The sequence below is a fragment of the Heteronotia binoei genome, chromosome 7, assembly GCF_032191835.1.
Source record: "Heteronotia binoei isolate CCM8104 ecotype False Entrance Well chromosome 7, APGP_CSIRO_Hbin_v1, whole genome shotgun sequence".
Classification (NCBI taxonomy): domain Eukaryota; kingdom Metazoa; phylum Chordata; class Lepidosauria; order Squamata; family Gekkonidae; genus Heteronotia; species Heteronotia binoei.
In genome coordinates, this window is record NC_083229.1 from 117245838 (window position 1) to 117367733 (window position 121896).

Here is a 121896-nt window from a genome sequence, read left to right on the forward strand (position 1 = left end):
CTCAGCTTGAGACCCTGGAGAGCCGCTGCCAGTCTGAGAAGACAATACTGACTTTGATGGACCAAGGATCTGATTCAGTATAAGGCAGCTTCATATGTTCATATGTTCAAATCTACGGTCTTCTTCTGTGGGGGGATATAAATCCAAAATCTTCTTCTTCAATGTGCATCACAAATTAAACTAATTTGCCACATTGCCTATTCACCTAGTCTTCAGAATTCTTCTTGGAGTTTTTGATATTCCACTTTTGGTTTTAACCATCCTGAATAAAGATAGGCAGATATTCCTAAGAGAGGCAGGTCAGTTGCCTGGGCTATGGGACTGTAAAAACATTGGATCTCCTCAGGGTGGTTTGGGTTATTACAGGTTCATATTACAGAATTCATCTTTCTAGGCTCTATTTTGGAATGCATGACTTTTCTTTCTTTATAGAAAATCTCTAACTAATGTCCGTGAGAGTTGTGCTTATTCACTCCCAGAAACATACCGGTTCAGAAGACATACACAAAATGGCACATGTATTTAGGGCTGCCAATCCCCAGGTGAGGGCAGGAGATCCCCCGGGTCATGGAGGCCCTCCCCCCATTTCAGGGTCATCAGAAAGCAAGGGAGGGGGAGGAAATGTCTGTTGGGCACCCAATTATTCCCTATGGAGAACAATTCCCACAGGGTATAATGGAGAATTGATCCATGGGTACCCGGGGCTCTGTGGGAGTTGTTTTTTAAGGTAGAGGTCCCAAATTTGCAGCATAGCATCTGGAGACTCTCCTCAACATAATCACCAAGTTTCAAAAAGATTGGACTGAGGGGTCCAATTCTATGAGCCCCCAAAGAAGGTGCCCCTATCCTTCATCATTCCAAATGGAGGGAAGGCATTTCAAAGGAGTGTGATCCCTTTCAATGTGATGGCCAGAACTCCCTTTGAAGTTCAATTGTGCTTTCCACACCCCTGCTCCTGGCTTCACCCCCAAAGTCTCCTGGCTCCACCCCCCAAAGTCCCCAGATATTTCTTGAGTCGGACTTGGCAACCCCTACATGTATTTAATAAATTAGCCTACAAACAGATATTTGAATTCTAAAAATACCTCTGACCAGGGCCGGCGTGTGGGAGTAGGTGGAGTTGTTGGCTGCCTAGAGTGCCACCCCACCTTAGGGGCGCTTCTAGGTGCCCCCTTACTCCCCCCTGCCTCTGCAGAGCGCTCCTCTGAGCCTCCCTTAAAGGCAGGCTTGGAGGAGTGCTACAGAGCACACTACACTCTTGATAGATAGATGAATTTATTGTCATTGTTCTCAACAAAAAGAGAGCAACGAAATGAGGTGCTCTTCCACAAACATACCAACACATCAAACACACATATTCATAAACCATTTAAATACATCTGAAACCATTAAACCATTTAAACCATTAAAACCATTTAAATACATCTAAAACGGATAAACATTCATAAAACCATTAAAACCATTTAAACCATTAAATAAACATTCATAAAACCATTAAACATTCATAAAACCATTAAAACCATTAAATACATCTAAAACAGATAATCCTTCATAACCCTGCATTTAACCTAACCACAGCACTTGGATAGAAACTGTCCTTAAATCTGTTTGTCCTAGCCTTCAACACTCTATATCGTCTACCTGACGGTAAGATCTCAAAAAGCAAATGGCCCAGATGTGTATGGTCCCTTAGGATCATTTGTATCTTCCTTTTACATGCCATATTATACAGATCCACCAATGAGGGGAGAGAACATCCACAAATCTTTTGTGCTCTTCTCGTCACTCTTTGGAGCACCCTTCTCTCTGCTTCCGTGCAGCTCCCAAACCATGCGCAGAGGCAATAAGATAAAATGCTCTCAATGGAACTACGATAAAAGGCAACCAGCAGACTCCCTGACAGTTGTAGTGATCTTAAGAGTCTTAAGTAGTATAGTCGTTGCTGGGCCTTTTTCTCTAGAGCTAAAGTATTTGCCCCCCATGTTAGATCCTGTTTCATGGTAATTCCCAGAAACTTCCATTCTGTCACCTGTTCTACCATAACACCATCAATAAACAACGGCTGGGTGTCCAAACTACTCTTCCTGTAATCCACTATAATTTCCTTCGTCTTATTTATATTTAAAATAAGATTATTTACTTTACACCAAAGGGATAGCTGTTGAACTTCCCTCCTGTACGCAGACTCATCATCCTCAGAGATGAGCCCTACCAACGTTGTATCATCTGCATACTTAATGATTTTGTTACTCAGACTGCTGGAAACACAATCAGACGTGTAAATAGTGAAAAGAAGTGGACTCAAGACACATCCCTGAGGGGTGCCAGTATTTAAGATCTTCACGGAGGAAATATATCCATCCATTTTAACCCTTTGTGAACGACCTGACAAAAAATTCAAAATCCACTCACATATAGAGTCCGACAGCTTCAAATCTTTAAGCTTAGACAACAATCTATGGGGTGATATTGTATTAAAAGCAGAACTAAAATCTGCAAACAACATTCTAACATACGTCCCCTTTTTATCCAAATGCGATAAAGCAGTATAAAGAACAGTATTAACAGCATCCTCAGTAGATCTATTTTTCCTGTAAGCAAACTGATATTCATCAAAAATAACAGGAAGGCAGGAAATAATATATTTTCGAACTAATTGTTCAAAACACTTCATTATCACAGAAGTCAAGGCCACTGGCCTATAGTCATTTAAAACCTTTGCTGGCGTCCTCTTTGGTATTGGGACAATAAGGGAAGCCTTCAAACAAGTGGGAACAATGGATTGTGACAAAGAACGATTGAAAATCTCAGTCCACACCCCGGCTTCAGAGGCCTCCGAAGAGCGCACTGTTTTAAAAGTGCCTGGTTGCTTTCATGTTGAAAGCGGCCAGTCACCGCTAAAACAGTCCGCTTTGGGAATGCTTCCAAGGAAGCCTCCGAAGAGCGTATGATAGGAGAAGCGGCGCAGCAGCACTCTTGTGCAATGCCCGTCACTCCCTCTCCCTGCCTGGCGTGATGACGTCACTTTCAGTGATGTCATCGTGCCCTGTGCACACAAGAGAGGAGTTTTTAATACAGGGACCATGTGGGGGGAAGGGCGTGGAGCAGGGGGTCTGCCTGGAATAGCAGAACCCCTAGCGCCGGCCCTGCCTCTGCCACACGCAGTAATGAAGCCAAATAATTTGATTCATTCACATTTTTCAATTACTTTGTGCAAGACAGCTGCCCCACACCGGGGGTTTTGGGAGGACAGCAGAGGGACAAGAATATGCAATGGGCTGATGCCTCCTATTACTCTGCATCTTGTGGGTTATTCGTTGACCCTGGAATCCCGCTCATCCCAGAAAACTCCCGACCAGGGCTGGCCCTAGGCTGTCTGGCACCCTAGGCAAGGCTAACTTCTGGCACCCTCCCCCTGCACTGGTAACATCCCTGAGTCACATGGGGAGCTCCCAATTCAGTGCCCCTAGAAGGCTGGCGCCCTAGGCAGTCACCTAGTTTGCCTAGTGGCAGGGCCAGCTCTGCTCCCAATGCTCACGTAGGATAACTTGACATAATCTCTTTTTTTTAAAAAAAAATTGACATCACGGTGCCCAGTACAGCATATAATGCAACTGTCGGCTCTAATGCTCTGTTGTTGCTTCAGCAATGAAAATAGTTGGGTTTTTTGCTCTGATCCAGAAAGGAAGATCTGTGTTTACAATGCAGCAATTAGTGTTGTTGAACTGGCTGCTTGAGTATTTTGATGTCAGGAGTCCAATCCATAGTGTGAGGCAATTGCGGAAGTGGTGCATTGGGCGGGGCCGGGGGGGCGACCTCCTTCTCTCCCTGCCTTCCCCAACTGGTCCCCAAACTCATAGGATTCCTCCATCTCATGGGAATTTCAGCAACATTTTGGTCAAAAAGTAATTGAGTAATAATTAGTGCTGTCTGTCTGTCTGTCTGTCTGTCTATCTATCTATCTATCTATCTATCTATCTATCTATCTATCTATCTATCTATCTATCTATCTATCTATCCTCTATCATCCATCCTCTATCCTCTATCATCCATCCATCCATCTATCCTCTATCATCCATCCATCCATCTATCATCTATCTACCCTCCCTCCCTTCATTATCTATCTGTCTGTCTGTCTGTCCATCCATCCATCCATCCATCCATCCATCCATCTATCCATCTATCCCTCTATCCCTCTATCCATCTATCTGAACCTGGATCTCTCCATTCATGGCCTTATGCTCTAATCACCACACCACACCAATTTAACTTGCATTCCTAGGAAATTTTATACACATTTTAAATGGATTAACTGTTTTATCCATTTTTTAAAAAATGTGTCACTTTTACTTAACTTTCAGAAAATGTACAGCAACAAAATGTCCCTGTATTCCCCCTGTATTGTCTGTATGCTTTCATATCTCACCTTTCCCACAGACTAATCCTCTAATATATACTTCACACATGGAAATAATGTACCACACAGTGATATCAAAACAAGCTTTTGAAAAGAAAAACAAAGTGACTGTGAAAAATGTTTGAGAAGTTACATTAAAGGGAATACCTGACAAGAGCCTCCCCCCAGTTTTACAAGCCATGGGAAATTTAATTATATGACTTTTTCATGAAATCTTATCATATGTAAGTAGAACTAGCTGATGCTGCTAATATTTTCTAGAGGGTCTAGTGAGAGATAATTCACAGGAAGGCTTGCCAGCGGTTACAGGTCCTGATGTTTGTTTTGGTTTATCATTAAGGACAAACACAATTTCCTTAACAAAATATGGCGAAGGTTCCTTCATATCAATAGCTGACATTTTATATGAGCCTTCTCAGCTGCAGGGAGCCATCTCAAATTAGCCTCGCAAAAATACAAATGAGATTTTGGCCACTGTAGCCATGCTGTAGTTAAAACTCGAAGGCATGTGGAACAGAAACGGAACTAAGCAGGATTAGCTCCAGTCAGAGTCTGAATGGAAGAACTGACAGGGCTTTCTTTGCAGCAGGAGCTCCTTTGCATATTAGGCCACACACCCCTGATGTAGCCAATCCTCCTGGAGCTTACAGTAGGCCCTGCACTAAGAGCCCTGTAAGCTCTTGGAGGATTGGCTACATCAGGGGTATGTGGCCTAATATGCAAAGGAGCTCCTGCTACCAAAAAAGCCCTGCCTATACAAGAGTGTTGAATTCTGTAGTAGAAGAAAATGTTCATTGGACATGAAAATAACAAATAACAAAACCTGATCCATACAACCTGTTGGTGAGAGATTTTCCCCAATGAAATCAGACCTCAGTGAGCATTGCGGAAGAAAGGTTTCCTGTCTAATGGGTGTGGTAGCTGAAATCCATCTTGTGGATGTCAACCTCTACGTTCATAATACTCTTTGATCAAATGCTTTCAGTTGTAGAATATGGGTATGTTATCTGCGCTGAGGTTAAACAAAGCCTGCACGATAGTTATAGAAAGGCTTGAAGATCTGGGTTGGCAAATGTTTGTAGCTGCTGTCAAGTGAGTCTGCTCACCTGTTTATCTGGGTTTCTTGCCTTCCTTTTCCTTCTCTTACAATAAGTATCCTATCTCATGGTCCCTGTTTAATCATAGACTGCACTCCTTAGTCTGCTTTAACATGCTTCCTTTAGCAGAGCTAGCTGGTAGATTTAGGGGAATCTCTCATGAGCAGAAGTGAAGTTTGGGCTGTTACATGTGTTTTCGGTTTTCCTGTAACATGAATGTTGATTAAAGAACTCAGGGGTCATTTTGTAGAAAAATTGGTGGTGGGACTCATTAGCATAATTCATTGGCATATGCTGCCCCCCCCCAGCCAAAAGCAACCCGACACAAGAAAAGAGAACCCTAGGTGAGCAAGGCCTGTTTGGGCTGGCTAGAGACCCACTCAACTGGGGCTCTCCTGGGCTACTCACCCCCTCCGTCAAAAGGCCAGTAAGCCACCTGCCGCCCAAAATCGCATAAGAAGTGGAGAAAGGGTGGTGCGGGCTTCTCCAGGGGTTCACGAGGGCTGCTGAGGGTGTGGCAAAGCCCCTGGTGGCTGGCTGGCTGCCCGCTTTCCTAATCCAGGGATTGTTATGCAGCTGCACCTCCTATTCAATGGACAAGGTAGGTGGGGAGGTGGAGGGGGAACCCTTAGAAAGGTTCAGGAGCTGTGCTCCTGTGAGCTCCTGCTGAATTCAAGGCCTGAAAGAACGACTAGCTATTTTCAGTTTTCCTGTAACATGAATGTTGATTAAAGAACTAATATGTTAGCTATAATTCCAGCCTGCTTTGTGGCGTGTTTATGTAAAGCACTGTCAAGTTGCAACCTCACTTCTATTATTAGCTGATCCACTTATTTATGTACTTATTTATGTTACTTATTTATAATCTGCCTTTCCTACTTGGAGGAAAGTGAATGATTCCAGAAAGGCTCCTACAGATGACACCCCATCATGGACACTGGTAGCAAGTTTCTCCAGCTAGTGAGGTTTGAGTAGGAAAGGGTATTTTCTCTTTAAAGGCTAAGTGGTGACAGCAGAAAACAATGAAATAGATAAGAATATGTGGCAATACAATCCCCTCTTAGCGGCAGTGCAATTGAGAGGAGTGGATCTAATAAATAATAAACCCTATGAGCCAGCATGTGTGGTGGGTGGCCTCTAATCTGGAGAACCGGGTTTGCTTTTCCATTCCTCCACATGAAGCCTGCTAGGTGACTTTGGGCCAGTCACAGTTGTCTTGGAGCTCTCTCAGCTCCCACTAGGGTTCCCAGCCTCCCACTGGGGGCAGAGGTTCCACTGGTTTTGGGGCCCCCAACCCTCTGGCATGGAGTTGGCTAGTAGGGCATCCCTGCCCCCAAAGAGCTCCATCAGTGCCTGACATGCCCAGTGTGATTACATCACCCAGAAGTGACATCATCACGCCAGGCATGTTGTGCAGGGGACACTCTAGCAAAACTTTATGGCACCATAGAAGTTTTTACCCAAATGCTAGAGCGTCCCCCAAGTGATGTACGTGGTACAACGATATCACTTCCAGGTGACATCATTACACCAGGCATGCAAAGTGCGCGTAAGGATCATCCCCTGCCAGGAACCAGGTAAGTCCTTACAATACCGGCCCCCACCTACCTCACAAGGTGCCTGTTGTTAGGACAGGAAGTGAGAGCAAATCTGGTGTAGTGGTTAGGAGTGGCAGACTCTAATCTGAGAACCCGGGCTTGATTCCCCCACTCCTCCTCCACATGAAGCCTGCTGTGTAACCTTGGGCTAATCAGGGGTGGAATTCTAGCAGGAGCCCCTTTGCATATTAGGCCACACACCCCTGATGTAGCCAATCCTCTTACAAAAAATAGCCTTGTAAGCTCTGGGAGGATTGGCTACATTAGGGGTGTAGCTCCTGAAGGGTTGTTGTTGTTCTAATTGTTATTATTAGTTTATTTATATTCCGCCCATCCCCCTGTTTGGGGGCTCAAAGTAGAGTACCTCATAAATAATAACAAAATCACAGTAAAACTACAACAACACCATCAGAAAAACCAATTACAACATTTCGTAAAGTGCAACAGGATGGTCCAGCAAGATGACATAACAGAATAGTATGGAAGAAGAAGATATTGGATTTATTTATATCCCGCCCTCCACTCCGAAGAGTCTCAGAGCGGCTCACAATCTCCTTTCCCTTCCTCCCCCACAACAGACACCCTGTGAGGTGGGTGGGGCTGGAGAGGGCTCTCACAGCAGCTGCCCTTTCAAGGACAACCTCTGCCAGAGCTATGGCTGACCCAAGGCCATTTCAGCAGGTGCAAGTGGAGGAGTGGGGAATCAAACCCGGTTCTCCCAGATAAGAGTCCGCACACTTAACCACTACACCAAACTGGCTCTCCTGTGCAGGATAGCACAGAAAGATAGCACCGCAGTACAGTAGGGGGGAGGCCAACCGATCTAATCATTAGATGCCCGCCGCCTCATCCAAAAACCTGGCAGAACAGTTCCATTTTACAGGCTCTATGAAAGGCTAACGAGCCAGGTAAGGCCTGGATCAGGGCACTTCTTCTCCGGGTTGTCGGCAACTCTTTGGGAATGGTGGCTCACACACCACTCATGGGTCTTTTAAAATCCCTCCGCACGTCTCCAGGTTCTGTGTGTCTCTGCTTCCTGAAGCGCTGCTTCTCAGAGAGCTCCCGGTCCCTGCCACCTCCTGGTTTCTTCGACTATATTTCAAGCAAGCGGACCCCGGTCAGGATCGGAGCAGCAGCAGCTGCAGCTTCCCCTCCTGGCCTGACCTCCCCCTGACTCTGAAGGAACAGACAGATTTTGTGTTCTCGCAGTCCTAGGCCTTCCTGTGACCCGAGCGAAAACCCTCCAGCCTCTTTCCCACTAAAGCCATGCTGCAATTCTCCATTTATTTTTTCAGGTGAGTAAACGCTGTATCAAATACTGGTGCCTCAGTTGCTTTTAATTAGGCTCCTGGAATCCAGTCTTTCATCTCGGGTGAAATCTGCGTCACTTCGCTTCGGCTATTTTCAGCTCCAAAGCCGTGGGTTTGCTTTTATGCAGCTAATTGAAGGCACACAGGAAAGGAGAGGGAAAACGGGGCTAATCCCAACAATTTCAGATATATTATGGTTAGATTTTTTTGAAACACACACACACACACATTTTAGCTACAAAGAGCCACTTTCTGCGTCTTAGCTTCTGAACCATTCTCCCAACAGGGAAAGCGGCTATACAAGAAAATTTGCTTACGCAGACACATTTTGTGGGGTGGTTCTTTATTCTACACAGGGGGAAGCAAAGCAGGTGATACTCGTTTCATAAAAATATCAGTTGGGCGCAGCTCTCCGTTTCAATAAAAAAGAACCTACCTGCACATGTGGGTTAGGAGGATAAAAACACTGATGGGAATGCGAAACAGCTTGTAAAGTCCATTTTCACATTATCAGGGAGGTGTGTGAGTTTCACCAAATCTTTTGATTCCCGTTACTGTCTCCGAGGCTTAAAAGGTGCCTCCAGAGGAGAACAAAAAGGGACTTAAAATTGCTAAGTTAGCGTGATTTAGTTAAAATATTTGTGTGCTGCCTCTGCACAAGCTTGTGCCTGCGCTGGTTGACAATATGCAGTCGGTTTAATAAAACTAGCAGCCCCGTGGTGCAGAGTGGGAAAGCTGCAGTACTGCAGTCTGAACTCTCTGCTCATGACCTGAGTTCGATCCCCGGCGGAAGCTGGGTTTTCAGATAGCCGGCTCGAGGTTGATTCAGCCTTCCATCCTTCCGAGGTGGGTCAAATGAGCACCCAGCTTGCTGGGGGGGAAGTGTAGATGACTGGGGAAGGCAATGGCAAACCACCCCGTAAAAAAGTCTGCTGTGAAAACGTCGTGATGTGACGTCACCCCAGAGTCAGAAACGACTGGTGCTTGCACAGGGGACCTTTCCTTTTCCTTTCAATAAAACTAACCCATGAACAATCATGAACAATAACATCCAAACCAAAAATACATACCTAATCAAATAAATTAAAATAGTAAAAGATGCGGGGTGAGGCTGCACCCCTTACCTGCCAAGTTCTCGTGGGAGGGAAGGAAAGCAGGGAAGGGAAGAGCAGGGAAGTGAATCCTCGGAGAGCCCGTTTGGTGCAGTGGTGAAGTGCGCAGACTCTTATCTGGGAAAACCGGGTTTGATTCCCCACTCCTCCACTTGCAGCTGCTGGAATGGCCTTGGGTCAACCATAGCTCTGGCAGAGGTTGTCCTTGAAAGGGCAGCTGCTGTGAGAGCCCTCTCCAGCCCAACCCACCTCACAGGGTGTCTGTTGTGGGGGAAGAAAATAAAGGCGATTGTGAGCCGCTCTGAGACTCTGATTCAGAGAGAAGGGTGGGGTATAAATCTGTGCTCTTCTTCTCCTTCCCTCCCTCCTGGTGTGGGTGGGGCAGAGGCAGTGGCAGGCAGAGGGAAGGAGGCTGGCTTGGTGCTCATTCCTTGCACCACTCCACATGGGTCGCCAACCTCCAGTGGGTTACAAGGCGGGCCCTGGCAGTAAGTTGGGGTGGAGGGCTTGGTGGTAAGTTGGGGGTCTAGTCTCCTATGGGTCCCTCTGTAACTACGGGCCTGAAGGGGGAGTGGGAGCAGTGGCTCCACTCCCTGGCTTTGTGTGATCACCTAGTCATCTACAGGGGCAACAGTGCAGAAGTGCCTGTGTGAACTCTCCCTCCCTGTGATCAGCCCCATTTGGAAAGGAGAATTGCTGTTGTCTGTATGGAGCTCCGGGAATTCTGGGAGCCGGGGGAGAAGGGATGCTCAGTTATAGGAAGTACATGCCTTTCTACCCTTCTGATCCTTCTCATTGTCATAAGGAGGTACTGGCCATGAGTGTTGCATGACAGCAGGCTTGGAGAGGTCGGCTGGTTTCACACTGTGAAATCAACATATTATCCCATAGGGAAAAAACCTGCTTGAGTTTGGTCCATTTTCGGGTTACCAGACAGCAGTCGCTGAAGGGTCAGGATCCCAGCAGCGGTCCGTGGTTGCCCATTCACACTGCTAGCGCAGTTCAACCAGGAACCTTCTGCAGAAAGGGTTGTTCTTTTTTTAAAAGTCCCATGCGTGTGTTCAAGCAGAGAAGTGCACTGGTGCTCCTCTGAGAGGGGTTAGGGGAACCTCCCCCCCCCCCCAACCATGCTGGAAACGGCTTGGCGTGATCACACAGCTCTTCCAGCTTCCTTAGGTCTTTATGCTTTTTGTGGCAAAATGCCCAATTATCTATCAGACCTAACCACTCCAAGTCATCGCAGGGCATTTATGTTGGCTAGACTAAACGCGTTTCCCTCCAAAGTTTTACAAGGGAGATATCAGCGAGTCCCTTTAGCCGACAGACTTTGCTCCTGTGGAGCGAATACCCCTGACTCAATCCAGCATATATTGCTTGATTGTTCTTTTTACCATAACCTCCATAAAGATTTATTTGGCGAGCTTTCTTTTTCTCCAGATTTGTCTATTCTGCCACCCTGTTATTATTTATTGAGTGATACTGAGGGGGTGGTTAGTGAGGCTGTGGCAAAATTTCTGGCTGACATCCTTAAATTTAATTCTGACCATGTTTGAATGCATCTGTAAGCTCGGTTTTATTTTGATTTTATCTCCAATGTTTAAATTTTTATATTCTGTGTATTTTTATCTGAATCTATTATGCCATTAAAGGTTTGGTATGGTATGGCTATGAGCCACCCTGGGGCATTCAGACAGCAGCCGATTAGGCGACCTACATCCAATTCAGGGGGATGCTGCCGGGAAAATCCAGGTAGCTTTTGAATGTGGATAGGAGGCGGGGTGAGTATGGGTGCAGCTCGGAGGGCAGATGTGCTTGTGTGATCGTGCGCTTTTATTCCAAATCAGAGGCAGGGCTAAGTCGAGCCAAATCTCCTGTGTGAAACCACCCATAGAGTCCCAAGCAGTATTCCCTCTAAGCTGAGTCAGCTAGCTCACAGTTTTTTAGCCTTCAGCACGCACATTGTTGTCTTAGCTCAGGAAAAACAGCCCCAGAGCCAAACCAATTTATGCAGAAGCTCACAAGTTTAATGTCAGTATATCACAAGACTCTGCAGCTTAGAGGGAGTCCCAAGCCAGCCAGTTAGCCAGAGGCTTGCTGCTTGTTCCATTCACCAGCCAGCCAACTAGGGTTAGTATTTTTGTCCTACTTTCAACAGAGAACACAGAGGAAACACTGTGAGGGACATGCTGGAGGGATCTGTAGACAGATAATGCAGAAAGGTCACAAACAGCACCACAAGCCGAGTGAGACAATATTGCTGCAGTCAGTTCACATCCATAAAGAACATAAGAACACAAGAAGAGCCCTGCTGGAAGAGATCAGGGGTCCATCTAGTCCAGAATCCTGTCCAACACAGTGGCCAACCAGTTCCTCTGGATGACCAACAACAGGGCATAGAGACTGAGGCCTTCATAGGAACATCAGAACAGCCCTACTGGATCAGACCAATGGTCCGTCTAGTCCAGCATTCTGTCTCACACAGTGGCCAACTAGTTCCTCTGGATGGCCAACAACAGGGCATAGAGACTGAGGCCTTCATAAGAACATCAGAAGAGCCCTACTGGATCAGATCATTGTCCATCTAGTCCAGCATCCTGTCTCACGCAGTGGCCAGCCAGTTCCTCTGGATGGCCAATAGGGCATTGAGACTGAGGCCTTCATAAGAACATCAGAAGAGCCCTGCTGGATCAGACCAATGGTCCATCTAGTCCAGAATCCTGTCCAACACAGTGGCCAACCAGTTCCTCTGGATGACCAACAACAGGGCATAGAGACTGAGGCCTTCATAGGAACATCAGAAGAGCCCTACTGGATCAGACCAATGGTCCATCTAGTCCAGCATTCTGTCTCACACAGTGGCCAACTAGTTCCTCTGGATGGCCAACAACAAGGCATAGAGACTGAGGCCTTCATAGGAACATCAGAAGAGCCCTACTGGATCAGATCGTTGTCCATCTAGTCCAGCATCCTGTCTCAAGCAGTGGCCAGCCAGTTCCTCTGGATGGCCAACAGGGCATAGAGACTGAGGCCTTCATAAGAACATCAGAAGAGCCCTACTGGATCAGATCATTGTCCATCTAGTCCAGCATCCTGTCTCACGCAGTGGCCAACCAGTTCCTCTGAATGGCCAATAGGGCATAGAGACTGAGGCCTTCATAAGAACATCAGAAGAGCCCAACTGGATCAGACCATTGTCCATCTAGTCCAGAATCCTGTTCAACACAGTGGCCAACCAGTTCCTCTGAAGGACCAACAACAGGGCATAGAGGCCGAGACCTTCCCCAGATGTTGCCTCCTGGCTCTTGGAGTCAGAGGATTAGCACCTCTGAATGTGGCAGTGGCCATGGCTAGTAACCACTGATAGACCCATCCTCCATGAATCTGTCTATGCCTGAGGCCATCACTACATCCTCTGCCGAGGGCCGGCTAGCCCACTAGGCAAACTAGATGGTTGCCCAGGGTGATGGGAAGGGGGGGGTGCTGAATTGGGCTCCCCCCCCTCCTGATGCCCAAGACAACTGCCTAAATTTGCCTCTCTACCCCCCTGCCACCGCGAGCCCCCTCCCTTCCCTTCCGCCGCTGCAAAGGGAAGGTGGGAGGCAGTGACGGCAGTGGGGGGGAAGCAGCAGGGTGGTGGGCAGGGAGTTTGCCTGGGGCACCATGTGCCCTAGGGCCAGCACTGCCTCTGGCAGCAAATTATACATTTTAATCACTCTCTGTGTGAGAGTATTTCCTTTTGTCCAGTCTGAAGCTACTGCCCGTCATTTTCACTTGAATGAAGACTGTGTTGCATGTGCCTTGGAAAGGGACCGTTAAAAAACTGTTGCAAATCAGCACTTGAAAAGAACAAGGCGAGCAGAAGGAGAACATAAAACGTTGGAATGTGGTAGCCAGGGAAGGCTCTGTTTTGGATTCTCACAAAATAAAGTGAGTGGCTGCTGGTGTCAATATTTGTTCAGAGCCTTGATTCTATTTCTTGCCACGGCTGTCACCTACCGGTTTCCGCATCCTTCGTAAGCATCTGAACCACATTAGGAGGGACTGTCTTACACAGTGGAAAGAAAGTTAGGTGTGTGGATGTGAGAGAATGAAGTCCAAATCTTTTATTTTCCCTGAAACTCTCTCTGCGGTCTTAAGCCTCCCAATATAACCTTTTTGTGTGTGTGTGCAAAGTTGCAAGGAGATCTGCAAAAATACTTTATATACTAAGACTGTGTGAGGTTTGGTTTCACAGAAGTGGCCGGTTGTATTTCAAGAGGCAACCATACCACTTTAGGGGCCAAACCGAGACCGGCATCATCGTACCCCAAGGTAGGGCAGCTGCCAGCGCTCAGAGTTTCTGGCAACACCCACTTTCACAGATTCCCCCAGGTGTTCACCTCTCCTGCCTCATGGCTATGTGGTTTTCTCTGCTCACTTTCTTCCAAGCCCTCCAGAACTCATGCTCCCAGCTTCCCAGCACTGATGGGAAGGTGTATGCAGTTAACGCGCAGAGGCAACACTCCCGAGAGCCACAGCAGATGCATGTACCCAGGGTTTATTTTGTAGCAGGAGCTCCTCTGCATATTAGGCCTAGGGTTGCCAATCCCCAGGTAGGGGCAGGGGATCCCCCGGTTTGGAGACCCTCCCCCCGCTTCAGGGTCATCAGAAAGCGGGGGGGAGGGGAGGGAAATGTCTGCTGGGAACTCTGTTATTTCCTATGGAGATTTATTCCCATAGAAAATCATGGAGAATTGATCTGCGGGTATCTGGAGCTCTGCGGGGGCTGTTTTTTAGAGTAGAGGCACCAAATTTTCAGTATAGCATCTAGTGCCTCTCCCCAAAATACCCCCCAAGTTTCAAAAAGATTGGACCAGGGGGTTCAATTCTATGAGCCCCAAAAGAAGGTGCCCCTATCCTTCATTATTTCCTATGGAAGGAATTGAAAAGGTGTGCTGTCCCTTTAAATGTGATGGCCAGAACTCCCTTTGGAGTTCAATTATGCTTGTCACAGCCTTGATCTTGGCTCCACCCCTAATGTCTCCTGCCTCCACCCCCAAAGTCTCCTGGCTCCACCCCCAAAGTCCCCAGATATTTCTTGAATTGGACTTGACAACCCTAATTAGGCCACGCACCCCTGATGTAGCCAATCCTCCTGGAGCTTACAGTAGGCCCTGTACTAAGAGCCTTGTAAGCTCTTGGAGGACTGGCTACATAAGAAGGGTGTGGCCTAATATGCAAAGGAGATCTTGCTACAAAAAAAAGCCCTGGGCATATTTATTCAAAAGCTTTCCTGTTGCATTCACAAAAAGAAGAGACCCATGGGAGTAAATGGGCACCAAGCTTACAGTTTCTTAAACAGAATGCATCTCCAACACTGGATCTTTAATAAGTTTTTGAAAGATTGTTGTAAGGATGTTCCTTATTTAGAGTATCTTTCTAATTGTTGGTTTCCACCACTGTGATTTTTTTGTTATGGAATTCATGGCATCTGTAGTAATTATAATATTCTCAACAAACAGAATATTCTGGGAGGCAACTGAAATCCCAGACTGGTTTCCCACTAGTCTTTCGCCGCTCTCACCCTCCTCTTCTCCTCGGGGCGTCTGTTGGATTTCACACTAGCTACCCCGGAGCTGCAACCGGCTTTGCCTTTTTTGCGTGGCAAACAGAAACTGGTTTTTAGAGGATCTTGTTTGCTGCGTGAAAGAGGCAGAGCAAGTTGCAGCCCCGGGGCAGACAGTGTGAAATCCCATGGAAGCCCTGTAGAGAAGAGGAGCGTGAGAGCAGCATAAGGCTAGTGGGGAATCGGTCCCAGTCTTTGTCTTACACAATTAGCTGTGGTCCTTCTTCCTGTTCTCTCTGAAGTGAAGCTGGTAGTCTCTTCATCTCTGGATATGGCTTCCTGTTCACGAGTGCTTGAGAAGAAAGGATGCTGAACGTGAGGCAGAGTCTTGGAAGAGCCTTTTACCAAATTAAAAATTGTAAGTTAAAAAAAGGAAGCCATATCTCTTCTTCTTTTCCATCAGGTGTGCCATTTCAGTAAAAAGGGCAAGAAGAAATATTTGCGGAGAGAGTGAAAGACTTGCTCTTGGACGTAATCAGTATTCAGTTTCAACAAAGCAGCAAGGTATTTAAAAGTTTGGTGGGATGACTTTTTCTAAAAAAAAATGCTTGACTATAGCAATGTTATTAATACTAATTAATTAATATTAAACACATCTTTAAATGAAGTGATTTTTACCTTTACCATAAGCTGGAACTCATTTGCATATTAGGACACACACCCCTTATACCACCATTGTTTTGCACAGGGCTTGTAGAAAAAGCCCTGTGGCATATTAGGCCACACCCCCTGACACCAAGCTAGTCGGAACTGAGTTCCTGTGTGTTCCTGCTCAAAAAAAGCCCTGACTATAAGCAATGTTCCCTCTAAGCTGTGGAGTCTTGTGAGCAAAAATTCTGCTTTGTGAGCTACTGGCATTAAAGCTGTGAACTACTGCATAAATGAGTGTGCTCAGGGGTCATCCTTCCTGAGCGAAGATAAAAATGTGTGAGCCGGAGGCTAAAAATCTGTGAGCTAGCTCACATTAACTCAGCTTAGAGGGAACGCCGACCATAAGTACCTAGTACCTATTTATTTAGCTGACTCATCACGTACGACTGGAGAAATGTGAAGGGGGAGCAGAACTTCCTAAAAAGTCCTCCCCTTGTATGCGCTGGAAGCTTGATGTCTCTTAATGAAATTATGGGGAACAAAGTGGTCTTCGTACATTCATGAATATATTGGATTAGAAACAGGCAGCTGCTAGAAAACCATTGCCAGTGAAACACGAGTAGTTTTCCAGAGGGCATGGCTGATCCAGAGGACAATAAGCTCCCTACCCACCCCTAGCCCCATTCTTATGGTACACCGTGGTATGTTAGTCCTAAGGGAGCTTCACTGTTTAGGTAAGAATGGAATTGAAACGTGGGTGGATATTATACAGCCCTCAGATGTTTCTGTAACTGAATGACTTCCTTAGGAAGTGGTTCGGAGAGGAAACCTTCCTGTGCTGTGTTTCTTTCCCGCGTTATTCACCTAGTTGTGTTTCCACAGCAGCCTGAATAAAGCCAAAAAGCCACCAAATGTCACAAACAAACGTTTAACCATCTGTTAAGGAATTCAACCTTTTGGAATCCCCTGTCCCTGTCCAAACCATGGTGTGGAGTAGTCTCTTAGGGTTGCTAGGTGAGGCCGACCAAGCCAGCAGGGGATCTACCAGGAGGTTCCAGGAGAGGGGAGGGAAAATGCACAATTGAATTCTGAAGCAAGTTCCTGGTGAGCTGGCAGCTGCATTTAAAGATGTTTGCTCCTTGGGAAGACAGGTATGGCAAACCTGGGCAGTATAATAAAAAGTAGAGACATCACCCTGACAACAAAAGTCCATATAGTCAAGGCGACGGTATTCCCAGTAGTATTGTATGGCTATGAGAGTTGGACCATAAGGAAGGCTGAGCACAGAAGAATAGATGCTTTCAAGCTGTGGTGCTGGAGAAGAATCTTGAGAGTCCCTTGGACTACAAGAAGATCAAATCAGTCAGTCCTAAGGGAAATCAACCTTGACTGTTCCCTGGAAGGTCAGATGCTGAAGCTGAAGCTCAAATACTTTGGCCACCAAATGAGAACGGAGCACTCACTGGAGAAGATCCTGATGCTGGGAAAGACAGGAGGCAAAAGAAGAAGGGGATGGCAAAAGGTGAGATGGCTGAACAGCGTTACTGATATAACCAACATGAATTTGAGCAGACTTCGGAGGATGGTGGAAGACAGGAGGACCTGGCGTGACTTGGTCCATGGGGTCGCAAAGAGTCGGACTCAACTGTGCAACTGAACAACAATAATAAATGTTCCTTTGGAAATGCTTTCCCTCCATTGGAAATAATGAAGGATGGGGCACCTTCTTTTGGGGCTCATAGCATTGGACCCCCAGGTCCTATCTTTTTGAAATTTGGTGGGGGGTTGTAGGAGAAGCACCAGCAGTTATCTGAAAATGTGGTGCCTCTACCTTTTAAAAAACCAGTCTTCCCAGAGCCCCAGATACCCATGGATCAATTCTCCGTTATACCGTATGGTGACCCCACTCTTCATAGGGTAAAATGGTGTGCCCAACGACCATTCCTCTGCTTTCTGATAGCGCTGAAGTGGGGGGGAGGGGCTCCAAACCAGGAGATCTCCTGCCCCCAACTGGGGATTGGCAACCCTGCAGTTTTCCTTATTAGGACTGAGGAGAAGTTGAGTGAAGTTGCTTTTCTAAAGGCGGAGACAGATGTAACATTTACAGATATTATCTTTTCAGAGTGACGGAGCCAGTTGGTATAAAGAGAAATTGATACTGTAACTTGCAATCATTTGGAAGGGGGCTTGTAGTTCAATCCTAGCTCAGCGCAGTTAATTCAATGCTAGGGGAACCCCCCAAAAGATGGCAATCTAGCATCTGCATGGATATGTGTCCTGTGAAGGTGAATTCCGCCCTCTCTGGTAATTGGTTCCATTCTCAAGTTGCTCTCGCAGCTAGGAAGTTTCTCCTAACATTTAATTGAATCCCCTCCCCCATAACTGAAGTACATTAGATCTAGTCTGGCCCTTCAGAGCAGCACAGAATAAATCTTTACCGTTCTCCTTTCCGGTATCTGAAACAGGCAAGGTTATTTTCCTTCAGAAAAGCCAGTTTGGTATAGCGGTTAAGTGTGCAGACTCTTATCTGGGAGAACCACGTTCGATCCCCCACTCCTCCACTTGCACCTGCTGAAAACTGTGTCGTAATAGGTGATTTTAACTACCTGCAGATTGATTGGGTCAATATGTGTTCTGGTCGAGAGAAAGCGATTGAGTTTCTTGATGCTCTCAATGACTGTGCTATGGAGCAGATGGTCTCAGAACCTGTCAGGGGTGGGGCGATCCTGGATTTGGTCCTAAGTAATGCCCAAGACCTGGTGAGAGATGTAAAAGCGATCGCACCACTTGGGAGCAGTGACTATAACGTTATTGATTTCACCATTTGTATAAATGGAGAGTTGCCCCAAAAGACCGGCAGTTCAATCCTAGCTCAGCGCAGTTAATTCAATGCTAGGGTTAACCCTCCAAAAGATGGCGATCTAGCATCTGCATGGATATGTGATTCCTCTTAACTCATTCCATTTTTTTTTACATCTTCTTGACAAGGTAGTGCTTAAAACTAGGTGTAATAGCACTGCTGAGGTCTAATGGGGGCTACTAGCCTCCAGGTGGTGGCAAGGCTCTAGGCAAGGCTAACTTCTGGAGCCCCCCTCTGCACTGATAACGCCACCAAGTCACAGGGGAGGGCGCCCAATTTGGTACCCTCAGAAGACCAGCACCCTAGGCAATAGCCTAGTTTGCCTAATGGCAAGGCTGGTCCTGCAAATGATCTCCAGGCAACAGAGATCAGTTCCCCTGGAGAAAATGGCTGCTTTAGGAGGTGAACTCTATGGCATTATATACCGGTGAGGTCCCTCCCCTCTCCAAACCCCAACCTCCTCAGAGTCCACCCCAAAAATTTCCAGTATTTCCCAACCTGGAGCTCACAACCCTACATCTGATTGCTGTGGAATGGAGTGGAACCACGGAACTCTCATTTCAGCAAAAGAGGTACCCTTCATGAGCAGTATTTCAAAGGCTTTGATTCCCCACTCCTCCACTTGCACCTGCTGGAATGGCCTTGGGTCAGCCATAGCTCTGGCGGAGGTTGTCCTTGAAAGGGCAGCTGCTGTGAGAGCCCTCTCCAGCCCCACCCACCTCACAGGGTGTCTGTTGTGGGGTGAGGAAGGTAAAGGAGATTGTGAGCCGCTCTGGGACTCTTCGGAGTGGAGGGCAGGATATAAATCCAATATCTTCATCTACCTCACAGGGTGTCTGTTCTGGGGGGGAGGAAGGTAAAGGAGGTTGTGAGCCGCTCTGAGACTCTTCGGAGTGGAGGGCGGGATATAAATTCAATATCTTCTTCTTCTTAAAATAAGGTGATAAGGTGGGTCACTTGTTTCCTGAGTCATTTTTTATTGTAAAGTGAGTTCAGTCAGCTGTTAAGTAAGCAGCAACAGTTTATTCAAGAAGAAACAGTCACAAACTGCACAGGCAACTCAACTCAATATATACACTGTGGCAGAGTTAAACACACCCCCTTTAGTCGGTGGCAATCCCTCCTATTGGTCTCTTCAGGATCCTTCATTTGCATTTCCTGGAAGAAATGCCTTGCATCCTGATTGGCCGGCCAATCGGAATGCAGGCATCAGGATCCTGGAGAGTAATGGAAGCATGCTTCACGCTCAGGCCTACACACATTAACAGACCTAATACGTAACACTTTTTCTCTTCCCAATTCATCTGCCTCCCACATCTTGGGAAACTGAAAGCAGATGAGAACGGTCAGATCAGAAAATTTCCAAAAATATCTCAATGTCAAAAATAATGCTTATCCAATACAGCTCATTCATGATGTGGCATCATTCAGATTGGAAGTGTATTAGTGAAGTTCCAGCTGCACACTCCTACCTCATAGTTTATAAAAACTTGCCTTTAGTGAACCCTCAACGATTGAAGCAAATTTCCCTGAAAGGAATGTTGTAAGGAGCTTTTTGATCTCTTTCACGTACACACTTCTCAAATAGATTTTCCAGGAAATTCTCAGGCGGTGTAGATTTCAGCTGTCAGTTTTGCTCCCATTATACAAATAAACAAGACGGATAGAGAAGTAAGTCATTCCAGTGTACATTTAGTGCTGACCCCGGTACCAACATGCAAGCAAACCCAAGGGAGCTCTTCTCAAGAGAAACTGCAACTCAAAACTTCCATGTGGACGGACAAACTTGGTAGAGGAAGAAGTGGGAGAAAGGAATACCAAAGCATGCCAAATGTCAAATGCATTCAGAAGTGTACTGTACTTGACTCTTCTTCAGTATCACTTTCTGTATTAACCCACATATTTGCTTAGGGTTCTCAAGCTCCAGGTTGTGCCTGGAAATCTTCTGCTGTTACTGTTGATCTCCAGACGACAAAGATAAATTCTCCTGAATAAAATGACTTGAGGATGCGCTCAATAACATTGTACTTTGCTGAGGTACGAGGGTTGCCAATCCCCAGGTGGGGGCAGGGAATCCCCTGGTTTGGAGCCCTCCCACTGCTTCAGGGTCATCATAAAGAGGGGGGGGGGGAGGGAAATGTCTGCTTAATAAAATGTCTTATTATTCCTTATAGAAAATAATGAAGAATTGATCCACAGGTATCTGGGGCTCTGGGGGGGCCTGTTTTTTTTTTTGAGGTAGAGGCACCAAATTTGCAGTGTAGCATCCATTGACTCTCCCCAAAATATCTCCAAAGTTTCAAAAGGATTGGACCAGGGGGTCCAATTCTATGAGCCCCCAAAGAAGGTGTCCCTATCCTTCATTATTTCCAGTGGAGGGAAGGCACTTAAAAGGTGTGCGGACCCTTTAAATGTGATGGCCAAAACACCCTTTGAAGTTCAATTATGCTTGTTCCACCCTTGCTCCTGGCTCCACCCCCAATGTCTCCTGGCTCCCCCCCCAAAAAAAATCCCCAGATATTTCTTGAATTGGACTTGGTAACCCTATGAGGTCCCTCCTCTCTCCAAACACTCCCTTCCTCAGGATCTGCCCCCAAAATCTCCAGGTGTATCCCCAACTTAAGCTGGTAACTCTAGCTTAGATCCCCCCATCAGCTGTTGTTCATTATGATGCCATCGTTTTTATATCATCCTAGCTGAATCTTAGAAATTCTATGTGGCAACTTCTGCACTACAGAACCATTGTAGTATTTCAGGCAGGCATTTCCAGGTTGAAGCCATTTTACAGTTTTGCTAGTTACATTCTTTTGGCTACTTAAATGGACTGGAATTTGGATTTAATTGCTGTTTTCTGATTTCTTGAAGACTATGATTTTTTTTTTTTGATAGTAAGTTTTATAATGCAAGCTGATTTAAACAAAGTGAGGAGATAGGTATAAAACTTCAACTAAATTAACAAACATGAAACCCGCTGGAAAGATCCAGTGATGCTGAGTTGTATATCATCTTGTATTTTCTATTTCTGCTTTCAGACGTCACCTTAAACCCTGCTTAAACATTGATAGGTATGAACCTTGATCGTTTTCATGCTCAGTAGCAATGCTTGCTCCTCCCTTTTCCTGTTTCTTTTTAATCCATGATGAATGAAACCTGCTTAAAGTAACTTCACTTACCTGCAATCTATGAATGCAAGTGCTTAGCTAACCCAGAGTTAGGCCCAGATGCATGGAATGGCAGGCCAATGCTTACAGAGCTTCTTTCAAAACAATCAAAAGACGGTAGTTAAAATAAATGTTGACTCATTGATTAATCAAATCAATACTGACATATGGGGGAAATGTTTGTTCGGGAGGTTACCGCTGATGTGTATTATACTCAGATTTGATTTAATCTTTCCAAACTATTAGTTGTTGAAGCTAAAACCTGCAAAATGGTAAATAGTAATTTATTGTATTAACTTATGTTGATAAGTGTTTTAATAGTTTAAAAGAAGTTAATGCTGTTGTTGATTGCTCAACTTCTTGATACTAATGTTTTCTGCAATCCGGTTTTTTTTCCATTTCTGATGCCATCCTGTACTGATCACACTGCTTTTATTGCATTATTTCCTGACCTTTGTAATCCAATCTAATTACGATGTGTCTTACGTATTTTAAACTGTTCCGATCGCATTGCTAAATTTTGGGATCCAACTTGAATCCAAGCAAGAAAGGCAGCCTGTAGATAAGGCAAGTAGATAAAAATAGTGCTGAAATACATTGCGTATGTCTGTATGTTGTTGTTAACCATTCAGTCGTGTCCAGCTCATGGCGATTCTATGGGCCAGCCATGTACACCTGTGTGCATGCCAGTCCCAAACCCGGATAAATGGGGAAGGTTGGAGAAAGACCTGGCAACCTACTCTGAAAAAATCCGCCCAGGGAAATTTTATGGAAAGATATTATGCATATGTCTATTAACAATGACGAACAAATGACGAACATCTGAATATTCGCAAGACCAAATCAATTCACCCTGAGCTTGGGAGAGTCCCTTGCCCTTATGCTCTTGGAAATGCTGGTGCGGTGCCTGGCTGGAGTTAGACATTAGATTCTGGAAGTGTAATATAGCGGGTTCAATGCAAGGAGGAGCCACGGTTGCAGTGGTCATAGCTCTCTTTATTAGTTACAGCATGGTAACGGCTGAACTAGAAGACTGCTTTACTGGGCCAACGGGGCCAACTATATACAGTTCAAGCTTCCCGCACTGGGACACCATTGGATCATTCAAACCAGCAGGGGGGCCGTGATTGGAACAGGGCAGCAGGGATTTGGATCCTACTGCCCGTTGTTCCTTAGTCCCCAAGCTCCGACCGAAAAGCTCCAACGAGCCATGCAGGAGCCTGGTTAATAGCAACATTCGTCCACGTACACAACAGGAAGTAGCTGCCATGGAGTGATAGAGCCATGTTTGCCTGTGATGTGCACACAATCCAAGAGTGGCCTTTGCCAACCAGGTTTCTATAGTTCTACCATGGCTATTTCACCAGGGATACAAAGGAATGAAGGATACATCTGTCAGATTTTAGTGAACCGGTATGATTGTTATCCTGTGAAAACACAATCAGAAATGTCATCCCAGATGGCTGAGAGAACAATGATAGTGCTAATGCATGCAGATGTAAGATGTCTTCCTGTCCTATATGGTAGTATATAGTAGATTCCTGTAACACTAAGATATACTTGTTGCTGCTGGTTATGGTCCTGAATTCTGGGGCAAATGAGACTGGTCAGTATGCCTGCCAATGGGCATACCTGCTGCCAAACACACTTGCATCTCTTTCTGTGTTCCATAGAGAAAAAAACAAACCTGAAATGACAAATAGAACCAAAGAATGGGGGCTTCCCAGTGCCTAAAAACTTTGAACCATCAAGTAAACTACCTTTATAGGAAAGGAAAGGTCCCCTGTGCAAGCACCAGTCGTTTCCAACTCGGGTGATGTTGCTTTCACAACGTTTTCACAGCAGACTTTTTACGGGGTGGTTTGCCATTGTCTTCCCCAGTCATCTACACTTTCCCCCCAGCAAGCTGGGTACTCGTTTTACCGACCTCGGAAGGATGGAAGGCTGAGTCAACCTCGAGCTGGCTACCTGAAAACCCAGCTTCCGCCGGGGATCAAACTCAGGTCGTGAGCAGAGTTTAGGACTACAGTACTGCAGCTTTACCACCCTGCGCCACTTATACTGACTTAGATAAGGTTTGCTAGGTCTCCCTTGGCCACTGCCAGGAATGAGGGGGTACAGCTGCCCGCTCCAGGTTGGGGAACACCTGGAGATTTGGGGATGGAGCCTGGGGAGGACAGGGACCCCAGTGCCATACAACACCATAAAGTCCACCCTCCAAAGCAGCCATTTTCTCCAGAGGAACTGATCTCTCTTGTCCAGAGATGAGTTATAATTCCAGGGAATCCCCAGGTCCTACCTGGTGGCTGGCGTCCCTAGCTCAGATTTTGAACCATCCTATAAGATCGACTCCTGCAGTTATGGAAACTGGGACCAGTTTCCCACTCACCTTACGCCGCTCTCACGTTTGTCTTCTCAGCGTGGCTTTCTTCCGATTTCCCGCTATCTGCCCTGGGGCTGTAGCAAGGATCGTCGTTTTCACACAGCAAACAGAAACCGCTAAAGACGAGTTTCTGTTTGCTGCACAAAAATGCTGATCCTTGCTACAGCCCCGGGGCAGATAGCGGGAAATCGGAAGAAAGCCACGCTGAGAAGAAGAACTTGAGAGCGGCGTAAGATGAGTGCAAAGTCGGTCTGGGTCTTTGAATGACCTGTGCTACATGGTGCAATAGCAAGAATTGTCTTGCCAGTTCTTTTCCCCCCTCTTCCTTCTCCCATGGACCACTGAGCTCAATCCATCTCCAAGGGCTGACACATTAACTTGAGTCCAAATCTCCATGACTAGTGCTCTGTCTTTTCCTTTTTCAGCTCTTTGTTTCCTTGCGGGTTTGAAATCTGCCGGCAGATCATTAATACCTCTCACCGGTATAATCCTTTCCATTGGAGGCGGCGCAAGCAGTCAACCTTCACCTACGTACTTACAGCAAGGAATGCAGCCTGCCCAACTACCTCCTTCCCACATCGTCATGCTTCTTCTTCTTTTTTCATCTGTCACTTTTAATCCCACAATGTTTTTTCGGTCTCTGCTATCAACATGCTTTATTCTTCCCTGAGACAGTTGGTATGCTAGTTTAAAAGATATGGGGGAAGAAAATACCAGAGTCAGACACCTAGGTCATTGGCTTTGCTCACTAGCTAGCTACCATATCATGCAAGAAGCCTGTTCTCAAGTGAAGAAAGGGTAAAAAGGTCAAGGTAGTCCCCTGTGTGAGCACCAGTCGTTTCTGACTCTGGGGTGACGTCGCATCACGACGTTTTCACGGAAGACTTTTTCACGGGGTGGTTTGCCATTGCCTTCCCCAGTCGTCTACACTTTCCCCCGCCCCCCCCCAGCAAGCTGGGGTCTCGTTTTACCAACCTTGGAAGGATGGAAGGCTGAGTCAACCTGGAGCCAGCTACCTGAACCCAGCTTTTGCCGGGATCGAACTCAGGTCGTGAGCAGAGAGTTCGGACTACAGTACTGCAGCTTTACCACTCTGTGCCATGGGGCTCTTAGAAGAATGGGTATCGGGACTCATATTTTTTGGGAATCAGTAAGGACTTGCCTTCTGTACAGAGACCAGTTCTGCTGCACTGCAAGATGACCATGGAGCTGAAAGGCATATGCCCCTCCCCTGAAAATGTGAGTGATATGCAAGGGTGGAATTCTAGCAGGAGCTCCTTTGCATATTAGGCCGCACCCCCCTGATGTAGCCAATCCTCCAAGAGCTTACAAGGCTCTTTTTTGTAAGCTCTTGGAGGATTGGCTACATCAGGGGATATGGCCTAATATGCAAAGGAGCTCCTGCTAGAATTCCACCCCTGGTCATCAGTATCTGGTATAGAGGGGCAAGTTTCCCCTACAATCTAGGATGCTGCTTCTTCTACCCATTTTTCATAGCTGTAGACCTCTTTGTAGTGGAGCAGAAGCTCTCTGTCCTTCCCTGGGCTGGAAGTATGTCTATTGAGTGGCACATCTCTGGAGGGTATGATATATCTTTGGGTACAGAACACACAGAATCACATAATCATACGTTTGGAAGGGACCTTTAGGGTCATCTAGTCAATCCCTCTGCCCGATGCAGTAAATTCACAACTGCCTCCCCCCACACTCCCAATGACCCCTGTCCCATGCCCAGAAGATGGAAAAAAAACCTCCAGGGTCCCTAATCAAACTGGCCTGGAGGAAAATTGCTTCCTGACCCCGAAGCGGTGATCAGCATTTCCCTGGGCCTGTAAGAAGGGGCCACGAGAACGAAGCACCGATGCAACCCTTCCTGCCCTCCCTCTCCTGATCTGCCTAAGTTCACAGGATCCAAAATAGCAGGGCCACAGAAATAAGTGTACAGCCAAATAAGTAAATCTGCTGTACAGGCTTTAAGCAATAAAGTAATTCTTGTCAAAATGACTACTGTGACCTGTTTTGTCTCCAGACCCCTCACCATCTTCGTTGCGCTCCTCTGGACATGTTCCAGCTTGTCTATATCCTTCTTAAATGGTGGTGCCCGAAACGGAATCCTTTAGGTGAGGTCTAACCAGAGCAAAGTGATACCATCGCTTTGCATGACCTGGACACTAGACTTCTGTTGATACAGCCCAAAATTGCATTTGCCGTTTTAGCCACCGCATCACACGGCTGACTCATATTCAGCGTATGGTCCACTAAGACCTCCGTTCTTCACTGGCTGAGACTAAGGCAAAATCCACAGAGGACTATTTTTAAAAGACGGATTTTACTCATCCTGGGCAAAAGGGGTTCTTCAGAATTTCTAATCTCTTGGACTGGCGGAAGACAGTATCCTCTGACTAGACAGCTCCCATGCCAAAGCACTGATTCAACAAAGGATACTCGATATTGAGAGGCAGGAAGATAACATTAAAGTACCTCATAGAACAGCCTATACATTGGCAAGATGGCAGGCTCTTCCTTCTGCCGTCCTTGATGGAAAATTCAAAAAGATTCCCTTGGAACAAAGACTCTGTATCTGTGGATCTAATGAGACTGAATCGGTTGAGCAGATCCTATTACACTGTAATATGTACGTGGATATCCGTGTGAAGTTCATTGTCCCTTTGCTTCAATCTTACCCTGGATGTTCAGATAAAGAAATCACAGAGAGTCTTCTGAAAGGGACAAACTCTCAAACAACTATTAACTGTGCAAAATTCTTCGCAGCTGCTTATAGAATATGCCAGAGATCTACAGCAACAAGTAGTTTTTTTTTATTTTATGGCGAAATAGAATTTTTATCTAGTTTTATATTCTCTCTTGATTGATACCTCTTTGTTTTATTCTGATCTATGATCGTAATAAATATATTGATTGATTGATTGACAACCCAAAATTGCATTTGCCTTTTTAGCTACCACATCGTACTGCTGACTCATGTTCAGTGTATGGTCTACTAAAACCCCTAGATCCTTTTCGCACATACTACTGCCAAGACAAGTCTCCCCATCCTATAACTATGCATTGGATTTTTCCTACCTAAATGTAGAACTTTACATTTATTTCTGTTGAAATTAGTTTTATTTATTTTAGCTCAGTTTTCCAGCCTGTGAAGATCATCCTGCATCCTGAGTCTTCTACTGTATCGGCTACCCCTCCCAAGTCAGTATCATCTGCAAATCTATTAAGCATTCCCTCTATCCCTCCATCCAAATTATTTATAAAGATATTAAACAAAACAGGTCCCAAGACAGATCCTTGAGGCACTTCACTTGTTACTCCTCTTCAAGAGGATGAGGAACCATTCAGAAGCACTCTTTGGGTGCAATCTGTCAACCAGTTACAGATCCACCTAATAGTAATAGGATCCAAACCACATTTTTACCAAATTGTCAACAATAATATTATGTGTCACCTTATCAAAAGCCTTACTGAAATAAAGATAAAGTATGTTTACAGCATTCCCTTGATCCAGCAAGTAAGTAACTTTCTGAAAAAAAGAAGAGGTTAGTCTGACATGACTTGTTCTTGAGAAACCCATGCTGGCTCATAGTGATCACAACCTTCCTTTCTAAATCCTCAAGGATTGACTGATTATTTGTCCTAAAACTTTTCCAAGTATACATGTCAAGCTGATGGGTCAATAGTTACCCAGATCCTCCTTTCCCCCATTCTTGAAGAGTGGGCATTTGCCTGCCTCCAATCTCCTGGCACCTCACCTATTCTCCAAGAATTCTCAAAGATAATGGCCAGGGGTTCAGAAATGATGTCTCAGAAATTACTTAAAGATACAACGGGTTCTTGAAGTATGGGCCCTTCCATCTCATACAGAGACACTGCTTATTAGAATGATGTAGTTATTTCAATCCTGGCAGAAGCTGGTCAGGTAGCTGGCTCAAGGTTGGCTCAGCCTTCCATCCTTCCGAGGTCGGTAAAATGAGTACCCAGCTTGCTGGGGGGGGGGGATGTAGATGACTGGGGAAGGCAATGGCAAACCACCCCGTAAAAAAGTCTGCAGTGAAAATGTCACCTCAGAGTCGGAAGCAACTGGTGCTTGAACAGGGGACTAGCTTTTTAGTTATTTTATGTTGTCTGATGTGGGCTAATTCTACATAGGGATTTTCTACTGGTTGGCATGCAACATGTACCGGCTATTTGGGGTTAGGGCCTTCCCCGTGCACTGCAACCCTGCTTGCCCAGCAGAGACAGCTCTTTTCATCCCCTTATCATGCCAACTCTGCCCAACCAAAGACACCAAATTCAGATTCTCTGTTGTGCTGAAAGTTGTCACATGTATGCCAATGGATCTATTTTTTTTAAAACAGTCATGGGGTGTTTTTACACTGGCAGTTTGCAACTCTATCACCGCATTGGAAACTCACCTTTTACATTACCTAACGTTCTCACAACTGTTTTGCATTGTTGTTGCCCGAAGCATCTACATTTGTTTCAGTGAGATGAGTTTTGGAGCTGCTGCTGCAACGTTTTTCTCCACACTAATTTTGATCTGGTCTTTTCTCTACAGGCGTTTCAAACTTGTATTGTAGAAGTTTTCCTGCGTTTTAAAAGACTCCTCCAAAAGCCACCACAAGGTGCAGTAATTCTCATGAGAACTGACAGCACTTGAAATTTTTACATATCATTGCTTGCCTCATCTAGTAATTTAAATTTGTATTGTTTTTGCAGTGTTGACACCATATCCAAGCAATCATATACATTTAAATAAGCACTGGTATTCTGGCTGCCCTCTAATCAGAGATTCACCCCCCCACACACACACACAAATTGAAACACATAAATATAAAAGGAAAATAATTAAAGCGGAACAGTGGCAGGCGATTTGAAGACCCTAAAACTCTGGAACTAACTGAATGTAAAAACACCCATGTATTAAAAACGCTGCATTATTTCCTCTCCATTGTGTTGCTTGGTGGCCTTTTCTGGTTAATCTGTTCTGAGACTTTCTCTCTTTTTTTTAAATAAAGCTCTCTCTGTCTGTGTATGCATGCCTTTATGTGTAGTGGTTTGCCCAGGGCTGTCTAAGGAGACTATAAATTGACCCACTTCCCCATAGATCCATTTCTGAACTCCTTCCTAATGAATCCTTCTGAGTTTTATAGTGGAAATTAGTTTTTGTTTCTGTTCTATAAAGAATAGCCTACAGTAATTCAGGTGTCTTCCCCCCCCACACACGCGTGTTTTTGTACAATGCCTACACATAGATAAAAGAAGTGATGGAGCTAAATTGTTCCAAAGGAAGATGCATTTACTCTGATCCTGACAGAAGTCTTCAATCACTCCTGACTTCAAAACAAATAAAAACAACGTGGTGCAGACTGGCTTCCTAAAACTGTAGAAAGACCTTTGAGCAAGTGTTTCACCGAATAGCAAAGCTGACCCCTAGTGGCCATATCAGCCAATTTCAAGGTTTCACGCTTAGACCTTTAATCCTGGTTTCTCTCTGTCCCCAAGCTAACATTCTACACTAAAATCATAGAGTCATAGAGTTGGTTTATCTGATTCTATGATTCTAGTGCAGAATGCCAGTTTGGGGACAGGGCTAAACAAGGATCAAAGGTCTAGTGCGAAATTGGTGTCGTTTAGTGTTTATAGTGAGGTGCAGTCAGATAATCCAAAAGTTCACACTGCATCAAATAATGCGTTTTGCAGCTGGATTTTTAGTGTGCAAGAACAGCAGAAATCCAGTTGCAGAATGCATTATTTAGTGTAGTATAAATGCACCCGGTGAAGAATAATTCAAGACAAAACTACAACTGGCATGCCCTGCTTCATGATGTTTTAATTTTGGCAGCCTTGACATTGTTTTATTCCTTTTGCAAGGAGCATGTAGCAGGAAACAGCCCTGTAGCCAGGGATTTTTTGAGACGAGGGCACAGGGCACTAGGGAGAGTACTGATTAAATTATATTCATAGAATCATAGAGTTGGAAGGGACCTCCAGGGTCATCTAGTCCAACCCCCCGCACAATGCAGGAAACTCACAAACACCTCCCCCTAAATTCACAGGATCCTCATTGCTGTCAGATGGCCATCTAGCCTCTGTTTAAAAACCTCCAAGGAAGAAGAGCCCATCACTTCCTGAGGAAGTCTGTTCCACTGAGGAACCACTCTAACGGACAGGAAATTCTTCCTAATGTTGAGCCGGAAACTCTTTTGATTTAATTTCAACCCATTGGTTCTGGTCCTACCTTCCGGGACCACAGAAAACAATTCCACACCATCCTCTAGATGACAGCTCTTCAAATACTTGAAGATGGTGATCCTATCACCTCTCAGCCGCCTCCTCTCCAGGCTAAACATGCCCAGCTCCTTCAGCCTTTCCTCATAGGACTTGGTCTCCAGACCCCTCACCATCTTCGTCGCCCTCCTCTGGACCCCTTCCAGCTTGTCTGTATCCTTCTTAAAATGTGGTGCCCAAAACTGGACACAATACTCCAGGTGAGGTTTTACCAGAGCAGAGTAAAGCGATACCATCACTTCACGTGATCTGGACACTATACTTTTGTTGACACAGTCCAAAATTGCATTTGCCTTTTTAGCCACCGCATCACACTGTTGCCTCATGTTTAGCATATGATCCACTGACCCCTAGATCCTTTTCTCACATTACTGCTAAGACAAGTCCCCTCCCCATCCTTTAACCATGCATTGGGTTTTTCCTATTATTAAACCCTCTTTTTTCTTGTGGGGAGGGAGGGATGTGGTGCCAGGTTCTCGGCAGCGGGCCCCCGCTTGGAGCCAGGGATGCAACAGCAAAGGCCCAGTGAAAACTGGGCAGGCACAGACTCCGACAGCCAGATTTCGTCGGCTCCAGGGCCTTTTCCCAGCACAAAGCAGAGAAGGACTCCCACTGCCCTGCTGGTCAAGGCCTGACTTCCATTGATACTGTTCAGCCCGGCTTTCTCTTCCACCAGTCCAGGGCTGAGTGAACCGCTAAGGCTGATTCTGCACTCCCCTAGCTCCAGGGCAGGCTTCCGTTTCTGTGCGGAGCAAGCTGGCGATTTCACACCAGTTGCTCCACGTTGCTATTTTGCGTGGGGCAAACCCATGATTTTCTGCGCCACAATGTAAACCTGTTTTTTTTTCAGGTTTACACTGCGGCATGGCAAATCGTGGGTTTGCCCCACGCAAAATGGCGGCGCAGAGCAACTGGTGCAAAATCGCCAGATTGCCCCGCACAGAAACGGAAGCCTGCCCCAGGACAAGGCGAGTGCGGAATCAGCCTAAGAGAGCAGCAGGGGGCACTGGTCTGCTGGGAGGAAGGGAGAAATCAGGCCTGCCCAGGCACAGCTTACAAGAGGAAAGGGAGTCAAATGGAGAAAAGTAATAAAGTGGAGAAAAGTAATAGAAATGAAGAGGAACCTATGGAAAAGATTTATAAATTAATGGGTAAAACAAAAAAAGGAATAGTAAGCATTTTATACAGGAGTATGACTTCAGACACCGAAGGAGCAACAGGTCACCTTCAACGGATTTGGAGTTCAGAAGGCCAAATAACGAAACGAACAGTAGAAAAGTTAATGGAAGGTTTAAAAAAAGTTAAAATTTACAAAGTTAGGGAAATGGAATTGAAATTCTTTACTAAATGGTATAGAACTCCGGCTTCCTTAGCGAACATGTTTCCAGGGTTGAGCCCTAAATGTTGGCCCTGTAAGAAAGGGAAGGGATGGTACACCCACATGTGGTGGGAGTGCCCTGAAGCTAATAGATTATGGGAAATGGTAGTGGGAATGATAAAGAAGTTTTTTTCAGGTTAAACCGAGAATAGACTTTGTATTGATGAAGATGAGTATACTAGGGAATGGGAAAATAGGGAAGAATAATCAAGACTTATTAAAAGTAATGATATCAGCGGGCAAAGCGGTATTGGCGGTAGGATGGAAGGATAAAAGTAAATGGAAGGAAAGAATGTGGCATGATTATCTTTTTGATTTTGTTCAGTCAGACATAGCTGCCATAATGACTCAGGAAGGGTCATGGGAGGAAAGAAGAACAAGGATTAAGGAAAAGTGGTCGATCTACCTGAAGTGGGCAAAAGAAGAAAAGAAAGCAGACATTCAGTGGAAGCTCCAAGTTCTTTGTCCCTGGCTGGAAGATGATGTATAGACTAAGGGGGGTGGGATGGGGGAAAACATGTTAAACGGAATGAGAGGAAGAGTGTAAGAGGAATGGACAATCAATAACAATAAAAATATACTTTTAAAAAAGAGGAAAGGGAGTCCCCCCCAGAACCAGCACAATGGGACCCCCCTTGGCATAACCTGGGCAATGGGGATGACTGATTTTTCTGGCCAGCAGTGGCAGAGGCGCATAGCCAATGGGATAGCCAGGGTTTGGGCAGTGGCACATGTGGCAGCACAGCGGATACTGCCGTCACACATGGTCAGCTCCAACCTTGCCACATGGACCAATGGGCAGCCCCCAGACAGCGTGGCACACTTGGCAGCTCACAGCTGCGCACACTCGCACTGACGGAAAGGGGGGGGGGTTGAGGAAGATTGGGTGGGTTTTACTGCTGATGGGGAAAGGGACAGAGTCCTGCGTACCCTACTGCATGCTACGGCTCCGGTTGGAAATTTCTATTAAAATAGATATTTCCTGTGGAAAAATAACAGTTTTCTGCCTGCCTAAGAAATCCGTTTTAGCAAGTACCTCTGACCTTTCCCCTACAAGTATTCATAACATTCCAAGACTCTGAGAAGCTTTCAGAAGCTTTCTTTTTAAAGAGTGAAACCTTTCCTTTTTTCTTTTTGCTTTTAGACCCATCACTCAAAGAACTTAAAAATGAAATAGTTTGAGTAGCTAACACAAATACACAATCCCTTCCTAACAAAAATAAGCAGTCTCTCACTAGAGTCAGCTACCATACAGACAACTGCCGGACGGCAGAATATATTTAACCTTTCGTGGTAGCTGTTCTCCTATGAATTACAAGCCAGCTACATCAGGCTGAACATACAGACGTTATTAGCAGGCCTCAGCTTCAGCAGGAGCTCACAGGAGCACAGCTCCTGAACCTTTCTGACGGTTCCCCCTCTTCCTCCCCACCTACCTTGTCTGTTGAATAGTAGGTGCAGCTGCATAACAATCCTTGGATTAGGCGAGTGGGCAGCCAGCCAGCCATTAGGGGCTTTGCCACACCCCCAGCAGCCCTCATTCACCCCTGGAGAAGCCCACACCACCCTTTCTCCACTTCTTATGTTATTTGGGGCAGTGGGTGGCTTGCTGGCCTTTTGACTGGGGGGGGGGGGTGGTGGCCCAGGAGAGCGCCATGCGAGCAAGGCCTGCTTGGGCTGGCTGGATCTCCAGCCAGCCCAAGCAGGCCTCAGTTGCCCAGGGCTCTCCTTTCTTTCATCGAGTTGCTTTTGGCTGGGGGGTGCTGTGCAGTATATGCTAATAAGTTATGCTAATGAGCTCTGCCACCTGTTTTTCTACAAAACGACCCCTGGTTATTAGAGAATCCTAGATCTGATTGAAATTCTGATTGCCACATTGGGGTCAAGAGTAGCCACTTTGTCCAGGATTCAGATATCCTCTTCTACATGTAGTTAGTTCTGTTCCACTCATAGGAGAAATCTCCTCCTATAATTGGCAAGGATATCTGAAGATATTTATTCATGTGCAAGGAACCTAACTGTACACATTCTATCATCAAAACGTTTATGAGGTTCTCTCTGCCAGTCACTTCATGATCGTTGGTCAAAATGAAAACACGCTGAACTTGTCACAATGCTTTTTATAGATGCTTGTGGACACTCAAAATCGTAATTTCTCTAGCACATATGACCAGGGCTTTTTTTGTAGCAGGAACTCCTTTGCATGTGAAGCTACACCCCCCTGATGTAGCCAATCCTCCAAGAGCTTAGAGGGCTCTTCTTATAGGGCCTACTGTAAGCTCTTGGAAGATTGGCTACATCAGAGGGGTATGGCCTAATATGCAAAGGAGCTCCTGTTACAAAAAAAAAAAGCCCTGATCTTGGTTACCAATTCACTCCTGAGCATAATTCAAGGTGTTGGCGCTTGCATGGCTTGGGAGAAGGGTATCTGAAGGACCCTCTTCTCCCATACATTCCTGCCTAGGAATTAACATCCCAGGGAGAGGCCCTCTTGATTGTCCCACCATTCAAAGAAGTTCATCTGGTGGGCACAGGAGACGAGGCCTTTGCAGTGGTAGCCCCACAATCCTGGAACAACCTCCCTAGGGAGGTGCAATTGGCACGCTCACTGTCCATCTTCAGGAGGCTGTTGAAGACAATTTTATTTAGGACTGTATTTGACTTATTTATTGTTGTTGTTGCTGTTGTTATTGTTATTATTGTTGTTGTTGTTAATATTAATATTCCGCCCATTCCCCTGTAGGGCTCAGGGCGGAGTACATCAATATAAGTAGTAATAAAATCACAACAGAATCATAATAAAACCACAATAAAAACCAGTTACAATATTTAGTTACTAGTACGACAGGATGATGCAGCAAGATAGTATAGCAAGATGGTACAAGATTTATTTCTTATTTATTGTCAGGCCCAATTGGGCTTTTTAATTTGTAGCTAGTCATGTGTTTTTGTAACTATTTTATTTATATTATTCTGCAATATGAATCTAAAAACTGTTTTGTTAGGTTGTAAGTGGCCTTGAGTTCTGCAAATTTTAAATAAATAAAAATAAACAAACTAGCCAAACCTGCAAAAACGTTGTGCATATTGTGGCAAATTAGCCCTAAATAGAAAGGCAGAGTTTGCACAGCAGTGAAGGATACGGTAACACAGCATTAGGTTTAGAGTACATAATCACAGGCATGAGGTAGAATTAAAATGGAGGGAAAAACCCCCATAACTTACTATATTGAAACAATTTCCATTCCATCAAGTTATTGCTCTCTAGTACATGTATTTTCCTATAAACAGCCATTAATGCTGGCAAACAGGAATGGAGTATGCCCTCATGCAAGACAGAAACAGTTGCTACCTGCTCCTTTATAAGCAACACCAGAGCTTTTCTGAGCAGGAACACAGTTCCAGCTGGCTTGGCATCAGGGGTGTGGCCTAATATGCAAATGAGTTCCTGCTGGGACTTTTCTACAAAAAGCCCTGTGTGGAACAATGGAGACACCAGGGGATGTGGCCTAATATGCAAATGAGTTCCTGCTGGGTCTTTTCTACAAAAAGCCTTGTGTGAAACAATGGTGGCGTCAGGGGGTGTGGCTTAATATGCAAATGAGTTTTTTTGGGAAGGAGCTTTTTTCTACAAAAAAAGCCCTGAGCGGCACGAAGAGAACGAAAGACAGGAAGGAAGTGAGCTGGGCTAAAGAAAACTTTACAGTGGCAGACAATGAGGCATGGCTTTACAAAAACAGAGAAAGAAGACCTTACTCCTTTGTCCTGTTCTGTTACTAACATAAGCGTATTGTTTCCCACCACCAGCCCAGCATGTAGAGTTACCCGTGTCCGACACTACACATCACAAAGGAAGGTTGCTTCTCCGTCGGCAAGTCTGCAACTAACAGTGGATGAGACAACCCAACTCATTGGGCTGCCTTAGGCTTCAATGGACGGACGCATGCAAATCACACTGTGAACTACTGTTCCTGGATCTAATACATTCAGAAGAGCTGGCAATTTATGGTCCTTGCTGATAAATGCACTGTTAGTGCTTTGGGAAGGAAAAAAGCGTGGAACAACTTAAGACGCATGTTCAGATGCTTAATGAGCTGTGAGGGCATCCAGGCACACAGAAACCATTTCAGTGCTGAGCATCAGCAAATAAAACAAAAGAAAATAGTGTGATAGGCATCCAGTTGGCAAAAGAAATGCAGCGAGGATTAGACTGTTGCGCTTACGTCCTTGGCTACTCTGCATCCTAAACATCTTCTCAAATGGTTCAGCTCCTTTCCCCCGTTTTCTTGTTGCTGCACTGTCAAAAGGGATGGGGAGATGATCCAAGCCATTCCCCCCCAACCCACATTTCCCATAAGAATTATGTTACCCACTGAAATGATTGTATTTCAGCAAAGTGGTCATTTGTCACATTTGGATGCTAACCACAGCAGCCACAGTATCGATGACACAGTATTGATGACCAGACATTTTTCTTTAAAAGCCTGGGGAAAGGAAGACTACAGATTGCCCTAGAAATGGAAAGTTGGCAATTGTCCTACAGGGCAATTGACTCATTCTCAGGGGTGGAATTGTAGCAGGAGCTCTTTTGCATATTAGGCCACACACCCCTGATGTAACCGATCCTCCTGGAGCTAACAAAAAAGAGCCTTGTAAGCTCTTGAAGGATTGGCTACATCGGGGGTGTGTGGCCTAATATGCAAAGGAGCTCCTGCTACAATTCCAGCCCTGCTCATACTCCATTAGCTAACAAGTCCAACAGTTTGACTTTAGTGAGTTTTGTCACACTTGAGCCCATCTCTACCCCTACGCTGTCCATCCAGTCTTTAAGACTTATCTAGGAAATCTTTTAAAGTAGGGGTGTAGAATATGTTCTGCGTGGTTTTGGTTTTGGTTTTGCATTTATTTCTTTATACACTTATAGTTGATTTTCTTTTTGTTGGGGACCCAAAGAGACTGATGACATCATTGTCCCTTCTTTTGTTTTATCCACCAAATAAGCACCCTGTGAGGAAGGATGGGCTGAGAGAGAGCCGTGGGCCTAAAGTCTGAGAGAGAGCTGTGGGCCTAAAGTCAATTAGAAATTTCTGGGGACTTCGGGGGTGGAGCCAGGAGACATTGGGGGTGGAGCCAGGAGCAAGGGTGTGACAAGCGTAATTGAACTCCAAAGGGAGTGCTGGCCATCACATTTAAAGGGACCGCACAACTTTTAAATATCTTTCCTCCACTGGAAATAATGAAGGATAGGGGCACCTTCTTTTGGGGCTCATAGAATTGGACCCCCTGGTCCAATCTTTTTGAAACTTGGAGAGTGTTTTGAGGAGAGGCACTGGATGCCATGCTGCAAATGTGGTGCCTCTACCTCAAAAACCAGTCCCCTCGGGACCCATATAACTGCAGATCAATTGTCCATTATACCCTATGGGTATTGGTCTCCATGGGGAATACTGGAGTGCCCAACAGACATTTCCCTCCTCTTCCCCTGCTTTCTGATGACTCTGAAGCAGGGGGAGGGCCTCCAAACTGGGGGATCCCCTGCCCCCACCTGGGGATTGAAAAAAGGACAGTGGCCACACAGTATAGATAAGCAACCAAAAAGCAACTGTGCCAAAGAAAATATATATGAAAATATATATGAAACAATGGTGATGTCAGGGGGTGTGGCCTAATATGCAAATGAGTTCCTGCTGGGCTTTTTCTTCAAAGAAAGCCCTGCAAACACCCATTTCCAAATTCTTAATTGGCAGCTTCCAATTAAGAATTTGGAAATGGGCATTTGTACGTAATAGATTGGACAAGTTTTTTCAGAGTCACTTAGTGGAATGGACGTAGTATCAGTGGGACTTTCCTTTTTTAACCATTTTGATATCATTGTATGAGTTTGTTGATGCTTGTGCACTTATGGAATTAAATATTCTTTCTAATACAACTGTTTGATTGATATATATATCAATATATATATCAATAGACTGAAGTGAGAGCTAACTCATGACAGTTTACTCTGGAATAAACTTGTTTAGTCTCAAAGTAGCTGCTTCATAGCAAAGTAAAACAGAATCCTTTAACAAGGTCTTAGAAAAGTAGTTGTACCGATGTGACTGGGACATTTTTCATGTACAGCTAAGCATATAAACTAGGGTTCCCAAGTACCCCACATCCTGCGACAGGGGACTTTTTTTCACGCACGCTTTGCATGCGCTACATGATGATGTCACCGCGAGTGATGTTATCATGCCAACGACGCTGTGCGCCGGGCGCTCTAGGCATTTCTGGGAAAACTCTATGGTTTTCCCGGATGCTCCAGCAATTTGGGAGAGAAAAACTCTATGGTTCCTATAGAGTTTTCCCTCCCAAATTGCTAGAGCATCCGGGAAAACCATAGCATTTCCCTGGAAATGTCTAGAGCGGCTGGCGTGCGCCGGTGCCAGTGCTATGACATCACTCGTGGGTGACGTCATCGTGCCGGTGATGTTGGGGGAGCTTTCTCCCGCCGGCTCAATGTGGACCAGTGGATTCGGAACCTCCAGGATGGGAGAACCCCCACCCAGACTGGGGGCTTGGCAGTCCTAATGCAAACACAGCATAGAAATAGCCATCCTGATCTAGAATCCTAGTAAAAGTGATAGATTTTAAGGTCACGTGACTGAATTCAATGGGACATCTGTTTAAATATAATCTGGGTTGGGTTGAGTAGGCCTGTAACTTGGTCTGTAAGCAACATCATCATGCTGGTCCATTTTTAAGATCTTTAGAAGAAACTAGTAACATTAGAGACAAAAAATCTTCTCTGCAAATCCAGCCCTGCTATGCTGTCAAATAAAAGGGTTGCCAAAATCAGTCCAACAGAAGCACCATTCAGAAAGGTGGGATTGTCACGTCCAGAAACTGTGAAAAACAGTGAGTCACTGAATAAACTGCAGAGTGCCTCCTTCTCCGCTAATTAGTTCCATCGCTTTTGGCAAGGCCCAGTCCTCACTGAAGTCCGAGCCAAAACAGTCGCTGTGCTGATCAGATGCCCAGGTGAGCCTTTCATTGGACTTCAATGTCTTTGGAGGACGTCCTCAAACGGCGGAGATCTTTATACTCAGCTCAGGGCCTGGAGTTTGCCACTGGGGTGATGGCTGATGCAGACAGAGCTCCTCTGTCTTGTCCAGTGTGCGACCCTCAAATACCCGGGCAAACCCACTAATGTGGATGGCATAAAGTGATCGAGACTTGAGGATTATAAAATTTATCTCAAGGGCTCTGTTGGTAGTAATTTAGCTGGAATGCAGCCGGCGAACAAACAAAGGTAGGCACCTCTTGTCCATATTTTATTTATTTATTTATTTATTACTTTAAATTTCTATCCCGCCCTCTCCGCAAGCGGACTCAGAGAGACAGAGAACCAGGATTCACTCAGGGCGTTTTTTGTAGCACAAACTCCTTTGCATATTAGGCCACACCCCACTGATGCAGTGCTGGATTAAAACCTGTGGAGGCCCCTAGGCAGTCGAAATCTCAGGGGGGGGCCCTCTCAAATTATCTCCTATTGCATGCAGGCTGGAAGGGCGGCAAGCAGGGGGAAAACTGGAGGGGAGCTTTCTTGGGGTCCCTAAAAGTGTGGGGGCTCATAGGCTGGTGCCTACTTGACCTATTTGTTAATCTGGCCCTGCGCTGATGTAGCCAGTCCTCCTGGAGCTTACAATAGGCCATGTACTAAGGGACCTGCAAGCTCTTGGAGGATTGGCTACATCAGGGGTGTGTGGCCTAATAGGCAAAGGAGTTCCTGTTACAAAAAAAGCCCTGGATTGTCTATGCACGTTTTCCCACTGACCTTACTCCGGAGCGACGTCCCTCTTCACCACGCAGCGTCTGCGTGGATTTCCCACCAACTGCTGCTAGGCTTCCCAATCCCCAGGTCCCAGCGGGGGATCCCCTGGTTTTACAGGCTTCCCCCCTCCCCCAGCCAGCTGGCCGGTGGGGGAAGCCCCACCCCCAAAGCCATTATGCACCTCCATGAACAATTCCCATAAGGAATGATGGGGAATTGATCTGCGGGTATCGGGGGCTCTGGGGGGGCTGTTTTTTGAGATAGAGGTGCTAAATTTTCAGTATAGCATCTAGTGCCTCTTCCCAAAATGCCCCCCAAGTTTCAAAAGTATTGGACCAGGGGGTCCAATTCTACGAGCCCCAAAAGAAGGCACCCCTATCCTTCATTATTTTCTACGGAAGGAAGGCATTTTAAAAGGTGTGCTGCCCCTTTAAATGTGATGGCCAGAACTCCCTTGGAGTTCAATTCTGCTTGTCACACCCGTGCTCCTGGCTCCGCCCCCAATGTCTCCTGGTTCTGCCCCCAATGTCTCCTGGCTCCGCCCCCAAAGACTCCTGGCCCCACCCCCAAAGTCCCCGGATATTTCTTGAATTGGACTTGGCAACCCTAACTGCTGCGCACAACCAGGAAGAACCGCGGCTTTTGCGTCGCAGATGTAAACTGGTTTTTAGCGGTTTCCATTTGCGATGCAAAAGGTCGGGAACTTCCTGGTTCCTCGGAGAAGTTGGTGGGAAATCCGCGCAGACGCTGCGCGGTGAAGAGGGACGTTGCTTCGAGGTAAGCTCAGTGGGAAAACGGCCTATGTTTTAACAATTGCTACATACTACTGGCCAAGCACAAGGGCTGTCATAGTACATCTCTGCTCCTTGAGTACCACTGTAAGCCTTCAAGAGCTTATAGGGCTTTTAGGGCCTACTCTAAGCTCCAGGATGATTGGCTACATCGAGGGGGTGTGGCCTAATATGCAAAGGAGTTCTTGTTACAAAACCCCCCCTGGCAATAGATATTCACACATAGTCCATCTTAACTCACTAAGCCTGGTCCCCAACTCAGACCTTGATATTCTTGCTTGAGATCACCTGTCATGATCCTAGGCCTAGTGCGGCCTACAGGTCTGGAGAAGCCTACATTGGAGTTGCTGGTGGGCCTACATTTCCCAGGATCCCTTCTGTCCCTCTGATTGGGTAAAAGCAGTTTTGGAGGGCAAACTGGCCCCAGGAGAGGGCGGGGCCTGGGAGGAAAGCGTAAAAGGCCAAGCCACAGGCAGGGGGTGTTCCCTCTGGAAAGGCTGCAGGGAGGAAGGTTCTCTATACAAAATGCTGCAGGGGAGAAGGCAGTAGGAGAGATCCCTCACTCAAAGAGGGTAGTGAGTCTATAGTCCGTATTAATGGTTTTAATGTTTTATCTGCTCTAAATGTTTTAATTGTTTATATATTCAAATAATTGTTTAATTTTATGTCTGACTAATTGTTGGGAGCCGCCCTGAGCCACCTGTGGGAAGGGCGGGATACAAATCATAAATAAATTAAATAAATAAATAAATAGTTCACCTGTCTAGTTGTATTTTACGCATGAAAACTTGTTCCGTATTGTTGGTTTGGAAGACAGTGAGAAGAGGAATACCATTCCCACCCCCCACCCACCCCCCCAGCTGCCTTCTGCTGAATCATCTGTTCTCTGTAGGTCAAGATTTTTTGTCAGTCAACAAGATCTGAATTGCAGCCCGTCCCAATGGAAGGCTGAGGGACTTGGGACTATTCAGTTGGGAGAAGAGGAGGTTGAGGGAGGCATGATTGCTCTCATTACGTATTTGAAGGGTTATCACCAATGTTCCTTCTAAGCTGCAAAGTCTTGGGAGCAAAAATTCTACTTTATGAGCTACTGGTATTAAAGATGTGAGCTGCTGCATAAATTATTGTGCTCTGGGGTCATCCTTCCTGGGCTAAGACAAAAATGTGTGAGCTGGAGGTTAAAAATCTGTGAGCTAGCTCACACTAACTCAGCTTAGAGGGAACCCTGGTCAGGGCTTTTATTTATTTACACCAGCATTTACTATTTTCTATATCCACTGCGCACTAAACATTTTTACTTCCCTGTTATTGTTTTGAGCGCTTATAATTAAATGTTGTTATTGTTAAACTGCCTAGGTCCCCACATCTTTTTGGTCACGGTGAAAAGGTTTTGCTAATAAGGAAGATACAGGGGTGGTTGGATGCTCTGGGCCTTCTCATATAGACCCTGACCAGAGTGGTGGCAGCCAGTAGAAGGCCCTTCCTGGTCCCCTGCTGTGTGACACCATCAAATACAACGTTTGGATTAGACCATCATGTTGTGCATGCCCATACAGTAGGGTTGCCAATCCCCAGGTGGGGGCAGGGGATCCCCCGGTTTGGAGACCCTCCCCCCGCTTCAGGGTCACCAGAAAGCGGGGGGGGGGGGGAGGAGGGAAATGTCTGCTGGGAACTCTATTATTCCCTGTGGAGATTTATTCCCATAGAAAATCATGGAGAATTGGTCCACGGGTATCTGGGGCTCTGAGGGGGCTGTTTTTTGGGGGAGAGGCACCACATTTTCAGTATAGCATCTAGTGCCTCTCCCCAAAATACCCCCCAAATTTTAAAAAGATTGGACCAGGGGGTCCAATCCTTTGAGCCCCCCAAAAAGGTGCCCCTATCCTTCATTATTTCCTATGGAAAGAAGGCATTGAAAGGTGTGCCGTCCCTTTAAATGTGATGGCCAGAACTCCCTTTGGAGTTCAATTATGCTTGTCACAGCCTTGATTTTGGCTCCACCCCTAATGTCTCCTGACTCCACCCCCAAAGTCTCCTGGCTCCACCCCCCAAATCCCCAGATATTTCTTGAATTGGACTTGGCAACCCTACCATACAGTATCATATGGCAGTGAGAAATGTGTGGAAAGGGCTTTATGGAGAGGCTCAGCCTGAACACCTAGATTATTTTCATATTGCAGGGCCCTGCGATAAAAAATATATTAAAAATTGCTATTGAAGTGCCACAAATTTTGCACCATGAAAAGCACTCTGTAAAAACCCATGCAAATTAAAGAAATCGGCATATACCTGGCTGCGTTCATTTTATGTTTCATGTTATGCTAGTCATGGAAGAAAGTAAGAAGCAGTAGTGGCCCTGAAACCTTTTCCCAGCCTCTGTCCTTTAGAAATCCCACTCAGAAAGCCCCTCTGGCTTCTCAGGCTTTCCCTATCATTGTCCACAAATTCAAGATCTTGGTTTAGGCCTGAACGTAGGGGTCCCAACCCTCCCGCTCTGGCGGGGGACCCCAGTTTTTCCAGCCTCTTCCCCCGCCCCCCCAAAAAATGGAAGCGGGGGAAGGGTGGGAAACGGCGCCAAGGAGTGGGCGACGCCGCTGCGCTGCTGCCGCCTCTTCTCCGTAGCTGCTCCTCCGAGATGGGCTCAGCCTGAGGAGCAGCTATGGAGAAGCGTGGCGAGCCCCGAATCTGGGTCCTTCTAGGACCCTGAGGAGCAAGGGGGATGCGCTTCGCTTCTCCGCCGGAGAAGGAGGCGGCGGCGCTGAACTGAGCCGTGGCGGGAGGAGGAGGAGGCAGAAGGAAGGGGAGGGGCGGTGTTGAGAAAGGCAAAAGGAGGGGGAAGAAAAAGGAGGAGGCTGCTGTTGTCGTGGTGTGCGCGCGCAGCAGTAGTGGAATCGCCGCCGCCTTCACTAAACCGAGGCTTGAGCCCGCGGGGAGGCCCCGCCCGGAAGAAGAAGGGGAGACGTCGCGCCGCCGCCACCCACCACCCCCAGAGCCAAGCTGCCCAGTCACCAGCCCTCAGAGCCAGGGTAAACCCGAGAGAGCAGCAGCGACCCCTCCTCTCCGCCCTGGTACGCCTCAACTCCTCCCCTCTTCACCTGCCCTCCTCAGGGGGTTGCTTGGCAACGCCCCTTGCGAGGGAGGGAATCGAATGTGTTGGGGGCCGCTGTTTGAGGTGAGGAGATTGGGAAAGATTGGCCTGGCTGCCTCCTCGCCTTCCCTGCTGGCCGGTAGGGTTGCCAATCCCCAGGTGGGGGCAGGGGATCCCCTGGTTTGGAGGCCCTCTCCCCCTTCAGGGTCGTCACAGCCTTGATCTTGGCTCCACCCCTAATGTCTCCTGGCTCCACCCCCAAAGTCTCCTGGCTCCACCCCCAAAGTCCCCAGATATTTCTTGAATTGGACTTGGCAACCCTACCTGAACGTTTTGTTCTGCTTGCCATACAGCCTTCTGCTGGTAGACTGTCTCCTGCAGCTATTGCATCAAAGAAAGCCTCCTTGGTCTTTTCCTTTCTTAGTGAAAAAGAATCTTCAGATCCAACCCGTTTATAAAAATGAAAGGAAACTACGATTCTGATTCTGCACTCTAACTGGGGTTGCCAGCTCCAGGTTGGAAAATACCTGGAGATTTTGAAGGTGGAGCCTGAGAAGGGTACGAGAGGGACTTCAATGGGGTATATTGTAATAGAGTCCACCAGGGCTTTTTTTGTAGCAGGAACTCCTTTGCATATTAGGCCACACCTCTCTGATGTAGCCAATCCTCCTGGCGCTTACAGGACTCTTTGTACAGGGCCTACTCTAAGCTTCAGGAGGATTGGCTACATCAGGGATGTTTGGTTTTATACGCAAAGGAGTTCCTGCTACAAAAAAAGCCCTGGAGTCCATCTTCCAAAGTGGCCATTTTCTCCACGTGGCTGGATCTCTATTGTATAGAGATCAGTTCTAATCCCAGGAAATCTCCAGCCACCACCTGGAGCTTGGTAAACCTAACATACTCTTCCCTTTGAGTCCAGATCCACCTTTAAGACCAACGAAGTTTAATTCTGGATCTAAGCTTTCATGTGCGTGCACGTGATGATGATGTAAGCATGCACATGAAAGCTGATATCGAATTAAACTTCGTTGGTCTTAAAGGTGCATCTGGACTCAAACTTTGCCCTTCTGCTTCAGACCAATACGGCTACCCACCTGAATACCCACCTCTTCCCTTGTGTGATACAGTTTAACAGAGAACAATGACTCACATCTTCAGCTTAAAGATCTTCTAGGCCCTCATCAACAGGCTGTGTACTCACACCTTAATATGGCAATAAATGGGGGGGCGGTTTGTAGCAGGAACTCCTTTGCATATTAGGCCACATACCCTGAAGTAGCCAATCCTCCAAGAGCTTACAGGGCTCTCGGTACAGGGCCTACTCTAATCTCCAGGACAATTGGCTACATCAAGGGGGTGTGGCCTAATATGCAAAGGAGTTCCTGCTACAATAAAAGCCCTGGAATAGATATGCACTACTCTCCAGTTTTAGGCAGAGAGAGAGAGTGAGAGAGAATTTATTTGAATATAGAACAAGTTGATTTCACAAACCCCAAAATTCTGATGACAATTCACTCCCCCGTGTATTATTTAGCATAACTCCCAAACGAACCACTGTACTACCACAATACCTTGGCGAGTCACCTTAAATGTAAGTAGAACATTTTAAACATTATTATTTTGCTTACGGGGAAAGGTGCCTTTAACGGAGAAATTGGGAAATCTCTAGACCATTCCAAAGCATTTCATTAAAACAGCCCATAAAGCACCCTGCAGAAACTTTAGGAGACTTTAAACTGAAAAATATTAATTAAAGTTCAGTTTTATTGAACAAACGGGCAGGCTTGAATAATTCAGAAGATTAAAATTAATTTGAAAATAATTAAAAAGAGAGACATACTGAGTGTGTTTCCAGTACTTCAAAATATTAACAGAGCCAGGTAAAGAAATGCAAAAAAAATGTACTGGGAGCAGGTGCTGGAAATAATTGGGGCTGGGAGGCAAAAAGATGGTTTAACAGCAAACCCTGGTGAGATTGCAAATGTTCTTTTTAAGAATCCCCCCTCCCGACCTTGGGAACCTATTTGGACCTGCAATTAAAGCTGCTTTAAACTATTTTTTTGAACAAAATGTGTTTCTGTTCAGATGCATTATTTTTCCAGTGGTGTGTGTGATCTGTGATCTCCCCATACGAGCCCCCCCTGGGCCCTGAGGTCAGCTGCACGTCTTGTGATCCCTGGTCCTAAGGATGCCCAACCATCTTCAACAAACTCCAGGGCCTTTTCAGTCCGGGCCCCCACCTGGTGGAATGAGCTCCCGCTGGAGATCCGGGCCCTGCAGGACTTATCCAAGTTTTGCAGGGCCTGGAAGACGGAGCTTTTCCACCAGGCTTTTAATTGAGCCAGTGGGTGTCCCCTGAAGTCATCGCTTCCCCCAGCACCTTATCAGCACCTTACCATCTAGGTAGATCCAAGAGGGCAGCCGTGTTGGTCTGAAGCAGTTGAACAAAGCAGGAGTCAAACCGCACGTTTAAGACCAACCAAGTTTTATTGAGAATGTAAGCTTTTGTGTAAGACAGCACACGAAAGCTTACATTCTCAATAAAACTTGGTTGGTCTCAAACGTGCAATTTGACTTTTTACCATGTAGGGCAGGGGTCCTCAAACTTTTTAAATAGGGGGGCAGTTCACTGTCCCTCAGACTGTTGGAGGGCCGGACTGCCGTTACTGTACAAGGCCGCGGGCCGTCAGTTCTCCGTCTTCTGCATCTCTCTCCCTTCCCCACACCACACACCCCGGCCTGGGAACTCACCTCACCTCGGTATCATCTCACACTCTGTCTCCGCCGCCTCAGCCCAGTGCCGGAAGCGTGCGTTGCTAACGCGAGTTTAGGTCGAACGTCACTTCCGGTCTGATTTTGCCATAACCCGGCGGGCCGCATAAACGTCCTCAGCGGGCCGCATCTGGCCCGCAGGCCGTAGTTTGAGGACCCCTGATCTAGGGGCATAAGTTACGTTGGATGCTATTTTGCTAATTCTGTGATTCTGTAATTTTACAGATTTTGTAATTATGAATATTGTCTAATCTGGATGTGGTTTGTTTAATGCTTCTGTAAGGTTTTTAATGTTGTAAGCCACCCAGAACCCACTTGCAGGATAGGGCAGGGTATACATCGAAAAGTTATATTGTTAAATTAAAAATCAACCATCCCCATCCGCTCAGCAGGGCATCTCTTGAATAAAGAAAGATTTAACTCAAGGTGAGGCAAATTTTTAAGTAGGAAAGGCAAGTTTCCCAGAAGACTGTGCAGGAAAACAAGGCAAATGTAGAGATAGGAGTATGTGGAGCTTTGTGAAAGGCTCGCAGAATCAAGAACTGAGATTCAAACAGTGGAAAGGGGTGAGAAACAGTCAAAGGACAGCAATGGTGAACTGCTTTTTCATTCAGACTGCTTTACTGAGTGTCTGTTTTTATCCTGCCCTTCACCTAAGGAGCTCATAGTGGGATACATTGGCCCTCCCTCTTCCATTTCATCCTTGCAATAGCTCTGTATAGCAGGATAGGCTGAGACTGAGCAACTGACCTAAGGAGAACGGCAGAGCCTCATATTATTTGCTAGCAACAAGACGTTTTCTTGGGATTGAAGAAAAAGAAATAGGCATAGCTGTTCCAGGATCAATTTGATTAAGAGGGTTACTCCTGGCCCTTGAGAAAGACTTCATTTCATTTTTTTCTACCCTTGTGAGGATATAACTTCCCCAACAGAAGAGCCTCATCTCAAAAGCGTAATCCATGGTCCAAAATTCTAAACCTTTTTGGGGTCATTTGGGGTGCTCCAAAGATTGTTTTGGGGTACAGCCTGGCCCCAGTGTCTGTCTGTGTCTGTCTGGGGGGGCACCTGGTTTTTGGAGCAGCTGGCATGAGAAACACTCTTTGGACCAGGAAACCGCACATGTCCCCTAGAAAAGTAGAGTCCCCTGAACGTGGGGTTATATGCAATGTTCCCTATAAGCGGCAGAGTCTTGTGAGCAAAAATTCTACTTTGTGAGCTCCTGGCATTAAAGTTGTGAGCCAATGCATAAATTAGCGTGCTCTGGGGTCATCCTTCCTGAGCTAAGACAAAAATGTGTGAGCTGGAAGCTAAAAATCTGTGAGCTAGCTCACGCTAACTCAGCTTAGAAGGAACAGTGGTTATATGATATATGGTGGTCCTAACCTTATTTCAGAGCTTTCAAATTCTCTTCAGTGTTTTTGGTTGAATTCACGAATAAGTTGAAAATAAGGAATGAATATGAGAACGAACTTAAACATCGTGTGGCAGATGCCCCTAGCAACGTATAACTCTGTGTTATGGGGAAAGAGAGATAGAAGGAGGACAGTAATGATAACTAAGTAATACAAAAGTAAAACAAACAAGTTATCATTGCCTAGGAATGCCTAGGTGCTTTTTCAGACAATCACTTCTGTAAGTACACAGATGTTACTTATTTGTGGCAGGGGTTTTGCTGTCTTCCCTCACAACCCTCAGAACTGTGATTCTGATTCAGGAATGTCCTGCTGCTCACCACTCAAACTGGAGCTGATTGCTCTCACAAATCCTTCTCACAGTTCTACTTGTGCCGTTTTTATGTTGAATACTGACAGACGGGCTCTGAATATGGAGATACTCACAGAATATCTTAGCAGTGTTTGATATATGATAAGGGTTTTTTTAATCTTGATATTTGATTTCAGTGTTAGAAGATATAATATTTAATACTTGAGTCGACAGCTAGAGAGATTTTATATTTGATAAAAGTAATCAAGAGATTATAGCAAGAATAAAAGTGCATGGATTCTTAGATAACATTTCATCCAAATACCACAAATTAAATTTGACGGATAAAACTGGAATGGAAGGACAGTCAATTCAAAGCTCCAGAGTAAACAAAGGAATCATTTATTCTATACTTTATGTGCGTAGTCACTATGCAAAATACCAGAGGAAGTTTTAATCTACAAAAAACATATTCCAAAAAAAGCATATATTACACATACATTTGCATATCTGTATAGTCTGAAGAATATACAAGCCATTACAGCACTGTGAAGCGCAGAGGGGGGGAAAGGTATTGCCACAGTATGAAGTTGTGACTCCTTCGACTTTAAACCTGAATAGCATATTTACAGTTACCTCTATGCATTTTTTCTAGTAATATTTATAGACGGTTAACCATAAGCCTTCATGGAAGGTGAAATCGCCAGCCTAAATCCATGATTCTCAAAGTGGGGAGTGGGCCTCTTCAAGGAGGTGTGAATAGTTGCTAAGTGAGTTGCTATCAGGCCTGTCCTAGCAAAAAAACACACACTAACACACTTCGAGACCCTCCGGTCTAAATGTCCCTACTGTGAATTCATGCAGTATTAAGCGACACTTAAACGAGACATCGTTTCAACTACATTTCATTGCGGGTGAAAAGGAATCGTGACCATACGGCAAAGTTCCTTTCTGGGGACAAATCTGCAATACCGTTATGAACTCCTCACCATGGGGGTGGTGTCTAGATTTTTAACAGAAAATGTACAGTCATTCATATAACATACTGAAAAGATCCTTAGGGCCAGAAGCATATCAACATCGTGATCATTGGACAGCTGATACGAATTGACCAGTGACACATTTCCCCCCAGCCTATGCTATTAGTAGTAGTACTCATTGAGCTGACCGGTCTTTCATTTTGTAATTCAGAACTGATCAGGAACAGAGGAGAAAGAGGATTCAAAACGCAACGTATAAATTTCCACTAGTTTTGCAAAAACATATATTCCTATGAAACATATTTTACATCAGTCAAGTTAAATATTAAGTGGTACATTCCTAATAATTTAACTAGCAGATAAATCTTTAGAAACCTATGAATGCTCATTAATTACTCTCCCTAGTACATCAGTTCTCATGTAGCGAGGACCATGCTGATAGGCATTTGGCTGTGAATCAGCACATCCAATACCCAAGGGCCACACAACAGCACTTGCCATTCAGCGTTTAAGTCCTGGCAATCCACCAAACGTGCAGGAGTAAACATGGACTCATTGTGTATAGTGTCTACAGAGAAAAGTTGTGCAGAATCTGGCAGAACAGCACATGGGTCTTGCTTCCTACAATTTAGCGTTAAAACGCGGAGTACACAAAGAGTTTCCTGTGTGTGCTGTGCATTGCTTAGCTGGGAAGTGCCGGGGCTAATAAAATAAGAGGTGCTGGATCTCACGCCTACCTGGAAATGGTACCTTTTGGCTAGAAAGCCCTTCCCTCTAATTCCAGCAGTGCATAGAATGCCTGTGGTTAGGGTTGAGAAAAAGGCACTTTGCACACATCTTTTAAATCGCTTCCCATTTCGAAGTAGGAGCATTTGCACAGAAAACAGAGTCTGGCATTGAGCCTCAGGGAAGCTGGGCTTCAAAGGTAACCTTAATCTGCTAAAAACATTCCCATGATTCTACATACCAACTCACTGCCCATTTATATTAAGAACTGCTGCTTGCCATTCCATTTTTGTCTGATGAAGTCTGCTTAGAGTATACGAAAGTTTACATTCTGAATAAAACGTACGGTAGTTGGTCTTAATGGTACAACTTGTCTACTGCTTTGTTCAAAGGTAACCTGTTTGGGCAAGCCATATCTTATAAAATTTACTCCACATTCTCACTGGATTGCTGTAATGATACAGACAGAAGGGAACAGAACAGAAAAAGAAGCAGCAGGCGATTATATAGTGTATAACTGCCGTGGTGTATCACTGTATTGCCAAAAATTCTGTTCAGTGCAGTCCCCTATTACAAAAACAACGGCTAACATAACTTCAGCCCATCTGTGAATATACAGCTGAGTAGAATCACCATGCCTTGTAAAGTGCACATCCACCCAGCATGCTCTCTCTTGGCCACGGTAATTCATTTTCCAAAGCCTCTCTGAGCAAAACAGCATAAAAATACTCAAAAACCTACACACTTACTCTGTCCCCAAAATGTCCTGTGATCAGTCTAGTATTATATCAGGAAATCTGCCTTTCAAAGCCAAAGAACTGATTCTGTCAAAAAATTACCCAATTGCTATATCATTCATAAAAGTTAAAACAACACCACCACCTCAGCTAGAATTAAGAAAATACCAAGTTGCAATGCATTTTATAAAACTCTGGGAGCACTGTCAAGTGTTTTTTTTTTTTTTTTAACTAATCTGTAGTTTAATTCTGGGTATAAGAGTCGTTTCCGACTCTGGGGTGACGATGTTTTCATGGCAGACTTTTTATGGGGTGGTTTGCCATTGCCTTCCCCAGTCATCTACACTTTCCTCCCAGCAAGCTGGGTACTCATTTTACCAACCTCGGGAGAATGGAAGGCTGAGTCAACCTTGAGCCAGCTACCTGAACCCAGCTTCCACCGGGATTGAATTCAGGTCATGAGCAGAAAGCTCGGACTGCGCTACCGCAGCTTTACCACTCTGTACCACAGGGCTTCTGATGTAGCCAATCCTCCTGGAGCTTACAGTAGGCTCTGTACTAAGAGCCCTGTAAGGTCTTGGAGGATTGACTACATCAGGGGTGTGTGGCCTAATATGCAAAGGAGTTCCTGCTACAAAAAAGGCCCTTGGTCTTTGTATCAAAAGGGATGTCTGTAGGACTGATTCCTTTAAGAGTTCATCAGAATGGGTTGAGCAGGCAGCTATAAAATCGTATAAGTTAGAATTGTCTAGCCATGATTAACAGCATCACCACAGCAGGGATGGTCCTAGGGTGGATGGCACCCCAGGCAAAGCCATACCCTCCTCCATGGTGCCTGTCCCACTGCCCATACCCTTTCGCCCCCCCTCCAGGGGGTGAAAGGATGCAGCTGGTGGTGCGGTGCAGGCACTGTGGAGGAAGGCGGGCAGTGTTGTGGCAGCCATTTGTCTATGGTGCTGGGCCGGTAGGGGAGGGAGGGCCCAATTCAACACCCCCCTGGCCCGGCGCCCTAGGCAAATGCCTAATTTACCTAGTGGCAGGGTCACCACTGGCCACAGATTGGACCCTTGGCTGCCATCACTTGAACTCTGGCCTTTAGTTAGTACATCCAAATGCAGGAATCCTGACTTGTTTGGAAGCACTGTCTCCAGCATGCAGAGTGGTCAAATCGCCCTTGCTGCTTCTGTTGTTGCCAGCTTTAACTGGCAGTCCGCAAACTGCGATGTCCAAACAGACCCGGTTTAGTTTTCATTGTCTTCCGCACTAATTGTGGCTAATTCAGTAAACGGTGGTTTAAACAAACCCTGGTTGATCATGACACTTGAATGAAGCTAAGCTATGATACTCCTTCAGTTCCCTCAACCAAAGGTGGAATTCTAGCAGGAGCTCCTTTGCATATTAGGCCGCACACCCCTGATGTAGCCAATACTCCAAGAGCTTGCAAGGCTCTTGTTTGTAAGCTCTTGGAGGATCGGCTACATCAGGGGGCGAGGCCTAATATGCAAAGGAGCTCCTGCTAGAATTCCACCCCTGATTATAACTCTTAAAATCTTAAACAGAACCAGTTCTTTTCACTGTCTACTTCATTCTCTCTCTCTCGCTCTAGCTAGAGAAACACAAACACACATATATACTAGGATGCCTTCAATTAAACTTACTTGTTTAATTTATAAGGAAAGAGTCACAAAGATAGCAAAATGTGGGTGAAAAACGCTTCCTTGCTAATTGCTACTGGCCCAAGCTAATCAGCTGAACTAAAACAGTAAGTGAATGTATTATTTTAAATGCATTCAAAATGATATTTCAGGGTGCCCTAAAAATCCTTTTCTGATTCATATCATATGCACTCTATTTCTGATTGCATAAATGGTCAGCTCGGCTTCAAACTGACCCCCCACCCAATTCTTCAATTCGCTACCAGCACATCCTTCAAAGCAGCCATCCCCAAATCAAGTACGATCTCTGTTTGCTGAGCTTTAAGAGAGTTTGTCAACAGAAAGAAGCTTTCCCCAGTCTTTCCACTGCCAGAGACATTATGCTGAATATGAGTGAAATCAGAATTCTAAATTCGCATAGCTTCCCAACAGCACTACTGTCTTCGAAACTTCAGCAGCTGTTGAAAGCAGGGGGAAAGCGGGGGTAGGGAAGCAGCCCGATACTGCCAGAACGGAGTCCTGCAGCCAAAGAGGTGTTGGTCCATTATGCAAAACCCCCAAGTCACCATGCAGAGGGTGGTCAAAGAACCAGAGCTGCTGGTTTTTCATTCCCAAACACCACAGCAGCAGCCACCGCACGACGTCTTTTCTGTAAAAGAAACAAAATGAGAATCTGGTTAAAATTGGTGGTATAATTTCTAGGAAAGCAACTGAGTTGAATTTCCTGTGGAAGCCACAGTGACTTTAGTGGTCAGAATCCCTGGGACTTTACAACAATACGCCCAAGAAGGCTTTGGACAACATGACAAACTACCTTAGAAAATGAGGAGATTTGGGGTGGGATCATTTGCTGCGGTGGTCTCTCAGCTTTAAAAAAGGCACCCCAGAAAGATGCGCCATGGAAATCAGACTGCGCCCGACACAGCCATGGGCCACACGTGCTTAAAGGAGCATTTAGACTGCTCCCGCAAGCTTGGGCCGCATCCATGGCGCGCCCCGGCCATTCAGGCAGCCCAGAAATGCACCGTGCAAGCGCTTCAGCAGTTTGGCACCAGGAAGTACCAGCAGCTATTTGTGGGAGGCATCGCAGGGCGAGGCAGGAGCGGGAGTGACACGGGGGCCAGATGTGCACTTGTGAATACATCTGTTTGATCTGGAGGGGTGGCTACGGTGGGCCAAATCCCTCATCTGATTGCACTCTTTGAAGAGCAGAAAGTGACAACTGTAGCACGGGAACAGCTTGGGAGGGGGGCGAGAAATGACCCCCAAACCCCAGTGGGTGTGCAGCAAAGGATCTCCTTTTATCCTTATTCTTTTTCTGCATTGAGTTTCCCTGCTCCTCTTCTAATCTTCTAGCCCCACTGGTGGACCTCCTGAGGGCACTTGGGGTTTTTTGGCCGCTGTGTGACACAGAGTGTTGGACAGGATGGGCCATTGGCCTGATCCAGCATGGCTTCTCTTATGTTCTTATGTCTGGGGCAGTGATGCTCTGTATTCTTGGTGCTTGAGGGGGCACAGTGGAGGGCTTCTAGTGTCTTGGCTCCACTGATGGACCTCCTGATGGCACTTGGGGTTTTTTGACCACTGTGTGACACAGAGTGTTGGACAGGATGGGCCATTGGCCTGATCCAGCATGGCTTCTCTTATGTTCTTATGTCTGGGGCAGTGATGCTCTGTATTCTTGGTGCTTCAGGGGGCACAGTGGAGGGCTTCTAGTGTCTTGGCTCCACTGATGGACCTCCTGATGGCACTTGGGGTTTTTTGACCACTGTGTCACACAGAGTGTTGGACAGGATGGGCCATTGGCCTGATCCAGCATGGCTTCTCTTATGTTCTTAATCTCCCATTTTTGCTCCCAGATTAGTTTAAATTAGATCATATGGCACAATTCAAAAGGGGACACACAACCTCCTTTCCTTAGAGAGATATCAGTCTTCTGGAGCATCTTCACACAATATGGCTGCCTTCACTTTATCAATTATACTGGGAATATGAGGGTTGGTTGGCCACAGGTGACCCTTTCAAACTCCTCCAATGTTAACTATCAACAGCCACTGAGCTCCATGCTCCAGAGTGACGGAGGCCCAACGCTTCCCATCAGTCAACACTGAACTAAATGTTGCATAAGAGTGACCTGCTGAAAGTATTCTTCTGTTTCACTAGATTCTAGTCAGACTGCACTGTAATAAAAGCTTCCTTTCTAATTTGATTATTATGGTGTAGGGCATCATGGCAGAGGTTCTGTGGTGAGCGCTGAAGGTTTTAGGTTCAATCTTTGGCATCTCCAGCTAAGTGGATCAGGTAGTAGGTGATGTGAAACACCCGTGCCTGAGCCCCAGGAGAAGAGTTGACTGAGTAGAAAAGGGCTTTTTTTGTAGCAGGACTTTGCATATTAGGCCACAAACCCCTGATGTAGCCAATCCTCCAAGAGCTTACAGGGCTCTTAGTACAGGGCCTACTGTAAGCTCCAGGAGGATTGGCTAATTCAGGGAGGGACAGTGGCTCAGTGGTAGAGCATCTGCTTGGTAAGCAGGAGGTCCCAGGTTCAATCCCCGGCATCTCCAACTAAAAAGGGTCCAAGCAAGTAGATGTGAAAAACCTCAGCTTCAGACCCTGGAGAGCCGCTGCCAGTCTGAGTAGACAAGACTGACTTTGATGGACCGAGGGTCTGATTCAGTAGAAGCCAGCTTCATATGTTCATATGTTGGGAGGAATGGTGGCTCAGTGGTAGAGCATCTGCTTGGTAAGCAGGAGGTCCCAGGTTCAGTCCCCGGCATCTCCAACTAAAAAGGGTCCAGGCAAGTAGATGCGAAAAACCTCAGCTTGAGACCCTGGAGAGCCGCTGCCAGTCTGAGTAGACAAGACTGACTTTGATGGGCCGAGGGTCTGATTCAGTAGAAGCCAGCTTTATATGTTCATATGTTGGGAGGAATGGTGGCTCAGTGGTAGAGCATCTGCTTGGTAAGCAGGAGGTCCCAGGTTCAATCCCCGGCATCTCCAACTAAAAAGGGTCCAGGCAAGTAGATGTGAAAAACCTCAGCTTGAGACTCTGGAGAGCCGCTGCCAGTCTGAGTAGACAAGACTGACTTGGATGGACCAAAGAGGGTCTGAGTCAATATAAGGCAGCTTCATATGTTCATACGTTCATCAGGGGTGTGTGGTCTAATATGCAAATGAGTTCCTGCTACAAAAAAAGCCCTAAGTAGAAAATACAGTAAAGCCAACGGGGATAAAAGGTTGTGGAAACTTTTAAAACTGAGATACACTGTAAGGAATGAAATACTCTTCATAAGTAGCAAACAGCGTAAGGGAGCACGTATGCTCACTTAGTTATGCCACAGAGGCGACATGTAAGGCAAAGGAAGTACTGTTGCCAATAGGTCTCTTCCCATGAGTTTGACTCAGTATACTGAAGCATTTGGGAATTATGTGGGTTTGGTGGCTTAGAAGCAGAGACGTGTAATGTAATTTACAGGAACTCATTATAAGCCAGGAACTTTCAAAGTTCTGCAGAACAGTCCTTACAAAACAATGCCCGAACTGCAAACCACCTAATTATGTGTGTAACCCCATCAGGCAGACAAGGGATGGGAACACCAGTCAAAACTAGAACTCAAAACGAAAAGTGGCATATCCTGTATAGTCAGTCTCAGATGTAATGCTCGATATACTTTGCAAAAAAGCGACGATCTCCTACTAGAAGCATTTTCAGCCTTTGCAAATCTAGGGAGAATCTGTCCACTGTCACTGCAGCTCTTGTCCTATCGATGTAATGAGATTGCTACATGGCATCAGCATTCAGAGGAAACAGGCTTCCATGTGGTGGTCACAAGGTGTACATTGGCCTTGATATCTTCTGTAGAGTATGGTAGACCAGGGGTCCCCAACCCCTAGGGCGGGGACCAGTACCGGGCCACAGCCTGTTTCCAAAGGGCCGTACAGCCTCACCGCTCCCCCCCACAGCCTTGCTGCCCCCCTGGCGCCTCTTCCGCCCCCTGTTCTCACAATTTTAAGGCCAGGGAAGAGGCCATGAAGCACCTCCCAGGCCCACCTCCCCCCCCCCAGCTGATCAGGTGATCAGAGGGGAAAACGCAGCAGCAGCGGCAAAAGAGCAGCACTGGGAGCACCACTTTTTCAGCGAGTCACTCGCCGCTGCTGCCGTGTTTTCCCCTCCAATCACCTGAACAGCCAGGGGGGTGTCGGCTTTGGAGGCGCTTCATGGCCCCTTCCCCGGTTTTAAAATCGTGAAAACGGGGAGTGGTGAGGCTGTGCAGGGGGGCAAGGCTATGTGGGAGGAGGGAGGAGGAAACGGGAGGAGGAAAATGGAAGGGAGGAGGAGGAGGCGCCACAGGGGGATAGGGGGAGGCCGAAGTGGGTGCCCCCGCCCTGCTGGCCCTGGTGGGCGGACTGGCCCTGGGGCCGGTCCCTGGGGCCAAAAAGGTTGGGGCCCTCTGTGGTAGACTTTAATACCAACCTCTGATTTTTCAGAGAGGTTATGGGGTCACAGGTTCTTGAGATCCAGAGGCACCTTTAGCTTTCTTCTGCAAGAGAGACAAATGATATAAAGATTGGCAAGGGTCCCAACGTTTCTGACCTCCAATAAAAAAGCAAATTGCTGCAGCATTACCACTCTGTGAGTACAGGATGGTTACTAAGATAGTGAAACGGTAGAGACAGGGGTCACAGTGCAAGGGAATCATGAGGTTTCTTCCAATCCTTACCTATTTTTTTTCTATGGTGGAGGCGTCTCCTTCCACCTGTATGCAAATAACATCAGATATGATATGGGTGCCACATGGGAATGCAAAACACTCCCATGATGGGGAAACCATATGGATAACCTTTATGATTCCTGTTCATTGCCATCCTAAGTAGAGTTACACCCTTCTATGAGAGCCAGTTTGGTGTAGTGGTCAAGCGTACTGACTCTTATCTGGGAGAACTGGGTTTGATTCTCCACTCCTCCACTTGCACCTGCTGGAATGGCCTTGGGTCAGCCATAGCTCTCGTAGTCGTTGTCCTTGAAAGGGCAGCTGCTGTAAGAGCTCTCTCAGCCCGACCTACCTCACAGGGTGTCTGTTGTGGGGGAGAGGTAAAGGAGACTACTCTGAGATTCAGAGTATAGGGTGGGATATAAATCCAATATCTTCTTCTATGTGCATTGAAGTCAATGAGCTTAGAAGGGTATAACTCTGCTTAGGGTGGCACCGGTTATCTGCTTGATCGAACGGAGGGAAAATCTGGTGGTTCCTCCACCATGTGAAGAACAGTGTTCCCTCTAAGCTGAGTTAGTGTGAGCTAGCTCACAGTTTTTTAGCCTCCAGCTCACACATTTTTGTCAGCTCAGGAAAAATGGCCCCAGAGCAAACTAATTTAGCTGAGATCACAACTTCAATGCCAGTAGCTCACAAAGTAGAATTTTTGCTCACTTTTGCTCCAGAACTTAGAGGAAGTATTGGACTGAAGACTGTCATTAATAGGGTGAATAAGGCGACTAACGCCAATTTCCCATTCAAGCCTTCTGGAAGACATGTGGATTTTTAACTTCTATCACAACAAGCAACTGTGCTTGATCTAGGGTTGCTAGCTCCAGGTTGGGAAATACCTGGAAATTTGGGGGGTGGAGCCTGAGGAGGGAGGGGTTTGGGAAGGGGAGGGACTTCAGAGGGGTATAAGGCCATAGAGTCCACCTTCCAAACGGCCATTTTCTACAGGTGACCTAATCTTTGCCACCTGGAGAACACTTGGAGACCAGTTATTGGGTGTTTTTACATTCAGTTCTAGAGTCTTCAAATCGCCTGCCACCGTTCCTTTTACATTTGTGGATTTGCTGCACTCATTTTGCGTAGCCAAACTTCTATCTTTCCTTCTGAAAGCATTTCAATTGGGGGGGGGTGTCTCTGATCAGAGGGCAGACGGAATACCAATGCTTAGTTAAATGTATACGATGGCTTGGATATGGTGTCAACACTGCAAAAACAATGCAAATTTAAATTACTAGATGAGGCAAGCAATGATATGCAAAAATTTGAAGTACTGTCAGTTCTCATGCAAATTACTGCACCTTGTGGTGGCTTTTGGAGGAGTCTTTTAAAATGCATGAAAACTTCTGCAATACAAGTTTGAAACGCCTTTAGAGAAATGACTGGATCAAAACTAGTTTCGAGAAAAACATTGCAGCAGTAGCGCTGGAACTCATCTCACCGAAACAAATGTAGATGCTTTGGGTAGCGATGATGCAAAACAGTCGTGAGAACAAAGATTTCAGGTTTTCACGGCTGTTAACATCATTAGGGTTTGTAGAATCTTCCGGGCTCAAGTGCCGTGTTCTACTGGAGAAAGTTTTCCTTCCAGACGTTTCGTTCTCAGCTGCGGAGAACATCCTCAGTGGCGTTGCAGCTGGAGCAGGCGTTCTGACCTTCTTGGCTGCTGTGCATTGAGATGGCTTACAAGCTCCTTTTCCTTCCCTTCTCCGCAGCTGAGAACGAAACGTCTGGAAGGAAAACTTTCTCCAGTAGAACACGGCCCGGAAGATTCTACAAACCCTAAAGTTGTGAGAACGTTAGGTAATGTAAAAGGTGAGTTTCCAATGCAGTGATAGAGTCACAAACTGTCAGTGTAAAGACACCCATAATCAGGCCTCATTTTCGGCAGGAGCTCACAGGAGCAGAGTTCCGGAACCTCCAAATTTTATTGTGCTCTTTCTTTTTTAACCCCCCCTTCCCAATAATCACTTCTGGCTCCATTGTTCAAACCCCCTGTGAGAATTTTGCTAAATTAGAAGATTTGACAAACTTTCTAATATCCCCCCCCCCCCCACACACACACACACAAATGGGGAAATAACCAAAACATTTAAAGTAGACAGATGGAAATCTTCATCATGCCACTATGGCCACGTAGGAGAAAGTAATTTAAAACGTATGATGGGAATAAGGTTTTTTTAATGACAATTATAATTCAAGAAGCATTTGAAGGTAGATGTTGAGCTGACATAATTCAGTACCCCTTCTGGTGATGTCAGGGGGTATATGGGGTATGCAAATGAGTTGTGTTAATGAGCTCCAGCACCTCTTTTTCTATGACATGACCCCTGGTTGTAATAGTGGGAGATCTCCAGCCACCTCCTGGAAGCTATCAAAAATAATCTCAAAGGTTACAGTGACAAAATTACTAAACTCTGTATAGCAAAACTGCTATTTTATGGTGAGATATGCATCAACTACATTCTCTGTGTTGCATACAAACAATGGAAATGCACAAACAGTAGAGTTCCAATGTACAGGAGGCCAACTAAATATCCTGGTTTGAAGTTTTCTTCCAGCAAAGGTGCTGTCTACATTCTTTTTTCAACGGAGACAACTCCCACAAGATTTACAACATTCCAATGGATGGCAACCTCACACTCTTCCTCCTTCAACGTTTAACATTCTTGATATATAATCTTCATAAATAGACACGGCGTCTCAACCTTTTTTACAATCTAGTTATTTTTTATATATTGTCCTAGTGACTTCTCTCTTAGTATCTTCTACCACCTGGAGGCTGGCAGCCCTAGCGTGATCCTACAAAAGATTATCAACTCATTAAAGATATGGCCAAACCAACATTAGATTAATAGGAACACACAGTTTTAATAAAACAATATTAGCACAGGCAAAAGCATGCAGCAAAACAACAACAACACAAATGGCAGGTATTTGATACGGCTCAAGGAAGAACGAATCAACATACCTTAGCTAGGAGTTTGCAATGGAGGCTTTGGTCACATAGCCAAGGATGTTTTAAGGCTGCTGTTGCGCTTATCCTCCAGCTAAACGGTAGAAAACAGAATGTGATGAACGTGCAGTGATTTTAGCATTCATTGTGTTCACCATTTCAGAAGCTGGCCCCAAATCCGTGACAACTAAAAGCAATAACTCTCTCTATGGCATTTAATAAAGAGGTTTTTTCCATATTAAGATCTAATGGAAATGTCCTCAAAAGTAACCACTGATATGCCCAGTCAGAATCACAAGGCTATCCAGAGGGGCAATTCTGGGAGACTTGCTTAGAACTCTGGAATTGCTTCCTTTGAAGACTTGCCAAAGGCTTCATTTTTTTCTACTTTGGCTTCCGGTGCGCAGGGATAGGGGAAAACAGAATTTGATGAGGATTTGGGGAGGCTTCTAGTGTCCTGGCTCCAATGATGGGCCTCCTGACGGCACCTGGGTTTTTTGGCCACTGTGTGACACAGAGTGTTGGACTGGATGGGCCATTGGCCTGATCCAACATGGCTTCTCTTGTGTTCTTATCTCTGTAATGGGATTATACTATTATCAATCTCAAATGTAGGATTTGGGGAAGGAGGCAGCATCTATACATCAAATAAATCATATTCAGCTGCAATATTACATGTCACAGTGAGTCGAGTGAACCATAAACAACTGTCTATCTTATAATTGGTGGGCTTGTTCTAAAATGTATGCTTTTGGGGACCCAATTCTTTCCCAAATAGAACAGATTGTTGGAGTGCGTCTAGATAATATACCCGAGATGGTTCTTTTAGAATATCGGCCTGCCCTACAACTAGATAAAATAGATTTGGAAAGGCTGGTGATACTGCTAACAGCTGCTACATTTTTACTTGCAGCAAAGTGGAATTACTCTTCGATATCCACCACTAAACAATGGGCCATTAAATTATGGGACCTTTCTATAAAGGGAAAAATTACTAATGCATCAACTCCTATTGAGTTTGGTAGACGACAGAAATGTATTACATTGTGGTCTCCTATTGAATATTTGTCTGCTACAAAGATTATCCCCTCTAATCCCTATTATAGTAAAATCTGTTAATTTTGGTGTTTAGTGTAGTTTGGTGTAGTGGTTAAGTGTGTGGACTCTTATCTGGGAGAACCGAGTTTGATTCCCCACTCCTCCACTTGCACCTGCTGGAATGGCCTTGGATTAGCCATAGCTATTGCAGGAGTTGTCCTTGAAAGGGCAGCTGCTGCGAGAGCCCTCTCAGCCCCACCCACCCCACAGGGTGTCTGTTGTGGGGGGAGAAGATATAGGAGATTGTAAGCCGCTCTGAGTTTCTGATTCAGAGAGAAGGGCGGGGTATAAATCTGCAGTCTTCTACTTCTTCTTCTTAACTGTGATAGACTTCTCTATGCAAAATGTTTTATATCTTCGGACGATTATAAGTTTTGAATATGTAGGTAGATTTTTTTTAAATTTCTGATGATGATAAAATATTAAAAAGACAACTGTCTATCATGGTGCTACGCATCTCAGGGAGTCAGATGAATTATAAATAATTATCCGTTACTGGAGTGATTTAATGTTAGATTACTGAATGAGAGAAGTAATAATAGTGAGACACAATAAAACAACGATTATATAATGATCCCCACTCTTCTCATCTCAGCCAACATTATCTATGATAATACCTGGTCCTATCATGCTCTTGTTTGCTGTGTGGAACTTGAAAGGAATTTGCGTGAATCCATGGCATTTATCCAACTACACACCATCATCTGCTTTGTGTGCCCCCAAAGAACACTTTTCAGTGTTAGATAGTGTATTAAAGGCTAGGATTCATTGGAGTCCAGTTACCCTTTTTCCTTGATGAGAAGCTTAGTGATGAAGTCTTTGGCTTCCTCTGACACCTTTTGAAATTCTTCATCTTCGAAGTCAAATCTACAAGCCAAGATGTTGTTCAGTGTCTCGTTATCGTCGTCCCCCAGAAAAGGAGATAATCCACTGAGCCTAGAAGGAAGAAAATCTATGTACATTAAGTAAATCTTAGGCTAATATGGGAAAAAAAAAACTGGTTGGCATTAAGCAGCTGTGACAACAAAATATAAGCTTAACAAAAAGTGCCTTAGCTTTACTTACAACATGTAGGCAATCACGCCTACGCTCCACATGTCAGTCGGAAAGGAGACAAAGTCATAGTTTACCACTTCAGGAGCGAGGAATTCTGGGGTGCCAAAGTTGACCTTAAGCTTCTCCCTTGGCTTATATCTAATAGACAACAATAACAATGAAATAAATCAGGGTCTTCCTCCCCAACCCAACTGCCCAATTCTGCTTCCACTTGGTAAAATTTCACAATATGAACTATGATCAAGAGAATGCATAGTGCTTTTTTTTACTCCTTTGACTTGAAATCGTTTTTATATATACTAGACATTTCAGACTTACACTAGTTTTTTGGGATTATTATATCTGGTAAATATTTTTACGGTTTTATGTCTAAACAGATGTTGTGTGCTGGAATGAACTTATTCGGTCTTAATATGAAAGTACTCTTATGATTGATGGTCTTTGAGTGCAAATAAACTTTCATTCACTCACACCCAACCCAACCATGGCAAGTGGGCCCCAGCCTTCTGCAGCTTTCTTAATTTGTCCTCTGGGGTCCCCCCCACAAAGTGGGCCACTCTTACCAAGTGGGTCACTGTGCCCGAAAAGTTGGGAATAAATAGGTTGAAATAAATGAAACAGTGACAGTATATGTGTCTACAGTTCCTCTTTCACTTTCAGCACAGAAAAAGTTCAAATAAGTACAGCAATCTGGGCAGAAATGGATATTGTGAAGACCTCAGAACACGGGGTGAAATTCTTTTGCGCAATATGAAGCAGAAAGGGAAACAGTAACAAGGGAGCTGCCATTTGCAGTACTCCTCATCCTGTGTTTATTGCCAATTGCAGTTTCAACCTTTAAGAAACATGATGAGGGAATAAGAATCGACTTCACACTCAAGTCAGCCAATCTGTTGATGAGGGAAGAAATCTGAGAACAATGCCAGTGAATAAAATACGTTCAGACATCATTAAACAAGGACGGGAGAACCAAAATACACTGCTCCTGAGCTCCTTGGAGGAAGGGTGGGGTTAGAAAGGCTTAAAATAGATAGATGTCTGTCTGTGATGGGCCTGGAATCGGTTTCTTGGGCTTGCGTGCTTCTTTCCATTTTCCTCTTGTTGAAAGCTCTCTGGTTTTAGAAGCCTTCAATCAAACTTGATTTGCTGTGACATCCAAATATCGGCTGCTGAGCAAACTGGCTTAATCCTGCTTTAGAAGCCTGGTTTGTGGAGGAGAAACAAACTTCCTTTCCACTCAGGTGCCATGCCTTCAGATGGCATAGCAAATTGTAGTTTTGTGAAAGGCAAGCAGATTTCAGTATCATTCCATGAGTCCATGGCCACAAATAACAAGGACTCTGGGGATACCGTTGGACCCCCACAAATGAGACACTAAGGTGGTCAACCCAAAAAAAATCAAATTAAACTTTCAATATGACCTTTAAAATTACAAATTAGTGATCACTCTGGAGAGAAGAGCAGAACTGAAGTTTGTTATGTCTGAATACAGTCTGAACTACAAAGAATTTGATGTTGTCTTTCTTCAGGGCTGCCAGGTCCAATTCAAGAAATATCTGGGGACTTTGGAGGTGGAGCCAGGAGAGTTTGGGGGTGGAGCCAGGAGACTTTGGGGGTGGGGCCAGGAGACTTTGGGGGTGGAGCCAGGAGACTTTGGGGGGTGGGGCCAGGAGACTTTGGGGGTAGAGCCAGGAGCAAGGGTGTGACAAGCATGACTGAACTCCACAGGGAGTTCTGGCAATCACATTTAAAGGGACCGCACTCCTTTTAAATGCCTTCCCTCCATTTGGAAATAATGGGGGACAGTGGCACCTTTTGGGGGGTCTCAGAGAATAGGATCCCCTGGTCCAATCTTTTTGAAACTTGGCAGATGTTTTGAGGAGAGGTACTGGATGCTATGCTGAACATGTGGTGCCTCTATCTCAAAAAACAACCCACCCAGAGCCCCAGATATCCACAAATTGATTCTCCATTATACAGTGTGATTTTGTACCCCCAGCCCTTAATATGTCCTGTGAACTATGATTCATCAAGATCAAATCATTCCATAGGCATCCTGCCCCAAATTCTTAGAATGGAAACTGGCAGAATGCATTTGATTACTCCTCTGGCCCGTTAAAGCCATTTAATATGGCTGCCCAGTGCCCATCAGTCATTTCTGCCCCATAGCGCAGAGTGTTAAAGCTGCAGTACTGCAGTCCTAAGCTCTGGTCACGTCACGACCTGAGTTCGATCCCTGGCGGAAGCTGGGTTTTCAGGCAGCCGGCTCGAGGTTGACTCAGCCTTTCATCCTTCCGAGGTCGGTAAAATGAGCACCCAGCTTGCTGGGGGGAAAGTGTAGATGACTGGGGAAGGCAATGGCAAACCACCCCGCAAAAAGTCTGCCATGAAAACGTTGTGAAAGCGTCACCCCAGAGTCGGAAACAACTGGTGCTTGCACAGGGGACCTTTCCTTTTTCCTTTCCAGTGCCCAGCAGTCATTTCAGCCTTCTCCTGCAGCATCAGACACCTCGGCCATCAGCATTACTGCTGGATTCAAACATCCTCCAGTTTTTATACCAGATAGCCAATGATGTCCAAATTAACCCAGTGGGGTTGTTTTTGTGGCTGTTCCGCCACTCCTCTTAATATTTTGTCAACTCAAAGTGAACCTTGGATTTAGGAAATTAAGGGTGCTGATAACTTGATTAAAACAACATACCTCCTTGCCAGCCCAAAGTCAATAATTTTTATTTTATTAGCCTCTCGATTCACACAGAGGATATTTTCAGGCTGCCAGAAAAAAAGAAGATTATACATTTATGAGAAATGTGAGTGAACTGCACTGCAATCAACATTTAAAAACATTGCACGGTATAAAAATATGCACCCCAGTCCTGGCGTCTTGAAGAAAGCTGAATTCTGTGGATATCTCTGACTATAATCATGTGGTATTTGAGGCTGGGAATTCTCTGCCAGTACAGCTTTTCCCTGCTGTGGCATTTTAGCTTGACATAATGCAGCAACTTAAGATAAAGAACTCATTAGTGAGCTTTCAGAAAGGGAATGCAAGCTTTCCGACTGGACTTCAGGAAGTCAGTGTTGTGATTTTGAAGCCCTTAATGAGCTGACATCGGGACATTTAAATAAGAAAAAAAAGTTTGCATCATTCTTTGAAATTTATCTTTCAGCTTGGGACTTTCTAAGTTCCCTGTTCTTCTCTACTCCGTATCTGATATATTAATGTCAGGCAACTCTGCTCTATGATTTTCTAAAACGTAACTAAATGGATCTGGGCTGTCAGAAAAGAAATCATTCCAGTACTCTGTATGGACGGCTCACAGACTTTCACATTACATCATCAGCGGGCGCACTTACCAATTTGCTAAAAGGGTAGCTATCTGGGTTGCAGGTTTAGAGCCTTCACAATACCCCAGGTCTCACCAATGTTCATTACACAATCAAAACTGCACCTTTTTTACTCTCCTCTTTCTCACAAATGTACAGTTACCAAAATACAGATAATTAGAGTTGCCTATGCCATAGGCTCACCGGAGACTAAACTAGTTCCTTTTGGTTGGGATCCCTAAACCAGTCAGAGTGATCACACTAGTAAGACAAAATAATCTTGAATCCAAGTCGAGTAGGAGTCTCCAATCTTTTCTGAACCTGTGAGCACTTTTGGAATTCTGACACAGAGTGGTGGGTGCAGCTACAAAATGGCTGCCACAGGAGATGAAGCCAGCCACAAAATGGGTCCTGCTGTCCTGAACACAGCGGGCCTGGTGGGGATATGTGTAGAACAGACTGGGATCCTTGTTGCTGGGTTTAGTACTTAATACCTAGTAGCTCTGGGCTCAGTATTGGGATTGGTGATAGGTCACCCATAGAAGTTACAACAAAGGACTGGTGTCTATGGCTACAGCAAGGAGAACATGGATCAGCATTTGCTCCTCCAAGCCAAAGGGCTCCAACCTACATTTGGAGTTGTGAACTCTATTTCCATACTCTAGAAAGCTCTCCCAAAGTTGCTTTTCATAAGGGATACAACTTACGTTACATATGTTTGTATGTAAAATTATTAAAGCGCTTTGATTTTTATTTTAAATTTGGGCTCTCAAATTTAGCTTATAAGGTCTGTGGGTCAGACTGTTTCCAGACAAAAAGTGCTCTGTATGGATGGCAAAGGTTATATGGTTGTTGAAGCAGAACACCATATAACCTTTTGACTTTTTTTTTTTTTTTGCTGCACTAATATTTTATGGAAACAAATGCCAGATGGAATTGACATGAATTGGAATGGTGATTCATAACTGTTGGAAGTGAAGGACTTTGTCCTGACTCTTAGCCCCAGACTTTAGAGGGGGAACTACAGAGAATCAGAAAGACAGATAGGCCCAGAGCCTGATCATCCTTCCCTTCTGCTCTGATGTTGTCCTTTCAATGTGTAGATTGCTACTCTCATGGAATCTTCCTTCTTTCTGGTCTGACACCTTCTCTCTAACCAATGCTAGCCTTCTCCATCTTGGCACCACGAGGGCAGGACATGCTCTTGCATCTCTATCTATCCAGCCAGGGCTTTTTTTGTAGCAGGAACTCCTTTGCATAGTAGGCCACATCCCTCTTATATAGCCAATCCTCCAAGAGCTTACAGTAGGGCCTGTAATAAGAGCCTCATATGTTCTTGGAGGATTGGCTTCATAAGAGGGATGTGTCCTAATATGCAAAGGAGAAGAAGAAGAATTGCAGATTTATACCCCGCCCTTTTCTCTGAATCAGAGACTCAGAGAGGCTTGCAATCTCCTATATCTTCTTCCCCCACAACAGACACCCTGTGAGGTGGGTGAGGCTGAGAGGGCTCTCACAGCAGCTGCCCTTTCAAGGACAACCTCTGCCAGAGCTATGGCTAACCCAAAGCCATTCCAGCAGGTGCAAGTGGAGGAGTGGGGAATCAAACCTGGTTCTCCCAGATAACAGAACGCACACTTAACCACTACACCAAACTGGCTCTCGTTCCTGCTGCAAAAAAAGCCCTGCAACCAGTTAGTTAGACTAGTTTAGAATCCTATCTCTTCTCTATCCTGTCTAGAATGGAGTTCCTTACAATAAAGGACTCATACTAGTTTTGCAAAATAGGCTCTGTGTGTAACTTTGTTCTTGCCAAGACACACAACCCAGATAGGCTCTGCCTTGAGCACTTTGCTAACCAAAATAACCCTTCTACGAGATGGTATAAATCGGGGGTCTGGCCTGGTGAGTACACATCAACAAAAGTGCCACAGATGATGTAGCCCATGCACGTTACCTTCAGATCTAAATGAAGAATATACATCTGATGCATGTACTGAATCCCCTCACAAATCTGCTTTATGAACAAGATGGTATCCATTTCTGACAAGTTGTAGGTGTCATCAATTATTCGATCAAACAGTTCTCCTCCCTCCACACTGAAGAGAAAGGGATAGAGAGAGATTTAAATTTATTTATCCTAAACTTGTTTTTGTTGAGACGATGTGCCTTCCATGCAGACAAAGAGAGAAAACCCCCACTCACTGCACCAATATTTGCTGATCTGAATTATGGGTGCAAATATGCAAAACTGAAAATATATTAATATTTCAGGATCCAGGTTCTTTACATGATTTATGGTACCCCCCACCAAAAGAAACAGAAGGTATGGAGGAAGAAAAGGCATAAATACATATCTAGATTAAGGATGAATGGTGGAAAATAGAGCGGGAAATAATACCCAGAGAATGGTGGAAAATAGAGCGGGAAATAATACCCAGATTGCTGAGTAAGGCATTTACACATGACTTCTAGAATTTATGTATCCTTTTTGGGGGGTGCTGCTGGAGCCTTCACTAACAATGGAGGCCCAGATAACAGCCACTGCCAAATCCACCTTTTTCCATCTTAGGCGGGTAAGACAGTTCCTCGACCGTGGTTACCTGGCAACTGTGATCCATGCTGCAGTCACCTCAAGATTGGACCACTGCAACGCCCTCTACATGGGGCTGCCCTTGTCTCAGATCCAGAGACTACAGCTGGTGCAGAATGCAGCAGCCAGGCTGCTACTGGGGCTCTCCATGCGGGAGCACATACAGCCGGGGCTGTGGGAGCTACACTGGCTGCCGATAGTGTACCAGCTTCACTATAAGGTGCTGGTTATTACCTTTAAAGCCCTATATGGCCGAGGACCTGTCTACCTTAGGGGCTGTCTCTCCCCACATGTTCCCCAGAGGGTACTTAGATCTGAAGTACTTAGACACAGAATCTATTATTGATCCCCAGGCCGAGGAAGGCAAGTTTGAAGACCACCAGAGAGAGAGCCTTCTCAATCGCAGCCTCCTATTGGAGGAACCAACTCCCAGAAGAAGTAAGAGCCTTGCGGGACCTTGCCTAGTTCTGCAAGACCTGTAAGACAACTCTCCTTCAACTGAAGTTATAGTAGTATATGTGGATACCCAAGAGGGCTGAATATTTATTTATTTATTTTTCGCATTTATATCCCGCCCTCCCCGCTGAAGCAGGCTCAGGGCTGCTAACAACAACATTAAATATCCACAATAAGACAATAAAACCATAAAGCAATAAAAACAATTACAGTAAGATCAATTAAAATTAACAATTGCACTTTAAATATTGAACAAATTTTTAAAACAGTTTTGGTGCTAAGTTCCATACCCTGATGTTAAGCAGCTCTGTACTTTAGTTGAAGGCCATTCGAAACAGTGTTGTTTTACAAGCCTTGCGGAATTGGGCAAGGTCCCTCAAGGCTCTAATATCATCAGGGAGTTGGTTCCACCATTGGAGGGCCGCAATAGAGAAGGCTCGTTCTCAGGTAGCCTTCAATCTCGCCTCCCTCAGCCCGGGGATTTCTAATAGATTTTGTGATCCAAATCTCAGTACCCTCTGGGGAATATATGGAGAGAGACGGTCCCTAAGGTAGACAAGACCTTGGCCATATAGGGCTTTAAAGGCAATAACCAGCACCTTGTAGCGAATCCGGAATATTATTGGCAGCCAATGCAGTCTCTGCAGCCCTGGCTGCACAAGATCCCAAATAGAGAGACCCAGTAACAGCCTGGCTGCAGCATTCTGCACCAGCTGCAGCTTCCGGATTCGAGACATGGGCAGCCACATGTAGAGGGCATTACAGTAGTCTAGTCTCGAGGTGACCGTAGCATGAATCACTGTTGCTAAGTCGCTGTGCTCTAGGAAGGGTGCCAGCTGTCGTGCCCGCCTAAGATGGAAAAAGGCGGATCTCGCAGTGGCTGCTATCTGGGCCTCCATAGTCAATGTGGGCTCTAGTAGCACCCCCAAGCTCTTGACTTTAGGCGCCGGTATCAGTGGCGCCCCATCAAAGGCTGGTAAAGGGATTTCCCTTCCCAGGTCACCACGACTCAGACAAAGGACTTCTGTCTTTGTTGGGTTCAGCTTCAGATGACTCAGCCTGAGCCACCCCGCCACGGCTTGTAACGCCGGGGCCAGTTTTTCTACTAGCACCAAAATTGTTTTAATTGGTTTTAATTGTTCATTGTCTAATTTGCTCAATGTTTTAACTGTTAAAGTTTAGAACGGTAAATGTTAGAATTGTAAATGCTCAATGTTTAAACTGTTAAAGCTTAGAATTGTAAATGTTTTTATTGTTGTGAGCCGCCCTGAGCCTGCTTCGGCGGAGAGGGCGGGATATAATCCAATAAATATTTTTTTTAAAACTTCACATGGCTTTGATGGGTATGACTGCAATTCTGAAACGACTTGTTTTCTGTTGGGTTACATTGATGGAGATACAAAATATAGTTTGAAAATATGGAAGTGGAAGAAGCATTACGCAGAAGGATACGTACTACTCCATGACGAGAACAATGTCATTTCTGGATTCAAACGCATCATACAACTGAATGAGGTTCACATGGTTCAACTGGTTCATAACATTGATTTCATTCTTTACTTCATCCTGTGAAGAAAGAAAGCAAGAAAGGCAATTGACTGCATCACGGCCCTCCCAGTTTCATTTGCCAAATATTAGCAAAATAACAGGATTATGTATTTCCCTTTAAGAAAGACTGCATGTGTTTTGCAGGGCAAGACCTTTGACCTGACATGGAAATGAGCAGAGAGTACGTGGTGAGCATATTATGGCCAATGCATGGAATGTAGAAATTCAACTGAGAATAGCCAGATAAATTCCTCTCAGATTTTAGATGATGATCCAAACTGTTGCGTAAGTCTTTGATAAAAGGCTTTTTGACAAAGAACAACAACAAAAAATCAGAGAGAGAAATTAAATACAGAATGAATAGAAGAAATAAGATTTGTGATCTATTGTGGATTTAGAAGACTATTAGTGGTATAGAAGCAACTGTTGATATAGTTCTCTGGAGAGTTTTTTTGTAGCAAGAACTCCTTTGCATATTAGGCCACACACCCCTGATGTAGCCAATCCTCCAAGAGCTTAAGTAGGTCCTGTAAGAGGAGCCCTGGCTATATCAGTGGGTGGCCTAATATGCAAAAGAGTTCCTGCTACAAAAAAAGTCCTGATTCTCTGGACAAACATGCATGCAATGGCACCCAAAGGATTAAAAAAAAAAACCCCTTAAAAGGCACAACACTTTCTGTCATAAGAGCTTGTGCACTTGGAATAATTTTCATCTGTAAAGAAAACTGATAGGCAAGGTTCTGCTGTTTACTTACCTTTTCCTTCATACCTCTGACTTTTATAATTTTGGCAGCTAATGTGAGACCTGTTGATTTTTCTTCACATTTATGCACTTGTCCAAATCGTCCACTGGAGAGAGAGGGGAAAATATTGATTTATCTAGGACCCGTTCAAAAGGTCTTAGGCCTAAACTTCTCTTTCTTGTGGGACAGGTGAATCTTAAATCTGTGTTTCATTAGAATGCCATTCTCTGAGTCCGATCAAAATACAAGAACATACAAAAGGGACCTCCAGGGTCATCTAGTCCAACTCCCTGTACTCACAAGTACCTGCTGTCAGATGGCTATCTAGACGCTCCAAAGAAGGAGAGTCCACTACCTCCCAAGGAAGCCTATTCTACTGAGGAACCACTCTGTCAGGAAGTTCTTCCTAATGTTTAGTCGAAAACTCTTTTTATTCAATTTCAACCCACTGGCTCTGATCCTACCTTCTGAGACAACAGAAAACAACTCTGCACCATCCTCTATATGACAGCCCTTCAAGTACTTGAAGATGGTGATCATATCGTACCCGCTGGAACATGTCCAGAGGAAGGCAACAAAGATGGTAACCAAATCAACATCAATCTAATGAGGAAATGGAGATTGCACCTGGACTGATTCTGAAGAATGATTGGCCGAATCTGGGCTTATGAAGGTGCTGCTGGTCTCATGAACCTTATCTTGTATTTGAGGCAAAATTGAAACTTCGCAAAAATTACACAAAGTAAATTACAAATAATATTTGCCCCTTTTTTGCCAACAACTCGAAAACATGCTACTCCAAACTGAAAACTTCACGTCTTTTAGCATTATTTTTAAAAATTGACAATATATTGCACAGTCTTTGACATTGATTTTGCACCACTGTCCTGGTTATACCCAGTACAGGTGCCCTTCTTTTTTCTTCCTGGTGTTACCGTTTTGTTTAATCAGTATTTTTTTTTTAAAAAAAAATCCTGCAGGATAGCTTGTTATGCTTTCCAATCCCTTGAAGGAATGGCTTATTCCGCCCACAGTAGTTTTAATTGCACTTACCCTCCCAAAAGGTCTCCTTTGTCCACATGATAAAAGCTGCTGATCCCTGCCCTTTTGGCTGAGACGATTCGATGATCAAAAGGGGCTGGAGGAGGTGGGTAATCATCTACAAATGACAAAAAAGAGAGGCCATTACAATCAATCCATCAGAACCTTTATTGGCATAGAATAAAAAAGAACGCAACATAATCATCACAGATCTTAAATACAAGCCAAGGCTTTTTTTGTAGCAGGAACTCTTTTGCATGTTAGGCCACACCCCCTAATGTAACCAGTCCTCCTGGAGTTTACAGTAGGCCCTGTACTAAGAGCCCTGTAAGCTCTTCGGGGATTGGCTACATCAGGGGTGTGTGGCTGAACATGCAAAGGAGTTCCTGCTACAAAAAAGCCCTGACAGATACAGTCATCCCACAAGAGCTTTAATCTTGTATTCTATAATCCTCGTAGCAATAGAGAGGAATCTCACCATTGCAGAAGTAATATGGAGGCTGAGATCTGATAGAAGGAAGGATACAAGTCTCTCTTCTGAGCAACTATGTCTATTGATCCAAAGGGGGCTAATTAAGACTTCCTCGTCATAGCATTCACAACTAAGCAAGATGTGAGAAATCTACTCTGTTTTCCTGCTACTACACAGACAAATCCTTTCAGGATAGGAAACATTTGTAAACCTGCCATAAAGGACTGCTGATGGTAAAGCATCAAAGTGTGCAACCATAGAAGCTCTTTGCAGGGATCATTTTGTAGAAAAATAGGTGTTGGAGCTCATCCAGGGATTGTTATGCATCTGCGCAGTACCGGTCCTTGGCCTGTTAGCAACCGGACTGTGAGTTGTATAATTATTTCATTATATATTACAATGTAGTAATAATAATAAGAAGACATTAGATTTATATCCTGCCCTCCACGCCAAATTTCATAGTCTCAGAGCGGCTCACAATCTGCTTCTATATAGCAACATTCTCAGGATTGTGAGTTTCCTTTTTTAAAAAAGATAAATATCAGTTAAATGTATTTTCCTTTTATATGTTTTGCAAAAGACAGAATCTTTTTGAAGGCATAAAATCCCTATCCATGCCACTGCAAAGGGACTTCGAACTTATTTCTACAGAAAACATTTAACTTGTGCGTTCTCAAACATTTAACAAAATTCCCTGCCCCCCCTCCAAGGTTTATGTATCTCTATTAACTTGTATCAACCAAGGATACAGTCATGCTTAAGATTCGCTCTGGTTGGGTTGGATGGCATGTTGATTTTTTAATTTTTTACAAAGCTTTATTTGTTTATTTCTTTTTACCAATTAGAACATGAACGCCTCCTATGGAAGGCTCCTGGTTATTTTCACTCTCATCAGCTGCTGTATCAGATTCTTCCACATTTTCTAATGTGGCTGGCTCTGTGTCATGCAGCTTAGCCAAATCTTCGGAACTGTGTTCGCCACTTCCATCGGCTGGGTCTACCCTGCTCTTTTTATTGTCATCTTTCGTAAGCCCTTCATCGATCACTCGGCGCTTACTGCTGGCATTCTGATCATCTTTCAGAGACGACGATGACGACTTTTCACTCTCTTTATGCCTACGGAACACAATATGGATTACTTCAGTGTCTTTACAATGGGGATGGGAAAGCTGCAGACAGATACAAATTTGCAACAAAACGTCAGGAATTTTTGGCTCCATGGAAGAGAATAAATAGGAATAGCAACATTTTAAGAAACCCAGCCACTTTCTGACAGACTAGTGCAAGGGCCCCCCAACCTTTTTGAGCCTGTGTGCACATTTGGAATCCTGACGCAGCATGGTGGGTACAGCCATAAAATGGTTGAAGCAGGAGGTGGCTACAAAATGGCTGCCACAGCTTTCCTTCAGTCACACAGTGAAGATCCTTGTGTCATTGTGGCAGTTGATTCCAATGCAACATTTAGAAAATCATGTACTATATTTGCCACCCCTCCCAATTTAGTATCATATGCAAATTTAATTATTCCCTGTATTCCTTCATCTAAATGAAGGAATACAGCTCTAAAGGTTCCATCGGACTAGGGATCATTGACAAGATGACTGGCCTAGGGATACCAGTACTCCTGGGGAGGGGAAGATATGACGGTGGGACGAGGCAGAGTTATAAGGGAAGGAGATCGAGACATAATAGTGCTCGACCCCCTTCCAGCCTCCGTCCCATCCCGACGGTGACAAGTAGTAGGACCAGGCCGAATTACTCGCCTCCGTCACTGGTGTTATGCAACGCCAGGTCCATTAATAATAAGACCTCTGTCCTGCGAGAGTTTCTGACCGAACAGGACATGGACCTGGCTTGCGTGACCGAGACCTGGGTGCGGGAAGGGGAGACGATAGCTCTCTCCCAGACCGTTCCCCCGGGATACTCGGTCTTTCACCAGTCACGGACTAGCGGGCGGGGGGGAGGGGTGGCTCTTCTCATACGAGAGGCTTACTCCTTTAGGGCACTTCCGGCCCCAGAGATTCCAGGCATAGAATGTGTTGGCCTGATGTGGGATGTTGGGGAGGGGTTGGCGATCTGGCTGGTGTACCGACCGCCTAACGCACTGGCCAGCGCCTTACCGTCCCTGGTGGAGGCCGCGGCGGGCTGGGCGTTGGAGCACCCAAGGCTTTTGGTCTTGGGTGACTTCAATGTCCATGCTGACGACGCGGCCTCCAGCCAGGCGACGGACCTGGTGTCATCCATGGCGACACTAGGACTCTCCCAGGTTATTACAACGCCCACTCATCAGGCGGGACACATGTTAGACCTGGTCTTTGTGGCCGGAATACCAGTGACTGATATTGCAATGGAAGCAGTGCCATGGTCAGATCACTTTGCCCTTAAGGCTCGTGTGGGAGTGTCACCCAAAACCTGTTTAGGCGGAGAGCGTATTTTAGCTCACCCGCGGAGCCAGATGGACCCGGAACGGTTCCTAACGGCTCTTCGGGACACCTGGCCTGCTGGCGACTCCCTGGATGATCTGGTAGAGTCCTGGAACGATGGGCTCTCCAGGGCCATCGAGGAGGTCGCACCCAAGCGCCCTCTGCGTTCCCGCCCGAAGCCATTGCCCTGGTTCAACCAGGGGCTGCGGCAACAAAAGCGGGGACTCAGACGGCTAGAGAGGCAATGGCGGCGTACTCGAGACGAAGTGACCCGAACATCTTATAGAGAGAATTTGAAGGCCTATGAGATGGCAATCAAAGCCGCAAAGAAAGCGTTCTTTGCGGCTAAGATTGCGTCCGCAACTTCGCGCCCGGCCCAATTGTTCGACATAATTAGAGGACTTACAACACTGCCGCAAGGCAGACCAAATTCTATTGAATTGGAAATAGGCTGTGAGGCTTTTGCGAAATTTTTTGTGGATAAAATCGCGTCACTCCGCCCCGACTCCTCTGCCAATTTTGAGACAGTTAGTGAACCCGAGGCTCCGAGCCTGTCTTCGGATTATACGCTGGATGACTTCGACCCCCTCAGCCTGGAGGAAGTTGACAGGATACTCTCAGCTGCTCGCCCAACTACCTGTAAATTGGACCCATGCCCTTCCTGGCTTATTAAATCTTGCCAGGGTGACCTTAGATATCCTATACGGGATATCATAAATAGATCCCTGAGGGAAGGGCACTTTCCAACGCCACTCAAAGAGGCCGTGGTCCGTCCCCTCTTAAAGAAACCATCTTTAGACCCGGCCCAATTGGCACACTATCGGCCGGTCTCAAATTTGCCCTTTTTGGGCAAACTTATTGAGAGGGCAGTGGCGATGCAGCTGCAGACCTTCCTGGAGGATGCTTCCATCCTTGACCCATTTCAGTCCGGCTTTCGCCCGGGACATGGGACAGAGACGGTGCTGGTCGCCCTAATGGATGACCTTCAACGGCATCTGGATCGGGGCGGCTCGGCGGTGCTGATGTTGCTGGACCTGTCGGCGGCGTTCGACACGGTCGACCATCGGCTACTGAAGGGTCGCCTCGCCGACGCAGGGATTCAGGGGTTGGCTTTACAGTGGCTTTCCTCTTTCCTTGAAGGTCGGGGACAAAGGGTCGCAGTTGGGGGGGAGCTGTCCCGGAGGTGCACACTTGACTGTGGCGTGCCCCAAGGGGCGGTTCTCTCCCCGATGTTATTTAACATCTATATGCGACCTCTTGCCCAGATTGCCCGAAGGTACGGGCTAGGGTGTCATCAGTATGCTGATGACACCCAGCTCTATCTATTGATGGACGGCCAGCCGACCTGCGTCCCGGAAAATCTAGACCGGGCATTATATGCCGTGGCTGAATGGCTCAGACTGAGCGGGCTGAAGCTTAATCCTGCGAAGACAGAGGTCCTTTGCTTGGGTCGCCGTGGTCCGGAAGGGGGAATCCCCCTACCAGCCTTTGACGGTGCGCCGCTAATAGCGGCGGACAGGGTCAGGAGCTTGGGGGTGCTGTTGGAGCCTTCCCTAAAGATGGAGGCTCAGATAGCAGCCGCTGCCAAGTCCGCGTTTTTTCATCTTAGGCGGGCAAGGCAGTTGGCCCCCTTTTTGGAGCGCGACGACCTAGCAACAGTGATCCATGCCACGGTCACCTCGAGGTTAGACTACTGTAATGCCCTCTACATGGGGCTGCCCCTGTCTCGAACTCGGAAATTGCAGCTGGTGCAGAATGCCGCGGCCCGGCTGTTATTAGGTCTCCCAAAGCGGGAACACATTCAGCCGGGTCTTCGGACCCTGCACTGGCTTCCAGTAATATACCGAGTCCGGTACAAGGTGCTGGTTATCACCTTTAAAGCCCTATATGGCTTGGGACCTGTCTACCTGAAGGACCGTCTTTCCCCGCACGTTCCCCAGAGAGTACTGAGGTCGGGAACACAAAATCTCCTTACCATCCCTGGGCCGAAGGAAGCCCGCTTGAAGTCCACCAGAGAAAGGGCTTTCTCTGTTATGGCCCCTACATGGTGGAATCAGCTGCCGGAAGAGGTGAGGGCCCTGCGGGACCTTGTTCAGTTCCGCAGGGCCTGTAAGACGACCCTCTTCCGGCTAGCCTATAACTAGCTTGAGAATTTTAATGTAACTTGCTGGATTTCTTTTATATACAGTTGCAATATTTATTAATGTGTATTAATAACTAAGGTTTTATCTGTTTTATCAGTTTTATCTGTTTTAAATACGGATCCCTTTATATGTTTAACTATTGTAATTTTGTTGGATCTACTATTGGAAGCCGCCCTGAGCCACTTGTGGGAAGGGCGGGATACAAATCTTAAATAAATAAATAAATAAATAAAAATCATTTATAAAGACATTAAACTAAACAGGTCCCAGGACAGATCCTTGAGGCATTCCACTTGTTACCCCTCTCCAAGAGGATGAAGAATCATTCACAAGCACTCTTTGGGTGCAATCTGTCAATTAATTATAGATCCATCTAACAGTAATAGGATCCAAACCACATTTTACCAACTTGTCAATAAGAATATTATGTGGAACCTTATCAAAAGCCTTATTGAAATCAAGATAAACTTGATTTAGTTTAACTAAATCGAATTAAAATTTAGTTAGTTTAAATTGATGTTTTGTTCAGTTTTTTAAAAAACATTATGCTGAGCCATTGAGTTTGGGTAGGATTTACGTTTAATTAAATAATCTACTTATCACTTTAATGGATATGACAAACCAGTGCTAAATCTACTCATTAATATAGTTATTGTACCATCAGTCAGACTTTTAAAATAATTCAGTGTGTGGATTCAGAAACTGGGTTATATCCAACAGTGCCCTTGAATACAGAAAGGCACTTCTGTCAATGAAAGGGAGGGTGGGGATTGTGGTCTCCAGAGATTTTCTCAGAGCCACCTTCCCCAGCTCAGCGCTTGAGACTTGCAGCCCATCTGTGAGAGAGTTCTGAGACAATCCAAAATCATGATCCTGCCCAAAGCATTATCAAAAGACAAATAATTCATTCAGTTAATTCATTAACTAAAGAAGTTTATCTTTTCATCCCTTCTGAATCTATTGCTCATGAACGTTGTTTCCATCTGTTTTCTATGAATGTATGCAGAAACCACTACAGGATTATAAGCAGGGCATTTTTTTCTGGTGGGAAACATCTTTGTAGAAGCAAAATTCTCAAAAAAACGTTTAAAAGTTCATTATGGGCACTCGTGTGTTTCTCCTTCATTTCCCTCTTGAGAATCCCAGCACCTCTTTTTCCAGAAAAAAAGCCCTGAAAAAGTAGTGTGTAAATATTTTCAACATACTTGACACATTGACCCTGGGCTTTTGATGGGACCTCAAGATCTGCTGTATCTTCACTATAGGATGTGGTTTCCGGTACTTTCCTCTCATCAGCACTGTTAGAATCTCTTCCTTCAGCCTCCTCTTCTGCTTTCTTTTGATTTTCTTCAGGCTCCGTTTGCTTCATTACAAATCTGAGTGAGTCCCTCTTAATATCACAGCTACTCATTTTTTTACTAGCATCACCCGTTGCATTTGCTTTTCCCTGGCTTTTTTCTGTTGTCTTCTGAAGAGTGCTTTTCCAACTGTTGCTATTGATTTCACCTGCATTCTGCGTTGATCCATGATTATGAGATAGAGAGGAACTTCTTTGACCACAAACGGTGGTTGTATTCTCCTTGTTGAGTTGATGAACCTTTTCTGTGCGAATCTTTTCATCAGATTCCTCTGGAACCAAACAGAAAACACCATCTGTTTGTACAAAAGAATGACTCACATGTCCAGTATAATTTCACTTGCTTACAGGTCAGGTACTTATCCTCTTTTTGAAAGTAATTGGATTTCCCACCCCAAAAGGCATAAGATAATTACCAGAAGCCTGAAATTTTTGACCACCCAGATGAACCATCTAGTCAATACAATATTTAATTCTGCAAGGGCCAAATACTGGGTTAGATGAGATGTACGACGACAACAACTCCAGGCCTTGAGTTCAGCAGAAGCTCACAAGAGCACAGCTCTTGAACCTTTCTGAGGGTTCCCCCTTCTCGCCACCTACCTTGTCCACTGAATAGTAGGTGCAGCTGCATAACAATCCCTGGACTAGGAGAGCAAAAGCCAGACAGCCACCAGAAGCTTTGCCACACCCCCAGAAGCCCTCATTAACCCCTGGAGAAGCCCACACCACCCTTTCTCCACTTCTTATGTGATTTTGGGTGGTTGGTGGCTTGGTGGCCTTTTGACTGTGGAGGGGGGCAGCCAAGGAGCGCCCCAGGTGAGCGAGGCCTGCTTGAGCTGGCTGGATCTCTAGCTGGCCCAAGCAGGCCTTGCTCACTTGGGGTTCTCCTTTCTTGCGCCGGGTTGCTTTTGGCTGGTGGGGGCTGGTGGCATATGCTAATGAGTTATGCTAATGAGCTCCACCACCTATTTTTCTACAAAACCACCCCTGAACAACTCCATCTTCTCCCACATTCAACGAGCTAAGTGACATGTTCGTTGTTTCTCCATTTCATTGGTTGCTACTTCTGAAGTGTGGTGAGGTGTTACATGTGAAGACGTCATACCACAATCTTACTTAAACATTACTGGGGTAGACATGAGAGGATGTGTGGGCTGACAGCGCTCATTCATCCTCAGCCTCGTATAGTTAGACCCTAAGTGATTAGTGTTCCTTTGAGAACAGCTCATTAGCAAAGGAACCCACAAAGAAGGGCTTCTTTCATCAGCTTTCCAGTTAAAAACTTGATCAGAAGCTACAGTATGTAGGTTCGATTCATGAAGATTAGAGAACCTGGCAGGTCTGTTCCAGAAAACATTCACTTCTGTAAAAATTAATATATAAAAGAACTTTTGTGCTCGCTTGTCCATCAAAATAGGTGTTTAGAAAGCTCCTTTCGGTTTGTTTTCAGGCCAGGCTCCCAGGAATTAAAATATAGCAGTGATTTCAGCATCAGTACATTTCCCCCCTCATTTTATTATACCCCAGTGGCAAAGCTAATGTTATCTTTGCAATGAGAAAAACCAACCCTTCTGAAAGTCTGAAATCACATATAGGTTACAGCAGGAGTGGCCAAACTGTGGCTCTTTCACACATATTTTGTGACTCTCAAAGCCGCCACCACCCCATCAGCCAGTTTAGAGAACACATGTCTCTTTAAATCACTTCTCCAAGCCAAGCCAGCTGGCAGCTTGGATAATGCATTTAAAATTGCTTTCTTTTCGCCTCTCCCTCTCCATACATTTTCCTTCCTTCCTTCCTTCCTTCCTTCCTTCCTTCCTTCCTTCCTTCCTTCCTTCCTTCCTTCCTTCCTTCCTTCCTTCCTTCCTTCCTTCCTTCCTTCCTCCCTCCCTCCCTCCCTCCCTCCCTCCCTCCCTCCATGTCTTGTGGCTCTCAAAAATCTGACATTGATTCTATGTGGCTCTTACATTAAGCAAATTTGGCCACCCCCAGGTTACGGCAACAGATAATCAGCTGGGTAAAACATACGTCTGCCTCAAGTATTCAAACATCGTTTGTTCAATATTTTAATTAGTAAGTAAACTGGGTAATCTGATTACAGGAATAAGCTTCAGTAATGCTGGCAGGAGAATCAGCTAACAATACCACCATGCACAGTTGTAAGCTTGGCACAGATACCCACAAGATGCCAAGTTTAAGAAAGCTGCATTGACAACGGCCTTGACTTTCGATTTCGAAAAAGAATAAAACTTCTAACCTGAGGAATCAGGTGGTTTCTTCTTTTTCATTGATTTTGATCCCTTCGTAGTTAAATGTGACTTCTCCTGTATGGGAAAAGCAAGAAAACACATTAAACCCTTAATCCATATTTAATTACCTGTTAGCTTTGCAAGTTCTTCTTTGAGAAAGTCACAGATTTTCTCCAATCGAAATCCATCTATAACAGCATCTGTAATCCATTTCAACTGCAATTGCCATTATCTGAATTCCTTGATTCTGCAGCAGTGATGTTATCTATTTTAACTGACTATGCTCCTTTAAGGAAATCACTCATGGCACTACCCTTTCAAAAATAAATAAATAAAAGGTCTGCTTTTTGGAAGGGAAGGCAACGCAAAAACTCTCATGGCCTGTCGTCTATGTTTCCGTGGTCTACATGTGTTTGAGGACTCACTATTACTCACTATTGTATTGCCCACTGTGTGTCTCACCCAAACCAAAGTTGAATCTGAAATGCCACTGGAATGTCTGTTGTGGAGGTCTGTGGAATAAAATCAGTTTCCTTCTCTCTTATTTCAACATTGCAACATGATCAGTTGCTGTTTTGTTCATGCAACACCAAACTAGAAATAAATTCAATGTCTAAAATGTTACTGTCAAGGGGGATCATTTCATTAGGAAGTAATTATATTCTATCCTGTCCCCTCTACAATGCCCCCAAAATTAAACTTCTGTCTGGAGTACTAACCTCCTTAAAAACACGTTCAGAAACTGAAAAGATTATATTTCTGTTATCTGACAATGATGCTCATGTGTCCTATAAAGTTTCTTTGTCTGCCCTTGCAGCGAAGAAGATAAGAGCAAAAGTAATATCAAATGCTGTAACTTCTTGAGGTTGGCCTTTCTGGGGAACTTTTAAGGTGTTAATTGGAAATGTTGTTCGGGTTCTCTTTTGTAATGGCCAATGGCTATACACAATAAATTTTTGACCGACTGACTAAAAAAGTAATTTAACTTGCTGGCTGCAAACTTTTCCATGAATGTTAACTTTGTATGTTATAATTTGTACAATTTTATTTTGTGATGACCAGTGCTTACAAGGAAACAAATGGAAGATGAAATGGAATTGAATTCTATGTACATATTAATTACCACCCCCATAAGAGTTAGAGCCCTATAAAATACAAATACTATAAAATCATCACCACTGAACAACTAAAACTTAATGTGGGTTTTTTTGTGCAGCAAAATATGAAGAATGAGTTGCCTACATACATAACCAATAAAAATCTGTACTATTCAACAAGGTCTTATCAGAGATCTGCAACTGGATCTGATTTATTATTTCAAATGTGTTGGAACTCCCAGTGTTCTTTTGCTCCAGCCTTTCAGATGTCCAGGGCTTTTTTTCGTAGTAGGAACTCCTTTGCATATTAGGCCATACTCCCCTGATGTAGCCAATCCTCCTGGAGCATACAGAAGACCCTGTACTAGGAGCCCTGTAAGCTCTTGGAGGTTCGGCTTCATCAGGGGTGTGTGGCCTAATATGCAAAGGAGCTCCTGCTAAAAAGAAAAAAAAGCCCTGCGAGATGTCCTTGCCTCCGTGCTTCACTTACATCTCACTGGCTTTTAATGTTTGCAATCCTTGTCATAGGGTTTTCCCCTCTTAGGCTAATCAACCTGTGAGCAACATTAAACCTACCTAACTTTTTTGTATTCATATATACATTCAGTTGAATTCACTGCTCACACATAAATCGCATGGGAATTTGTACTAAGGCACAGGGGTGTGCAGTGGGGAAAACATATTTTATCCAGATATACTGGAGCTGAAAAATATTGGTATTCCCAGTCTCCAAACATCAGTGTGGTATTTAGCGCCCCCCCCCCCCCAGTTTCTAATATTTTTAAGCACCATGAGTAATATTTTTGGGAAGCTGACACAAAAATTGCTGGGGAGGTGCTAATGCCTGTTCTTTAAATAACCCCTATATTTCAAGACAACTGGACCAAAGTGTCCAATTCTATGTGCCCATGAACAAGGTGCCCCCCCCAGCTATCCTTCATGGTTTCCTAGGGGGGGGGGAACCTGCGAAAATTGTAAAACTTCAGATTCTGCCCTAGAGAAAGGCTATTGCAAGCTACAGCTTAAGCCCAAACAATGTAAAACCCAAGAATCTGAAACTAGGTTAAACCTATGAATCTGAAACTAGGTAAAACCTAAGAATCTGAAACTAGGTATAAATACACAAAATCTTGACCTATGTAAAAAAAAAAAAAAGACGCTCAATGTAAAAGGTGAGTGTTCATCAAGAAAAAAAAAACCTGTGTGAACTTGACACGAAACAACTCCAGCAAAAAGATATAACTTAAAAAAACAACAAAAACACTTAAAACTGAGATATAATCTTACCTAAAGCAGTCTGGCAAGCCAATACCAAGTCCTAGGAGACATAGAAATGGGGAGGGGACAGTCCCACATGCTTGCAAATGCCAGCTCCCAATATTCCCAGTTATCCTTGAATGTTTCTGAAAATTTCATGACCCATTTTTTTCTGGACCATTTCTCTGCATCCTGAAAAATCCTGAATGTATTCGGCAGACCGGATTTATACACACACACACACCCCGATAAGGTATTTTTTCAGATATATGTTTCGCTTAGTTATATCCAAGCATACAGCCCTGCTGGGGTATTCTCATGACCACATGTGCACTTATTCAGTATGAATATAATCCAGACTTTGGATTTACAGGTCTCTGGATATAAAACCAGAATGAACATGTAATTCATACACTCCTCAGCAATTGGAATATTTGTGAACATTCTGCACATATCATGAGCTCAACTAATGACTGGGAGTGAAGTAAGCTTGGGAATTATAGTTATTTTTTAATCAGCCAAGTATTCAAACCGTACTTTCAGATTTCAGTCAGATACAAGCTGTTGATAGAGAAGCATTAGAAATGGCACTAAAACTGAATGGCACTAAAACTGAACTATCATAGACTGATGACACATTTATCGGTTCTGTGTACAGGGAAAGCCAAGCCTAGTGCTACCTTTCCTACAGTCTACAATGTTAGAGTGACATCTAGAGGACTGCATGTAAAATGGTGAAAATATGAATACGAGAGAAGCAGAGAGAAACTGAAAAGAGGAAGAGGAGGAGATTGCATTTATACCCTGCCCTTCATTAGCCAAAGGAGTCTCTGAGAGTCTTACAATCTCTTTTCCCTTCCCCTCCGCACAACAGAAACCCTGTGAGGTAGGTGGGACTGAGAGAGCTCTCCCAGAACGGCTCTTGAGCAGAACAGCCCTGAGAGAACTTGTGGCTGACCTAAGGTCACATCAGCAGGTGTATGTGGAGGACTGGGGAATCAAACCCAGTTCTCCCAGTGCACTTAACCACTACACCAAACTACACCCCTACACCAAACTGGCTCTGAACCAAGATGAGATGGTTACCGTCCACTAGGACTACAGTTCTATGCATAGACAGCATTGAACTCCATGTGACAGACTCTCGAGTAAACACGGATAGCACAAATTTGCTAATTTTCCAAGACTGCATTCACACTCTGGAGAAAACTGTACTCAAGACTGGGAGGATCTACTTCTATGTAAGAATAGCTAAGATGAGGCTTTATAGAAATATTACGGCACCTTCTCAAAAAGAACACAGGATGAGAAAATTCTTGCATCAGCTATTTCTTTATTGCAAGTAAGCGTTTTCAGTTTTCCAAAGAGACTGCAATTGAACACACCAAGGGCAAACAGCTATTTTAATTCTTTAATGTCATTTTAAAAAACAGATTTCACATCTTTTCGTCATGACAAGAGTGACAAAAACATACGGAACCCTGTCAGAGACATGACGCACTTCCCCGCATCGTTTAATGTCAGCATGTAAAGAACAATTTACAGAAGAGATTAAAGCAGCTGTGCCAAAGAATAAACATTATGCCCTAAATAATCCGAAAGCATCTTTTTTTTCCTATTTACCGCCTCAGATTTTTCCATTAGTCAATAACAAGTGGCGATCCACAAGAAACTTGTGCAGAGGGTGAATCCTTTCTCCTCCTCTTTGCTTCCTTCCCTCTTCCTATTTCTCTACCAATCTTCCCTCTAACCCCATTCTCTTTTGTCCCCATCCCTTCTCTGTCAATTTACCCCCTTCTCTAATAACCTACCCCTTGTTTTCCCCCTTTCTCCCATTCCTTTTATCTCAGCTTCCTTCCCTCTTCCTCTTTCTCTCAACTACCTACTAGGGTGTCTGTTGTGGTGGGAGAAGATATAGAAGATTTTCAGCCGCTCTGAGACTCTGAGATTCGGAGTGGAGGGTGGGATATAAATCCAATATTATCGTTGTCGTCTTATTATTACATTGTAATAAATAATGAAATAACTACACAACTCACGGCCCAGTTGCTAACAGGCCACAGACCGGTACCGGTCCACAGCCCGGGGGTTGGGGATCCCTGTTGTAAAAAGTCTGCTGTGAAAACGTTATGAAAGCAACGTCACCCCAGAGTCGGAAACGACTGGTGCTTGCACAGGGGACCTTTTCTTTTCCCTGTCATCTTTATGGAGACAATTTTTTAAAATTTCTGACTTGCCTTTGGGAGGTAAGACCTTCCAAATATTTTCTTCTTTTTATCCATGGGTATTTAAGACCATAATAAAGCCGAACTGAACTATTTTCTTCTATTGTAATCTGTAGTTTTATGGTCATTATTAGCTGAATTCTATTTTTTTTTTTTTTTTACTTTTAATAACATGGGACGCATTTTTGGCATGCCCAGAATTTTACGCAAGAATTTGGATTGGGCACATTTGATAGCACATAATAATATAAACCACTTTGGAAGTATAAATAAAAATTGACAATCAGAAGAGAAAACCAATTTCGTTTAGGTCATGGACAACCTCTCTGGTCGAAACCTGAGCTTCTGTATGTATCACCCAGAAGGTGTCCTCTGGATGCTTAACCAAACAGCATGGTATCCTTATGTACATACCATCTTGTTTGGTGCCACGGAACTGGAAACAATAATATTCTCAATATTGCTAATATCGCAATATTTGCAATTATCACAGTAGCCAGTAGCTTTAGCACACTGATCTGTTGATTTTAATTTCAAATCAGTCAGAAGACTGACTAGTTCCCATCTAATGAGATGGGTTTGTTTGATTTATTAAATGATTTATTAAGCTCTAAATCTTTTCTCCATAATATTATGGCTAACCTAAGGTCTGTCATTTACTAGAGAAGCATGAATTTTGTTTCACATTGTAGATTTGACATTCTATATGTCTGATGGTGAAATTCAGGCTTTGTTCTTCAAACGCAAGAGGTGAAAGGTAGACCTTGTTTCCTGGGCAGTAAGACTTCAGACTGCGGAGGGGGGGGGCTCACATCCTTATAGATATACAGTATTTTTTGCACCATAAGACTCACTTTTCCCCCCCAAAAAAGTGGAGGGAAAAGTGTGTGCGTCTTAAGGAGCGAATACTGCAAAAAATTCACACAAATGCCTCTAAATTCACACAAACGGCTCTAAAAACTAGGTGCGTCTTATGCTCAGGTGCGTCTTATGGAGCGAAAAATACGGTAAATCCCTAACTGCATTGGGGACAACTTACCTATTCTCCCTTTGGCTGAGCCATGTGTGGCTCAAAGAGCAACCCCACTCTCCAGCCCCAGGACAAATGAGGACTGGGCCACTGGGGAAACTGCTAGGCAGTTGCTGTTGCTAGGCAACCAAGCTTGGTTCCGTCAGTAAAAGGTGGGGGGAGGCCTTTACAGGCCTATTTTGGCCTCTAGGGAGAACTCATTGGGGCCAGTCCTGACTAGGGTTGTCAGCTTCAGGTTGGGAAATTCCTGGAGATTTTGTGGTGGAGTCTACAGAAACCAGAGTTTGGGGATAGGAGAGGCCTCAGCTGAATATAATGCCATAGAGTCCACCCTCCAAAGCAGTTATTTCCTCCAGACGGAGAGAGATCTGTTGTCTGCAGTTGTGATACCAGGAGATCATCAAGCTCCACCTGACTCCACACTCAGACTCTGAGACCTAGTAATAGAATAACGTTTTACAAAAATATTCTGACATAAAGGGGTGGCTACATTAGAACTCTTCCTGATACCTGTTTCCTGTGGACTGAGATATTTTTTTTTAAATGGAGGAATATTCAACATGATTGCAACCTGCAGTTTGAAGTGGTACAGCCCTGACACAAGTTTACCACTTCTGCTGTTGTGAGAACTCGGCCTCAGTCCAACAGAATCATTTTTTTTCTTCTAACTATCACTTTCTTTCAAGCATCCAAGTATGTCAAATCTGGCAGCTTTGGAGCAGATGGTATTTGAAGGGGCAAAATTGTCAAACCATACTGAACAGGGTCTTCTTTCTTTGACGTCTCTGGCTGGTCCTTCCAAAACAGAATATTTGCCTTAATTTCTTGCTAAGGCAATGTGTTCTCTGAGCAGCCAAAGCCAAAAAGTTACCTTTAATTTTGCTTCCACAATTTCTTTTTCCAACTGCCTCGTTCTGCCCTGATACTTGGATGAGATTATTTGAAGGAATATGTGCTGAAAAAAGTAGGAATTAGACATTAAGGCGTCCTGAGACGTAAATATCACATTTTTAGTTGCAATTTGAAACTGAGTCCAAGATTAACTTCGTAATTTTATGAACACCTGACTCCTTCTCGGGGAGAAAAAGGACTAATTGAATTCCTTCTTTATGTACCACTAGGACTAGCCTGGCAAAGCCTCCAATATCCAACTTTCATTTTTTAAAATTCACCTAATAAAACCCTTTGATTTTCTTGTGACTGCCAAAATTCTATAATGATCATTTTCATGAAGCTGCTTCAGGCTTCTGCCCCCTTTATCATCCCATCAAATTGAATCGGGTGCCAAATTGAAGTGTTCTGTGGCTTCAGTTGTACTTAACAAGTCATAATATGAGGAAATTTGCATCTGTAAATACTACATTGCCTGCACATGAGTGTTCCTACTGAGGCTGCCTAAAAAATGCGCTGTGTGATTTATTAGGATCAGATATCTCACTTTGGTATCTGTCCCATTAGTAGTTGTGGTTGAGTTACCTGATCTGGATGATGATATCAAGAACTTCAGTGTGTCATTCCCAGCCAAAATAACATCTTGGATTTTGATATATAAGCATCAACCCAGAGTGTACATGGACTTTGCACATGCATGCTTTTCTGGCTCCAGGCCAGAGGCAAATGTACTAAAGCATCAATGCATTGACTTTATCATTTTTGACATCAGAAAGAGCTTGCATAAAAAATTCAAGGACTGCAGAAATACAGCATTTCCCTTTCAAGTTTGCTCCTGTTTTTGTGTGTTTGATACCTGGCTGTACTCATACGTTTATTTTGATGCATACAGTGAGAATATCCAAGCTCAGTAACCAGCTAAAATAGCAGAGGAAAGCCGATACAAGTCACATGATTTCCACTGAATCTTTTAAAAGACGTTCGTAACACATTTTCTGCTTAAAAGATGGATATGTTCTGAACATTTATAGATGTTTATAAATGTTACGAATGTTCGTAAAACATCTATATTTTAAACAAAAAAAAAATGAAAATGTGCTATAAATGTCTTTTAATATTTGATGGAAATCATGTGACTTTTATCAGCCTTCCTCCTCTTACTATTGAATATAATATCCATTATATAATTATACATATTTCATATTATAAATTTCTTTTGTTATAGTTTGTGTTTTAACAATTTATTGATAATATATGGTTACAAAACTTAATTATAAATTTTCTATACTAACCCATATGATATTTCAACCCCCCCTCCCTCCAATGTTTGACTTCCCCGAAGTTATAGATTTAAGTTCAATACTAAAGGTACCACTAACCAATCAAAGTTTAGTATTCTTTTTTTCCCCTCATTAATACTAAAAAATTGTCCAATGTCTTTTTACGTTCCACTCTTTCTCCATATATCCTTTAAATTTCTTCCACTCCTTTTTGAATATATCTAAATCATAGTCTCTTAAAGTTCTAGTTAGTTTGTCCATCTCACTCCATGATAAAACTTTCACAATCCAATCCCATTTTTCTGGTATTTTTCCTTGTTTCCACAGCTGCGCATACAATGTCCTAGCAGCTGAGAGCAAGCACCAAATTAAAGTCCTGTCTTCCTTTGGAAATTTTTCTATTTGTAATCCAAGCAGGAAAGTCTCTGCTGTTTTTTTAAAGTCATAACCCAAAATTTTGGAGATTTCTTGTTGAATCATCTTCCAGAATGCTTTTGCTTTTTCGCAAGTCCACCACATGTGAAAGAAAGAACCTTCATGTTTTTTACATTTCCAACATCTATCCGACATTTTCTTACTCATCCTAGCCAGCTTTTTCGGAGTCATATACCACCTGTACATCATCTTAAAACAGTTCTCTTTGATACTCTGACAAGTTGAGATCTTCATCGAGTTCTTCCAAAGGTGCTCCCACGTATCCATTTGTATTTCTCTATTCACATTGATTGCCCATTTAACCATTTGAGACTTTACTACTTCCTCTTCTGTAGACTATTTCAATAATAATTTGTATACTTTCGATATTAATTTTTCATTATCTCCAAGCAGGACCCTTTCCAATTCTGTTTGCTCACGTCTAATTCCCTCTGATTTAATATCATTTTCCATCAAGCTTTTAATTTGTTGCATTTGAAACCAATCATACTTATTATTTAACTCTTCTGAGGATTTTAATTCAATTTTATCTCCTTGAATCTTAAGCAGTTGATTATATGACATCCCTCTTTCTTCATCGGATTCAGCTGTTATTTTTATTACTTCTGCTGGCACTATCCACAGCGGTTTTCTCTCATCTCCATATTTCTTATATTTTATCCAGGTGTTTAATAATAATAATAATAATAATTTTTTTTATTTCTATCCCGCCCTCCCCGCCGGGGCAGGCTCAGGGCGGCTCACAACACAAAACATACATCAATTATACTTATAAAACATGGTTAAAATAATTACAGAGTATTAAAATTAACATAACAGTATGGCGTTATAAACAGGTTTCAATAAATTTCAGAAGTAAAAACATTTCAAGAATAAAAGCATTTCTAGCAGCATATCTAAATTTGTCACAGTTTTCCGCTAGTTGAAGGCCATCTTGAAAAGGTGGGTCTTACAGGCCCTACGGAATCCCTCTAAACATCGTAGGGCCCTCACCTCCTCAGGGAGTTGGTTCCACAGTAATGGAGCAGTAATAGAGAAGGCCCGGTCCCGGGTGGCTTTCAGTCTGGCCTCCCTTGGCCCAGGGATATTCAGCTGGTTTTTCCCAGATGACCTCAGTGCCCTCTGGGGCTCATATGGGGAGAGACGGTCCCTTAGGTAGGTAGGTCCTCGGCCATATAGGGCTTTAAAGGTAATAACCAGCACCTTGTAGCGAACTCGGTATGCCACTGGCAACCAGTGCAGTCCGCGCAGCCCCAGCTGTATGTGCTCCCACCTTGGGAGCCCCAGCAACAGCCTAGCCGCCGCGTTCTGCACCAGCTGCAGCCGCCGAATTCGGCACAAGGGCAGCCCCATGTAGAGGGCGTTGCAGTAATCCAGTCTCGAGGTGACCGTAGCATGGATCACTGTTGCTAGGTCGCGGCGCTCTAGGAAGAAACAGTTTAGTAAACTGTTTCTGATATAATGGTGAGAGAAAAAAACGTCCATTTTATTCTTCCCATAACACAAATATGCGTGCCAGCCGAATTTATTCCCATGAGCTTCTAACCATAAAGGTTTTTTATCTAACAGCATTATCCAATCTTTAATCCATGTCAAACAAACCACATTGTGATACAATCTTAAATCCGGGAGTTGAAGACCACCTCTTTCTTTAGCATCTATTAAAATCTTCATCTTAATCCTTGGTTTCTTTCCGGCCCATACAAAATCAGAGATCTTCCTTTGCCATTTGTTAAATTGTTTGGTATCTTTTACAATCGGGATAGTTTGGAACAAATACATTATCCTTGGCAAAATAATTTCTAAATCTAATTAAGGGGAGGGATGGTGGCTCAGTGGTAGAGCGTCTGCTTGGTAAGCGGAAGGTCCCAGGTTCAATCCCTGGCATCTCCAACTCAAAAGGGTCCAGGCAAGTAGGCATGAAAAACCTCAGCTTGAGACCCTGGAGAGCCGCTGCCAGTCTGAGTAGACAAGACTGATTTTGATGGACCCAGGAGGCTCTGATTCGGTACAAGGCAGCTTCATCTGTTCATAAAAAAGGGGAGGGATGGTGGCTCAATGGTAGAGCATCTGTTTGGAAAGCAGAAAGTCCCAGGTTCAATCCCCGGCATCTCCAACTAAAAAGGGTCCAGGCAAGTAGGGGTGAAAAACCTCAGCTTGAGACCCTGAAGAGCCACTGCCAGTCTGAGGAGACAATACTGACTTTGATGGACTGAGGGTCTGATTCAGTATAAGGCAGCTTCATATGTTCATAAAGAGGCAGCACAGGGTCCCCCCTTAGTTTCATAAAAGGGGAGGGACGGTGGCTCAGTGGTAGAGCATCTGCTTCGTAAGCAGAAGGTCCCAGGTTCAATTCCCGGCATCTCCAACTAAAAAGGGTCCAGGCAAGGACGCCTGAAAAACCTCATCTTGAGACCCTAGAGAGCCGCTGCCAGTCTGAGTAGACAAGACTGACTTTGATGGATGGAGGGTCTGATTCAGTATAAGGCAGCTTCATATGTTCATATGTTTCTACAGTTTCATACCTCAAGAAAAAGCATTATGAGAAAGCTATGTGCCCTACAAGGTATTTGGAATAACTCCAGTTATGATTGATTCTGATATCTAAACAGTATTTTAAATGCAGCAGTGATTTAGGATTCACTGAGTTTCCAGGATGAAAATGATGGTCCACAAGGTTGATTATACCACTGCTACAAACCTACAGCTTGATGCTCAAAATTAGACCATTCAGCACCATCATGATTGAGATTACCACAGGAGATACAAAAGCCTTGCTTATGTTTTGTAATGGCTGCTTCATGCACTCACTTTACCACTTTCTGCAGCTATCAAATGTGAACATCCAGATATAATGCTAATTTTTGCCAGCACTTCTTGGATATGTCAGCAAAAGGCACAATTTCAGCAGTCAGTATTTACTGAAAATATTTGTGAGGAGGGAGACCCTTTTGCCTTCAACCACAGAAAAGGGGGTTATGTGCATGCCTTGTCTTCTCCTTCAGGGCTCTCCCTTGTTACCTATATCTTCCCAACCCCACCCACTTCCTGCCCTCTTTGCCTGACTTCCTGCCCTCTTTGCCTGACCTTTATTCCCCTGCAGGTAATTACTTATGAGTAGGCAGCTGTTTAAGCCCCTCTTTGGATCCTGGAACTATGAAAAGATAGTTGACGTGTCCACTCCTAAATTACACCCCACTTTTGTATCCCCTTTCTTTCTTCAGTGCCATACATATTTATCATTCATTGTGCAGCATGAACACACAACTTTTACAAATGTGTGCAAACCATCACTGTTTATAACCACAAAGTTCTTTATTATCACTTGGCAACACAAAGTCAATGCTTTTAAATGGAAACAGTGTACATGGACGAGTGATAATAAAGAACTTTGTGGTTATAAACGTTGATGGTTTGCACACATCTGTAACACTTGTGTCTACTCATAAGTAATGACCTGCAGGAGAATAGAGGACAGGACATGTTCTCCAGACGTGTTGGCAACCCTTTAAATCAACCCTTTAAATCTTCTTGTACCTGGGGTGTTGATTCCAGAATATGTGATGTCCCTTTCAGACTGCTCAAGGAACCTGGAAACTTCATCTCACTAGGAATAAATGGAAGCCTCATAGGAAGGCCTCTCAGTCAATCAATCAGTTTTTATTGTATTAGCAACAAAATGCCATAGCAACCAACAACCAGACTCAACAATAGAAAAAAACCCTCAATAAAACATTCGATACAACAATAAAATTATATGAATCATGATAAAATTTAGGCTGAATTATCAATAATAAATTATAAGTAAAATTTATCCAATGATACACTAAAAACAACCCAGATTGGTAAAAAGGAGAGTAGTCAATATATCTCATTACTCATTTTTTAAATCTATAACAGCAGCCGCAAATCTTGCCACTTAGAAACCAATATATTTATTTCTGACAATAGGAATACTAATTTCTCTTGGTCCAACCTTCCAAGAAGGTGAGATAAAATGGTACACAAAAACCTATTTTGTTCATGTTTTACACAATAAAATATGACATGAGATAGGTCTTTAATAGACGTCTGATCACATGGGCAAACTCTTTAAAGCCTCTGAGTGAGGGATTTATAATTCTTGCTTTATGAATTTCATTCATTTTCATTTGTTTTTTGCATTAATTCACATTTAGTTTTCATTGGTTTTAGTAGGACACATATATTTCAGGAGGTTAGGTCTTTATTTTGCATCCCATCTGGCTAGGGTTGCCAAGTCCTCTTCATCCCCTGGCAGGGGACATTCGCGTGCACAATGCGCGTTGAAATGACATCACCCGGAAGTGATGTCATCAAAATGGTGGCACCCGTGCGGGGCTGCTCTAGGCATTTCCAGGAAAACTCTATGGTTTACCCGCACGCTCTAGCCATTTGGGAGGTTAAAACTCTATGGTACCTATAGTATCCGAACCCGCCCGGACTGGGGGCTTGGCAGCCCTACATCTGGCTGACATTTTCTGGGAATTTCAATTTCCATGCAAAGGATTATAGTTGCTATCATACACACAAATTGAAGAATGAGTACAAACATTCTATTAAATTAAGTTTCTTACTTAGAAAGCAGGCACAGACAGATATCTGCAAGTTGGACAATGAAGAATGTTAACAGGAAGAAAGAAGATGCCTTTGAAATGTGGTGTTGGAGGAGAGTTTTATGGATACTATGGACCACCAAAAAGACAAATAAGTGGGTTCTAGTTCAAAGCAAGCCTGAACTCTCCTTAGCAGCTGAAATGACTAAATGAGGCTATCATACTTTGATCACATTATAAGAAGGCAAGCGTCATTGGAAAAGACAATAATGAAAGGAAAATCTGAACAGGAAAAGAGGAAGACCTTAACAAACACACCTTTGTGTGCACTGTAAATAATCCAGGCAACACCCCTAGTTTGGATTTAGACTTAGATGCAAAAGGAATAAGAGAAATCTCCATACTTGTTAAGGAATAACATTCTCACAGGCTGTGGTCAGATCAGCAGTTTGTTCTAGTGTGGCCCCACTTCTAATTGACCCAGGGTGTTGTTGTTGTTTTTTGTCTGAGAGTTTTGACCAAACATTCCCCCTTAACCTTCTTCAATCTGCTATCACCCCAAATTTGATTGATCAGATTCAGCAGCCACGGAATGCAGTAGCAGTCTCTTTTTTTTAATTGTCTTTGAGCATGTGCATAAGCACTTATGGAAAGCAGCACTTCAAACTCCTTGCACAATGGCAGCAGCTGGTAGCCAATGGGATTGCTGAAGGAGGCTGCTGAGATATGTAGTCTAACATGGGAGGGAGTGTTTTGAAAACTGTACATTTGAAGAATTCAGCATTTCAAACATTTCAAAGCAAGGGGAGAGGACAGAGAAGCCTCATCCTGTGTGCTGCTGGTGTTTTTATTTAAAAGCCTGGAGCAAAGCTGGAGTCACAGCCATTGTCCTCAAACTGCCCCCTCCCTCTCTGAAATAAACTCATTTCTTTTCAAGTAACCCCTTTTCTGCCCCATGTGCCACAAGGCACAAAAAAAAGCTGAAATACATAGGCATACAAAGTTTTTTTTTAAAAAAAAGAAAATACAGTAGAAGTTCCTTTGTGTGTGTGTGTGTGTGTGAATATGCAGTTATGTGCACATCACTAACTAGTAAAAAAATGGCAGCTGGGAAAACAAGAGATCTGTCAGACCTGCCTAACAGCTTGGGTTCACAACAGAGGGATCAGACAACAGGAAATCCAGTTTGAAACCATTTCAGCTCAAAAGGACTGGACCTTCACAGAAGGCTGAGTCAACCTTGAGCCGGCTACCTGAAAACCCAGCTTCCGCCGAGGATTGAACTCGGGTTGTGAGCAGAGCTTAGGACTGCAATACTGCAGCTTTAACACTCTGTGCCATGGGGCTCTTTCAAGTAAGAGAGGACAGACCATATTAGAGAAGATGTCTGCTGACAAGCTGCCCAAATTCTCATAGACTGAACAAGGAATGTAGCTTTAAAAAATCCAATATTTGCTGGCCTAGAATCCACTAAAAATAATAACTAAAATTTCTAGGGGATGCTGGCACATGTGGCTTGATCCATTTTTCTCTAGCCTTCTTATGTCATGGACATTAGAACAGACCATGCTTCAGCTTATACTAATTATCTGCTTTGCATTTTCATGCCCTACTCGGATCATCATGGAAGTGTTTATATGTCTCAAAAGAGCATAGATGGTAAGCACAGATATAAGCAGCGGCAACATATTACACGTTGCTAGCTACAATTTTATTTGGAACAGGTCTTGTCGTTTTCCAGTGGTTCTCTTCCAAAGCCACTTTTTTTTTCTCCCAGTGGGGCGGATGATGAGATTCTAATTGCCCAATTGTACTCAGAACAACAGTAAATATCAGGCCTAACGTGACATTTATTAAGCTGCCCCTTGCCAGAGGCTAAGCACATTTCAGAGAGCTCTGAGAGAGAGCAGAAAAGAAGGCTATAAGGGTGAGGATTGACTTTTTAAACAGCTGAGGAAATTGCTGAGAATTTCTGAGTTTGTGTGAGTGTGTGATTGCTGAAAATGCTGAGTTTGTGGTTGTTGGGGAACTTCTGTTTGGTTTGAGTGGGCTGGAGGTGATTGTTGCTGACTGGGAGTGGCTGTGTTCCTAGGGCAGACTGAGGCACCACCCTCTTTGCATTATTAAGCTGCCCCTTGCCAGAGGCGCAAGCCGAAGGCTGAGAGCTAAAGGGCTCTTGGCCTGTGGCTCTTAGCCTGGGGGCTCTGTAAAGGCCAGGAACCCGGATCCCTACTTTCCTTGTTTTCCCAATAAGGTAAGTAGACCCTCCAGAAGGAGAACCACATAAACACAACAGGATTTAAAGGGGGACTGTATATTTTAAAAAGCTATCATGAAGGTAAAACGCCAGCAGGGAGGTGGGGGCTTTCCAGTGTTTTGGACTGAGTGTCACACGCATGACTATCTGTCCATAGGACAGAAGTCTTGGGTGTGTGCTCGATACAAGGAGCTCCTGGTTCTCAGGGAACGAGTTCGTACCCTTGAGGCCGAGGTGGTAGACCTGGAGAAGTAGAAACAGTCAGTTAGGCACTCGGAGAAGACTCTCAGGGACTTGTTAGATGAGCCCCACTCTGAACATGGCAGCCCCATTGCTGCCACAGAGCATGAGGGTCAAGAGGGAACAGGGCACTGTGCTGAGGACAAGGGGAACGCGCCCTCAGAAGGGACCTCTTCTTCAGTCGGTGAGCGGGTATCCTTTCATGCCAAGGAAACATCCCTGGGCAGGGAAGGAGGGGGGGTCTTGGTAATTGGTGATTCGATCCTTAGACAGGCAAAACCGCGTACTGACCATATGGTTACTTGCCTGCCTGGTGCGAAGGTTGCAGCCATTACGAGTGTTGTAGATAGGCTGATAGACAGTGCTGGGGAGGAGCCAGTGGTCGTGGTGCATGTTGGCACCAACGATGTGGGGAAATGTAGTTGTGAGGTCCTGGAGGAAAAATTTAGGCTGCTAGGCAGGAAACTTAAGGCCAGGCCCTCCAAGGTATGCTTCTCAGAAGTGCTACCTGTTCCACGTGCAGGGCTGGAGAGATAGGCACAAATTAGAAGTCTCAATGTATGGATGAGACGATGGTGTAGGGAGGAAGGGTTTAAGTTTGTTAGGCACTGGGATGCTTTCAGGAACAAGTGGGAACTGTACAAAAGAGATGGTCTCCACTTGTTCCTAGAAGGAACCAGACTGCTGGCGCTTAAAATAAAAAATGTGGCAGAGCAGTTTTTAAACTAAATCTTGGGGGAAAGCCGACAGGAAATTAAATGTCTCTGGTTCGGGAGGACTCATCTCAAAGACTTTTCTACCGGGTAATGGATCAGAGTTGTCTACTGAGATGATAACAAACAGTAAGGACTGTCTGCCAAAGTCTCAAGGCAGTAGGAGGAAGGTTGCGGGCCTAACTTGCCTGGGAAATTATAGATGTTTGTATACAAATGCTAGAAGTGTTTGAAGTAAAATTAGTCAGTTGGAATGTTTAGTGTTGGGGGAAAACATAGACATTGTGGGAATTTCAGAAACTTGGTGGAATTAGGAGAATCAGCGGGACACAGTGATTCCTGGATATAAGTTATATCGAAAGGATAGGGAGGGAAGGGTTGGAGGTGGGGTGGCTCTGTATGTCAGAGAGGGTATACAGTCCAGTAAGACTGAGGTCAGAGAATTAGATTCCCTTCTAGAAATGCTTTGGGTCGAAATAGCGGGCCCAAAAGGAAATTTAACTATGGGAGTTCGTTATTGTCCACCAAATCAAAATATAGAAGACAATTATAATATGATGGAAGAATTAAAGATAGTGGCTAAATGTAAAAACTGTGTCATAATATGTGATTTTAACTACCCGCAGACTGGTTAGGTCAATATGTGTTCTGGTCGAAAGAAAGAGATTGAGTTTCTAGATGCTCTGTGCTATGGAGCAGATGGTCACAGAACCTACCAGGGGTGAGGCAATCCTGGATTTGGTCCTAAGTACTGCCCAAGACCTGGCGAGAGATGTAAAAGTGATTGCACCGCTTGGGAGCAGTGACCATAACATTATTGATTTCACCATTTGTATAAATAGGGAGTTGCCCCAAAAGACCAGCACAACCACTTTTAACTTTAAAAGGGGTAAATTCTCTGAGATGAGGAGGCATGTGAAGAGGAAACTGAAAGGAAAGGTAAATGTAGTCAAAAGTCTTGGGGAAGCTTGGAGGCTATTTAAAACTACAATCCTAGGAGCTCAGATAAAATATACACCACAAGTTAGGAAAGTTGCAAAAAACATAAAGACCAATAATAAAAATTTATTCAAATATATTAGAATCAGGAAACCAGCCAGGGAGGCAGTGGGGCCCTTGGATGACCAAGGGGTCAAAGGATTACTGAAGGAGGATAGGGAAATGGCTGAGAAGCTGAATGCATTTTTTGCCTCTGTCTTCACTGTGGAAGATGAGACGTGTTTGCCCACTCCAGAACCGCTAATTTTGGAAGGGGTGTCAAAAGACCTGAGTCAGATTGGGGTGACAAGACAGGAGGTCCTACAACTGATAGACGAATTAAAAACTAATGTCACCGAATGGCATACATCCAAGAGTTCTGAAAAAACTCAAAGGTGAACTTGTGGATCTCCTGACAAAAATAAGTAATCTTTCATTGAAATCTGCCTCTGTTGCTGAGGACTGGAAGGTAGCTTTAAAAGGATCTTTAAAAAGGATTCCCCCCCATCTTTAAAAAGGATTCCAGAGGAGATCTGGGAAATTACAGGCCAGTCAGTCTGACTTTAATACTGGAAAAGTTGGTAGAAACCATTATCAAGGACAGAATGAGTAGGCACATTGATGAACACAAGTTATTGAGGAAGACTCATCATGGGTTCTGTAAGGGAAGAGCTTGCCTCACTAACCTGGTATAGTTCTTTGAGGGAGTGAACAAACATGTGGACAAAGGGGACCCAATAGATGTTTTTTATCTTGACTTCCAGAAAGCTATTGATAAAGTTCCTCATCAAAGACTTTTTAGTAAACTCAAGAGTTATGGAGTAAAAGGACAAGTCCTCTTGTGGATCAAAAAATGGCTAATTAATAGGAAACAGAGAGTGAGTATAAATGGGCAGTCTTCACAGTGGAAGACGGTAAGCAGTGGGGTGCCGCAGGGCTCAGTACTGGGTCCCATGCTCTTTAACTTGTTCATAAATGATTTGGAGTTGAGAGTAAGCAGTGAAATTGCTAAGTTTTCAAATGACACTAAATTGTTCAGGGTGGTAACAACCAGAGAGGATTGTGCGGCACTCCAAAGGGATCTGTTGAGGCTGGGTGAGTGGGCGTTAACGTGGCAGATGAGGTTCAATGTGGCCAAGTGCAAAGTAATGCACATTGGGGCCAAAAACCCCAGCTACAAATACAAGTTGATGGGGGTGTGAACTGGTAGAGACTCACCAAGAGAGAGATCTTGGGGTCGTTGTAGATAACTCACTGAAAATGTCAAGACAGTGTGCGATTGCAATAAAAAAGGCTAACGCCATGCTGGGAATTATTAGGAAGGGAACTGAAAACAAATCAGCCAGAATCATAAAGCCCCTGTATAAATTGATGGTGTGATCTCATTTGGAATACTGTGTACAATTCTGGTCACCGCACCTCAAAAAGGGTATTATAGCATTGGAAAAAGTGCAGAAAAGGGCAACTAGAATGATTAAAGGTTTGGAACACTTTCCCTATGAAGAAAGGTTAAAACACTTGGGGATCTTCAGTTTGGAGAAACGTCGACTGCGGGGTGACATGATAGAGGTTTACAAGATTATGCATGGGATGGAGAAGGTAGAGAAAGAAGTACTTTTCTCCCTTTCTCACAATACAAGAACTCGTGGGAATTCAATGAAATTGCTGAGCAGTAGGGTTAGAACAGATAAAAAGAAGTACTTCTTCACCCAAAGGATGATTAACAAGTGGAATTCACTGCCACAGGAGGTGGTGGCAGCTACAAGCATAGCCAGCTTCAAAAGCGGATTGGATAAAAATATGGAGCAGAGGTCCATCAATGGCTATTAGCCACAGCATATTATTGGAACTGTTTGGGGCAGTGATGCTCTGTATTCTTGGTGTTTGGGGGGAGGCAAAGTGAAAGGGCTTCTAGCCCCACTTGTGAACCTCCTTTTCTTATTTATTTTATTTTTTATTTATTTATTTAGGATTTATATCCCGCCCTTCCCACGAATGGCTCAGGGCCCCTGTGTGACACAAAGTGTTGGACTGGATGGGCCATTGGCCTGATCCAACATGGCTTCTCATGTTCTTATGACAAGCAATCCCAGCAACAGAATCTGAGAACCCAGCTATAAGGTATTACAGGGAGTTCAGCTCTGCACTTGCTGAAAAGAACTTAAGTTACAGCCTGGTTTTATTTAACCGAATACAGATGCATGTTTAGTAAATCCAGCTGTGGTTTACCAGACTGAGACACAGTGTTTTTAAGGATAGTTAGACTGACCCTGGATTCTGTTAAAACACAGGCTTTAACCTATTGTGTATGTGCGCAAGAGGTTTTTAAAATCCATTTTAAAACATATATATTTATTTTCAAGGTACAAAACTTTGGGTTGGGTCCAACCAGCTCTTCTGCTTGAGGGAAAGGGAGGAGAGAGTTCTCTTTGGTCACCAAAAAGCCCATACTTTTCAAATGAAATACTAATACGCAGGGCTTTTTTTTGCAGCAGGAACTCCTTTGCATATTAGGTCACACACCCCTTGATGTAGCCAATCCTCCTGGAGCTCACAATAGGCCCTGTACTAAGAGCCCTGTAAGCTCTTAGAGGGTTGGCTACATCAGGGTGTGTGGCTTAATATGCAAAGGAGTTCCTGCTACAAAGAAAAGCCCTGCTAATATGCACTTAGTAAAACTGGTAATAATACACAACACAAAGGGTTACTGGCAGAAGGAGACAGACCCGCTTTAATATCCTCAAACCGCTTGTAACTTTCCATAGTTTCCTTCTTTGACACAGCCTGTTACTTTGCCATTCGGTTATCACTATTTTAAAGTGGTCCCAGCAGGGTTATCAAGCTTATATGGAGCATCCTTGGCCCGAATTTCTGAAAGGAATCACTTTGCTATGCAACATCTTGTCCTGCTGCTACCCTCTCCTCCCCCACGCTCCCATGGCCTTTATTGAATTACATATGTTTACTTCGGCGTGTTTTTTTTCCCTAACAAGGAAATGAGGCTTTTTAAGGACAATGATTTTCAAGAGGGCCTCAGCTCAACGGTGAGAAGTTCTAGAAGAGTGTGGATCCTTTTAAAAGACAATGGAGGAGTAGGGTCTTGAGAAGAATGGGAGATTGGAAAGTCCCCCATTCAAACCTCGCATCAGCCGCAAGCTAACTTGGGGAAGCCTTGACCCTCCTATGTAGAATGAATCTGATGGTTCTAGTATCTTCTGTAAGGATTACAGAGATAATGAATGTAAAGTGCCCTGAATTTTGGAAATCACTTTGAGCTTTTCAGCTGAGTGATATAAATGCCAAGTTTAATTATAGCGATTGCTTCTCAGTTCAAGCAATTTCTTTTTCGTTAACGTTAGTGATGGCTCAGTTACCGTTTCCCCCCTCCCATTTCAGTTATCTATGTGAACATTGTCCAAAAAACTTATGAAAGGATTTGGGGTGTTGATATATTCCCAGTTACCTCGCGAATCTAAAACTGGAAGTCCGGAAGGAGATCCATCCACCACTAACCAATCTATACCTGGGTCTGCACTGAAGTCTCTTCTTCGATGCACAGTGTTATATTTTACAAAATAAAATTGTTTCATTTGTAAGCAAATCGAAGGCAAAAAAAGGGACTTGTGGAAATTTAAATGGCGTTTTTCTGGTTCCTACAATTAAATTCCTAAAGAGATTTTTTATAAACACATTATGATAAATGTTCCCTCTCAGCTGCAGAGTCTTGTGAGCAAAATTCTACTTTGTGAGCTACTGGCATGAAAGTGGGGAGCGACTGCATAAATTATTGTGGTCTGGGGTCATCCTTCCTGAGCTAAGACCAAAATGTGTGAGCTGGAGGCTAAAAATCTGCGAGCTACCTCACGCTCGCTCAGCTTAGAGGGAACACTGATTATGATGTAGAGATGCCTTCCAGGTGGGACTTGGGAAACCTCTGGAATTACAGTTCCTCTCCAGACTACAGAGATCAGTTCCCCTGGAGAAAATGGATGCTTTGGAGGGTGGACTTTATGGTATCGTACCCCACTGAGGTTCCTGTCTTCCCCAGGCTCCACCCCAAAATCTCCATAAGTTTCCCACATCGGATCTGCTAATACTACGAAGAACCCAATTGCATTAGCTTTTCTAAGAATTTTTGCACTGAGGAAATTAGATACTGGGTTTTCCCTAATTACAGTTTCTATTATGTCAGCTCAGCATTAAAAAGAATCTGCATTTAACATCAGCAGACTGCAGTTTTTCACGAAATGTTCCCTTCATTGCTTCCTTTTCTTTTTAAAGACTTTTTTGGCTTATGTTTAAATACCGGTGCATCTCAGCTTACATTACCTTCTAATTCAGTACAATAAATTTTGAGTGCGATGCTAAATGATTTGCTACAGTTAACAACCAAACAACTTTTACTGAGCAAAGTGCAGAGAGGAAAACTAGCAACTTTGGGCTTACCTTTTCATTTCGTTTGCTGGAAAAAGTGTCCTTTTTGTCTGAAAATGTCTGCATCCTGAAAAGATTGCTTGATTTATCTTTTCTCAAGTAGCCACCTACTCTAAGGAGCTTACTAGGAACTTCATTTCTATGTATTAGACTGCTGAGTTTAGAAGTCTTCAGTTTCTCTACCAAAGAACAAATAAGTTGCTGTATTCCCAGGACTACCTGTTCTAGCCCATCTAACTTAGTCGCTTGTTGCTCAGCATTCTTGGTCATATCTTCCAGTTTGTTGTTAATTTCCATGCACAACATCTTCATGTCGAAACTGCTTGGGTTTTCGGATGTTATAAAGGATGGTCCAGAGCCTCTTCTTTTCCCCTTCAACTCCTCAATCTCCTTTTCCACACAGAAGATTTCTTGAGAGAAACAGTCCAACTTCTGTAGAACACGATCTTGCACAGTTAATATCTTGTCTATTTTCTGACCCAAGCTCACGTATTCAGGAGAGCTAACATTGTTGTCTGAGGAATGGGCTGCTTCTTCTTCTGTAAAAGAGTTCTGGCTTTGTAAAGCATTAGGGTCGAATATTTTAGCCAAAGAGTTGACCACCGACAAAGACTTTTTGGTGGAAGTAGTCATGATGCTGGTTTACCTGGATACCCGGATGCCATATGAAAAGAACTTCTCTAGAAGTTTTTTCATTTCAGTTTCCTCAGGCATGGCAGTAAAAGTCCCATAAGAAAGATAGAAGCAAGAAGTAGCCAGGAAAGAAAACCACCAACTTTCTTCTTGTTAAAAATAAATAAAATAAAAGGAAGGTCCAGGCAGACAAGTGCTGAGCATCCTAAATGCACTCACAGCTGGTGACGTCGGGCCTCGGGGGAGGGTAGAACTATTTGCACCCAAGTGGAATTTGACAGCAGAAAGGCTATGGGACATTCGAGAACCACTCGAAGCCGCAGACGCTTTGGCAGCAACACTGCTGATTGTCAGAAATATGCCTCCGGTATCCAAGTGGATCCTTCGTCTGAATAAACTAAGAGCCCATAAAGGAGAAGCTAATTTTGGGTGCTTGGGATTCTTATCACTTAATGTAAACTGTTCAAATTTAAAGTCAGCCGTGTTGGTCTGAAGCAGCAGAACAAAGTTTGAGTCCAGTGGCACCTTGAAGACCAGCAAAGTTTTTTTTCCAAGGTATAATAAAACTTTGTTGGTCTTAAAAGTGCCACTGGACTCCCACTTTGTTTGGGTTAAAGTGCCAGTTCCTTCAAGAAACTTCTTTGCTGGGGGCATGGCAATGGCGGTGAATACGGACACTTAAAGATTGTGCTCCATCCCTCCTCTCCTTTTAAATCCCTTACATCACCAACCCAAGCATTCCTAGATTGCAAATATTATGGGCAAACAGAAATTTGACAAATTCTTCTCAAATTCGACAATCTCCGAATTCTTGTCAGATTGACAATCTCAGAAATGCTTTGTCAAGTCCATATACCATACAAATGGAAAGATCTGGTGAAGCTCCCAGTATTACATAAAGATAAGTTCCACTTTGCCAAAGACCTCAAGATGGGGCAGTTCCAGAATCTTCAAATCCCCTTGCCTTCTGACTTGGGAAAAAATGATGCCAAAAAGGAAACTGGACCAGCTGCCTTCCCCAATCAAGGGAAATAAAATACCAAACAGAAATATTTAATTCATCCAACTTTTACATTACATCTATTGATTACCTGTTTATTGAAGATGGCTGCATTTGTTAGAAATGTCTAGGGGCTTGGGTTGAATTTACTCATGTTGACATCATATTGTTTATAAAGGTTTGAAGGGGAGAAGAAGAAGACTGCATTTTTATACCCGCCTTTCTCTCTGAATCAGAGACTCAGAGCGGCTTACAATCTCCTATATATTCCTCCCCCACCACAGACACCCTGTGTGGTGGGTGGAGCTGAGAGAGCTCTGCCAGAAGCTTCCCTTTCAATGACAACTCTGTGAGAGCTATGGCTAACCCAAGGCCATTCCAGCAGCTGCAAGTAGAGGAGTGGGGAATCAAACCCAGTTCTCCCAGATAAGAGTCCGCACACTTAACCACTACACCAAACTGGCGGGGAGAGAGTTTGTTCCATTTGCTCCCTACTCTCTTCTTTACTCATTTAGTCTGTTAACTTGGAATTTTCCTTTTTCTTCTAGGTAGACAGTTTTCCTGACTAGGTGATTTAAGAACAGTTTTAGGAGTTTTTTTCTTCCGATACTCTAATTCTCTAGTTGCTTCATTCTCAACAACTGCATAGTTTTGGCATTCCTATAGTTTTCTCAATGGGGTGGAGGGTTTTAAAATGTCAGTCATTTCAAACCAATCCATCTGACCTTAAACTAACCTTTTATACACCAAGGGTGCGTTCAGACGTACCATTAGTGGCGACACAGCTCTGTTTCGCTGATGGATTAAATATGTTTGTCCAGACATCCACATCTGGCAATCGAGCGTCAACCGGGGTCATCCCGGCTTGCTCCAGATCAATGCAGCATTAATTTGATAGTGCAGGGGTACGGTCACACGTCACATTAAAAGCGGGTGTGTAGTGCTCAAATTTGAACTGCTCGATATTGATTCGAGAATCAAGAATGCAACTCATCCTGTTGTTGAGCGATCAGACATCCAATACTATCAAGCTCTTTTCTTGGAGCATGCATGATCAGATGGTGATTCCTGGGAGGGGGGGCGGGGTTCATTGAACATGCACCCAACTGTTTGGAGGTGGGAAATCAAACGTTGCTTCAGAGGCGGTGGGGGGAAGGGGGGAAAGTCTCCGGAATAAACATTGCCGATTCAAACCAGGGGACTGCCATGAACTACTTTCCTGGAAATTGACAGTGACAATGATATCTGGAAATCCTCCACATTGAAAAAAAAGATTTTTTTCCTGTTCTGAATAGTGGGATAACGATTCCCCCCCCCCTCGATCCTGTGTTGATTGGAGAAGAAGAAGCGTCACCTCAGATTCCCGGATGATCTGGCAATGCGCATGTCTGCTGGGGCTTTTTTTTAAAAAAAAAAAAGGTGGGAGGAGCGGTAAACATTCCAAGGGGCAGTATCGCACGTGAGCTGTCCAAAGAGGAAAAAACCAATCGTGTGCTGCTTCTGTGAAAAAGGGGCCAGACTTTCTGCGCTATCAAATTAACAAAGCGTTGATCTGGAGCAAGCCAGGATGACCCCAGATGACGCTCAATTGCCAGATGTGGATGTCTGGACGAACATATTTAATCCGTCAGTGAGATAGAGCTGTGTCACCACTAATGGTACGTCTGAACGCACTCCAGAAAGTCTGGCCCCTTTTCACAGAAGCGGCACACGATCGGTTTTTTCCTGTTTGGACAGCTCTTGCGCGATACTGCCCCTTGGAATGTTTACCACCCTTCCCACCTTTTTTTTTTTTTTTAAACCCCAGCAGACATGCGCATTGCCAGATCATCCGGGCATCTGAGGTGACACTTCTGCCTCTCCGATCAACGCAGGATTGGGGAGGGGGCGAGGGGAGAATGTTATCCCACCATTCAGAACAGGGGGGGGGAATCTTTTTTTTTCAATGTGGAGGATTTCCAGATATCATTGTCACTGCCAATTTCCAGGAAAGTAGTTCCTGGCAGTCCCCTGGTTTGAATCGGCAACGTTAATTCCGGAAACTTACTCCACTTCCACACCCCCGCACCTCTGAAGCAACGTTTGATTTCCCACCTCCAAACAGTTGGGTGTATGTTCAATGGACTCCTCCCCTCCCAGGAATCACCATCTGATCATGCATGCTCCAAGAAAAGAGAGTGATAGTATTGGATGTCTGATCACTCAACAACAGGACGAGTTGCATTCTTGGATGCTCGTCTGATCGGCCCTGCATCGAATCAGTATTCAGCGGTTCAAATTTGAGCACTACACACCCGGTTTTAAAGTGATGTGTGACCACACCCCAAGTTTGCCTCTCACACATGTTTCTATTGACGGTGCATTTTACACCTTACTTCTTTAATCGACATAGGCTATATTTATAGATTGATCTACTTGTGTTACACTCATTCCATACCGATATTAGCCCCTTTGTCCCCACTGCTACTGTGACATTCCCCACTGATTATCTGAGTGATTAAATATATATTTGATTCCTCACTTAGAAGAAGAAGAAGAAGAAGAAGAAGAAGAAGAAGAAGAAGAAGAAGAAATTGGATTTATATCCTGGCCTCCACTCTGAATCTTTGAGTCCCAAAGCAGCTCACTATCTCGTTTACTTTCCTCCCCCACAATAGACACCCCGTGAGTTGGGAATGAGAGAGGTGGGACTGAGAGAGGTCTCACGGAATCTGCCCTTTCAAGGACAACTCTCAAGGCCATTCCAGCAGCTGCAAGTGGAGGAGTGGGGAATCAAACCTGATAAGATTTGAGTCCACACACTTAACCACTACACCAAACTGGCTCTACCACTACACCAAAGAAATGCCTTTGCTTTTTTTTTTATTCAAAAGCATGTAGCATGTCAGTTATTCATAGAATTTAAAATCCCTTTGCATATAGCCTACAGATGCACTATGCCTTTTCTAAACCCGTGCTTTATGACTACCACCACAAATTAAAACAGCATGGAAAAAATGTTTTATTTTAGATCTGTTGCTTCTTTCCAGGGTCCTGCTCAAAATAACAGCTATGAAAAACGATGGCTTCGAACCAATACCAAACATTATGCTATAATTTAATAACCATATAATTGCATCCGTCAAAATAATCTGCTGTAAAAACCGATAGTTTGGTTCCCTGCTGCTTGCAATTCGTAGTCTTGTAGAGCAATGCCATCAATTAGAAATAGAAAAACTTTGTGAACACATGTATTGTTTGCTGCAGATGGTTGGGCTGGGTTTTTTTTAAAGAAGCTATTATTCGGCCTACATTGTTTATAGCTGCTACATACAAAATAGCTGTTAAAATATTCTGTTGCCTTGTAAACCATTGAGTATATATAGAAAGCAACTGGCTTGGCTAAGCCCTGATTCAAACCTCCGACATGCACACAACTCTCCTGTCATTCAGAGGAATGTGAAAGCCTGTGTGTGATTTGGAACAAGAAACCACTATGAACATAGAAGCAACCCGGGGTTTTTTTGTGTATGTGTGTGTAGCAGGAACTCCTTTGCATATTAAGCCACACACCCCTGATGCAGCAATCCTCCTGGGGCTTATAGTAGGCCCTGTAAGAAGAGCCTTGTAAGCTCTTGGAGGATTGGCTACATCAGGCGGAGTGGCTTAATATGCAAAGGAGTTCCTGCTACCAAAAAAAGCCCTGAAAGCAACCATGTAGATGCTCCTGACCTTGAATTAAGTGGAGAACCTGCCACATGCACAGGAGTTAGGGTTGTCAAGTCCCCTGTGGCCTCTGGTGGGGGACCATAGAGTTTTCCTCCCAAATTGCTAGAGCATCTGGGGAAATCCATAGAGTCTTCCCAGAAACGCCCAGAGCGGCTGGTGTGCGATGTTACCAGTGCGATGATGTCACTTCCAAGTGATGTCATCATGCAGGCGAAGTTGGGCGAGGATCACCCCCGCCAGCCCACTGCTGGCTGGTGGGTTGGGGACCCCTAAAGTGGGACAACCCCTGCCCGGCCCGAGAGCTTGGCAGCCCTTACAATATGTTCAATATGTATCATGGAGCACTCTCTCACACACATGTTCAGCTATATGAACTGAATCTGAGGAAGTAGATAGACGATTTGTTTTTTGCCCACCTGTTTCCCATGAAGGACCCAGAGCATCTAACAAGAAGAGCGTAAAACAATACTAGATCAGCAGTCCCCAGCATGGTCCGTGGAAGTTAGCACAACATGGAGTGATACTGATTTAGGACTTTCTCCCTAAATGTGCTGGGTTGGTTTGTTTGCTTTACTTGCTGGGAGTTTATTTAAATGGGAGAACATTGAAAAATGGTATCTTCTACAGGCAGTAGGGTTGTGAATCCCCAGTTGGGTAAAGACAGCACAACCGAAGTTATAGTGACCAAATCACTAAGAATGCATTGGAACAAAATCATACAAATGTGTTCAATAGAAGACCAAACATCAATAACAATTCCCCAAAAGTTTCACAGTTCCATCGAAGGACTCCCAGGAGGTCGACTTGATTATTCGTGCTGCGAATCCTCTTCTAGCATAGGGGGCTCCAATCACATATCTCAACCAAAGGCAAAAGCTCAGGAAAAAAATATCAAAGTGTTTCTGATACATCAATAAGTTGCAGAAAGCTGCAAAACCCACAAGATTCTTTTTCAGGGCGCCCAAAGACTGCAAATAGAATTCCCAATGGACAAATAGGACAGTCTCCAGTAAGATTTCAAAATGGCGCTAAACTCCAAAAGGCTCTATTGGAAACCTATTTCTACGAGGTATAATGGAGAATTGATCTGTAAGTATTTGGGGGGACGGTTTTTTGAGGTAGAGGCACCACATTTTCAGCATAGCATCCAGTGCCTCTCCTCAAAACACTCCCCAAGTTGCAAAAAGATTAGACCAGGGGGTTCAATTCTATGACCCCCCCAAAAGAAAGTTCCTCCCATCCTTCATTATTTCCAATAGAGGGAAAATATTTAAAACGTATGTGGTCCCTTTAAATGTGATTGCCAGAACTCCCTTTGGAGTTCAGTTGTGCTTGTCATACCTTTGCTCTTGGCTCCACCACCAAAGTCTCCCGGCTCCACCCCCTAAGTCCCAGATATTTCTTGGTTCAGACTTGGCAACCCTATTAGACAGCCCGAAGTGCCACAATCTGTTAACTGCTGCAGGATTCTATGACTTAATTATGAGGCATGCATTGAGTAGGCCACAAATGCCATCTCAAAGAAGAATTCTTCGGCCCTTTGGCTGAACACAGCTTTATCTATATTAGAATATTGTGTTGACAGAAAAACAGAGGACGAAAAGTCTCCTTGCTCTAAGGCAGGGGTGGCCAACAGTAGCTCTCCAGATGTTTTTTGCCTACAACTCTCATCAGCCTCAGCCATTGGCCATGCTGGCTGGGGCTGATGGGAGTTGTAGGCAAAAAATCTCTCGAGAGCTACTGTTGGCCACCCCTGCTCTATGGCAATCTCTGCCCAACCGTGACCTTGCATTAAGATCTCCTCTTGTCCAGAGCAGACATCTGCAAGATTAACATGCAAACACAGCTAGCAGGGCATTTCCTACATTGATTTAAATGGTTTTGATTTAAAAGCAGGAAACTGGACAAGAGAACAACCCCGAGCTTAGGGATCCCTATTTCATGGAAAGAATAATACATAAGGCGTCCCTGAAAAGACCGCGAAAGCCAGAAGCTGGGAAATTCCAACCAAAAAGAGTTATGTTCAAAAATGTTTAGGGATTTTCAGAGTATGTCTGCTAAAAAAATAGCTAAATCCTCCTGACACTTGGACATCTGCAAAAGGCCTGCTGGCCAGCCAGCCACAAAACTCCAGGAGAGGTGTTTACGCCATCTGTAGAACAACCTGGGTCTCAGAAACATTCTTCTCCGAGGTATCTGTGCTTTCACAAATGACGCCAGGGCAAAAGGGTCACGTACAACTCCAACATCGTGTTTTCTCCCTCACGCTGAAATGCCAAAGGCCAGCCATATGTCAACGGTCGTGAAGGAAGGCAGCTACTGTGGTGGACTGCTCGACGTGGAGAGAAGTCCCTCTGCGGAGCCAACGATGATGAGAATTTTGTAGACATCTTTCTCGCTCCAGGCTTCTAAGTTGCGACGATTACAAAATAAAACAAACGGCACAAGATGGTTGGTCAACATAAGCCCCTAGTACAGGGGTGGCCAAACTGTGGCTCGGGAGCCACATGTGGCTCTTTCACACATCTTGTGTGCCTCTTGAAGTCCCCACTGCCCCATCGGTTGCCTTGAAGAAGGTATTAGTCTCTTTAAATCACTTCTCCAAGCCAAGCCAGCTGGTGGCTTGGAGAATGCATTAAAGTTAAAGTTGCCTTCTTTCTATCTCCCCATCTTCCTTCCTTCCTTCTCTCAAACATCTAATGTCCATATCTTATGGTTCTCAAACATCTGGTGCTTACTCTATGTGGCTCTCATGTTGAGCAAGTCTGGCCACCCCTGTGCTAGTAAGTTTGCCATCTTGTGTCCTCCTGAGCATTGGCATGAGGCTAAGACACCTGCCCGTATCCTTACTGGCCTGGTAATCTATACACCATTTTTTTCACACAGTGCTTTTTTGTAGAAAAAGGCCAGTAGGAACTCATTTGCATATTAGGCCACACACACACTCATGACAGCAAGCCAGCCGGAACTGCATTCCTATGTGTTCCTGCTATAAAAAAGCCCTGGTTTGAAGAGCATTACATTAAGAGAAAGATGCCGTTAAAATATACCATGAGATTCAAGGGAAAACATAGATGGCGGATGGTAAAACTAGAAAGACACCTTAACAGTCAAAAGCGAACTGCCACAGAACTGCAGCAGATATCAGCACCTTTGCCTAAATCTGCCTACTGCGAATGCATCTTGAAATCTCTCTGTGACAGTTAAAATTATCGCATCAGTGCTAAAAGTACGTTGCATGTTGAGTCTTATGTGATATATGAGTGTAATGTCCATAAGAGCTGCCCCAAAAGGCTGTCTGGAACTCTATTCAGCCTCCTCCTTCTCTGCCCAAAGGAAATGACAAAAGTTTACAGCACGCAGGGAGAGGTCGTTCTGGCCCTAAGCTCAATGAGGCAGAGATAGGGAATTTACAGCACTGGTGTAGGTTCAATACTCAACGATTCTACCACCTGTTAATCAATTACAAATCCTGACCTCTCTTACAACATACTAACTGGCAATACGGGTGTTCTGCAAATCCCTTTGGCGATCCATCATTGTAGGACATCTAATGCTCAATAACTATCTTGTGCCTGGTGGAATTTTGTGTTTGAATGGTCTTTGGAAGGCAATTGCAGAAAAAGAAATAGCTACCGCAGCAACGTGCAGGACAAATAGCATGTTTTCTCTGCAGCTTCTATGAGACCGACATTGGCTCAAATTGTCTTCCAAAAGGAAGTGCAATGCTAGTTAAAAACATAAGGCAGCCCCGCCACAAAAGCAATTCACTCGTTCTGGCAGTCAGGGTCTCAGTTCTTTTTTAAAACGAACTATTTCCTTCAACGCAAGGTGGTTTACTGAAAATGCCGAGTCACAAATACTGGGATACAAAACATGACACTTTCATCCCCAAATGAAACCCCCACTGATGGACCTCCTGATAGTACTTGGGTTTTTTTGGTCCCTGTGTGACACAGAGTGTTGGACTGGATGGGCCATTGACCTGATCCAACAGGGCTTCTCTTATGTTCTTATGTGATGCAGAGTGTTGGACTGGATGGGCCACTGGCCTGATCCAACATGGCTTCTCTTATGTTCTTATGTGACACGGAGTGTTGGACTGGATGGGCCACTGGCCTGACCCAACATGGCTTCTCTTATGTTCTTATGTGATGCAGAGTGTTGGACTGGATGGGCCACTGGCCTGATCCAACATGGCTTCTCTTATGTTCTTATGTGAAACAGAGTGTTGGACTGGATGGGCCATTGGCCTGATCCAACAGGGCTTCTCTTATGTGATGCAGAGTGTTGGACTGGATGGGCCATTGGCCTGATCCAACAGGGCTTCTCTTATGTTCTTATGTGATGCAGAGTGTTGGACTGGATGGGCCATTGGCCTGATCCAACATGGCTTCTCTTATGTTCTTATGAAACGAAGCCTGCGAATCATGTGTTCACATTCCTGCACATCTGCATGTGACTGCATGTGTTCACATCCCTCACATCTTTGTCCTCCCGGGACTGGGAGGCCACTAGGCAAACTAGGCAATTGCCTAGGGTGCCAGCCTTCTGGGGACACCAAACTGAGTGCCCCCCATGCGACCTGGTGAAATTATCAATGAGGGTGAGTGTGTGTGTGTGTGTGTGTGCCAGAAGTTAGCCTCGCCTAGGGTGCAGACAGTCTAGGGCCGGCCTTGTGTCCTCCCTTCTGTTATTTATTTTATTACATTTGTATCCCGCCCTCCCCTGACAGGCTCAGGGTGGCTAAAGGTAAAGGTAAAGGTAGTCCCCTGTGCAAGCACCAGTCGCTTCCGACTCTGACGTTCCTTTCACGTTTTCACGGCAGACTTTTCACGGGGTGGTTTGCCATTGCCTTCGGAGAGCCAGTTTGGTGTAGTGGTTAAGTCTACGGATTCTTATCTGGGAGAACCGGGTTTGATTCCCCACTCCTCCACTTGCACCTGCTGGAATGACCTTGGGTCAGCCAGAGCTCTTGCAGAGTTGTCCTTGAAAGGGCAGCTGCTGTGAGAGCCCTCTCAGCCCCATCCACCTCACAGGGTGTCTGTTGTGGGGGAGGAAGGTAAAGGAGATTGTGAGCCGCTCTGAGACTCTTCGGAGTGGAGGGCAGGATATAAATCCAATATCTTCTTTTTCTTCCCCAGTCATCTATACTTTCCCCCCAGCAAGCTGGGTACTCATTTTACCAACCCCAGAAGGATGGAAGGCTGAGTCAACCTGGAGCCGGCTACCTGAACCCTGCTTCCCCTGGGATAGAACTCATTTCGTGAGCAGAGGGCTCCGACTGCAGTAGTGCAGCTTTACCACTCTGCGCCACGGGGCTCTTTCAGGGCGGCTAACAACAGTTAAAACAACAGTGCTAAAATAAAATTACAATAAGATCATTAAAAACATTTCATAAAAACTATCCTTCAGTTTGTTTCATTCCCTAAAGTCTGAGATGGCATGGTTAGTTCTTATTGAGCACTAAACGTAATAATGATGTAATAATAATGCTCTACATTTATATTGGGATGGGTTCAAATACCAATGCTGTGGGTTGGTGGAATAGCGGTCGCCTCCCTATTAGATGTTAAATGCCAGCCTAAACAATTTGTTTTGCAGGCTCTGTGGAATTGTGGCAAGTTCCACAAGTCCCCTGATATTTTATTCCTTTTAGTCTCCCTTTGCTATTGAAATTCTGATTGTCACGTCCTTGGAGCATGGAGTGTTTTTATTCTGCAAATGACCATATGTGTTGACGACACTGTAAAAATTAGGTGTCATCATTGATATTAGCCTACAGGAGAAAATCAGCTACCTCCTCTGAAAGAATCGCTCCTGAGGAAGATTTCACACGTGTCCCAGACCATGCTTTTGAGTCTTTCCTTTTCTGTTGGAGAACATGTGTGAAAGACGGAAATGTACTTGTAAATGACTAGGCTTTCAAATAATTATTGGCAATGTGGTAGAGTGAACATCCCTGGGTTTGTGTTGTGTCACCTGTAAAAAGGTGTGTTCTATTTCAAGTTCATTTTTAGACCATCGTTTTTCTTCATACAGTTGTACATATTTGGGAATGCTGTTTCACCGATCTTGTCTCTTTTCACTGGTCTTGTTTTCTTTTAAACACAATCCTTCTCTCCCCCAGATATGGGGGAAATCTTGTTAATTTCATCAAAAAAATTTAAAGAAATCCTTTTCTTGTTTCCATTCTGCAGTTCTGAGGAGAGAGGGAGGATTACTTTTCCTTCGCAAGAACATGCAGGTGACCAGCCAGTGCATACAGGAACATTTAATTATTTAAAACAGAAAATAAACTAATGAGGTCAGTGCATCTTGCTGTGTAAGATTTGCTGGAGAACAGGATACGGGGGCAGTAAAGGACACGGCAGTGGAGATGACTAGAAGAACCTCCATAAGACTGCACCTGTCATTCTAAGCAGAGGTATACCCTTCTAGAAGGTTGTGGGTTTACTTGGGATTGCACTCTAAGGCCTTGGTCACACGGTGTGTTGAGTCCGTGTTAAATTGACCCAGTTCTTTCCCGACTATTTTTGTTCTGGATTTTGGTGATCAGACAACCATACTGCAATATGCATCACTCTGGGGTGAAATCGTCCTCTGCCTTCCACACGACAGCACCGTGCAGTTCCTCCCCCCGGATATTATGCGCATAAGTGCATAAACACTACCTCCGCACGTGCACATAGGGCAGAAAACATCTTATATGTGCTTATGCAGTTATGCGACTGTAAACCAGATGCCCGAGGCTCCATTTGGGACAGCTTTCAGGCATCCAGAAGTTGGTTAATATCGCAGCAGAACTATTCAGACAGAGAAAACTACGAGGTGAAACTGGACAATTCAGAAAACACCACAAGGGAACAGGTAACAAAACAATCTGGTTAGAAGAAGGATTGGGAGGGGAGCACAACAATCAACTACTGGGAGGCAGACGTTGCTGTCTGATCATCCACTTTTAATCCGATGGGAAACAGCAGCCAGCCGATTAAATGGTGTGACTGAACAGGCCCCAACTCTAATCACAGTAGTATTTATTTATTAAATTAAATTTCTAGCACACCCTCCCCTGTAAAAACAGGGCTCATGGCAGTTTACATCAATAAAAACACCGTCATATATTTGAATTCACAGTTAAAACAGTAGAGGTACAATAGTTCACTTTATCTGATGGTGCTAAAAAATTCAAATTGTGGGGGGGGGGGCGGAGGCAGGGAACGGGAGTGCCAGACAGATGGAAGCCATCGCTGTCTTCAACCACATGCCTGGCGGAACATCTCTGCTTTTCAGGCCCTGCAGAACTGTATTAAGTCCGCAGAGCAATGGCTCCCAACCTTTTTGGCACCAGGGACCAGTTTAGTGGAAGACAATTTTCCCATGGACCAGTCTGTGTGTGGGGAGGTGGCATTTGGGCTTTTGCTGTCCCAGGCTGCCCCCCCCACTCGTGCCCTGTATCTTCCCCCCATGGGAGTCTTTAAATGGGGGAGAGAGATGGATTGTTTCTGCTGCCTCCCTGTTAGATGGCCAGGCAGCAGAAGGCCAATCTTCTTTCCCTTCGCGTTTAAAGACCCCCATTGATGAGGGGTAGGCTAAGGTCACAGCAATTGACTCAGTGGCAGAGCATCTGCTTGGTAAGCAGAAGGTCCCAGGTTCAATCCCCGGCATCTCCAACTAAAAAGGGTCCAGGCAAATAGGTGTGAAAAACCTCTGCTGAGACCCTGGAGAGCCGCTGCCAGTCTGAGTAGACAAGACTGACTTTGATGGACCGAGGGTCTGATTCAGTAGAAGGCAGCTTCATAGGTTCAATGCTGCCCCTTCAGCTGGCCCGGGACCAGGTGGATGAAAGAGGCGGTGTGGCCTCGGGTCCTGGGTGGGCAAAAGGGGCAGCGGGGCTGCTCTGCCTCAGTCCGAGGCTGCCTTCTATGAAGAGAGGTGAAAACTTTGGAGTTCTTTAGCTTGGAGAAATGTCGACTGTGGGGTGACATGAAGATAGAGGTTTATGCATGGGATGGAGACCCTAACCCTAACCCTTTCTCACAATACAAGAACTCGTGGGCATTTCAATGAAATTGCTGAGCAGTCGGATCTGAACAGATAAAAGGAAGTACTTCTTCACCCAAAGGGTGATTAACATGTGGAATTCACTGCCACAGGAGGTGGCGGCGGCTACAAGCACAGGCAGCTTCAAGAGGGGAATGGATAAACATATGAAGCAGAGGTCTATCAGTGGCTTTTAGCCATAGCATATTATTGGAACTGTCTGGGGCAGTGATGCTCTGTATTCTTGGTGCTTGGGGGGGGGGGGCACAGTGGAAGGGCTTCTAGCCCCACTTGTGGAACTTCTGATGGCACTTGGGGTTTTTTTTGGGGGGGGGGGTTGTGGCCCCTGTGTGACACAGAGTGTTGGACTGAATGGGCCATTGGCCTGATCCAAATGGCTTCTCTTATGTTCTTATGTTCCCAGCCTCAGAGCGAGGCCACACTGCCTCGTTCATCCATCCAGATCCCAGGCAGGCAGGGTGGTGCAGTGCCTCTGCCTCGCTCTGTGGCCCAGTTACTAGCAGGCCACGGACTGGTACCAGCCTGGTGGCTGGGGATCTGTTATGTATTGAACATAACCGGCTAGGCCGCATGGCGATTGCTACGGAAGGCGACCCCTGGGTTCCCAGATGTGGCTCGCCAGACGCCCCGCCCATCAACAGTTTAACCGATCAGGATTGGCCTGGTCGGACAAGGGGGCAGTTCTGCGTTATGTATATAAGCGGGGCCCAGCCCGCGTGCTCTCTCTCTTGTAATGTGCTACTGAATAAACTATGTTGCCTTCAAACCATCTCGGTTCTCAGTACATTACAGGACCCCTGCTGCAGAGTATGGATGTTATTCAGCAGAGAGTTCCACCAGGTTGGACAGCCGGATGTCTGACAACTAACCCCCATAACTGCATGTGATATTTGAGAAAATCTGTTTCAATGTATGTGAAGAAGTGTGCGCGTGCCGAGTCTCTGTTCTTGCATGTATCCGAGGTTGAGCTTGGTTTGTCTTGAGGGTTAGGTTGCTTGCTACCTTTGTAATATCTTTTTTTTTTGGGGGGGGGGGCATTGTTTCACATGCCAAGTGTAATTATTTGGGTCTGTTTCAAATTCCTGTAATCCTAGTCTTATTGTATTGTTTATTAGATGTCTCATGTGAATTACTGCATTGACTTACACGGCGTAACTCATTTTGCGTCTCAGTGAGTGAGGCAGACCATGTATAAAGAAGATAAAATAAATAAAGGGCATAGGATCGGGCTGTAAGTAGGATTCTTTTCTAAGCGGACAAACATAAGCTCAAGCAAAAGTGGCATAATATCTGAAGTCCCTGCAGGCGGGATCCTTTCCCAGCAATTTTCAGAGTAAACACAAAAGACCACAACCCTCCGCCCTGTGGATAAGATTCCTGTGGGTTGGCATATATTAGCCAAAGGAGGTCTGTGCTCACTTACCTCTGGACCTAAATTCCTCATTGTGTGTCTCCTGTTCTGTCAAAAATAATTTCCTCAGCAATAAAAGAGTTGTACAGGACTACTGTGAAACACCATCCTGTTCTTCTCTCTGTCTTTTTCTTTACTTCCTTCTAAGTCTGCTAAAGGGAGGTAAAAGTAGTCCCCTGTGCAAGCACCAGTCGTTTCCGACTCTGGGGTGACGTTGCTTTCACAACGTTTTCACAGCAGACTTTTTATGGGGTGATTTGCCATTGCCTGCCCCAGTCATCTATACTCCCCCCCCCAGCAAACTAGGTACTCATTTTACCGACCTCGGAAGGATGGAAGGCTGAGTTAACCTCAAGTCGGCTATCTGAACCCAGCTTCCACCGGTATCTTATTCAGGTTGTGAGCAGAGAGTTGGGACTGCAGTACTGTAGCTTTACCACTCTGCGCCATGGGGCTCTTCTGAGCCTGCTACATCTTTATTATTGTTATTGTTGTTGTTATTATCATTATCCCTTCATGCTTTAATCTCACTCCTGTTAACTGCTAATTCTGTTCTAACCAATTGTATAGAGAATTCACCCCTGGAAGATTTGTGATAGGCTTCGCACTTACCTCAACTTCCTCCTTTTTTCCTAGAAAATTTACACCTGATAGATGTGTGACTGATTTCACACCCTAATGCTGATCATCAATTCTTTACCCCTCTGAGGTCTGTGCTCTAGGTGGCCACCTAGTTGACATAATGGTAGCACTGGTTCTGACCATCCCACCATAGCCCCCAGCCTCTCAGCCAATCTATGGTAAGCAGCAGAGCTTTTTTTGAGCAGGAACGCACAGCAACACAGTTCCCGCTGGCTTGGCATAAGGGGTGTGTGGCCTAATATGCAAATGAGTTCCTGCTGGGCTTTTTCTACCCCCCAAAGCCCTGTTTTCAGTTATTTATGAGGGCAGGAAGGCCAATCGGGATTGGGAACTTTTGAGCTGAGGAAGTTTCATTTAAGATTCTGCCCACTTTTCTGTGGGAACACTGACTTGTTTCTTATCATTAAAGAAATAAAATCAATGTGATTCTGCTATGCGTAATTTACTCAGGGCAACTAGAAATTCCCCACAAACCAATCAAACTCATCCCAATGAAACTCTTGGTGAGTTACAGGCCAAAAGCGGAGAATCAGGCTATGATGAGAAGTTTTATGTACAGGAATAATCAGACCTCTAAGAGTAGTTTATAATTGATGAGGTCTGGTATTCGTTGCTGCCAGTTAGCCCTAATTTACTCTCTTCTGCCCATTAAATCTGGTCCCATCTGAAGATGCTTTGCATGAATCTCATAATCCCTGTAGTCAAGTTTCTTTCCTTTTTTAAAAAAAAAAATCATCCAGTTGCAAAAAAATAAGGAGCCAAATTTCTCAAGGTGGAGAAATATGATGTGATAAATTATCCGCTAATAGGGCACAATCCTAGTTCCAAGAAGTCAGTTTGAAGGAAAATTCCTCATGTTCTGAGGTGAAAGCCAGAGGTGGCATAATTCTGAAGGCGGGGAATGAAAAGAGGCACTGTGTCCAGGTGCACCGGGGGCTGTACCTCATTTCATGTTTGGGAGACAGCTTCAAATCTTTGGTTGCCATCCAAAGCTGTTCTGGCAGCTCGCATCCTGTATTAAAAATTTATAAACCACCAAAGGCCTTTTCTTAAAAGGAAGTTAATTCTGGATGGATAGCCTGAAAAGACTTTAAAAAGGGCAGCAGTCAGAAGTAGTTATGTGGAAAACTGGAGGCGAGTTATGACTTCTCTCTCTGTCAGGATCAACTAAAAATACAGTAAATGTGATTTCCATGGGAAGGAAAGCTACACTGATGAAAATTTGTGTAGAAATATTTCAATTCACTCTGAAATTGCCCCATCATTTGGGGTACAGTGTCCTAGTTATATTCCAAAAAGTTAAGTATCTGAAAGCAGGGCTGTAGCCAGTGGGGGGGGGACACTGAGGGTGGTGCCCCCATTCAAATTGGAACTGACCCCACACCAATCTCCCCTCAATAGCCAGAAACAGTTGCAAGTAGAAGGAGAACACAGAAACTCTTCCTGGGTCTCCTTCTCCAAGAAGAAGAAGAAGAAGACCGTAGATTTATACCCTGCCCTTCTCTCTGAATCAGAGTCTCAGAACGGCTTACTTTCTCCTGTACTTTCCTTCCCCACAACAGACACCCTGTGAGAGAGGGGCTGAGAGAGCTTGCCCAGAAACTGCCCTTTAAAGGACAACTCTGAGAGCTATGGCTAACCCAAGGCCATTCCAGCAGCTGCAAGTGGAGGAGTTGGGAATCAAATCTGGTTCTGCCGAACACTTAACCGCTACACCAAACAGGCTCTACACCAAGCTTCCTCTCCTTTACTCAATTATAAATCCCTAAAGTGAAAGAAGCCTGAAGCTGATTCAATTAGTGGTGTTGAAACAAACGAACACAAATGTGCTTCCTCCACAAGGCTGGGGAGGCATCCAGTGTCCCTGGCCACCATGTGACCTCAGTGGCACATGCTGTTGCTTCTCCCTTCCTGGGGTGGCAAAGGACCTTCCTTTTGTCCCCTGAGGAGAGCACCCTTCCCGCCCTCAGAGTCTATCCCTCAGCAGGGTCTCTGCCTTCATTTGGCTGTCCTTTGACGTCCCTCAAATAGCAGCTTGAGGTGGGTGATTCTTGAGAGGCAGTTGGTGCTGCATGCTGCCCACAACTTTTCTTTCCTTTGGCTCAGGCAGCACTTAAAAACCAGGTCAGTGGCAGGGCACCATAGTCCTGGATGGATCCTTTCCCTTGGACATGGCAACGCAGCTTCACTACAGGAGAACCATCAGTGCCATTTTGGAACCAGTATATAGAGCACTGGTTCCAAGTTATTCAATTATCACCAGACCGCTGCAAACCTGGCCACTAAAAAGAACTGTTGCCTTGTGAAATTGACCTATGCACATAATGAATTGAGCTGTGATCCCAGAAAAATTATGTATTTGTCGGATGAAGAATCACCTTTGAAACATGGTTATTTTTACCGGAAGCGTGTCACAAATTGTATATTCTGGAAAGAGAGACTTTGAAACTCTGACACCTTTGTTGTACACATTTGTGTGAATATAATTATTGTTGTGTCAGTGGACCTTGTATTGAGTCAAAAAAAAGCTCTGACAGGAAGTAATGCTTTTGCGGTAATATGCCATTGAAAAGATTTTTGTGTGCTTGTATAAGCTCCAGTTCTTGCCAATAGTGGTAAGCTGATTATCTAATGTTAAATCATTTTTTATGAATTATTGTTGATTGACTTGCATGTTGTATTATTGATCCATTTTTGTATAGCTGCCATGAGATAAAAAACCTTTGGATATCCCTCTTTGATAAAGAGATGGCCGAGGACCTGTCTACCTTAGGGACCGCCTCTCCCTGTACGAACCCCAGAGAGCACTGAGGTCAGCAGGAAAGAACCTGCTGACTATCCCCAGGCCAAAGGAGGTAAGACTCCAGAGTACCCGTACTCGGGCTTTCTCAGTTTTGGCCCCACAGCTGTGGAATCACCTCCCAGAGGAAATGCGGGCCCTGCGGGACATTAAACAATTCCGCAGGGCCTGCAAAACCATCCTGTTCCAAATGGCCTTCACCAGCTGATACTATTAAATTGCCAAGTAAACTTGCCGATGAATAGCACTAAATGTATTAATGCTTTTAGAATTTTATGGATTTTAATTAACTGTATTCAAATGCTATTTATTATATAATGTATGTATCGAGTTTTATGCTGTTAGCCGCCCTGAGCCGCTTGGTCGGGGAGGGCGGGATACAAATAAAATGTGACTGACTGACTGAGATTGGAAACAGTGCAACAAGCGTCCTGCCGGCTCCGGGCTCCATCAGAGAGACATCGACGAGTCTTCAGAAAAGAAACTCTCTTGCAAAATATTGCACAGGCACTTTGTTCTACAAGCACTTTGTTGCACTAAGCACTTTAGCGAATTAAGTTATAAAATGAATTTTGCTGCTTAGATGCATTTTGTTATAAAGATTTAAATGTATTCACCCTGATGTAATCATTGTTAAATTGTATTGTGATAATCACTATTTTGAAAGTCTGTATTTAAATAAGTTTTTTGGAATGGTTTGTATTTTGTTTTCATTAATTTCAGCATGGTTCCTTGTTTTGGCTTCAATCTTCTTGTGATTCTCGCACTGCATGTTTTTGTTAATATAAATAACTGGCAAAGGGGCTGTGGCTCAACAGTAGAGCATCTGCTTGGCATGCAGAAGGTTCCCAGGTTCAATTTCCAACAGCTCCAGCTAAGAAAACGATCAGGTGGTAAGTGATGTGAAAGACTTCTGCTTCAGATTCTGGAGAGCCACCAGCAGCCTGAGAAGATAATACTGATCTTGATTAACCAAGCATTTGATTCAGCGTAAGGCCGAATGTCATGTATGAATCTGGGAAGTGTTGAGAATGTGTGGAGGATGTATATTTAAAATGGACTCCAAAAGGAATGGAACCACTAAGGATAAGAAAACCACTAGTCTTTCAATGTTTATATAATAGCCTAACACAGGGTTTCTCAAACTTCCCTTCCTCCCGCCCCCCGTGGCCCGGTTCTTTCCCCATGGCCCAGGCAGAGGATGCTCAGAGAGCTATACAGAGACTGCGCGCCAGTCAGGAGCTTTCCCCGCCCTCTCTGATGTTTCTCTGAGTGCTACAGGTGATAGCGTGCGGGGCAGGGGCTGGAGCATGGTGTGGCATGCAGTGCCAAAGATAAATAGAGGGGTTGGGGAGGCGGTTGTCAGGACGCCCCTGGCAACCCAGTTTTGAGGCTTCCGTGGCCCAGTACCGGGTCACGACCCTGCAAATGGGAACCACTGGCCTAATATGAAGTTCATATTAATCAACTATGTCACACAAAGCTATTATGCTTGTATATTTGTATATATGTCACACAGAGCTATTATGCTTGTATATATGAAGGTATATTTAAAGTACTGCAGGACATTAGATGGTGTTAGTTTAAAAAGGTAAAGGCAGTCCCCTGTGCAAGCACCAAGTCGTTAGCAGCCCATGGGGTGACGTCACATCATGATGTTTTCTTGGCAGACTTTTCTTTTACGAGGTGGTTTGCCATTGTCTTCCCCAGTCATCTATGTTTTACCTCCAGCAAGCTGGATACCCATTTTACTGACCTTGGAAGAATGGAAGGCTGAGTCAACCTTGAGCCGGCTACCTGATTACCGTAACTTCAATTTATACCTAGAGGGACATTTCAGACAGAATTCTATGCCTCTGTAAACAAAGACCCCCTAAATTTGAAATATATGTTCCACATTCATACATAAATGTGAAC

At 44.6% G+C, this 121896-nt stretch overlaps 1 protein-coding gene and 1 non-coding gene across 2 annotated transcripts; one reads left to right on the forward strand and one right to left on the reverse strand.

Annotated features, from left to right (window-relative positions):
* Positions 1 to 52571: 52571 nt before the first annotated feature.
* On the reverse strand, positions 52572 to 102354 carry MYLK4 (myosin light chain kinase family member 4). The gene is made up of 14 exons (XM_060244263.1): positions 101734 to 102354; positions 80319 to 80385; positions 77907 to 78330; positions 72973 to 73250; positions 71675 to 71780; positions 70634 to 70727; positions 69787 to 69896; positions 67239 to 67380; positions 64656 to 64726; positions 61964 to 62092; positions 61682 to 61834; positions 59816 to 59894; positions 56556 to 56622; positions 52572 to 52730 (listed from the first exon to the last, which is right to left on the reverse strand). The coding sequence occupies exons 1-13, from the start codon at positions 102352 to 102354 to the stop codon at positions 56575 to 56577; spliced, it is 2322 nt and encodes a 773-aa protein (XP_060100246.1). The 3' UTR covers positions 52572 to 52730; positions 56556 to 56574.
* On the forward strand, positions 90827 to 90893 carry TRNAT-CGU (transfer RNA threonine (anticodon CGU)). Its single transcript has one exon. It is a non-coding gene; the product is annotated as a tRNA-Thr (tRNA).
* Positions 102355 to 121896: the final 19542 nt, after the last annotated feature.

What these genes read in the sequence shown, in the direction of transcription:
- MYLK4 (XM_060244263.1), bottom strand. Translation starts at nt 102,354, where the DNA reads ATGACTACTTCCACCAAAAAGTCTTTGTCGGTGGTCAACTCTTTGGCT. An exon ending in TCAGAGGTATGAAGGAAAAG is followed by an intron (nt 69,897 to 70,633) that starts GTAAGTAAACAG and finishes CTTTCTTCACAG; the next exon opens with GATGAAGTAAAGAATGAAAT. An exon ending in GACTTTGGGCTGGCAAGGAG is followed by an intron (nt 62,093 to 64,655) that starts GTATGTTGTTTT and finishes GTTGTCTATTAG; the next exon opens with ATATAAGCCAAGGGAGAAGC.